Source organism: Vipera berus, assembly GCF_964194415.1.
Source record: "Vipera berus genome assembly, chromosome: 9".
Taxonomy (NCBI): Eukaryota; Metazoa; Chordata; class Lepidosauria; order Squamata; family Viperidae; genus Vipera; species Vipera berus.
In genome coordinates, this window is record NC_138212.1 from 10,551,469 (window position 1) to 10,655,959 (window position 104,491).

At 42.6% G+C, this 104,491-nt stretch overlaps 4 protein-coding genes and 1 long non-coding RNA gene across 13 annotated transcripts; 3 read left to right on the forward strand and 2 right to left on the reverse strand.

Annotated features, from left to right (window-relative positions):
- Positions 1 to 17,315: 17,315 nt before the first annotated feature.
- FABP3 (fatty acid binding protein 3) lies at positions 17,316 to 28,025 on the forward strand. The gene is made up of 4 exons (XM_081334556.1): positions 17,316 to 17,503; positions 23,897 to 24,069; positions 26,851 to 26,952; positions 27,835 to 28,025. Exons 1-4 carry the CDS (start codon positions 17,431 to 17,433, stop codon positions 27,886 to 27,888), a joined length of 402 nt encoding a protein of 133 aa, XP_081190682.1. The 5' UTR covers positions 17,316 to 17,430; the 3' UTR covers positions 27,889 to 28,025.
- Positions 25,368 to 28,091, reverse strand: LOC308672022. The gene is made up of 3 exons (XR_014027331.1): positions 27,975 to 28,091; positions 26,971 to 27,062; positions 25,368 to 25,448 (listed from the first exon to the last, which is right to left on the reverse strand). It is a non-coding gene; the product is annotated as an uncharacterized lncRNA (long non-coding RNA).
- A 3,807-nt stretch (positions 28,092 to 31,898) lies between these two features.
- Positions 31,899 to 38,805, reverse strand: ZCCHC17 (zinc finger CCHC-type containing 17). 2 transcript variants are annotated; one of them, XM_081335424.1, is made up of 8 exons: positions 38,725 to 38,805; positions 38,090 to 38,187; positions 36,855 to 36,912; positions 36,155 to 36,255; positions 35,528 to 35,619; positions 34,292 to 34,392; positions 33,869 to 33,993; positions 31,899 to 32,709 (listed from the first exon to the last, which is right to left on the reverse strand). In XM_081335424.1, the coding sequence occupies exons 2-8, from the start codon at positions 38,129 to 38,131 to the stop codon at positions 32,542 to 32,544; spliced, it is 687 nt and encodes a 228-aa protein (XP_081191550.1). In that variant the 5' UTR covers positions 38,132 to 38,187; positions 38,725 to 38,805; the 3' UTR covers positions 31,899 to 32,541. The 2 variants fall into 2 exon arrangements, with proteins under 2 accessions (XP_081191550.1, XP_081191551.1); XM_081335425.1 differs by having other exon boundaries at positions 38,718 to 38,793.
- A 214-nt stretch (positions 38,806 to 39,019) lies between these two features.
- SNRNP40 (small nuclear ribonucleoprotein U5 subunit 40) lies at positions 39,020 to 71,772 on the forward strand. Of its 5 annotated transcripts, XR_014027433.1 has the most exons (15): positions 39,020 to 39,201; positions 41,114 to 41,243; positions 41,697 to 41,790; positions 42,249 to 42,414; positions 43,245 to 43,367; positions 44,286 to 44,406; positions 46,174 to 46,256; positions 46,675 to 46,736; positions 47,302 to 47,405; positions 47,668 to 47,824; positions 48,463 to 48,514; positions 54,198 to 54,341; positions 54,861 to 54,967; positions 62,228 to 62,303; positions 71,720 to 71,772. XR_014027433.1 is itself a non-coding variant. In XM_081335480.1 (10 exons), the coding sequence occupies exons 1-10, from the start codon at positions 39,055 to 39,057 to the stop codon at positions 47,715 to 47,717; spliced, it is 1,080 nt and encodes a 359-aa protein (XP_081191606.1). In that variant the 5' UTR covers positions 39,020 to 39,054; the 3' UTR covers positions 47,718 to 48,456. The 5 variants fall into 5 exon arrangements, 1 of the variants encoding a protein (XP_081191606.1); XR_014027434.1 differs by lacking the exons at positions 62,228 to 62,303; positions 71,720 to 71,772 and adding an exon at positions 59,335 to 59,838; XR_014027435.1 differs by lacking the exons at positions 54,198 to 54,341; positions 54,861 to 54,967; positions 62,228 to 62,303; positions 71,720 to 71,772 and adding an exon at positions 59,335 to 59,838.
- NKAIN1 (sodium/potassium transporting ATPase interacting 1) lies at positions 67,799 to 98,373 on the forward strand (the record flags this gene model as incomplete). 4 transcript variants are annotated; one of them, XR_014027437.1, is made up of 8 exons in its annotated part: positions 67,799 to 68,484; positions 86,352 to 86,489; positions 88,177 to 88,257; positions 91,083 to 91,280; positions 93,186 to 93,246; positions 95,273 to 95,443; positions 95,703 to 95,784; positions 96,735 to 96,775. XR_014027437.1 is itself a non-coding variant. In XM_081335481.1 (7 exons), the coding sequence occupies exons 1-7, from the start codon at positions 68,431 to 68,433 to the stop codon at positions 96,742 to 96,744; spliced, it is 624 nt and encodes a 207-aa protein (XP_081191607.1). In that variant the 5' UTR covers positions 67,799 to 68,430. The 4 variants fall into 4 exon arrangements, 3 of the variants coding, with proteins under 3 accessions (XP_081191607.1, XP_081191608.1, XP_081191609.1); XM_081335481.1 differs by lacking the exon at positions 95,273 to 95,443 and having other exon boundaries at positions 96,735 to 98,373; XM_081335482.1 differs by lacking the exons at positions 95,273 to 95,443; positions 96,735 to 96,775 and having other exon boundaries at positions 95,703 to 95,788.
- Positions 98,374 to 104,491: the final 6,118 nt, after the last annotated feature.

A 104,491-nucleotide genomic window follows, 5' to 3' on the forward strand; every position in this document is an offset into this window, starting at 1 on the left:
GACCCGCCAAACTGCCGATCTTCTGATTGACAAGCTCAGCATCCTAACCCACTGAGCCACCGCGTCCCTTGTCATAGACAAGGAGCCCTTTGATTGCACGAACTTCCTGCTGGTTCTAGCCCAGAGCCTTGGACATGGAAATCTCTAGTCTGAGGGCCCATGTCTAGCGCAACTAAAATTTCTTCTTGGTAACTATGATGCCTCTGTCCTTCTAAATCAGGATTCCCCCCCCCTGGAAGCCTAAGTCATGGCAAGTCCCATTTTATTTGTTTGATATTCAACCAAGGGTGCACAGTGCACAGTGGCACACATTATGCTTTTTTCTCCTATTTTTCCTTATGGCAGCCCATAAGAGAGAGCATCTGGCCTAGAGTCGCCCTGTGAGTTTCTGTGATTAAGGATGGACTTGACCCTTACCACCCTGTCTCTCAAAGGTGATGCATCCTCTGAAAAGTCTGAGGAAGACTATCAGGTCTGTCAAAGGCCATGCAGACTCTGCAGAACAACCCTCTAGGTGAGCTAGAAGAGCTAGAAACAAATATTACAACTGTGAGTTCCAACAGAAGTCAAGGTTTCCTGGGTCCAAGTCTGATGAAGACAATTCTTTTTTTTTTCAGTTAGTGAATGGGGATGAAAATGTCTACTAACCCTTGGCACTTGTTTGGCTTGAAGACTTTTGATACAAGATTTTGATATATGTGATTAAACACAATCAATTGACTGTGTGATGGCTTAGTTGGAGCGTATCTGGAAAGCCATATTGTGGCTCTTGAGGTCTGACTAAGCATTTTCTGTAAATCCATCTGCTGTGGATAAGAAACCAGCATTTTTTTAAAAAACAAAAAACTTCTCAATGCAATAATCAACCCAGCCTTAACATATTGTGCAAACCCAGGCATTCCATACAGTGTCAAGAACAGGTTTCCATTTCCTGTCTCTCTAAATGTACTTTTGCTTCACTCCTGAAGACCAGATTACCTAGAAGGCGTAAGAATCAAACCCTTCCCTTAAACAGAACTGTCAGGAATGCCATCTTATTGAATATGCTGCTTGGGATTCCTTCACCTTACAATCAAAACTGGTTTGTTAAAAAAAAGTCACCCATTCTTTTATTCTGAAGAATGAAGTTAGGTTTGCAGCCATCCTATCTGTCATTTTGATTCGGCATCCATTTCTCTAATTTAAGAGCCCAGTCCTACTGCCTCTCTTGGAACCCATTAACTTCAACGCCAACCCATGTTCTTCTCGGTGTGTGTTTTCCTTTGTTTAAAGCTTAGCAGCCCCAAGGACAGTTCTCAAAACCTTGAATGTGCAAAGATTCAACCTTGGAACCTGGAAAACTCACCAGCATCCTTCCAGGACATTGCTCTTAAGAAATATTTGTTTTCTGCTTCACCCGAGAACAATTTCGGAGTAGCCATGGGGCCATCCCATAGCTGCTGTGGGGTGCCTATGTGGAAAAGAACCGGGATGTGCAAAAATAAATAATCAATAACCTGTTGCTCAGAAATGAGAGTGGGGGAAAAGCAGGGAGTGGGGATGCTGGGGAGAGAAGAGAACTAAACACAGCCTTGCTCGGCAGGGAGGCAAATCTAACAACGCTCCCCCACCCCACCCCAGCAGCTGAAAACAACCATGTGTAGCAGAGGCAGGCTCCCAGAGTTGTGCCAACTGAGAGGCAGGGCAGGAGGAAGACGAGAGAGGAGAAAAGGGGGAGATTTATGCAAGGCTGATGGGAAACAAGGAATTCAGCTTTCTTCCTTTGAATTAGGAGAGACGGAAAAGGCAGAAGGGGGGAGGAGGGGTAGCCCAGCTTACCTGGCCAAGGGGAGCCACAAAATGTATGCCAGCTTCCCTCCTGCACCCCCTTCGAAGCAGTTGGTAGATCCGGCAGGCGTTCCAGGCAAGCAACTCACAGTCTGCTGATACCCAAAGCATCTTGCAAATTGAGGAAGAGGGATGCTCCGGGAGACCATGGAGACCGATTAGAGACAGGGGGTCCACAGGCTTCGAGGCAGATTCCATGACTTGGTTGCTCTTCTCTTGCTCCCCGACCTCGCCTTGAGAGCCCTCCTTGGAGATCAGCCCTTCCATTTTTCCACAATTCCCTTGGTAAGTATGTCAGCTTGCTGCTTCTCTCGTTGGAGTAGAAGGAGGAGGGGGTTGCACTTTCTATATAGGAAGGGAGGGAGGGAGGGTGGACTGTGGTAGGGCAGGGTATAGGTAACTGTCAACATTATTCAGCTGGTTGGCCGGATGCAGGGAGGAAGCAATCTGTTGATGAGCCAGTTGGTTAGAACATTAGCCTCCTTAAGGACAGAAGAACAAAAGAAGATGAGGAGGCAAGGTGGGAAAGAATAGGAAGGGCAGGGGTGTGTAACACAAGGTGAGGAAACTTTCCACAATGCAGCATTTGACTGCCCAGCTGCTTCCATCTCTCTGGGTGCATTAGGAGTTTTCATGAGATTCTCTGCCAAGATTCCAAGCAAGCATGTTGCAATTCCCAAAAGGGAGGCAGGGAAGGGCTGCAAAGCTCTTCAAGGATGAGAGGGAGGGGTTGGAAGGTTTGGGTGTGGTGTGGAGGTTGGCTTAGCAATGCTCATCTGTTGCTGCTAGAGAAGGGCTCTTGTGACCCCTCCCCTTAAAGGCTAACCATTTCCAGTGCCATGAGGATGGTTTAAGAGCATCAGATGGGCAAGGCTGGGGCTTGCTTGGCACATAATTACAGATTATCCTGGATGGCTTGATGTGGAAAATGTGTCCCTGGATGCTTTGGTTTCACTTCAATGGGCTTTTATGCAATTGGGTGTTTGATATTAACCAAGGCTTGGAAAGTCCAGGGCATATTGAGAGAGACCATTGTGCAAGTCCCCAAAATTAGGCAAGGTAGCAGAATTCCATCTACCAAGCCCAGGATGTTTTGTGACAATATGTAAAAAGATAATGCAGCCAACCAACAAAAACTGCTCCTTTAAATCCCATTTATTTCACATGCATACAGTATGCGGGGTGGGTTTACACATTGGAGTAAGCCCATTCCTTCTTGGCTTGGCGTGTTGTGTGATCTCAACCATAGTCTCTTGTTCTTTTACCAAAAGCCAGCCTCTTAGAGGCTGAAATGAATCCAACAGCCAGCTCCTTTCATACTATAAATGTGCATGTCAGAAATCCACCTTCCACCCACTCTTGCCCTATTTAAGCATTTCCAATTTCTTCCTCTCACTTTTCTGCTCTGGATCTGGAAGGAAGCTTAGAACCATGCTGACATACCTTAGTCTCACCTTCTGCAAAGGAATTTTCCTGTTCATTCTCCTGCTCCTAAGCTTTCTGAAATTGAAGCCCACCAACTGAATTGCATAATCCAAATATGTGACTGTGCTGCCTGGGTCATAGGTAATAGGTTTCATCTCTGGCAGATTAGTTTTTTAATATGCAGGCAGGCTATGTTTTCCCCCCCTTTTTTAAATGTCTGTTTGCATGAACTGCAAGCATTTTGCTGCCCCCAAGGACCTTATGTCAATATACAACTTTAAAACCAATCAGTTGCGGGCTGCTCAGACAGCAGAATCAAACAATAGCTAATAAAAATGAAATGCCTTGCTTTGTTCACAGAAATTTGACAAGCACGCCAGATGATGCTGCCTTTCATTTTTGCCCTGTTGTATTTCCCATAACTTCTCCCTTTTTTAACTTTTGTTGTCCTTATCGGAAAAGTCAAATTAAAAAGAGAAAGATGGATCAGCAGCCCAACCCTTTTTGACTGCTGGCACTAAGGGCTACCAGTAGGAAAATGCCAGCAATTTTTGCACCCCTAAGCTTAGACCAAAATGAGCTAAAATTACCTCTCCAAATTAATTTTCCTTCAAGGCTGACCTCCACAACCAGGTTGCTGACATAGAAAAGGGGGTGATCTACCAGCTTTGGCTGCAAGGGCCTATGCAACATAAGAAGGTAGCAGTATCTAATTGTCTTTGGCTTTTCTAGAAAACTAAATGGATTGAACCTAGTTAATATTTGAAGGAGAGACCACTAAAAATTGGAAAGTTGGGGGGAAAATATCCTGGAAGAAGAGAGTGACAAACCACTTCCAAAACATTGCTAGGAATACTGTATGATGTGCCCCAAGGAAATCACCAAGAGTCAAGCTCAATTTGAAGACATTTTTTCCCCTATATGGAAAGATTTCCCACTCATCTTACAAAGGATGTGCAGTTTTATAAAGAAGAATTGGCATATTGAACAGAGCTCTGAAAGAACTTGTAAATGCAAAAGCTACTTGGCTCAACTGCCTGCTGATGTAGGAAATCAGGTGGATACACCATCTGGGATAACGAGGGATCACCTGGCCCCTAAGCTTTAGAGAACGAAAACCCCACAAAAGAGTGACTGAGTTGACAGATTGCATGAAGCCTTACGTGACTCTAGGATTTTTTTTCCCCTTTGGCTTAGCTTGGGTTAAGCCAGTTATAGTGGCTGGGGACCATGGATTATACTTTAATGGGGGGGTGGGGGGGAGGTTGTGCCTTCAAGTCCGTTTTTAACTCCTGGTGATTGCCTGGACTAAGGGTCTTCAAACCTGGCCCTTTTACAACTTGTGGACAACTCCCAGAATTCCTCAGCCAGCAAGTTTGAAAACCCCTGGCCTGGACTAATCCCTGCAGTTTCCTTGGCAAGGTTTTTCAGAAGTTGCTTACCATTGCCTCCTTCTTAGGGCTGATAGAGAGTAACTGATTCAAAGTTACCCAACTGGCTTTGTATATAAGGTGAGATTAGAACTGACAGTCTCCTGGTTTCTAGCCTGGTGCCTTCACCGCACACCAAACTGCCTCTCTATGTACAACCGAAGATATATATATACTGTACTGAAATAGTCCCACCTTTGGGGTGGTAGAATCTGATGGGCCAAGCCATGATGTAGCATGATGTGTGAACCCGGCCAATTTGCAACGTAAGTTTGAGTAGAGTCAGACCCATGTTTCTCTTTCCAAAAATGTTATTGGCTGCCTGGACTAGTCCCTGTGGTGTTGTTGGCAAGATTTTTCAGAAATTATTTGCCACTGCCTCCTTCTTAGGGCTGAGTGAAAGTGACTGGCTCAAGGTCATCCATCTGGCTTTGTATCTAAGGTGGAATTAGAACTCATGGTCTCCTAGTTTGCTGTCTTAACCATTCCAAACTGGCTTTCATACTTTATTATTACATGGAAATCACACCCCTATGGCTTTCTCAGCAAAACCAGGTTAAAAGCAAACATTATTGCTTAGTATAAAATGTAATGCCAGCTATTTATTCTCCTACTTATATCCTGGAAATCTCTTCCCTTCTGTTTGGTCTACATACGTTTCTTGCTATTTGACTCTTGAAGACATACAGTATAGGGCTTGTGATTAATCAACATTTCACAACATTTCACCAAACGTGTGAGTTCTTTCCATTGACACCATGTCATGTGAAACATCTATCCATATATATTCATCTCAGCTGACTTGTTCACTCACTGTAAAGGATGTAGAGAAAGAATCAGTTCAGAAAAAAGCCAATAAGGATGATCTGAAGTATGAGGAGAAAACCCTATGGCCTGGAAGAGAGGGAAAAACCTGACCATATTCTTCTGAAAACCCACCAGTTGTCACCTAGAAGTAGGTAGTGATTGTAATAATAATAATAATAATAATAATAATAATAATAATAATAATAATAATAATAATAATAATAATAATAATAATAATAATAATAAAAACCTTTGTCAAAGTACGTGTACATTGAGATTAGCTGAGCCTCCCCCCCCTTGTGCTCTCTCCCCCCAACACACAGTGACAACAAACCCTCCATCCTTCCACACCATGTGAACCAACTATACCACACACCGGCCTCCCAAGTCAATTCTGCATAAGTTCACAGAGATTATATCCCATTTAAAAGCCTAACAGCCCACGGATAAAAGCTATTTTTCAGCCTGTTGGTACAGCTGGCTATACTCCTATATCTCCTACCGGATGGTAGGAGAGTAAAGAGATACCTTTTACAACTTGTCATTTATTCTTTCCACTTTCCACAGACAACTGGCAATCAAATGGGTGATCGAATAACAATAAGAAGAAGAAGGGGACCTTGAAGGTCATCTAGTCCAGAGGTCCCCAACCCCTGGGCCGTGGACCGGTACTGGGTCACAGCATACCAGAAACTAGGCTGCACAAGTGAAGCCCCATCCATGGGATGCAGGCAGCACATGAAGCCACGCCCCCTCCGGTCCATGAAAAAACCTCTCCCCACAGAACCAGTCCCTGGTGCCTAAAAGGTTGGGGGCCTCTGATCTAGTCCAACCCCCTGCTCAGGCAGGAAACCCTATACCATTTCAGACAAATGGTTGTCCAGCCTCTTCTTAAAAACTTCCAATGTTGGAGTATTCACAACTTCTGGAGGCAGGTTGTTGCACTGATTAATTGTTATGTCAGGAAATTTCTGCTTAGTTCTAGATTGGTTCCCTCCTTGATTAGTTCCCACCCATTGCTTCTTGTCCTGCCTTCAGGCGCTTTGGAGAATAGCTTGACTCCGTCTCCTTTATGGCAGCCGGAGATATTGGAACACTGCTATCATGTCTCCTTTCGTCCTTGTCTTCATTAAACTAGACATACCCAATTCCAGTGACCGTTCCTTATATGTTTTAGCCTCTGGTTCCCTAATCTATTTCTCTTTACTGCCACAATTACTTCCAGGGCCGCAATTAAGGAAAGAGGAACAGGTAGGCTTCATTCATGAAGAGAATAAACAAGTCCATCTTATATTTCCTATGGTGAATTCTTGATGCCCACTGAGCTTGATTATATTTTTGCAGACATTTTATTACCCAACTAGGTAACCTTGCACTCCTGATGTTACCTAGTTGGGTAAAGAAACATTGAAAGCAAACAACCTGAGCTGAGAGACCACCAAAAACTTCATAATTCACTCCTGAGTTACAAATATTCACTTCGATTTCCCAGAGTGCTCAGATTGTCCAATGAAGCATCACTCATGGAACAGTTTTTTTTTAACTGGTAACTTTTACAGGTGCAAGGATCTGAAAGGAACTCCAGCAGAAGCAGGCCCTGTTCAAACATGAGGACTTAAGAGCTGCTTGGGTAAACCAAAATGCTGGTGCGGACTTTGGCTGGGATCTCAAATAGTTTTGATTTAAAAAGATTTCTTAAAAAATAACTATACATTGGGAAAGTGAGTATTAATTTTTTTTAACTGGACACTGGGATGGAAAATCTCAGAAAAGGCACCAGTGATCTATCGACTTCTCCCTCCTGTGGCACAGTCACTTTTCATGTGACTTCCTTCATCAAGAGAAAAGGGGAAACCTTCCTTAGAACACAAGTTTGCAGACTACAGTTACTAGGAGGGCTTCAACAGCATGCCAAAAGCAGATGGTGAAGTGCCTAGAAAAGCAGGGCGAGCATCTGGAGAAAGAACAGCTGAGCAGGATCTTCTTTGAATTGGTGGGTGGCGGCAGCTGGCAGAGTGATCCTTCAAGGTTTTTCCTTCAGCTGACTACCCCAATTATCTCGTCTGGGAATAGCAATAAGAATGCCAGCCTGCATCCACGCAGATGTGCACACATACCAAGAGACACACTTAATAGGATTGTATCACAGAAGCTCCCATTTTCTGGGTCTATCTGTGCCCTCATCATCTAGATCAGGGGTAGGCAACCTTGGCTCTTTTATGACTCGTGGACTTCAACTCCCAGAATTCCTGAGCCAGCCATGCTGAGGGGAAAGGGAGAGGTTTCCAAGCTGAGCCAGGCTGGCTCAGGAATTCTAGGAGTTGAAGTCCACGAGTCATAAAAGAGCCAAGGCTGCCTACCCCTGATCTACAACAATGTCCCTCAACCTGGCCCACTCTGTGATGTGTGGATTTCAACTCCCAGAATCCCCCAACCAGCATAGCCATTATTAAGAATTCTAGGAATTGAAGCCACACCTTTAAGTTCTCTAGGTTGTCTATCCCGATCTACATAAAGGTTGAGGAACTCTTGGGTCTCCCGATATTGTTGACTCCTAGTTCCAACACAACAGGTGGCTTCAAAGACTGGGTGTTTTTCACTTCCATTTGGGGATGTTGCTGCCATTAGAAGAAAAGAATTAGGTTTGATCATAGATGAATAGGTTCCAGAATAGAAAGATCTTTTTTATTTTCATTAAGATCCAGAACTGGCCAGAACTAAGAGCAAGAAGAAACACGGGAAGGCAAGCATACATTATAGGAAACCATAATTTGCTTACGAAGTTTTACTACAGTCGATGCAGAAGTCAGGTCCAATCCATATAAGGTAGCCAGCCTTGTTCATAAAATTTATTCAGTTCCTATCAACCCACTTCACGAGTCATTTGTTTTGATTAAATAAAAGAAATCATCAATCCATATCAGAATGTTGATTCAATCTGATCAAATTGCTTTTCCAATAAATGTCCCTGAAGGAAAGGCTTTCCACTGTCTTGGCTTTTGAAATAAATTAATGTTGGCTGTCATTTCAGGGGAAGTATGACTGAAGTGGAGCCTGTGCTGGATTTTGCATCATCAGGGCGCACTGGCCGAAGAAACGCCTTGCCGGATATCCTGGGTTCACCGGCTGGCGTCAGCCCCACCGACTTGCCCCTGAAACTGGCAGAAATGTCTATTAACTCAGGTAGACATCCTCCTTATTTGCCTCATTTCCTTCATCGCTGGAGCTTTTTGCCAATGGAGTAGTTCCTTGTTTCTTCATGTCCTCTGTCCTGGATTGGGAGGCCTTGCTCATTGCTCATTCACACTTTGGTCACTTCCCGTTTGGATAACTGCAATGCACTCCACATGGGGCTGCCCCCTGGTAACCCAGAAGCTCCAACTGGTACAGAATGCAATGACACACACAGTGTTGGCTTCTATAGTTTGTGCACAGTGCTCTCCGGTTCCAAAAGCGGCACTGAATTCCAGTTGCTGTTGGTGCAGGGGAGCATCCTCATAAAAGAATCTTCATCTCATTACCAGCGTGTTGCCGAGGCAGTGAAACATGCCCAGAGTGTTCTGGCTTGACAGTAATTATTTATCTGAGAGAAGAATACCTCCCAAACAGAGTAGATCACATGGAAGAGTCAATTCTGAACATCAAAGGCTCGCTGGGCTCTAGCAGGCCTGCTGCAAGACCACTCTCTCCCTTCCATGGCTGGCAATGGGCCTTTGTGGCTGTTTGTGCTTTGGCTGCTGGACATTTACCCAGCTGTAACTTATTTGTGGCTGTGAGATTTGGCAAAAAGATGATTAACTTTATGAAAGACTGAATATGGTCTTCCGTGGGTATGGCTTCCCTTTCGTAAGGAGAAAGCAGTGGCTGATTTGCTCTATCCCAGACATGTCAAACACAAGGCCCGGGGGCCGGATCCGGCCCACGAAGTGGTTTCATGCGGCTCATGAAGCCATCCTGGAAACAGTGAGGGAACGGCCCCCACTGCCTTGGCCCTGGCCCAGAGACCCTCCTTCTGCCAGAGACCCTCCAGATCTGTCCCACTCCTGCCCAGGCCCCCATAGGCACCCTTGATGCCAATGATGTAGAGCTGGCCACGCCCACCCAGTAGGCCATAAGCACTCCAGCCACGCCCACCCAATAGGCCACGCCCACCCAGGCCATACCCACCTGGCCCCCTGAGGGCAACCGCAATGCTGATGCGGCCCTCAATGAAATTAAGTTTGACACCCCTGCTCTATTCCATCCATGCTTAAGACTAACAAACTAAGATCTGTGGTCGAGGGCTCAGTGGCAGAGCGCTTTTGGGGGAACTTCACCAATTTGTCAATAAATCACAAGGCATGGCTTAGCACAATGTGTGGATCTCATCCATGGTCTCATTTTCTAGTCACCTATTGACAGATGCTTTCTTTATATTTCTCTGCTTTTCTTTCTCCAGACAGATCACAAGAAATACAGTCACCAGCCACAGAGGTGCCTCCACCACCATCCCAAAGTCCAGAGTTGAAAGATACCTCTTAACCCATCCTCTTGGAAGTCAACTGAAGAAGGAGAAACTTCCTAACAGTTTGCTGGAGTTACCTGGCGAAACTTGTCTTAACATCCCGTGGCATGAAGGAGAAACACAGGAGGATGGAACAAATAAGCAACCACACACTTTATAAAGACCTGGGTGGGACTTTAGGGACTTCTTCTTCAGAGGGCACTTGAAGAACTGCAAGACAAAATGGAAGGGGTTGTTAGAGATTTAAGTTTGTTTCCACAGCTCTGATGCAGAGAGCAATCATGAAGTCCCATCAAGTTGTTTTGGGGTCACCTAGTTCAGAATTGACTTGGTTGAAAGCTGCAGGATCCCAGAGTTTCAGCCAGGGGCTTTGTTGAAGCTCATCTGGAGATGCCCAGAACGTGACATGGGACCAGCTATGTGCAAAACAAAGGCTGCTCCACTGAACTTCATCCTTAACTGTGCATCTGCCATAGATTTGTGGGTCCAAAATGTTATTCAAAGATCCATGAGCTGTTGTTATTTTTTAACAATGTGTATTTTTCACAGTATGCATCTGTCACTGTGATGTTTGGGAGATTATGTGTTGGTTTCGCCACCAGGTCTATGGTCCTTTCTACGAAACATTTTAGGTGAGAAGTCAGTATCCCAGCTCCTTCTATCCTCATTGAATGCCTCGCAAAGGGGAAGTTCTTTCCAAAGTAATCTGCCTGTTTTGGAAATTGCTCTGGCTTGTGGAATAAAACAAAGAGCGTTTCACACAAAGGAAATCAATATGGCTGTTATTACCAAAGGTGGCTGTCATAGCCTTACCTATGAGATTTTCAGGTCAGTACATAAAAAAATTGGACAGTTTATAGTCATTTTAGAGATCCTTTAATTCTCACCAGAAGTAGAATATTGGCTTTCATACTTTGGAAAAAGTGCCATTGAAATGGAATTCCAATTGGTACTTCTTGATGAATGAAGTTTTTGGTTAACAGATGGAGAAGAAAATTTTTCCATCTAGCTGTTTTTATTTTTAGAAATCAGTAGGGAAGGACACATGTGGATAAAATAGCTTTTGCTAAAATCCAAGCAGCACTGAAAGACCTGAAAGGCCAGGTTAGGGAAAGACCAACATGGAAGAAATCTATTTCATGTGGTTGCTAGGAATCAAAAATCACTGGAAGGCACCTAATGAAACCCAAATCCCTGCTATTTATTTTTACATTTATTTATTGAGGCTTCTAGTCCCCCGTGACTGATTGGCTTCCTCTCCAATATGCAGAAACAGGATTAAAACTGTTCTGTTATATACAGTAACACTCTCAAACAAATTAATAACAGATACCCCTTCTCCAAAAAACTTGCACTATTGAAAGATCTGAAGAAGCCAGTTGGGGACAGATCATAAAGGAGAAAATCTGTCTAAAGTTACCAGTCCCTGCACTTACAACTGTCACCGCATCCAGACGGTCATATGATCAATATTTGGGTGCTTTGGCAACCAGAAATTCTGGTCTGAATTGTGATTATAAGTTGAGGACCACCTGTATGTGGTTACTAAGAGTTGACACAAACTTGATGGCATATAAGCAAGCAAGCAATCATCCCAGAAGGATCCCAAATCATATTGATCACTTGTGTGCAAATATAAGGAAAAAAGGATCATTAGTAAACAATTGAATTGATGAGAGGGTGCAAAACCTTTTCAGCTGTTGAACATAAATGAAGCACAGAGATTGTATAGTCCGAAGGATTTTTTTTATAGGTGCTGTCTTTAAAGATGGGATTTATAGTAATCGCATTAAGACAGGTTATATTTAATATATTCCATTCGTAATAGAAAATAAAATCAGGAGAAAACAATCCTGAAAAGTCAACTGTGTTTAAAAATACAACTTAACTTTCGGGGGAGGAGGGGAAATGCATATTTGCCCATTTTTTTTGGACTGAAAAACCACGTCTGGTGAGGATCTGTTTGTGCAAAACTCATTAAATTTCCACTGTTCAGACAACCATCTGCCTTTCCTGTCTCAGTTCCACTATGAGTCTTTCTTTTCATTGTTGGAAGCACCTTTATTGCAAAGTCAGGGTGAAGTGATGCTTGGCTCAATCAGGAACTGTTCCTTAACCTGGCACTGTTCAGATTACATAGGATTTTTTTTAAAAAAAAACCTCCAAGAATCCCCCATCTGTGGGTGTCAGGTTGGAAAAGCAGAAGAGTAATGGCCAACTCTTCAGCCTGAGCATGTCCAAAATTTAAAAAATGCCTTAGTTGAATCTGCTGATGAGTCATCAATCCAATTTGGTCCAGTGGTGAAGGCACCAAATAAAAAGAGGGGGACCATGAGTTCAAGTCCTGCCTTTGCCACAAAAGCCAGATGGGTGACTTTGAGCTACTCTCTCTCCGACCAATTCACCTCACAGGGTTGTTGTTGTTGTAGGGAAAATAGAGGAGGAAGGTGTGCTGGAAAGAATAGAATAAGAATAGATGAATAAGAATAAGAAAAAGAAAAAGAAAATTAGAATAGAATAGAATAGAATAGAATAGAATAGAATAGAATAGAATAGAATAGAATAGAATAGAATAGAATAGAATAGAATAGAATAGAATAGAATAGAATAGAATTAGTTGGAAGGGACCTTGGAGGTCTTCCAGTCCAACCCCCTGCTCAGGCAGGAAACCCTATACCAGGGGTAGGCAACCTCGGCTCTTTTATGACTCATGGACTTCAACTCCCAGAATTCCTGAGCCAGCCAAGCTGGCTCAGGAATTCTGGGAGTTGAAGTCCATGAGTCATAAAAGAGCCGAGGTATTTCAGACAAATGGTTGTCCAATCTCTTCTTAAAAGCTTTCAGTGGTTTTGTTTGCTGCCTTGAGTTATGAGTAAAAAATAACAACAGCTGGATACAAATAAATATAATAAAATCAATAGTGCCCCTGAAAAAAAGAGTTCTCCATCTTCCTCCCCAACACACAAATAAGCCACCTTGAACAGTGGCACGTAGTGGCAGTGCCAAGCCTGCACCCGAGATAAAGGCTAGGCCTCAACTTCAGAACTAATGCACGCCTGCCATTCAAAGAGGCCACCTCATGCCGTTCCCCAAGTGTGTGAGCTTTGGGAAATGGGGTGATTGACCCCACGGCCAGCGGTCCCTAGGATCTGCCCATATGCCGCTTACCTTCAGGCAGTTTCTCTTTCTGTTGATAGGCCTCAGCAGCCTACCTGAGGCAGCTCTGGGTCCCAAAAGGCCTTCATTCTTGAAGCGGCTTTGGAGAATGCTCTTCCAGCCTCAGAAAACTGCCCCAGAGAAACATCCCCATTTCCTCGTGATTTTCAGAGGCTCTGAGGCTGCACAATTTCCAGAGGCCACAGGAAAGCACACCCCATTTTTGTGCAGCCTCTGAAAAAGAGTCATTGACTGAGATGGGTGGTCATGGAACATACATGAATGAATGAATGAATGAATGAATGAACGAACGAATGAATGAAAACACGCCAGGACAGGGTGTCCTTTCAAGATGTTGCTATAGGTTGTTGGTGAATGCTGCCATGTCACTCAAAATGTTCTGGCATGTCACCTTTGACACACATTATAGATTCTCCACCACTGATCTAAAGGTTTATTTTTTCCAAACAGCTGAGTACAGAAATATGATAACACAGCCTAACCGATAGGTGGTGCTGCTCCTCAAATACTTCCCAATGACTTTTGACAAGCCGATAACCTTGGTTTGCTTTTCTTGACCAAGAAAGAAAGAAAACGTTTTTCGCTAGATTTACTTAGTTTTTCACTATTTGGGATGCTGTGTTTAATATTGACTTTACTCTGCCCTCACTTAAGACTGTCAATCTTCAGATACGGGTGGATTGCCATTCCCATAATTTCTGCTTAACCTATGCTTGTATCCTGTTTTATAACATTTCATTCCATTAGATAATAGTGGCTGGGTTCAGGCCCCACACCAGGGGTCTTCAAACTCGGCCCTTTTGTGACTTGTGGACTTCAACTCCCAGAATTCCTCAGCCAAGCTGGCTGAGGAATTCTGGGAGTTGAAGTCCACAAGTCATAAAAGGGCCAAGTTTGAAGACCCCCTGCCGCACACTATACTCTATGTTTTGCACACTGCATAATCTAGGTTCACCTGACATACTAAGCCAAGACTGCACTAATAGTGAAGGATATTGTGAGAACCAGGTCGGTAAGGGCTAGTGCAAAATGTGACTGTAATTGCACGACAAATTAAGCCCAAATGTTTATCACACCTTTTGCTCCCTCTCCAACCTCTTTAACCAAAAGGAGTCTTTGCCCACCACTGACCTTCAATGCTTTATTTATCCTTGAACCGGCAGAAAAATTACACCAGCATAACATTTCTTGTCGCTTATTGTGTCTCTATGGCTACTGTTTCGAGTCAACACAAGCACCTGAGTTCCCTTTCAGGTGAAAGGTAACCAAGCCTAATCGATTTGACCCACATGTATGGCTGCCCTTGGAATAAGGGCAGTTAAAGTGAGGAAGGAGCTACTGCGACACCGATATAGCTAAGGGTGACTTTATTTATATCCTGCCTGTATTATTTTTAAGAATAGCACGAGGCAGCATATATACCTAATATTCCTTCCTCTTCCTAACTTCTCCCACTATAACCACCCAGTGAGGAACAGTGACTGGCCCAAAGTCACCCATCTGACTTTCATGCCCAAGGTGGGACTAGAACTCACCATTTCCTGGTTTCTAGTCTCATACCTTGAGTAATTTAAGAGTATCAAACTCCTGGGTTGGGGATAAGGTGAAGGCCCCGACACAGGGACGCAGCAGGAAAAAGTTGTTACTCTAGTTCAGTGCAAGGTTCCTGGGCCGTTCTTATTGAATGGCGAGTTGATGGCAATAGTAACTAAAGCTTCTGTAATTGCACGTGGGGAGGGGGGGAGATTTGAGTGACACTGCATGCCCAGCTTTGGTTGCTTTTGAGTTGCAGCATTACTGGGAGTTGCTTGCACCCAAAAATTAGGGGAATTTTTTTTTTGCTTGACCTTAAGTCTAGAAACCTGGTATATGAATCTGCAGAGATACGGCTGCAATCTATTTGCTAGTAAATGTGTCTGCCTGGGAAATGCCATACAGTAGTTAAAGAGCAACTGGCGAGGTGGAATGTAAGATATCACCCCAGTCGTGCTCATTAACCCACTACAGAGGTTTAACATTTAAACAGACATCAAGGAATATTAAACCACAAACCAGCTTTTCCAATGAGCTGTTGTGACCCAAGGCCCTTGCGAGTCTTTCCCCCTTTCCAATTATCATGTTAGCTGCTGCTCAAATTAATGTTCGGGCAGCAACATTTGTGTAATCAGCTTGTTCAGTAGAGGTGCGTTAAAAAGTAACTATGCTGGAAGAAGCAGAGGGAGTAGTTAAGAAGCCAGTGGGGAGGGAATGAAAATAGCTGGGCTTGTGAAGTCACTCCGGCCATTACAGAAACCTCTCTCAAGGTGGTGTCCTCCAGATATACTTTTCTCAACATTTCCTACAACATTGCTGGGCTATTTGTGAAGGCAGACAACCTAGGGCACATGTCTTTCCCAACAAGGTCACTTTGTACCAGTGATCTCTCCATGGGCTTCTTTCCCAGGACGGGCTCCAGGCCAGTGACGGCACAAGAAGTCAGATGGCCTCTTCCAATTCCTTCCCCAGCAATGGTCTTTAGCCGTTCCACACCAACCAGCTGCAGAATTTTTTTTTCCTGTTCATTCCCATATTTATCAGACTCACCAAGCTGATTTGCATTTAAAACTATATTTCTGCTTTTGGCATTTAAGTCCTAGCTGTGAAGGAGCAAGGTTTTATGGAGTCTCTTTTACGCAGTGAGGGTGCCTGAATTTTCAGGAAGCTGGAATAACTCCAACTAATAGGTTTTCTCCCCCTCCCCCATTGTAAAAGTAAGAGATTTTGAACCAGTGTCCTTAGTAGCTGAGCCCAGTAAGTGTTTCAGTCCAAAACCTAGCTCTAGTTCAGAGGTCTTCAAACTTGGCCCTTTTATAACCTGTGGACTTCAATTCCCAGAATTCCTCAACCAACATGCCTGGCTGAAGAATTCTGGGAGTTGTCCACAAGTCATATAAGGGCCAAGTTGGAAGACCCCTGCTCTAGTTTCTCAGGGTAGAGTGTTAAATTAAACCAGATGGCCCCACCTAGTGATGAGACAATATTCCATAACAGGTGAAATAAGAATTCCTTATAAAGAAAAAAACATCTAGAATTTAGTTGGAGTGTAAGCTGACCTTCTTATCTGTATGCCCAGGCCAAAAAAAAAGGTAGAATTTTGATTGCACCAACGGGGCCACCATCTTGACTTTTCTGACCACACTCTGGTCAACTTGCCTAAATTTTTAGGTTAAGCCTCATAGTCTAAGCATGAAGCCATCTGAACTGCATCTAAATTGCAGCAGGGGACTTTGTTTTGTGGGGAGTATATTTTTTATTGAAACAAAATAAAAACCTAATATATAAAGGGTGAAAAAGTAAAAGTTACAGCTTATTACTCTTCTTGCGGTAATCTCTCCCGTTTTAAACATCCAAACCATAAATCCCAAATTCAGGGTTTTTTACGCAAAAACCTCTTAAAAGGCTTCCAGTCACCAATAAATGTAAAACTTTGGAGGTTACCAGGAGTCATGGGGCATTCTGCCAGCAGATCCCACCTCCGTTGCTGTTAAAAGTAAAACTGGATAAAGATCAAAGCCATTAAACCTGTTAAGCTTAAGGTTACCCTCCGCAATGCAATTTATTCAGCAGAAGCAGTAATAGCGCGCCCTGGGAAGCCTGGGGCCCCACCAGATTTCACCGCACAATTCCCAGCAGCCCAAACCAGCATAGCCATAGCTAGGATATTTCCCCGCTTGCCCTCTCCCACCCACCCACCCACCCCCCCAAAAATCCTCTTGCTGCAGCGTCCCGGCCTCCATAACTCCCACCCCCCTCCCTCCTCCCCCGTTGAATCCTAGCCCGTCTTGCAGCTGTGAAACAGGGCAGGGGTGCGCTGGCGAGTTTCTGAAACAAAAACCAAAAGCGGCTCCCCACGATTAGAGAGAGGCGCGGCCGCGGCTTTGGCGAGGCTGCAGGGCAACGGATCCTGCCAAGGCGGCCAAGGCCTTGGCGAGACAGCGCTCGCATCCCGGAGCCGGGCGAAGCAATGCGGCAGAATTCCCACACCCTTCTATTTAAAGAGACCAGAGAAGAGGAGGAGGAGGAGGAGGAGGAGGAGGAGGCCGGGGGGAGGGAGGGAAAGAGGAGGAGGAGGAGGAGGAGGAAGAAATAAAAGACGAGCCCCGTCGGAAAGCGCGCCTGAGCGAGAGACGAGAGGTGGAGAGCGAGAGCGCGTGTTTGCCTGCCCCGGCCGCGGTTGCATTTCGGAGGAGAGCGAAAGAAAAGAGCATTTTCAGAATCGCCATGGCGGAGGCGTTTGTCGGTGTCTGGAAGCTGGTCGAGAGCGTCAATTTCGACGACTACATGAAAGCTCTCGGTACTGTAAGGGCAGAGATTTGGGGAAGGGATGGGGGGGGTAGAGAGGGAACCGGACCCCGGCGCTCGCCTTGCAGAATAAAAGGTCGCCTTCGTGGACGGCCGGGGCGACGCTTCGTCCCCGGCGTGCTAGAGTTTTGCTAATATGGTGCTTGTGGTTAGGTTTCCGCGGGGGGAGCGGTCTCCGTCCATCATGGCCTTTCGACTTAAAAAAAATAAAATAAAATAGGGTGGTTTGGAAAAGGACGGGGTCTGGGTCTCCCGCTTCGGGTCGTCCCCCCCTCCCCACGGTCCAGCTTATAAGGTTCGTAATTATTTCATTATTTATGGGAATGGTCTCGATCCACAGTCTCCCAGGGACGGGCAGGTTCCAACGATAGAAGACATTCTGGATGGCCCAATGGATGGGGATGATTGCAATTCCCGCAAATGATACACTGTGTGTATCCTGGTGGGGCTGGCAAGACGGAGAGTCGAAGGGCTTCTGCAAAAGGCGGGTCCTGACAAGCCATAAGAATGGGAGCCACCTGGTAGGGGGAGCAGTGTCCCAAACAAGGAGGGCCCCCACCAACAAGTCCCTTCCTATCCCCTCTCAAAATGGGAGGGAGACTTATTAGTAGGTGCTCTGGAAAGCTGAGCTTGTAGGTGATAATTATCCAGCACCTTGAGTTGCACTTAGACAATGCAGTGGCTGTGGTGTAATGAGTCTGAGCAGTCAGCCCAGGGGCAGCTGTGTGTCCTTTCTCCCCCCCCCCACATAATTGTTCCCAGGTGGTCTTCAAGGCAATCCCAGTAAGCGAGAATAAACTCTGTCATATGACAAAGGCATGAGTGACTGTCCTTGGTGTCATTTGAGGCATGTGGGCACAATGCAATGGCACCTTGAGATTTTCCATTGCTCAGAGATAAAGCAGCAAAGAGATGGGTTTGCAGGGTTAGGGATTCAGCACTGTAGTACTTAGCATTACCTGAGCTACTCCTTGTGTAAACTTATGTCAGTGTGGTAAATTTAATTGGAACCCTCTTTTGGCCAGTCATGCGCCTGGAGGATCTCTGGTTTCTCCTCCCCACCCACTCAGCATCTGGTGGTGATTTCTGCAAGAGGAACTGTGGTACATGAGGGCAAAGCATGTATTTCACTGAATGAGAGGGGGTGTGTAGAGGTGGGGTGATTGTTCATGTGATGTGTCCTTTTCTGCCAGAAGCTGCTCTGATAGGGCAAGACTGCTGCTACTGCTGTTGCTTCTTATGAGTAAGCCTGGGACCCTGGAGGGCTTTCTTTCAACTTTAGGGAACGGATGTACTCAGTGTGTAGTGAGGGAAGACGGTGTGGGAGCCATGGGGGTATTTGCTCATTCAGCTGAGCCTGGTACAAATTCTCCCCCCCCCCCACACACACACCTTTCTGGGCCTGATCCTGCCAGAAGTAAGACTTCTTTGACCTCTTAACTCCTGTGTAGCCTTGGCCTTAGGCCAACTTTGCACAGCTCTTGCCGAGCTTCATTGGGTGCGGTTTTTAATTACTTTTCCAGATAGAAGGGATTAAAATTCTGGCTTCTTTCCCCCCCCCCCCAATTCTTGTGTGCTGAGTAAGGAACCTTAACCAGGTGGTCCTACTATGGTTAGCAGACTTTATTTCTACCTAGAACAAACATGGGATGGTTGCAGAACAATGAGGAAACATCGGTATTCATCTCCAACTTTATATTACATATGTATCCTGTCGTTTGTTCAGCAGCCCCAGAGAGGAAGCTGAGAGTTTCTTAATTTTAATTTTCCTTGATGTCACTCTTGTTGAAGTGGGTGGGATTGAGAGAGAGTGATTGGTCAAAACGCCCTCAGGGAACCTCTATGGCTGAAGGTGAGTCATCTTAATAATAATAATAATAAAGTTGGAAGGGACCTTGGAGGTCATCTAGTCCAACCCCCTGCTCAGGCAGGAAACCCTATACCAAATGGCTGTCCAGGCTCTTCTTAAAAACTTCCAATGTTGGAACATTGACAGCTTCTGGAGGCAGGTTAACTGTTCTGTCAGGAAGTTTCTCCTTAGTTCTAGGTTGCTTCTCTCCTTGATTAGTTTCCATCCATTGCTTCTTGTCCTGCCTTTGGGCACTTTGGAGAATAGCTTGAGTTCCTCCTCTTTGTGGCAGCTCCTTAGATCTTGACCACTCTCTCAATTTTTTTTATCCAGGTAATTCTTGACTTAATGCTTACTGACTGTTTGGGGGTTACAACAGACTTCCCCAGGGCTGTCTATGAAGTTCTGATATAGCTGGACCCCTCGCCCGGGTTATGAGATTGCATTTTAGGTGCTCTACAACTGACTGTGTTTGTGGCCAATTGCAGTATCCTGCGGTAGTAACCTATTGTCCTAAATTGAGAACTACCTGTAATTGAAACATAAATCTTACCACTCTGCTCTGGGTAGCTCCGTTAGCCCCCACTGGTACAGCTAGCTCACTTACAATTCTGCATTTACACAGGAAAGGTCAAAGCTTTTAGCTGATGGTGTGTATTTTTTTTATTACAAAAAAATAGGAAAGCAAACATACTGCCATAATATAACAGGGTTTTTCCATTAAATTCTGCTGAGTGGATCCCAGACATTTGCCAGAAGCTACCAGTGTTAGAGTTCATGAATACAGCAATGAGAATGATTTATGAGGTATTTGTAACCTATCCGTATCTGCAAGGAAAATGCTGGCAATTCATCCAGATCTTTATGGCAGTCTTCATTCCTTTTGACTCTTTTCAGACCCCTGTGAAGCAGTGGAGGCTAAAGCTTTAAAGGGAAGTTTACTTAACAGCTGTGCTATTAGATAGGTAACACAATAAAAAGAAATCTCTGATGGAATGAGGAGGAGGTACATTCTCTCCCTTTTAATGAACCATAATAACCATGACAGACTCTAGTTTAAACTGGAGGAAAGGTAGAAAGTTTGCTTGAATCTGGGACCTTCTAATGCAGGGGGTCTTCAAACTTGGCCCTTTTATGTCTTGTGGACTTCAACTCCCAGAATTCCTCAGCCGGGCACCCTGGCTGAAGAATTCTGGGAGTTGAAGTCCACAAGTCATAAAAGGGCCAAGTTTGAAGACCCTTGTTCTCTAGTGCTTGATTTCCAAGCAGTTCCGGTACCAAAGTATGCGTCAAGCCCAAAGATGACTCAGCAAAATCCAATGGAGTCCAAAGCTTTATTTGCTTATGCTTAATGAATCTTGCCAGACTAAGACTGTAACCCTCTGCTCTGATAGATATATCCTGAAAGATGCTAGTGCATGGCTATTTTGAATCTCTTTCCCCCATCCAGCTTGGGCCTACTCAATCTGGCCATTCTCCTGGAAAGCTCTGGGAACTATCTTTGCTGCTGCTCCAGGGGCAGACTCCAAATGTTGAGAAATACACTCATACCACCTCATAAATGATCTCACTGCTGATGGCCAGCAAACTTCTTGAGTGAGTCTTTTGCTACTTTCTCCAGCTGCCCAGTGCAGAGAAGAGAAAAAATGGCATTTTGGTCAGCATGCCTTCTCCCTACAATTGCAACCAGGGAGACTGTGCTGATAATAGTGCTTCAAAAGAAATGCCAGAGTATTGTCTTTATAGTGTTTTCTTGCTATCAGCAACTAAGCCAGAAGTCCGTATTTACATAGGCTTATTTTTAGCTCTCTTGAATGTGAATCCCCTTAAATAGGGCTACATGGTCAAAGAAGCAAGACTGTTTAATATTTGGAGGCCAGATATGGTGATCCTGTATTAGCCAGAACCTGAAAGAGGAGATAAGTCATTCTCCTTGGTGAATAATTTGTGTAGACTCTACGTGCATATTTCCTTATTTCCAACAATAAGAGGTAGGCTGGCTTTCCCTATCTGGTGCCTTCTCCGGATTGTTGGACCTCATTGCTCAAGAGCAGCTTTGGGAAGGGAGATTGCTCAATGGCAGAGCATCTGTTCGCATGCCAAAGATCCCAGCTTCAGTCCACAGGATCACCAGGTACAGCTGTGAAAATCCGGCCCAAACCCTGGAAAGCTAGCATTAAGTCAGTGGGGCCAAAATCAGACTGCAAGGCGCAGCAGTGTGAGACGACTTACGATCTTTGGCTAAGTGGGGTACAATTTGAGAACTGAAGTCTTAAGAGCCCCAGTTGGAGAAAGCTGGATTAAATTTAAACTGTTTCTCACGGGGATTTGGAAAGTCAGGGAAAAGGGCAAGCTGCTACAAGCGGGATTGAATTATGTTTCTGGGCTGCTTCTGTTCCCCTCAATCAAAAGCGTTTGTGTGTTCTTTTAGGCTTGAAGGGCAAAAAAAAAGGACATCAAGAAGAAATGTTGGGACCTCCAGTGTATCCCCTTGGGTCACTTAGCCATTCCCCCCAATTCCATTGTTGATTAGCCTCTATCAAAGGACCCCTTCCCTTCCACATTATGCATATTTGAACAGACCCCCTTCCTTTTCCAAATTATTTTAAGCAGATATGCAAGGGAATGACTTCCGGGGCTTTGGGCCTGCAAAGCAAGTGTCCTTCCCCTTAACTTCACTCCTTCCACAGTGATGTTTAGTTCTCCAATTCTGTTGCCTAAGGAAACTCCAATTTTAATAGCAAGGTTGACTTATGGAGAAAAACCAAGCAAAGATTCTTTGTTCCTCTGGTGAATGGAGAGGTCAGTATTCCTCATGCTCATGGCTAGTTTCTTTCCCTAGTTTATTTGTTCCCTTACTTTTCCTTTGAAGGGGCATTGAGCGGTCTTTCTGTGCTCACAACAAGCGCAGGTCCAAGTAGCCTTCTTGGGGGATCTCCCCAATCTAGTCAGGCTCTTGAACGGTTACTGCCCCTTGCTCCTTAATGTCCTAGAGCAGACATGTCAAACACAAGGCCCGGGGGCCGGATCCGGCCCGCAAAGTGGTTTCATGCAGCCCGCGAAGCCATCCTGGAAACAGTGAGGGAACGGCCCCCGCTGCCTTGGCCCTGGCCCAGAGACTCTCCTTCTGCCAGAGACCCCCAGATCTGTCCCACTCCTGCCCAGGCCCCCATAGGCACCCTTGATGTGAACGATGTAGAGCTGGCCACGCCCACCCAGTAGGCCATACCCACTCTAGCCACACCCACCCAGTAGGCCACGCCCACCCAGCCCCGAGGGCAACCGCAATGCTGATGTGGCCCTCAATGAAACTGAGTTTGACACCCCTGGCCTAGAGAGATTTTGGTATAAATGCAACTCTTATGGCAGCTGGAATACTGAGCATTTGTCTGACTGGGTAGGGTCACATATGTGAGATGGGCTGCTTTAAAAATTGGATGGGTGCACGAAAGGACAGCTGCTTTTCTTTAATAAATAAATAAAGGAGCATGAAAGAACAGCTGCTTCCTGCTGAATAAGTCCATTAGATCAGGCAGCAAAATGCAAAAAAGGCGAGTCCACAGCTAAGGAATGCTAAGTGCTATAAAAGAGCCCTTACATTCATGTAAGAGGCTCTTCTCTAGATCACACATCTTATTCAAAGAGCGTATTCTCAAGCAATTCTGTGCAGAGACCAAGGGCTCTTTGAAGTCCGCTCCATGAAATGGTTCTGTGCCAGGAGGGGGGAAAAAAGTGGCTTGGCAGCTGAAAGGCAGTTCACATTCTTTGGGTGAAACCCTTTTTGCTGCCTGACAAAACTTCCATCTTCCCTTCAGTTCTGCTTGGATTCTGATAAACAAAGACTTTTCTTTGGAGAAAGGGAAAGTTTTTTCAGCTTTTCAGGATCTTTCAACTTTGCTTCAAGAAGCTGCACTTGACATTACTGACGTTACCCTTGCTGAAAAGTTATGATTGGTATTGGCTGTTCTACACATGCTAAGAGATGGGTTTCTTTTAACTATTGCTGGATAATGGAACATGGCAGATTTACCAGCCAAACCCAAACAAACCATGCTAGAGTTTAACATATAAGTCAAATAATTATGGCTTGGCTTAGTGCAATATGAGTCCTACATTCTACAATTATTATTTATAATTTAGTCAAATTATAGTTAACAAAATCATGGCTGAGTGTGATGTATGAAGCCAACCAGTTACAGAAAGATCATCTAGGCCAGACATGTCAGACTTGAGACATCACATGACGTCGCGCAAGGTATCAGGACTGTGTTGCCATTGCCGGCAATGGGGTGAGTGTGGCTTCCGCGTCATGCATCCAGCTCGTGGGCCGGCAATTTGACACCCCTGATCTAGGCAGACTAGTTTGATTCCTTTTTAAAAAAACAACAGAATTATAGAATAGTAAGGAAGGGGCGCTTTAATCTAAAGTAGAATTGGAGAATCTCTGATTAATTTGCAGTAGCTAACAATGTTTCCATGTTTTTAGGCTGCTAAATATTTGGTTTATATTTTTGGCCTCTTTTTCCTTTCTTATAGGTGTGAACTTTGCCACAAGACAAATTGCCAATCTGACCAAACCCACCACCATTATTGAGGTGGATGGTGGGAAAATTACCATCAAAACCCATAGCACTTTCAAGAATACAGAGATCAATTGCAAAGTGGGAGAAGAATTTGATGAGACTACAGCAGATGGCAGGGATGTCAAGGTAAACATCTGATTACAGTTGGAGCAGTGATGTTTGCCATTCCCTTTAGGATCTACTGACAGTCTAGACAAGAACTTCATCAATTTTTCACTATTACAGATTTTTTTTTGTCCATCTAAATTAACAGTGACTGCTCCAATTCGTGGACATCCTATTTTGGCTTGTTTGGCTCTTTCAAAAAAAAAAACAAACAGCCAGAACCAGTGGTAATTGCAAAAAAGGTAACAGATTAATTGCTTAGTTTCTGATATGGAATATCACCACACCTACATGAGAAGTGTAGATCTTTATACCAAATTAATTCCCTGTCCCACAGCACCTCAAGACAGCTCACAAATAAATTAGAATACTATGCAGTATATGGTATATATTGTGTTTATCGTATTACTATTATGTGCCTAAAATACATAATACAATTTTGGGGCAAAATAAGATCTCTGCTGATAGATGAAAATTGTCACTGGGCAAATCTCCCTGGGTGTGAGCTTCTCTTAGTTGTCCTTTGTCATCAAAGTCATTTTAGATACTATATTTCAGGTGTCCTCTCTTCTACAATAAGACGGACACCTGGAATATAGTATCCAAAATGACTTTGATGATAGTTGCAAGATTGAGCTGGGACAATTTGTCCCTTCTCTCTTTTAAAACTAGGAGTTAAGCTAAATTCATGGACGACATACCTGGAAACAATTCTTCTCCATGGTAGTCTCTCTCTTTTTTAATAGAACTAACATATGGTAAGACCTCATGCTTCATGATTTTTCTTATGGCTCTCAGATTGGCTGGTGCTGGTTTAGATAAACCTTTAGCCTGTTCTATTCAGCCTTTTTGAAATCTTACATGGATAGTTGGGAAAGTCTGTATTGTATTGTGTTGTGAAGGTTTGCGTATAGGGCTTTTTCTATTGATCTGCAGCTGCAAGAACATTCAAAGTGTGCAGTGTCTGTTGACAAAGTCTGAAGTTGAAGCCCTTTGTGTATTTTATGTGAATAGCCCAGAGTGTCACACCCACACTCCTTTCTTTGATTGGGGGTTTATTCCTAAGTAAACACTGAAGCCAATCTCAACTTCATGAAACTGAACTCTTATCAGAACTTTGATTAAAATAAGCCCATTCATATGGCTTTCATCTTCCTGGTCCTTAAAAGGAACTTGTGCTACTGGTTTTTAAAAAGTAGTTGTAAATGACAGCCTGACAGACCAAAACCTTGAGATAATTATTTTTACTAGCTTAAAATTATAAACCCAGAGTTACCCTGTGATAAAATGGGTGGCCAATAAATGTAATAAATGAAATACCTACCTTGACTATTCCATAGTTCTGACTTGACAGAAGAATCTTCATTAGAGTTCAACCTTGCCAGGATATTTAAACAGTGCTAGAAAAATGTTTTTAAAATTAGGGCTGCAGGATGCCATAAAGCTTCTGTTTTCAGTCTGCGTTGGCTATAGAACATTACTTTATATGACAAGAATGTCAGAAAATAGTTTCAGAGTAGTTATTTCCTAGGATTAGTAGGCTTTTTACAATTAAATTGCATACACTTCCATTAACTGATATCATTCTTCTGAAAAGCACCTATAATCAAAGGCTTGCTAAAGTCCATTGTTACTTATTTATTGTGATTAACAATTAATAAATTAAAAATACAATTTAATTGGTAGACAGTTGTTCTGAGAACATGAATATCAGTGGAAATATCCTGTGGGCTTTTCATAAGAAGTGCATATGTATTGTTGTGGTGCTTAGTGGACATTCAAAGCAACTCCGGCAATTTGCTAATAGCCAGCAGAGGAAAAACAGCTTAGAGCAGTTTCTTAAACGTGGCAACGTTAAGATATGTGGACATCAGTTCTCAAAATTCCTCAGCTAGCTGAGTTGGTCCTTCATGCTAAGTTTGAGAAACACTGAGCTAGAATGACACTATAGAAGTATGGTTCTCTGGGAGATGTGGCAATTAATTATTATTATTATTATTAATAATAATAATAATAATAATAATAATAATAATAATAATAATAATAATAATAATATTTATAATAATAATTTGGAAGGGACCTTGGAGGTCATCTAGTCCAACCCCCTGCTAAGGCAGGAAACCCTATACCATTTCAGACAAATGGCTGTCCAGTCTCTTCTTAAAAACTTCCAGTGTTGGAGCATTCACCGCTTCTGGAGGCAGGGGGTAGTAATGCCAGTCCTCTATCTTCCAAAAAGACCTTATATTCTGCAACTAAATTGCCATTAGCCACAAATGGCATTGTGGCTGGAGTAAAAAAAGTTTCTTGGCAGGACGGTTTTAAGGAGAATTGTTTATAGTGTTGTCTCCTAAATGCCTCATCCAAGACCTTTAATTTCTCTAAGATTCCTTTAAGGACTCATGGAAAAATTTACTTTCTTAGCTAAGCCGTTCTCTCCTATATTGTTCAAGGATCTTTAGCAATCCTTTTTCTGGTAATTGCCCCATTTTCCATTGATGCAAAAGGAGGAAAGATAAAGGAGCTACTGAGGTTGGGAAAGGCTTTTAAATGGATCCATGGTAGAAATGGAAAATATTTACCATTCTCTCCAGAGACATAATATAACATGCAGTTATCTAATCTAGGGCTTCTTTGAAAGGCTATTGTTATAAATGAGTAATGCAAACACAAGCAGAAAAACGGGCAAGTCACAACTGCGGACTCAATTGTCTTTTTTAAAATCTTGCATAATCCCTTTTTCCATTCACAATCCCCAAAGTTGTCTGGCTATGAAATGCGTAAGATTGTTTCTTTCTACAGTCTATTGTGACACTAGATGGAGGGAAGCTTGTTCACGTACAAAAATGGAATGGAAAGGAGACCTCACTCGTCCGAGAAATAAAAGATGACAAGCTAATTTTGGTAAGAGACCCAACATACCTTTCTTCCTTGGCGGTTGGTGGCTTCTATTGTAGGAAGAAGTTCACTTGGAAATGGTTGAGATTGGTTATATCAGCAGTGCCCAAGCATGTCTAGACAATGAAAATCAACTAGGATTAATTGGGAAGTCTGAATTATTTCTCCTTTCAAATGAATAAACCGTCAAAGGGATAATAAAACTAAATAATGCACTGTGCAGCATCCATGGTTCAGTTACCTGGAAATATTTGATTTTCAGGTATTTCAGAAACTCGCATTGTGCAAAATGCTTCAAGTTCAAAACGCTTGCTTTAGAGTGAGAAGTGGATTATTTGGCCCATTCTAGAATGTGCCTTTCAAAGTAGTCCAATGATTGAAACTGGGTCTTTTGCACTCCAAAAGTGTGTTTCATATTTGAAAACTTTTTCGCAATCCTGCTAGAAATATCTTCAGCATCAAGGAACACTTTTAAGCACAGAATTGATCAACTACTGATTAAGAGAATTGATCGACTCAATTCTCTGGGGAAGAGAATATAGAATTCTTGGACAAAAGCTAGAGTAAATACTCTTCAGGTTTAGTCTCAGGCAGTCTTTATTCCATTGCAAAAAGGTAGGGAACAATCTTTTATTCATAGAGAAATATAGGGACAATCCAACCACTATATCATAATTTGGTTTATTTTGATTCAGTTTAGTATGCAGAGCAGGTCCAGCTCATTTTCTAGCAAAATAATGGTTGATGCCTTTGTATATTGGGCAAACCAAGCCTGTCATAATTTACAGTGCAGAAAAAGTGGTAATTGTCTTTCCTATAGGCAGGTTTCCTTTCTGCATTCCAGATAAAATAAAATATCATTGTCTTATGTATCATTTTCTCTTTCAGACCCTGACAATGGGTGATGTGGTCTGCACTCGCACCTACCAGAAAGATAACTAGAGAGTTTCTACCTCCACCCTACTACTATTTTTCACTGCCAAATTGCTGGTATTTCGGTTTCTCCTTTCTGTGTTTTGTACACTTACTGAAATTTTGGAGACCTTTCAGTATCCAACTTGAAGTCTCTTCGTAAGTGCCAGTCACCTTGACCTTTATGGAGTTTTGGGTGTGCACATACATTTTTTTTAATATTGAAGAGATCTTTAAAAAAAACCAGAATAATAAAGTGAAGCAATTGTTACAAAAATGCCTAATTCTGCTTTTATCAGGATTATGAGTATGCCTGGTTTAAAACCCCACATTTCCATCAAAATGGAAGGTTAGAGTCTACTTATCTACCCAGCAGAATAGTAGGATTTCAAGATTATTGTTACACAGTTTCATCAACTGCAGGAGAATGAATGTAACCACAGTCTGCAACAGCTTACAACAGTGGCGTCTTTTGGCAACAAAACAGGCGTTTGTTATGTTCATGCCGTTGCATGTCTAAAGCGCTATTGGGAAATCGAACACGCAAACCTGCATTAGACCTCACTGTTGCCTGTTAGCAGTTGGCATCAAAGTCACAAAATCTGCTATATGGAGGTGTGCTTGCTTTCTGTTAAACTAACATATTCTATTGCTTTACAAAACAAAATACGTGTAAGACTGATATTGGATTAGACTCGGCCAATCTCATCTGTGTATTCTAAATCAGTTTTCCAAAACTATATATTCCATTGCTTATCAGTCAAGTCTGTTCTTCCCATCACAAACGTTACTAAAGATCTGGAACAAGATAATCAAGATTTCTCCCAGCCAGCAAATTTACAAGTTGTCTCATTACTCTGCTGGCTGCATGGTGACCTGACAGGGAACCACCTGCTTTATCTACCAAGGCAGGTTGATTTCAGAATGAGATCTCTTGAAGATCTGAATTATGGATTTCCTTTTCTAGTGTGGAAGGTGTAGTCCCTGTACTTTTAAACAACACAGCATTCATAGGCCCTGTTTTAGATGTCTTTATAATGGCTATCATAGTCCTGTAACTTTATTGGGCTTGTTTGTATATCAATTGGCCCTAGAAACATGAGTGTGGCTTATTTATCAATTCACTTTTAGGAAGGCACAGCAAAGAAAAACCAGAATGGTTTCATACAGCAGTGAGCAAACTGGAATCACTCAGACACAAACCTCTGGGTGGAATGAACAACTTTTAAAGTACACGGACAAGTTTGGAAATATGTGCCACACCAGATTTATTTTCTCCTGCTGTCAGCAACAGTATTTCCAAAGCACTGCATCATTCCTGGGATGGTTATATCATTTTTGACCAAACTTTCTTGCTCCGTTGCTTAGTCAATGTCTAGAGATTCTCCAGTGTTTGTATTTGAGGAAGGAGTCAGTGATTTTAAATAAAGCACACCCAAACAATAGCTCTTTGCATAAAGCACCATCTCCTAGAGCAGTATTTCTCAATCTCGGCAAATTTTAAGATGTGCGGACTTCGACTCCCATAATTTCCCAAGCAGCGTTCAGTTTCATGCGTCTTAAAAGTTTCCAAGGTTAAGAAATGCAGTCCTAGAGTATTTTATTTGAGAGATTGGTTACTTCAATATATTTCCAATGAGTTTCTCATAGACAAATGATCAAATTTTAATGTAACAAAACAAACCCCTCATTTGTTTTTGATTGTGTTGATCTAAATTGCATTGGACATTTGAAACATTTTATGCTTTCCTTCTGGAGTATCAGCACGTGAGTCAAAAGTAACAACAGTGGATTTGAGCCCTGCTTATATCAGCACTATTGATACCAATGTTGCATCCTCCTGGAAGACGAGAATGCCAGATATGTATTTTGAATCTGTCACCAACTAAATGTTCTTAAGCATTACATTAAAGTTGCAGTTGTACATCTGATGAAGTTAGCTACAGCTCAACAACTGATGCCTTTTAATAAAATGTGTTCTTATTTTTGGCTAGCATGGACTAATGCAAGTCTCCTCCTACAGTTTCTACACTGGATAAAAAAGAGGCTTGTTCCAAATGTTAGCATAACTTAGCAAACAGATACAAAGTTAGCAATTCATGGGAAGATCTACCTGACTCACCAACCTCTCCCTCTTATCTTTGCAAAATAAAAAAAATTTAACTGAGATGGAGAGAGGAACAGTTCTGAGTATTTATGCCTTTATTCATCCAATACATCTGGTCAATAATTATTTTGCACACTGCTCTTGTGGGAACAGGTCTATGACTTAGGTATGCACCTAGACTCATGGCTTCTGCTGGAAAAGTAAGTTGTGGCTTTGGCTGGCATGCCAGTTGCAGTCCTACCTTAGGAGAATCCTAACTGTAGTGACTCATGCCCTTGTCACCATCTGCTTAAGTTACTGCAACACACACTATATCTGAAGATCATTTAGTTTTCAGTTGGATCAGATTGCAGGAGCTGGTGTGTCAAATGGTGGGATCATATTATACCAGTAATGTGCACTAATTGCCAAAGGGTTCCCAGATGTAAATGAAAATGCTAACTTATATAGCTCTATATACGATTTGGCCCTTAATTATGTGCAGGACTGCATTCTCCCATTGGAATTAGTCTGGACACTTTGATATACTTAGGAAAATTAGCTGCACCCTTTGGAATGGGGGTAAAGTTCTGCGACACTGTGTGGCTGGACCAGTTCTTTGGAACAGCTTCCAAGTGCACAGCTGACAGGCTCCAACCCTAACTGCATCCCGGAATTGCTCAAAACAGATAGCACTTGGGTCTTAATATTAGTTGCGTTATAATTTGGCTATTTTGTTATTCTGTTTTCATTCACTGGTGGACCTTTAAGTGGTATATTTTTGTTATTGTGTATCATTTCTTGTGTATCTTGTAGAAATGCACTACACAGAGGTACTTTGCTTGAATCTATATTCAGCAAAGTGGCCCTTCAAAGATTTAGCAGCTCTACTACAGATCCCAATTTAAAAACTTTATGAACCAAGCTGAAAACTTTTAAGGATGCACTGCTTCTCCTTGTAACACAAAGAGCATATAAGGCTACACTGTGTAGAGACTCATGTCATCAATGTGTATTGAGCCGATCACAGAGTAAAAAAATTCGATAATACACAAGCAGTGGTTTGCTGTGAAGAACTTCTGATGGTAATATAGACACGAACAAGGTTTTTTTTGGCAAGTACGGTTCATGGAGTGATTGACAAGAGAAACAGTATTGTGCTAGAGGCATGATCTGCAAGACAGTTACCTTATCTAATCTTTGATCAAAGAAAGTTTAATTACACACCTCATGTAAATTGCCTTAGATTTCCCAAAGGCAGAAATACAGGATATAACTAAAAGCATAAGCTTCAAAGCTGCCAGGACAATACAGGAAAGCTGGCGCTCCCACGGTTATGTCACCGACTGCACCTCTGCAGTCTTAATAGCTAAAATAATATAATGGGAGGAAAATTTACATTTTTTTCCAACTTGGATTAGGCTCCTGGTGTTTCATGGACTCGTCCATGTAGGGGGTTTTTTTGTTAACAAAAAAGCCACTATTGTCACTGATTTCTGCCAGGCTGTACTTCAATTTCCCAATTTAGCCTAGAAGAGCCCTGGAATTGAACAGCAGTTTCCTCTCAAGTAACAATGCCCTAAAATATAATGGTCAGTATAAGGGCAGCACACTGCCTTCAGTTTCATTTATGTGAGCCCTACTCAGGGAATTTTCTGGGGAAGGGGAGCAAAATAGCTCTATGAAGGCTCACTGAGGTCTGGAGTCTATGTTTCTCCTCTCAAACCCACCCAAAGCCTGGGAAAAATAAGCTCCAAAATGCAGCATCATCCACTGCAACAACCATCCACTGACTGTACCCTTGCAGCCTCAAAAGCTAACTAAGTATAAAGTGAGTGGGTTTCCAGACAATGCTGACACCCTTGTTTTTGAAGCATCTCACAATAGGAAAGTGAGACAACTGGAAGAGTTCTTATTTCTGTCCCTTCCCCAAAATCCAAGCCTACAGTAAAGAGAACCCCCCAAACCAAAACTTTATTCATTGTTCAGAGGTAAACACTTGGCTCATTTCTCGGTTTTTAAGACAACTGCTCCTGTACCTGGCTTCTTCCTCCTATGGTATTACAGGACAAATGGGACAATGGGAGTGCAGTGGCACGACCTGTTCTTCAACCAACGTGTCTCTCTCAGGGGAGAGAGAGTGCATCATTCACAGTTCCTTCTGCTGGTAGGCAGGCAATAACTGGGAGATGCTGAGTCAACACACCGCTGCTCCCAAGTGAGGAAATGCACCGATTGCCAGCTCCGTACAAGTTTCTGCAAGATGGCTCTAGGTTGCTCCAAAGAAGCTGGCTAGAATCCAGGCACGAGGCGATGAAAGAATGGAGTAAGATTTCAAAAGACATGAAGTCAACGTCTGGGACAAGGAACCACCCAGTGGCATGCCAGCTGCTCCTTCCTTTCCACTTTATGGGAGGGGAATAGCCATCCTTGTGATAACCCTTGAGAAACAAAAGTAATTTTCAAAGGAGGAAGAACCATGTTATCTTAATGCATCCTGCTGGACCAGTTGTTCTTTCTTCCAACTGATGACCAGAGGGAATGGAAGCCACGCTCTGCAATGAGTACACATGCAGCCCAGAGTCCGAGTCTCATTCTCATTCCTTGTGCTTTTTCTTATGATGCTTTTTTTTACTTTTCCGAGATGGACTGGCTTTTTCCTTGCATTTTGCCTTCTTCCGAGCTGGCTGATTCCCATTGTCGGAATTGGTGTTGTCAGAAGCCTCTAAGTCTGTGTTCTTACGTTTCCTTTTTTTCTTTTTATCCTTGTCAGGAGGAAAAAAACACACACACCTCTTGATGAATTCTGTATGACAAAACAAATATATCACTTCAGGTGGTCCTCGACTTACAATCACAACTGAACCCAAAATTTATGTTGCTAAGACTGTTGTTAAATGAGTTCCCCCCCCCATTTTATAACCCTTCATGTCACAGTTGTTAAGTGAATCATTGCAGGTGTTAAGGTTGTTAAGTGAATTTGGCTTCCCCGTTGACTTCGCTAGGCAGGAGGTTGCAAAAGGTGATCAAAAGGCCCCCTGATACTGCAACTGTCATAAATTAGTGAACCAGTTGCCAAGCATTCGAATTTTGATCATGTGACCGTGGGGATGCTGCAACGGTTAGGTGAAAAATGGTTGTAAGCCACTTTTTTCAGTGCCGTTGTAATTTTAAATGGTCATAAATGAACTGTTGTTAAGTCGAGGACTACCTATCTAATACAGCTACTTCTTTGCAGTAGTAAGGTCCGCCCACTCAAAAAAAGTTAAATAGAAATAGAAGCCATTGTTTGTTACGTAGAACACAAACTAAACTACATTATGAAAAATGGCATCTAATTATAAATTAAGCATGCTCTATGCGTGCAGAGAAATTTCGGTATCTTTTGATGCCAGAGCTCTGTGAAGTGTTACAAATTCTTATCTATTTAACAGCATAGCTCGTTTACGTCACATTTGAGATGCAGCTTTAAGAAACTGGTACCTTTCAATGAAACACGAAGGCCACTCTTTTAAGACAGCAAAGTCCACATCCTGGACAGAGAGGCCCAGCTGGTTTGAAAGAGGGGTCAAAAAGGCACTCTCTGACCAGAGGGGGAGGGATATGACACCACCCATCTCTTGTTTACAACAATCCATTCAGCAGTCCCAAGAAGGTTCCCCACCCATTTGCACTATTCAGGCGAGCCTGAGGCCACAGATAAACCTCCAAGTGGCCTCAACATCTCTCAGAGGGAGTGCTAAAGACCAGATGACTGCAAAGAATATAAATCCTTCTGTTCTCCACCATTCAGTCAGGACTGAAGAAGCTTCTTGGATGAGAAGCGGACCGTCTTCAAGAAAAAAAAAAGGAAGCCCAGTTGTTTCTTGAAAAACCATCTTGGGGACAATCATGACCTGGATGACTGAGAATTTCCATAGATACCTTTTTCCTTTTCTTCATCGAGTGGTGAGCTTTCTTGTCATCTTCTGCAGGGACGGGTTCATCCTCTGGTATAAGGGTGTATTTTGTCCCTCCTGGCTGCATGAAGCAATCTTTGGCGAAATGACCTGCAACAAATGAATTATATAGATACATAAAATAAGGCAACCTTTTTTAGGATTCCTCTTCTCCATTTCCTCAAGATTTGTACATGAACTCAAGATGCTATTTATACCTAAGTGCCTAAGTCTCATTACATTTATATTCTCCAATTTCGAGAAAAATGGAATAAAATGGGATAAAATACTGTAGGCCCACAAATAAAGTTAAATTTCCTTGGTTTCTCAACTTCTTTCAAATCCCTACCTTCTGTAACTCTCTGAAACCGCACAATGAATGACAAAAAATTTTAAAAAAATCACATACCTGGACAACCACACTTCTTACACACAGTGTTCAAAACAGCTTCCAGAGTGATCTTCTGACTGGTATAATCTCTAAAGGAGCATTTTTTCCGTGCCTCTTGACTGCGTAAAAACACAAGAATTTTAAAAAACAGAAGCACCATTAATATTGGTAAGGAAAAACCTGGTTGTATTTGGAACAATGAACACATTCTAAGTTATGTCAAGAAAATTAATAAAGATAGCTTCATGTTTCCTTCTAATTTATTGTCCATAATCAGAAATCTATGCAATCACAAAATTACTTTAGCAACCTTTTTATATCATTCAACTTCTCACCGCAGTTTATATACTAGAAAAATACATTTCATAAAATACATTTCATAAAAGCGTGCTAAAAATTACAAATGCAGCCCAGGACCACCTGCCTAAACAATTCTGGATTTCAACTCCCAGAATTCCACAGCTACATTTTAAAGTTGCCAAGATTGAGAGACACAGGTCTACACAAAAAGCCTGCTAAAACAAGATGGTTTTCACTGCTTTGAAAATCCACATTTGTGTACAAATAAGTAATAACAACAGAAGTAATGAAACTCATTCGCCAACAGAGCCAAGATGGGCGGTTAAGAAGTGTGGGAGATTAATAAAAATACTTTAGCTGAAATGGCACCATTTACACGTAACACAATCTGCATAACTGCAAAAAAAACCTCACCATCCAAATCATCAAAGATGGGAAGAATCCAACACCTTGACATGGTGTAATCACACTTATTAAACATAAAATGTTGACTGGCTATTCTAAGGGTGGGCAGAAAATCAACAGAATGAGTGGAATGACATGTTTTATAAGACTGGATGAAATACTGAATAGAAATCTTTCACACTACATTTTGTTGTAGGATCTCTTGGTGCAGTGGTCCCCAACCTTTTTGGCATGAGGGACTGGTTTTGTGGAAAACAATTTTTTCATGGACGAGGGCTGGTGGTGGAGCACACAACCTAGATCCCACGCATGTGCAATTTACAGTAGGGTTCACTTGCTCACCACTAGCCTCCAGCTATGTGGCCTGGTTCCTAACAGGCCAGAGACCAGTATTGGTCCACAGAACAGGGGTTGAGGACCCCATCTTGATGGTTTCTTCTACTGAGCTCAAAACAATTGTTGGATTTCTACACTTTCTTCATGACAATTCATACTAGAAAGACCTTTGATATAGAAAATAAAGATTAGAGGAATGGAGATTTCACTTACTCAAGGACAACATTATTGGGATCTAAGTCCTTCCCAGTTCCTTGGTTAACAACTTTCATGGAAAGAGATAGTTTCAGTTTGTCATCTTTCTTCTGAAAACACAAAGCAATACATTTTGATTTTTGTTTCATTCCCAGATACCCAAGACAAAACGTGATGTTGAGGTTATAACAATCACTTTATGGTACTATACTTTCATCATGGAAACGTATTAATATAAAATACATTAGCTACTCACAATGACCTTTCAGATAGTATCAACCTATCTATGATTTAAGGCAGAATGTAACTGGGTATTTCAGATTGAGTACTTTGTGAAATATGTAAATAACTTTGATTGTCTGAGTTGCATATAGCCACAAATGGATCAACTTTGAACTCATTTGAGATGTCTTATAACCGCATCATTCATAAAACTAATTCAATTCCATGTTTATTTAAAATTCCAATGAAATTAATGTTTTCTATAAGACTTTAAATTTTCAGACTGCACACTTTTTCAGGAGCTCTGACTGTGAAACTGTAAGGCCGTGATATTATTCCTCTTTAATAAAAGTAGTTGTGCAGTAAATGCTAACTGTGAAATCTTTATTTGGTAGATATCAGTAAATGGAGCAACAAATTTACCTCTTTTCTTATAAGTTTCACCCACACTTTTTCTCCAACCTCCACCATCTCTGAAGGTTTGTCCACCCTACAGTTTGACATTTGGCTTTTGTGAACAAGACCTTTGGCAATAAGAGGAGAGAAAATATTTTATTTTCTGCTAGAAATCAATAATTTTCTAAAACTCCCTATGTTCTTCAAAGAAACTACTCAGTTTTGTTTTCTACTCATTTTCCCATAACACAAGTAGTTCTCAACTTACAACAGTTCATTTAGTGACTGTTCAAAATTACAACAGCACTGAAAAAAGTGACTTATGACCATTTTACGTCTATTGTAGCATCACCATGGTCACATGATTTGGATGCTTAGCAATTGGTTCACCTTTTGTGACCTTCTAACCATCAGCTTTTGTGACCTTCTAACAATCAAAGTCAATGGGGAAGCCAGACTCACTTAACAACCATGTTACTAACTTAACAACTGCAGTAATTCACTTAACTGTGGCAAGAAAAGTCGTAAAATGGAGCAAATTAACTCTCGCACTTAGCAACATAAATTTTGGGGTCAATTGTGGTCATAAGTTGATGGCTAGCAGTATAAGCTTTGTGTAAGCAACCATGATTACTTGGGAATGGGAACTTGTAAGTGAAAAAGTAATACAATTCACTCTACTAACAAAAGAATGTCAACCAAATAGTTACCATATAATTAATCAAACCTTGTTTTTGGGTTCCTGGAATTTTTATAAATGCTCCATATTCTGTCACAGAAGCAACCTGTAAAAAACAAAACACACAGCTACTCACAAAAGAAGCAACATTTATTAAGAAGAATAGAGCTGGAAGGAACCTTGGAGGTCTTCTAGTCCAGTCCCCTGCTCAAGGTGGAGGACCTAGACCACCTCAGACAAGCATAATGTCCCCTTACCCTGCTCCCAGTGAACAACAAAAGCTAGCACAATATTCTCAGTTCTATTTGATACTAAAGATCAAGCATCCTCTTGAGATATCTGTTTGGAAATATCAGAGGGAATACTTACATAAACATAGGTCTACTACTGTGCTATTTCTTTCACTGAATCTTATCCAAATAAAAAAATGTCTCCTTAAACTAAAATTTTATGAATACTTGGGAATAAACATTATCCACTTTGGCATGGCTAAGTTGTGAATTTGTTGTTGTTGTTAGCTGCGAAGTCGTGTCCGACCCATCGCGACCTTATGGACAACATTCCTCCAGGCCTTCCTGTCCTCTACCATCTTCTGGAGTCCATTTAAGCTCACGCCTACTGCTTCAGTGACTCCATCCAGCCACCTCATTCTCTGTCGTCCCCTTCTTCTCTTGCCCTCGATCTTTCCCAGCATTAGGCTCTTGTCCAGTGAGTCCTTCCTTCTCATTAGGTGGCCAAAGTATTTGAGTTTTAGCTTCAGGATCTGGCCTTCTAAAGAGCAGTCAGGATTGATCTCCTCTAGGACTGACCGGTTTGATCGCCTTGCAGTCCAAGGGACTCGCAGGAGTCTTCTCCAGCACCAAAGTTCAAAGGATTCAATTCTTTGGCGGTCAGCCTTTCTTATGGTCCAACTTTCACTGCCATACATTGCAACTGGGAAGACCATAGTTGTGAATATATTTATATTATTTATTTATTTATAGAAATTCAGCACCAAACTGCTACGGCACAATTCTGCACTATTTCTGTTACTGTGTTATGTTAATCAAGAAGCTTCATCAAAGCCACTTACTCAGTTCCTACATCTATTGATTAGAAACATCCTAGTCACTTATATGAAATATTTTTTAAAAAAAAAACAATGGAGTCATGTGTTTTTTGCGGGAAAAAAATCTTAGTATCTATTCAACCTATCTGAACTTAAAACCTTGCTAATTGTGAAAATACATTTTTTTGTTATGTATTCAATCTCATCTCTGAATATTAACTGTTTGGAAGCATACCTCTCCTTGGAAAACAGCATAGAGTTCCGGAAGCTCATCCATTGCTTTCAACTACCACAAAAGGAGCTTATTCAAATCTTCTGGTCAAATTTCCTTTTCTATATTATCCGTCGGCAGCAAAAAAAAAAAAAGAAAAGAAAAAAAGTTGATGGAAACATATTACAAATAACACAAGTCAGTAAAGAACAGTCCAAGGGCAGGGGTCTTCAAACCTGGCCCTTTTATGACTTGTGGACTTCAACTCCCAGAATTCCTCAGCCAGTCATGCTGGCTGAGGAATTCTGGGAGTTGAAGTCCACAAGTCATAAAAGGGCCAAGTTTGAAGACCCCTGGTCGAAGCTCTCCTTTTCCATTGCGGTCAACGTGTACCTTGTTCCCCCCTCACACACACACACCCGGCAGCGGATGATGGGAGCCGTAACCCTAACCCTTTACTTCAATTTCACGTTCAGTGTTGAACTAAAACTACCATTACCTCAGCAGAAAAACCCTCGGGACAAAGTGACAGGCGTTGTTATCCACACACACACACACACACACACACACACACACACACCCCTTGAGAAGCCCAACTGAAGAGAGATTTAAACCTGAAACCGCCTTTCCCGCCCTTCTTGCCCCGACTCGCCTCTTACCGCCGTCGGGATACCGATCAGGACTCCCCTCTAAACAGCCTTCTCCGTTATCCGCCGCCCTCAGCGCACGGCCGCCTTCTTCCCCCTTTCAGCCAATGGGGAGACAGAATAAACCCAGGCTCGAGCGTGAACCTCGACCATTCAGCGTTCCCCGTGTTAAGCAGGGCGACGTCAACGCCTACGTCATGGACCTCCCGCCTCTTCGTCCGCGTCTTGCACCAATCGGCGTCGGGAAGGGCCGTGCGCTTTGCATAAAGGCGCCAATGAGGAGAAGGAGGGCGTGGCCTCTCCACTCTGGGGCCCGCGCGGCGGCGTTGTTGAGGGAAGGCGATGATCGACCCACAGAAACGGAAGGCTCCCGGGCCGGATACGGCTTTGGTGGCAGCGGCGGCAGCTGCTAAGAAACCCCGCCATGAGCTCATCTTGGGGCCGGGTCCCGGAGCTGGACAACCGCCTCCGGGCGCCTTGTTGCAGGCGGTGAGTTTCTCCGGGGGACGCTGCTGAGGTTTCCGGTGAAATGAATGTTGGAGGCGGAGCGGTTGGCCAGCTTCCTTTCCCCAGAATTGTTTGATCGTATGTGTCGCTTTTGAGAGCAGGCAACAGAATTTCATTTTTAATGTGTGCCAGGGTGCTCACAGTAATAAATAAAAAAAAGACAATGGTTATCTTAATTAAGCAGCATTTTCTAATTCTCATATCTTTCTGCTAAACCGATTCAGAATTTTATTCTGAATTATTATCAACACTTTAGCTCAGGGGGCTTCGAACCTGGCCCTTTTATGACTTGTGGACTTCAACTCCCACAATTCCTTAGCCAGCGTGCCTGGCTGAGGAATTCTGGGAGTTGAAGTCCACAAGTCATAAAAGGGCCAAGTTTGAAGACCCCTGCTTTAAGCTTAACATTAGGTTACCTACTTGCTGTGTTTTTGGGTAGAAGGTGATGGTGGTAATAATAATGCTATGCCTTCTACAGTCTACACCCATCAAATAATATCTTCCTATGAGGTGGTTGTTGCTTTCTGAGCTTGGCTGTTTTCCTGCAGACGTATCATAACCCAACTAGGTAACATTATCAGTGGTAGAAGGGAGTGGGGATTGCTCTCTGATATTACCTAGTTGGGGAATGAAACGTTTGCAAGAAAACAACCAAAGTTGAGAGAGCAGCAAGGATACCACAGTTCAGTCCTGAACTACAAATATTCTATTAGAACATCTGCCTAACCCAGGCCCTTGGGAAGGACTCAATATTATTTATTTTATTTATTTATTTAATTTTATTTATATACCGCCCTTCTCCCGAATAGATGGATAAAATGACAGATCTAGTCTAAACTTCTGGCTGAATGTGCAACAAACCATAATAGTCACCACTATATTAAACTTCCATGCTGCTGAACTCTGAACAATGATTATCCTCTATTACATTATTAAACTTTCTATTAAAGATGTTGACTTGTTTATACATGTATTTGCTGCATTTCCCCAAATGTTGCTTATTGAGTGTTAGAAGAATTTGTTCAATTTACATAGGATGTTTAATGCCCATATTAACATATAAGCAAACATAAAAATGATGAAAAGTCTTGATTCTATTTTAGTTATTTTGCAATTATTTCCCATCATTTCTGATGAGAAGAATGACTCAGTATGATGGTGTGTAGAAAAAGGATTTTCATCATAGCGATGGTAAGGCTTTTCCAGAATGGGTCTACCAACGGGTATAAGGTTGGTCCTGGGTAGACCATTTCTTATATTTAAATTTGGAGATTCCACATTCTTAGAAAATTGTAATGTTGGGAAAAGTTAATTTCAGCCATTGAATCCAATCATTAGTTTAAAAGAGGTATTCAAATTAAAGCATTCTTGATAGATGCCTGTCTAGTCTTTGCTTGAATGCATCCCCAGCAAGGAAGCTCACAATCTTTTGATTTCACAGTCAAATTGCTTTTATTCTTTAAAATGTTTTTCCCTTAATATTCCTTGGAACCTCTTTTCCTGAAATTCATGTTTTTATTCTGTCTTATTCTCTGAAATGAAAGAAGTAATCTTGAACTTTTTCTGTGTGATGCAGAACATATAATAACCGTAAACTTATTGATCTCTCTTTTTGTGCAAATGCTGGTACTAATAGAATAAATATTTATAGATTTTTAATCCAATCTTTCCTCATTCATTGCAGTTGGAACCTTTAGTTTTTACTACTTTAGCCATAGCTGTGTGTTGTAAGCATTTTCCAATGATTACAATATTTTTCCTGTTTTCTTAGTAGTAGTGCCTGGCCCTTTTCAAAATATATAGATCAATTTTCTTTCTGACTTAATTCTTTTCTATCAACAGTTTGTGTTTGTTTATGTCTTCTGGAATATGTTGCGTTTTCTTTTTATTTTAGGGCCCTCCGAGATGTTCCTCCTTGCAAGCACCCATAATGTTGCTTTCTGGTCATGAAGGGGAGGTTTATTGTTGCAAGTTTCATCCTAATGGAGCCACCTTAGCCTCAGCTGGGTTTGACAGGTTGATATGTAAGTCGATTCTGTAATCTGTGATAGGCTTGTTAAAGCTTACGGATTAAGTTAACTAACTTTATTGTCATTTACAAAAGAATGCTTTACCTTTTACATCAGACATGTCAAACCCGTGACATCATGTGATGTCGCATGACATATCAGCTTTTTCCCCATTGCCGGCAATGGGGTGGGCGCGGTTTCATCGTGACACGTCCGGCCCATGGGCTGGCAGATTGACACCCCTGTTTTACATCATTTAGATTAACCAGAATTTTACTTTCTCTGTGCTTCTGTCTGTTGCTAAATATGTCAGTTAAGATAGATATTAATAGCATTTTCACTACTTGCAATCTTATATGCAATAACATCTACCTAATTGAAGACTATTAAATGCCTTTGATTTGAAATGGTTGTTTGATATATTCCAGTTTTCAGGGAAAATACTAAGGCTTGATCCTCTCATTTCAGTACTATGGAATGTGTATGGTGACTGTGATAATTATGCCACTTTGAAAGGTCACAGTGGAGCAGTTATGGAATTACATTACAATACTGATGGCAGGTTGGTGTTTAATTTTTTTTACAGTTTGTAGAATATTCTGAAATATTTCTCAGCTTTTGAAAACAAGTAGTGGTCTGTGATTTGACCAAGAAAACTCAATAGGAATGCAGAAAACTACCATCACATCATATTCATATGTTGTGTTTTATTGTTTCTGTGATTTACTGTTGCTTTTCCTCTTTTTTTAAAAAGGATCCTTGAATTTTTTTAAAAAATATTTTGTTACTAAAATCCTCAACTAGCTAACAAAGTGTGTGTGTGTATATATAAAATTCAAAAAGCACATTACAGAAAAGAAAACTTTACATGTTTTCCAATAAATGGCTCAGTTTTTAAACAAGAAATAAACCATGGTCATAGTAAATAATATTCTTTAGGGTTTACATTGGATTGATAACTTTTAAGTGTTGAGAAGTACCAGCTTTATAAGATTTGTAATCAGTTGCCTTTTTTCTCAGCATGCTGTTCTCGGCCTCCACGGATAAAACAGTAGCAGTATGGGACAGCGAGACAGGAGAGAGGGTAAAAAGGCTTAAAGGACACACTTCATTTGTCAACTCCTGCTATCCAGCAAGACGTGGGCCTCAGCTGGTTTGCACAGGCAGTGATGATGGGACAGTGAAGGTCAGAATGCTTTATCGTACTCTTGCAGAATAACAGTGAGGGCTAGTTTGGTGTAGTTTTAATTGCAGAGCAAGGGACCTGGAGACTGAGTTCTAGTCCTGCCTTTTGGCAAAAAGCCAGCAGAATGACTAGCCAATCTTCTTGGTTGTCTGTTAGAAGCCAATGACTTTCAGCCTTTTTCAAATAGGTGGTGCCATTTCTCCCCCCCCCCCCCCTTGTTTTATTGCTTGAAATTGTGATACTGCATATATATAACTTTAGTGGCAGTATTAAATCAATGTTATCTGGAAGGTTTGCTATCTCCTCCCCCCCTCCAATAATGCACATATAGATTGGTCACCTATGTCAAAACAAGCCTGCAAGAGAAATACTTGGAATTTTAGGAGAAAGTCTGGGGTGTTCAACCTTGGCAACTTTTAATACTTGTGGACTTCAACTCCCAGAATTCCTCAGCCAGCATGTGCTGGTGGTATTGTCACCAAAATATTATGTACAGATGGGTTCTTTGACCTGTTTGTCATCCATATAATGAATTTGAGAAAGGGCTTTGTTTTGGCGGGGAGGAGGATTTCCTTCTGGATGCATGTCTCTTCTCAACCATACATGCTCCATCTGTAGATCTTGGGGAAGGACACACAGTGTAACTGTATCTTCATTGCTCCTTCCCTATACAGTGATTTACTGTTCATAATTAGTAGGTTTAAGAGAAGTCCTGATAAATGTCACGCAATCTTAGCGTGTGTGTGTGTATGTGTGTATATGTGTGTATGTGTGTGTGCGTACACACATACGCACATACATACATACATAAAACACCTTTTTCTTCTCAGCTCTGGGACATCAGGAAGAAAGCAGCTGTTCAGACCTTTCAGAACACCTATCAAGTATTAGCTGTGACCTTCAATGATACCAGTGATCAGATAATATCTGGTGGTATCGACAATGATATTAAGGTCAGTTGACTTTGTCCAGGAAGTGAAGCTCCATATATTTTAAAACTGATTTGTTTTTTCTCCTTCATTTAGTGCTGTAAAAAATTTTTTAAAAGGCAGCACCAGGAAAAATGGGTTAAAAGCATGAATGGTATGGAGGTTTTCTAATTTCCTCTGGCATTTGAAATGTAAATTCTTTTGTGAGGGTGAGTAGGCAGTGCTAGTTCACTCTGATATTTCAGGTTTTTCTAAGAGCAGGAATAGAAAATAGGTTTGGCTAGATGCCCCATATGTAGGCCATGAATAATGTGGGGCTGCGGGGGGGGGGGAATCTCCTTCCACCCCTCTAAAATTGTCTTTTGGATTTTGTTCCTGAGCATGTGATTGTTTTTAGTATAGGTAATCCTTGACTTACGACCACAATTGAGCCCAAAATTTCTGTTGCTGAGTAAGACAGTTAAGTGAATTTTGCTCCATTTTGCAAACGTTCTTGCCACTGTTGTTAAGTGAATCACCGCAGTTCTTTAATTAGTAACGTGGTTATTAACTGAATCTGGCTTCTCCATTGACTTTGCTTGTCGGTAGATGATCACATGGAACCATCAGAACGACACGCCGGTTGCCAAGCGTCTGAATTTTGATCATGTGACTAGGGATGGTACAATGGTCATAGGTAATGAAAAATGATCATAAGACACTTTTTTCAGTGCCGTTGTAACTGAACGGCTGCTAAAGGAATGGTTGTAAGTTGAGGACTACCTGTAGAACCAATTGCTAGAAAGTAATGCCTGTGTCTGGAATATTGGCATAGGCTAGGGTCTTTTCACTGCAACATAATGTGACACTTTTAGGGCCTCATTTTATTTATGGTAATTACTCCTTAGTTTCTGGTACATCTTTCCAGTGTAAAATGCCAGACTTATGTTAACTCTCTTAAAGGTGTGGGACCTTCGTCAGAACAAGCTAACTTACACAATGAGAGGACATGCGGATTCTGTCACCGGTCTCAGCCTAAGTGCAGAGGGGTCTTACTTGCTTTCCAATGCCATGGACAATGCAGGTAATCGCTTTTTCCCTATTCTCTTTCCCATGCCTCCAGGTACGGCATCCTCATTGGTTGCTCATTAGTGGCAAGCAAATGAGAATGTTGTACATCTATTTAATTAAAAGCTTTATAAGGCCACCCATCTTGTAAAACACAGCTGTGGGCAGCTGACAACAATAATAAAACCATGAACAATGATAACAAGAAAAAATGGGCCAGATCTTTCATTTTGTATCCATTCAACAACAACAATTTCTGGGCTTCAACCCTACTGTCCAAGTGCCTGGAGGGAAAGTCAGCCTTTTGGAATAGGTTCCTAGGCTTTGACTTGCAAAGGGCAAGAATGAAGAGCAATGTTTCATTCATATAACTAAAAGCTCTGCATCTGTATAGTAGGTATATTCGTATTTCCTCCTTACGAGCTGCCACGATAATAGCAGATAATCTATTTGTCAGAAGCTCATTTGCAGATACACTGCTTTCTGGCCAACTGAATTTTTGGTCTCACCCTTGTCAACTTAGCCAGTTTACACTGGAGGTCCCCAACCTTTTGGGCACCAGGGACCGGTTCCGTGGGGAGAGGTTTTTCCCTGGACCGGAGGAGTGTGTGGTTTTGTGTGTTGCCTCCATCCAGCGGATGGGGCTTTGCTTGTTTGTGCGGCCCGGTTGCTGGCATGCCGCGGCCCGGTACTGGTCCACGGACTGGGGGCTGGGGACCCCTGGTTTAGACCCCTGGTGTGTCACGTCTATATAGATCGTCTTCAACTTACGATCACAATTTGAACCAGAATTTCCATTGCTCAACAGGGCGGTGAAGGGAGTCATGTCCAATTTTATACCATTTTTTTGCCATAGATGTTAAGCAAATCACTGCAGTTATCAAGTGAATCACGCAGTCATTAAGCAAATCTGGCTTCCCCCATTGATGTGACTTGTCAGAAACTGGCTGGGAAGATTCTAGATAGCGATTACATGACTCCAGGATGCTGTAGCCTTCTAAATACATGCCAGTTGTCAAGTGCCTGAATTTTGATCACATGGCTGTGGGATGCCACGATAGTCATAAGTATGAGGACCGGTCATAAATCACTGTTTTCAGTGCAGTTGTAACTTCAATCGCTAAACAAATGGTTGTAAGTCAAGGATGGCCTGTAATCACATGGCCATGGTAAATAGTTGACTAACAGCACTCATGGTTTTAGGGCAGGGGTCTTCAAACCTGGCCCTTTTATGACTTGTGGACTTCAACTCCCAGAATTCCTCAGCCAGCCTGCCTGACTAAGGAATTCTGGAAAGTCCACAAGTCATAAAAGGGCCAAGTTTAAAGACCCCTGTTTTAGGGCAACAGTGGTGTACAGATGAAAATTAAGGAAGAGAGAGAGGATTGAGTGACAACTTTCTGGTGGAATCCAAGGACTAAAAAGAAAAGATAAAGAACAATTAAGAGAAAATCCTACAATGATTGTTATGTCATTTCCTGGTTCAAAGTGAGAAGTAATTTTAAATTATCCTCTTTGATTGACCAATAATGGGTGAAATTTGGCATTAGTGTTGGCTTTGAGTATTTGGTTTTAAGCTGTCCTCACAGGGATCTTTAAACTTGTCTGTCAAGCAGAACTGAGATGATAAATCACGTTACACGTTACAGCTTTATTTGCTGTTATTGTTATTATTGCCTTAAAATTAGACTTTAGCAGCTGGCTAGCAATTAAGCCTGCATTATGAGCCAATATCTAAATAATTAGCTCTGGATGCTACATGTTGGTTTTGGTTTTGTTCTAGTTCGCATCTGGGATGTTCGGCCCTTTGCTCCCAAAGAAAGATGTGTGAAGATACTCCAAGGGAATGTGCATAATTTTGAGAAGGTAAGTGAAGTGTTAGCTGAAACATTGCTTGTTTATGGCTGGTAGCTGAAAGTTAATTGTTGAATAAATGGCTTTTAAAATTCGGGATTCTTTAACTGTTTAACAAGGCCTGTATTGGAGATTAACTTGTGGCGTGAAATTCCAATTAGAGCTGCTGCAAAAGATCTCCCTTTCCCCCAATGCGGTTGTTATTCTCTATGAATTAGCCATCTTGACATTCACAATCTATTTCACAGTGAGATAACAAGATGCTTATAGTTCTGGCAATAAAATATGGTATATAACTGCAGCCTAAGGTTTCAGAGAAAAACGATTCCCAAAGTATTGTTAATATCGCAAGCCCTGGTCGATTTCATTTCAAATAAAAATAAGAACTTGAAATATGCATGGAATTGGACCATATTTTCTTGTTTGTTAGAACCTTTTGCGATGTTCCTGGTCACCAGATGGAAGTAAAATAGCTGCTGGATCTGCAGACAGGTAAAAATCTGTTTTAAATGTTAATATTTAAAAGCCCCCTCCCCCCCTTTTTTAGCATTAAGGAGGATACTTAAAACCAAGGTGATCCAAAGAGTGTCTTGGTTGGTCTCATTTGTAGTGGCTCCCTTTTTAACTGTATTTTAGTTAGTCATTTGTCTTATATGTTCCTTTTAGTTATAATACACAGAACTGTGTTTTGATCCGCAGGGTATAATTGTTGTGCCTGCAACAATTTTGCAGCAGTACATATAGATTCATGGATTCTAACTCCAATTATACAGGGTCATGTTAAGTAGCTGCAATTCACTGGTCTGAAACTAGCTTCTGAGGTTGGCAGATTAGGTTAGGGCCATACTGGAAACTGTTTAGTTTTCTACTAACACGACAAATTAATACTAAAATGCGAATCTAAACACTTTTCAAAAGATTTTCCGGTGGTATTTAATGTGGATAAAACAACATGTGTTCAGCAGCTTCTGTATTGTATGTTGTTTGAGAATCAGAAGGGAACTGGTCTCTTATGTGCAGGGGGTGGGCCTTTATGCGTGTTTGTCATCATACACAGGTTTGTTTACGTGTGGGATACAACCTCCAGAAGAATCCTCTACAAGCTTCCAGGCCATGCTGGTTCAATAAATGAAGTTGCATTTCATCCAGAAGAACCAATCAGTAAGTCCTTCCTACGCGTGGCCAGCAAACTTGAACTAATGTGCCGATTTGTGAGACTAGCCTTTTCAATAAACTGTTAACATACCCCGAAGAAGCCTTTTCTTCCTTGCTGGTTCATTGCTCTTGCCTTGATGCTTAGGTTATAGATATTTAAAGAAATGCCTTAAAAGACAGATATTTAAAAACTGCTAAAATAAAATGAGCCCAGAATGGATAAAATGGAGCCTTTCACTTTAACCAATTCTGTATTCCTTTCCATCAGTACTGTCTGCGTCTAGCGACAAAAGACTGTATATGGGAGAGATCCAGTGAGGGTGGAAAGAAGAGGACCACGGATTAATTCGGAAGATTTGCAGAACTGGATTGCTTCCGTCCAACTTGAAAAGAAGAGGAAGACGACCCATGAAGAGACTACAATTGTAATGTTTCCTAGGCTGCGTTAAATCGTCATTTATATCCTGAAAGATCTTTTCTTGAATTCTTTAGCCATATTTACAGAAGCCTGAAACACACGGCAGCCCGGCTCCATAATTTTGATGAATGTACAAATGCTTTATTTTAGAGTTAAACACGTGCTCTGTTTTGAAATTGTTTTGACCACGGTAAAGTGGGGAAGTAGCATTTAATTTTGCATGCTTCCCTAAGATTCGTATGTCATTTTTATATTTTAAAAAAAATGAAATGCCTTGTAAAAATTGCAGGTGGAATTTATTGACATATACATCTTTTGTCAATATATAACAGTCCAGGGGTAGAAGACTGAGCTAGATACGGCAGTTACTGTATTAAATAATCCTACAGTGGGTAGCAGCGTGCTGGTAATATTTCATACAGATCTAATTAAGATTGTTTTTAATTGGACTTTTTTAACTCAAAAGGATAGCCTAAACTGAATTGCAGAATCACTTTTCTAGTCAACAGTGAGTATAACTCAATCTATCCCATTCAGAAAATGATTAATTGATAACAATGATATGCTGTATGGAATTGTGGATGTATTCATTCACATAAGTGGTCTGGTTCTTTCTCAATAAACCGTCTGTTCTTTCCATTACAGGTAGTCCTCGACTTACAACCCAAAATCTTTGTTGTTGAGTGAGACATTTATTGTGAGTTTTGCCTCGTTTTATAACCTTTTTTGCCACAGTTAAGTGAATCACTGCAGTTGGAAAAAAAATAGTAACACGGTGAAGTGAATCTGACTTCCCCATTGTCAAAAGTTCTCAAACGGGGATCATAGGACCTTGGAACACAGTAACAGTCATAAGCATGAACCACTTGCCAAGCATCTGAATTTTGATCACGTGATCATGGTGATGCTACAAACTTCATAGGTGTGGAAAATAGTCATCAGTCACTTGTTCCAGCACCATTGTAACTTTGCTTTTCTTGCTGAAAAACAGTTGCTTTTTCAATTGCTGTCAAACTTAGCTTGACAGGATTAGATCAATGGGGGAAGTGTTTGAAACATCCGTCTTCTGCATAGCACAGGGGTCTTCAAACTTGGCCCTTTTATGACTTGTGGACTTCAACTCCCAGAATTCCTCAGCCAGCGTGCCAAGTGTGAAGACCCCTGGCATAGCAGATAACTTGTCTGTCCTTTTAATGTACAGGCATGAATCAACGTTTCTTAATTTTTATCTCTTTGTGAAAAGCAGCTAAACCAAGCTGCCAATTTGTATGGGAAAACCATTTAGAGTTTTTTTTTGGAGGGGAGGCAACTTGTGTACTATTGACAACTATTTTCTTTCATTCCCCAGGATTTATAGGATATGTTTACTGAGTTATATATTAAAAGGGTGTGATAAAATTTTTATTATGGCTGCTGGACAGCCAGATGTTTAGATTGGATTTGGCATTTTTGTCTGTCTATTGAGTCCTGTTATTATTACTATTATTTCCTAAAGGGTAAATACAGTATTGCTTTTGTTTGTATAGCAATTCTGTCTCATGCACGATCCCTTTATATCTAGAACTAAGGTAGAAATGGTCTCTGTTTTAGTTGTTTTTGTTTACATATGGTTTCTTGCCCTTGTTCGCTTACTGCTGAGCTGATTTATTGAGTAAACCACAGTTGGTTTAGTTCAGACAGTATATAAAATTGTGTATCATGGTTAGGATCACACAATAGGGTCATTTAGTTGTTTTATGCTTTCATGCCTAATGGTTCCCCTTTCAAACTGCTTCTGCTATCAGAACATTTCACATTCTTCTGGAATATACCTTAAGAAGTTATTGTGGAATAATTTAAAGGTGTTATTCCATCTGTAGCACAATAGGAAGCGGTTTATAGCTGCCTTGACTTTAACCCCCAATCGTAACCCTAAATCAGGGGTTCCCAGCCCCCACTACTGGGTCTTGAGCCATTTGGAACTGGGCCAGTGGCAGGCGAGCGGACACATCCCCACTTGGCAAGTGGCAGGCGTGCGTGCTCCATTTGTGCTAGCCTCTGCTTACGCAAATGGAGCTGCGTGTGCGCTTCCCACCCCCTGCTCCCACGGAACCATTCCTTCTCCCTCCCTCCCCCCAGTCCGCAAAACTGGAAAAGTTGGGGAACGCTGCCTTAAATGTACCGAGAGTCGTCTCTACTTTATAGGAATCAGTTTCCAGGAGGCCTCATTGCTTTTTTCTAAGCCTGTCTAAATCTGCTTGAAACGTCTTGTCCCGAATGGGACACTGCATTGAAAATAAGATTTGATCAATGAAGATTATAGGAGAGAGAATTATTGTCTAGGTATGAAAGCTGGGTCTATTAAAGGCAGGATTAATGGATGATGATGATAATTGCTGTTTATATTGATTGTTGAAGAGCAAGAGTGGGTCTCCTGGGGGGTGTGACTAGAGCAGAAGTGGGTTTGTGGGTTCTTAAATTATGGATAAGTCTTTTTTGAATCCAGTGCATGCTGCAGGCTTCGGCCCCCACCAGCAATGCTGCTTGCAAAGAACAGATGTTACTTTCTTAAGGAAGAATTGCATCATATCCTTTCAACTACATAGCACCCATTGATGTTCCCCTTACCTTTTCTGGAGGAAAAAAAGCATCCTAAGGGACATAGGAACGTAGTGAAGGAGCCTCTTTGTTAATCATTCAATAGCAGGATTTTAAGGTTGGGGTGGGAGGTCCTTTGCAGCACCAGACAAATGAGTGAAAAAGATCGGTGAATTTGCTTTGACGTTGATCGAAAGTGACAGTGCCACCCAGACAGGCTAAAGTATTGCAGCTTTCTGGAAGCTTTTTCATGTAAGCAATGAAGTTCCATGTTAGTACAGGAAACCTAATCGGTTTTGGAGTGTTCTTGCGTGGAGATGAAGGACCGATGCGTAATTCTAATGGGAACAGTAGAAGAGCATCTCTTCAGACTGTTGATGGCTTTGGGAAACCCAGAAGTTTGCTTATTGAAAGGAAGCCTCCCAGACACTCATTCAGAGCGAGTCTGTGCCTGCAACAAAACACTGCTCACTTGAATAATTCAGCTCACACTTCCCACCATCCAATCTACTATTCTTTGTTCCAACCCTTCTGGTTTTCAGTTCCCTGTCTTCAACGTACAGTTTTCCAAGTTTTTAAATATTCTAATCTTGGACTGATTATTTCCTTTTTCTTCCTTTTAGGGTTCTCCTCTCCCTCTCTCCCTCTCAGTTAGTACAAGACTGCCATTATCAGGTGAATGCAATGAACAGCACGTAAAAGTGGAGTTCAACTGCAAAAGCCTGAAGGCTTCGTATTAGCATCTCCCTAGTGCTGGGAATGTTATTTTTAAAGAGTAAGCATATTTATGATTGTTTATATCCAATTTTTTTATTTTGCGGAACGCAAGGCAGCATACATAATGTTCCCACCTCGTTTCCCCCCCACAAAAAATAATAATAAACTGAGGTGGGTTGGGCTGAGAGGAAGGGATTGGCCCAAGCCAGCCATCCGGCTTTCCTGCCTAAGGAACTAGAACGCATGTTCTCCCGATAACACTTTCGGCATCTTATCCACCACGCCTGCACTGTGTTTAGCATTTTCTCCCTTAAAAGGAGAAGAAACCAAAGCCCACAAGGTTGTTGTTGTTTTTTTGTGGCAGTTGAGCAGATGTGGCTTTCAGACGTATACAAAAAAATAACAATAACTGCATATGATACACGACAAAATGATGATAATGCTTAAATGTTGACCTCCTTTAGGATATTGTTAACAAACTTTCCATCTGTCGGTTACAAAAGGCCACGCTGGATCGACATATACTATGTCGATCAATTACAGCATCCCAGATTCTTGGGAAGAACTCGGTGTATGAAGGCCAACGCCAACTAAAGAACTGCCAGCGGTGATTTTACATTTTTTTTGTCTGTATAATTACACTTATAATAATCCTTTGATTAAACAATACCTTTATATCAAGATCCCTGAAGTGTGTCCTCTCTGTAGCAGCACCTGGCCTCTGGAATGAGGTTCCCCCCCCCCCCCGTCCTTAGATCTGAAAAGTTGCCATGCTACTGATGTTTCGAAGAGGCCTGAAGACGTGGCTCTTTGCCCAGTCCTTTGGTGATGTTGATTGACACCCCTTTTCTTCTTTCTCTTTGTTCTCATCGGGGGTTTTACATCTGTCATCTTCGTTCTTTGGGGGTCATTTTGCTGCTTTTTAAAAAAGCAACAACACAATTTTGCTCCTTACTGCTGTGAGTAAGGTGACATATACATTGGCTAAAACAAATAAGATTCCAAAGCTTCGAGTTTCCTGGCCTGGGATAAGCCAGATTAAATGGGGTCTGCAATGGAAAAGAAAGAAATGTCCCATTTTTCTTTGAGAGGAAGGGGTGGGCCCATTTCTTCATATCTCCCCCCCCTTTCTTATCCTCAGGAAGATAATTCGAACGGAGTGTCCCTGCTAGTCCCTTTACCCACTCCAAAATAGGAGCCTGATCAGCCTGCAGCTTAATTCAGTTTCATTAGCCTTGCTCCCAGAGCAAAATGCTTGAGGCCAGCTCCTCCTTTTGCTAGGGCACCCTGGCTAGGTAGCTGCTTTTCCACATAATTAACCAATATAAAATCATAACAGCCAAACAATAAAATGCAGGCAGTGTGCATCTTATTAATTAAATCACCCAGACAGGGACTGCTGGAGTAATTAACTGCTAAACAGCAGAAGGAGCTTCTGCTTAAGCAATTTGCGTTAGCAGGAGAGCTGGGAGATGCTGAGCGTAGCCCAGCCCCATGGCAAGATTAAGCTGAGCCTCACCAAGCCTGCGTTGGGCCACAGTGCTAGCGCAGGGTGAGGAGGATGGGAATTGTAATCCAACACAATGTGGATTTGACCAGGTTGGAGATAGCTGTATTTTAAAGTAGTAAATGTCCTTGGAGTGAGAACTAATTTTGCCACTTGCAAAATGCTGATTATCTGTGTAATCAGATAATGCTATATTGCACCGAGTTGCCCTTTGTACAAAGGAGATGAACACTGTATAAAAATGACCTGCAATAAAATGTACAACACAGAAGACTGGCGTACAGTAGCTCAGCGTTTCTCAGCCTTGGTAACTTTTGAGATGATGTATGCTGGCTGTGAAATTCTTGAAGTTGGAGCTCATACTTCTTTTTCCCCTCCTCAAGTGATTCCAACCTCATGTCTCAGTAAAACACAGCAGCTACATTCACACATAAGCCAGGCTTTATTTTAAATGCCATTTGTTAAAAGAAACTAGGAACAAGAAAGTGCCAGTCTGGCAAACAAGGAAAGTAATTGCGACCGGGGTGGTGGTGGTGAAATCCTGCTTTATTTTCTTCAAACCATAGCCATAAATCATGTCTTTTGAATATTGTTTTTAATGTGATTGCTGTATTAGGTCCGTACTTAATACTATTTAAAAGTTCCTTTGTAACGGGTATGTCATATCTGCCTGAAGGAAGGATGGATCAGATAAGGCTTTGAGGATTTTGTCATCCAACCCGGGAGCAGAGTTTCATATTGTTGTGAAAAAGAAGAAAAGGTTTGCCTGTAAGGCTAAATCAAAAGCATACCAATACATTAGGGATTCCACTTAGGTGCTCAAATGTCTTGATGTCAAAGCACCCTTGGATTTTAATGCCAATAAAGTCTACTTCCACCATCATTGATGGAACAAAAGATGTTTAGAAATCCAATGCTCTATTTCAGTTTCCAATGTAAGCTATATAGTTCTCACAAGATGTCCATGAACTTGCCTGCTTGTCATGAACTGTTCCAGTCGGGCAGTTGTGGGGAAAGGAATGAGGCCTGGGGAAATGCAATCCTAGATAACTTTTGCTGAGCATTGCAGTTTTGGTTGGATGTCTTCCGCTATGTCTTTCATCAAGCCCTCCTGGGACCTCAAGTTCCATAGAAGATGGAGTAACCTTCCCATTGTTTTCGGTGCTATATTGTCTTATTCAAACTTAGAAGCGAGAAACAGTATAAGTAGCCTGGGAGTAGAGAGACATCTTGGCTGTCATCTGAAAAAACAGCCCAGGAAATCTCCAGGGATTTACATCAGCATGCAATTCTGGCACAGAGAAAATTGTTTTCTTAACCAGCTGCGTGGTTTGGAAGGAATAATTTGCTTAAAGATATACTCCACTTTAAATTAAATCTACCCAGGGGTCTACATAAACTCATTATGTTAAGAATTTTTTTGTTTAAATGGCAGCTTCAGAAGGGTCCTTAAAGTATGGTCAGAAACGTCAAGATGGTGGTGGTGATGGTGCCATCAAAGTGCCATTTGTTTTGTGTGTGTTGCTCTTTGATGGCACCATGATTGCCACTATCTTGATTTTTTAACCTTACCCTGCAGACACACGTTGGATTCCCACTTTAGAAAGGGAAAGAACTGGACAATTTTCATCGATTGATATCCCACCATTATTATTTTCACAAATAAGATGGTGAACGTGCCCAACACGCCTTCCTCCTGCTTTTCCCACAACAACCCTGTGAGGTGAGTTGGGCTGAGAGAGAGTGACTGGCCCAAGGTCACTAGCTGGCTTTCAAGGCTAAGGTAGGACTTGAATTCATGGTCTCTTGCTTTCTACCCTGGTGTCCTAACAACTAGACCAAACTGGCTCTCTCAAGTGATGGCCATCTAATGTACCTCTATGGCAGGGGTCTTCAAACGTGGCCCTTTTATGACTTGTGGACTTCAACTCCCAGAATTCCTCAGCCAGGCACGCTGGCTGAGGAATTCTGGGAGTTGAAGTCTACAAGTCATAAAAGGGCCAAGTTTGAAGACCCCTGTTCTATGGAGATAAGATGATTTCAAAGTGATCTCCTGTCAGTGGCTATCAGGCCATCTTGTGGTGAATTCTCCCGATTCACACTGTCTATGTGGTCATGTGGTCTGGCATCTTCTGCACTTTTAACTCCGTTGGACAGCCCTTTTCTGGCGAACCTTCCCACTCCAGAATGCATTCTTAATTAAAGGGTGATCCTACAAGTTCTTACTAACTTTTCTACCTAGATGAAATCTCTACACAAGAAGGAACAACCAATGATCCAGTGGCCTATTTGCAGTCCCCAACCCTACTCTTCTGTCCCTGGACCCACCTCAAATTGTGCTGCCAAACAGTAAGATTGCCTTTCTAAAAAAGAGATTTCAAGTCATTTTTAAAGTATTTTAAGCAATTCCCTGAGAGGACGATTGTGCACAATCCCTTTCCCTTCCCTCTTCTCTCCAGCCAAATGACTGGACTTTGAAACTTCTGTTAGTCCTACGGTGACAGCCCTCTGGGTTTGGACGACCCCTTAACCCTGCAGAAACTAGAGTATAGTCTATAGTTAATGAGCTATGCCAAGTGGAGGGGGAGGGAGGAACGGGGAAGAGAGGGGATCAATCCTCCCAGTCCTTTTAATCAACGAGGATGGCTTCACCGCCATGTCGGAGAGGGGAGATGGCCTTCCAAGCACAGCCCTAAGCCATTGCAACAAAAGCATATGGAAGTGTCTTCAATTTCCTGGAAGTTTTCTTGTGCAAAAGAGGCTTCTGTCGTTCACTTGCTCTGCCTGTACTCAGTGGCAGGTTTCATCACTGGCTAAAGGAGTCAACTTTTCTTTCCACGTGGGATTCATGTGCCAACTGATTATTGGAATCTTTTGCACCCTCACCTCCAAGATGCCCTTCTTCCCTTATGTTTTTAAAAAAAAACACAACTCCCAGCAGAAGTAATAATGTGGAACCCCTTTTTCATTGTTCTTTCCAGCTCAACAGAATTAGAAATTATGTAAAGGGTCTGCGGACTGTCTGTCAGCAGCATTATTCCTGGTGTAACACCCATATTTGATGCTGGGGACAGGAGAAATTTAGCAAAGGGAAGGGAGGGAAGGAGGGAGGAAGGGAGGGGAAGAGAGAGAGAGAGAGTTCTAAAACAGACCATCTGAAAACTTACTGGTCTAGAATGAGGCAACATGCATAGTGATGGGTGCCCCTAGGTTTGCCCGTGTAACACCTTTATTGTGCAAGGTGCACTGGCTTCTGATTCCTTTTCAGGTGCAATTCAAGGTTTTGGCCATCACCTTAAAAGCCCTATATGGCACAGGGCAAGATTATCCACAGCAGAGTTCCCCAACCTTTCCAGAGGGGAAAGAGGGGATGGTTCCGCGCGAGCATCTGGCAAGCATGCACGCACAGCTCCATTTCTGTGAGTGGCCAGCAAGTGGGGATGTGCACGCATGCTTGCGTATGCTTGCCCGCCACTTCCCCGGCCCGGTTCCAAAGGGTTGACGGCCTACTGGAGGACATCTACTCATCCTACCATATCAGATAAAGTGGGCACACTCCAGGTCCATTCCCTTATATTGCCATCTGAGGGGAGCTAGGAAGCATGCTTTTTTCCGTAGCAGCCCCTGCCCTATAGAACACCTTTTCCCTGACATTCGACAGACTTCCACTCCCTTAGCCTTCCATAAAACATTGAAAACATAGTTCCCCCCCCTCCACAAGCACTGGGATAAGATGAGGTGACTGCCTATTGGGAAACTTGACTTGTCACTTTTGTTTTTAATGTGTTGGGTTTTTCTGGTTTTAATATGGTTTTTATGTTATTTTAAAAAAGGGACGCGGTGGCTCAGTGGGTTAGGACGCTGAGCTTGTCAATCAGAAGGTCGGCAGTTTGGCGGGTCGAATCCCGAGTGCCGCGTAACAGAGTGAGCGCCTGTTACTCATCCCAGCTTCTGCCAACCTAGCAGTTCGAAAGCACGTAAAAATGCAAGTAGAAAAATAGGGACCACTACGGTGGGAAGGTAACAGCGTTCCGCGCGCCTTTGACGTCTAGTCATGCCGGCCACATGACCACGGAGACGTCCTCGGACAAGCGCAGGCTCTTCGGCTTTGAAACGGAGATGAGCACCGGCCCCTAGAGTCGGAAACGACTAGCACGCATGTGCGGGGGAACCTTTACGTTATGTTGTTTTAATTCCTTATGGGGAGCTGACCAGGGCTTGCTATAAGATACATAAACAAAACTGGCTGGATTAAGTTGAGAGCTGCAGGAAAGCAAACAATAATTAATAAAAAGAAATGCCCTGGTTTTTGCTGGTAAGTAAGGAACGAAGTTGCAAGGCAAGCCCTGCCTTAGAGCTGGGTCATGACACCTGGATGTAAAGGAGGGTCTCGTGCAGGACCATAATTGTGTGCAGGCTTGCCACATCTTGTCCCATTTGCTTGTTCCTAGACCATAAATAAATGTTGATGAATCAATTTGATCGATTGTCCTATTTTGCAGCAGACAAGCCTGCTTTGCAGCCTCTAAGGCTTCTACCAGCCTACTTATGCTGAACGTTACTCTGAACATTTAACATACTTTTATCTTAGAGCCATTGGGCTGTTATCCAACCACCGTGGAAAGGAATGGAGAAAGCAAATCAGGGCTGGGACTAAAAATTTCACTTTGCTATTACAAAAAATAATCTGAAACTACTATGTGCTGTAAAAGCAAACATGCTATTCCAGAAATTGCAGCTTTGAAGCAGCTTTTGTGTAAGCTTTGGGAGCAATGCAGTGATGCAAAGTAAATGAGTTTTGGTCAAATATGCTGGGATTTGATTTTCTATTTTGTTTTTTCTTTTAGGGGAGGGAGTTACATTTTGAAATAGTTGTATTTTTTTCCCCACACTCAGCAATGAGCAAGAAATGGATAACGGGATCCCAAACCCGAAGGGAATAGATGGTCAGGAAAACCCATTCAAATTAAAACTCGGCTACCTTTTAAATATTTCTTGATTCTGTTGACTGAAATGCAACATTTAGCTATTATGGATAATATATTTCAATCTTGATTAAAGGAAAAAAATGGATTTGAAATTAATTGGTACAGCAAGCTTTACAAAAGGATAAAAAGAGGTCACTTATTATGGCATTTATTGTAATAGAGGAAAAACATGAGCTGCCCCAAAACCAGAAAGATATTTTAAAAAACATCTTAAATATGCTTGTGAACGTTAAGCAATTGTCTTCATCGGTTCCCACCACAGAAAAATGGGAAACTCTGCTGCTGAGTTTCAGTAATGTGTGGAACTACTGAAATTTGGCAAGATCATCTGGAGAATGGGGGGGGGGGGGGAAGGAAGCTGGATGAGCTTCTGATTGTAGATGTTTGTACGCAAATATCAAATGCTGCTGATCTTCCACAACAAAGAAATTTGGGAGATAATTAATCTCCCAGTTGTGCTGCTTCCATGCAGATCAAAGAGGGGAGAAAGAGGAGAAAAATGATCTATAGAAGCACACACATTTAACCCAGTTGGGTTAGTGGATTTATTTGTTGTTTATTTTCTGTGGCCACCCAACTCAACCAAGTGACTCTTTGTCTAAAATTTTAAAACAATTTAGAACAAGTTAAAAGAATCAAAGCAATAAAAATTATCCACAAGACAATGATTTGTCTGTAATATTTCAGAGACCTGCTGTGGACGTAAATGCAGATTTAAAAATTAACTATTATCTAACATCAAGACCAAACAAAAGAAATGGGATGAAGGGGATCCAGACAGATGGCACCGCTCCCTGCCACACACACACACACACACACACACACACCCCTTCTAAGCCAGCCTTGTGACTACTCATGAGTAATATGGAAATGAATTTCTGACAAAAAGCGGTTTTCTTCAACAACCCAATGAACAAATCCACACCGTGTGGAGCCCTCTGAAGAGCTGGAGCAGACACGGCCTGTCCGTCAAGGCTGCTCCCCAAGGAACTAGCGCAAGGAGTAGGCAATGCACAAGCTAAGTCAGGTCCGCTTCTATTGTCTGACAGTTTGCAAAATGAAGTCTGGATCTAAAGAAAGGAGCTGCCTCCCCTCACTCTGTGTGTGTGGGGGGGAAGAGGTGGGGAAAGGGGACAAACAGTAGGACACCCCTGTGCTGAAGACATGGGACAGATGGTAGACCTGGAGATGTCCTTGGCCAGAGACCTGCTAATGGACAAATACAATGTAAACATTAGCGCACTGCAAACATCAAGATGCTCCAGGGACGGTCGGGAGACGATGTCTCGAAGCCCCTGTGAAATCAGGTTGGCAGCTTATGAAAGATGCAACTCCATTTGCACATGGGCCTCACACACACACACACACACACACACACACACACACACACACACAAAAGCCAAAGAAATCAATGCAGCATCCTATAGATACAGTATGAATATTCTTTCTTTGCTTGCAAGCCTTATTTCCTTGCTTGTCAATTTACCAGGATTCAGAAGACAGCTTAATCACAAAGTACACAAAAATACAGAAAGACACACACACCATATACAGGAATGTTATGTCTAAATTAAGCAATCAATGGTTCCAACAATTAAAAAAAAACCCTCGCAGTCTCCTTGGGAGGGTGTCCAGAGATGCCTTAGGATTTACTCCCAGGAAATACAAGTGAGGCTGGTAAATGGAGCTTTGTTTGTTATTCAGTCTCCCCCATTTTTTCTTTTTTAGGTATCCTGTGAGACTGAAGTTGCATCTGTAATTTTATTGCAAGAGGCCATTTCTGATTTGTGTTTGCACTACTGTACAGAGCACAATAGTAGGACAAGAAAGCAGTAAACAGCCAACACTTCAGGTTTCCATATAAATACCACCACCCAGAGCCCCAGCCCTGAGTGGAAAAAAGCTCATTTTCCCATTGATTCTCCCAAGGATCACAGCATCAAGCATTTGCCAAGGTGTTATGGCCAGGTGAGAACTTAAAATGTTATTCTCCTTTCCTGAAGTCATTGTTCATGAGACCTGCAAAGTCAGGGGTAGATTTTGAAAGATGGTGCAATGGTTTTTTTTCCAGACTAATAAAGATTCAGGACATTGTTATATAAACAGTCAGTTGCAAGCTTATCCATTATCAGCAAAAGGCCTTACCTGTTCTCCAGTTAGAAAAGAGACAGAGAGACAGACAGAGACTAAATTTGGAAGAGTTGTTGTAACCTCATCTGACTTATCTCAATAAATCTTGTTAAAGAGAACTTGGGGAGAATTATGCTTGGAAAGAATAAGTAGTTCTTTGAACCACAGTAATTGGGACCAGAATTTCCTTTGCTTAGTGATGTGCAATGTCACATGATTGTGTGGTTTAGCAATGGCAGTTCCAGCAGTCTCTGGTTACCATGGTTAAACAAATCAGCATAAGTTGTTAAGTGAGCACCTCACATGACTCTGACTTCTGGCTTCTTGCTCGCTTCCCCAGTGACTTTGCATGAGAAAAGTCAGCAACAGGGAAGATTGCAAATCACAACAGTGTAACTGTGGGCCGCTGTGATGGTGGGAAGTGTGGAACAGTTGCTGAGCACCTGGTTTGGGATCACATGAGTGGAGAGAAATTGTGATGGTTGGAACTTCAAGGACTAGTCATAAGTACCACTCATTCAGCACCATTGTAAGTTTGAACATCACCAGGTTGTTTAGGCAGCTGCCAAAGAGCCAGATAAATGACTAAAGACCTGCAGTGATCTGGATTGTTTCCCACTACTTCATAATTTCTGCTAGGGCATGTAGCACTATATCTATCAAGGCTTTTGATACCATCGACCATGGTATCCTGCTGCGACGTCTCTGGGGGTTGGGAGTGGGAGGCACCGTTTTACGGTGGTTCTCCTCCTACCTCTCGGGCCGTTCACAGACGGTGTTGGCAGGAGGACAGAGGTCAACCCTGAGGCCCCTTGATTGTGGGGTGCCTCAGGAGTAGGTCCTCTCTCCCCTCCTGTTCAACATCTATATGAAGCCACTGGGCGAGATCATCCATGGTTTCAGGGTGAGGTATCATCAATATGCGGATAATACCCAGCTTTTCATCTCCACCCCGAACCAACCCAGTGATGTCCTCGACGTGATGTCCTGGTGCCTGGAAGTGGTACGAATCTGGATGGGGAAGAACAGGCTCCAGCTCAACCCGGCCAAGACCGAGTGGCTTTACGTATCGGCATCTCGTGTAGTCCAAGATCTTCCATCTTTGGTTATGGGGGGAGAGGTGTTGCCTCCCGTTGATAGGGTGTGCAACTTAGGCGTCCTCCTGGATGCACGACTCAGTTTAGAAGATCATGTTGGAGTCGTGGCCAGGGGGGCATTTGCACAGGTTCGCCTGGTGCACCACTTGCGACCCTATCTGGACCGAGATGCTTTACGTATGGTCACTCATGCGCTCGTCACCTCCCGGGTAGATTACTGCAGTGCTCTCTACATGGGGCTGCCCTTGAAGACCACCTGGAGGCTTCAGCTGGTGCAGAATGCGGCCACGCGGGTTGTGATGGGAGCATCCCGATACTCCCATATTACACCCCTCCTGCATGAGCTGCATTGGCTACCGGTTGCCCTCCGGGTGAGATTCAAGGTGCTGGTTCTTACCTATAAAGCCCTACATGGCTTAGGCCCGGGATATTTGCAGGACTGTCTGCTGCCAGGAACGTTTTCCCATCTCACACAGAGAGGGCCTCCTCAGGGTGCTGTCGGCCAGACAATGTCGGCTGGCGACCCCCAAGGGGAGTGCCTTCTCTGTTGGGGCACCTGCTTGGTGGAATCAACTCCCTCGGGAGCTCCAGATGGCCCCAAACCTTCGGTCCTTTCGCCGTGACCTTAAGACATATCTTTTCCAACAGGCCGACCTGGACTGATGATAATGGGGTTTTTAATTATGATTTTAAATGTTTTTATTGGTTTTAGTGGGACTTTGACACAATTTAATTTTTTTTAATATTTGTATTCATTTGTATTTTATTGTTGTTAGCCACCCTGAGTCCTTTGGGAGATAGGGCGGCAAATAAATAAATAAATAAATAAATAAATAAATAAATAAATAAATAAATAAAGTAAGTAAGTAAGTAAGTAAGTAAGTAAGTAAGTAAGTAAGTAAGTAAGTAAGGTAAAGGTTCCCCCACACATGCGTGCTAGTCATTTCCAACTCTAGGGGCCGGTGCTCATCTCCGTTTCAAAGCCGAAGAGCCAGCGCTTGTCCGAGGATGTCTCCGTGGTCATGTGGCCGGCATGACTAGACGCCAAAGGCGCACGGAACGCTGTTACCTTCCCACCGTAGTGGTCGCTATTTTTCTACTTGCATTTTTTACGTGCTTTCGAACTGCTAGGTTGGCAGAAGCTGGGACGAGTAACAGGCGCTCACTCTGTTACGCGGCACTCGGGATTCAACCTGCCAAACTGCCAACCTTCTGATCAACAAGCTCAGCGTCCTAACCCACTGAGCCACCGCGTCCCACTATAGTTCGGGAAAATACTAAAGTCCAGTGGTAGCACTTATAAAAGTAGACCCAATTCAAGATCTTCCACCCAACTCTATCTCCCATTAAATAACAGGTTTCATTGGCCATAATCAGGGCTTTTTTTCTCATAGAACGCTCAGAACGGAGTTCCGGCACCTTTTCTGGATGGAACCTTGTAGGGTAGGCAAGGCGGGTTGTATGACATGTGTGAGTTCCGGCACCTTTTTCTTTTACAAAAAAAGTACTGGCCATAATTATACCCAATGATTCATAAATGATTCATGTATCTGGAGAGTAACGAGAGCACCAGGTTTGAGAAGCTTTTCACTAAGCCATAATGTGATTGCTTAGTTTCAGCTTGGCATGTTATATAAGCTTAACTGTTGTGATTAATTTGATTAATCAGAGTTTACAGCAATATGTGAACCGAGCCAGAGAATTATGCAGTCTGTTGCTCTCTGTGGCATTCGTGTTACTCAAAATGTGACTTTTCACATTGATTTTACTTTGGGATCTACTACATTGATCCAAACTCATAAGGACAGAGAACAACTCATAGGTTATTTTGCACAACGTTCTAAATCAAAAATTCAGTTTGGTTGACTAATTGGTTCAGCGTATTTTAGGAAGGTCAACGTATGTCAGCCAGGCTATCGCACAAGTTGTTATGTGATTGCTGGGGGCATAAAACAGTACAGTACATGAAATGAATACAGAAATACAGTTTAAATACAGTTTAGTTGCTTTGGGAGTTCTGTGAACCAAGTCTTGACCAATAATTCTCCCAAACTGATGGAGATGGCAGGGTTTTTTAAAAGCTTTTAAACCATCAATAAGTTTCTCAGTGAAAGGGAGTTCCAACTCCACCATTTATATTCCTTTTCTTTCTCCCAAGAGGCTCAGTATATTCCTCCTGAAATATTATCACAATAACAATCCTGTGAAATAGATTGGGCTGGGAAAAATAAGAGAAATGGAGGAGAGAGAGAGAGAGAGAGAGAGATAGCAAATATTTACCACCCAAGGAGGGCTCTTGTATCTCAGCTGCAAAATATGGCCAACCGCACAAATGTCAGCAAAGAGTTCAGAGTTTTCTGCAGTTTCCTGACCCTAGGCTTCACAACCTTGTGGAGATTTGAATCTGGACCTTCCCAATCCAGTTCTGGCACTCAGAAGCAGAAATCTTGCACAGGGAAAGTCAAGGAAATTGAAACAAGACCAGTTCACAAGGCAGCAGTTAGAAAATCAGAATGTCAGTGGAAACACTTTAGTTCTCAATTTGAAATAGTTCAGTTGCCGCAGTGTTTGTAGCCTCGTCCCCCTTCTCTTAATAAATCATATTTATTTTATTTATTTTACTTCCTACACTGGAAGTTTTTAAGAAGAGACTGGACAGCCATTTGTCTGAAATGGTATAGGGCTTCCTGCCTGAGCAGGGGGTTGGACTAGATGACCTCCAAGGTCCCTTCCAACTTCATGATGATGGCGGTGGTGGTGATGTCAAGTTCTCTTGCTTACCTGCAAGATCTTGGAATTGTGCAACCAAAGATCTGCCTATGTGGTCTTACAGTGGTAGAATCTGATCAATTCTGTTCTGATGGAATCCATGTTCCCCTAAATTTGCATTGTTTATCTTGCTGTTCTTGGCTACTTATGTCCAGTAGTTGTTACAGAGGGTGGGGTGGATATAGGGTCTGGCTTTTAAGCCTCAGTTTTCATCTCCTGGGCTCCCCCAGTCATTACTCATCCAACTTGATAAGAGTCTGGCTGCACATTGTCCTGACAACTGTGGCAACACAGTGTTGAGTTAATGGGAAAAGGGCCTTGGTGGTTCCCTGAAGATCTCTAGATATTGAAGAAGCTATGGAATTTCCTGGCTCCTTTTAATTACTTCCTACTCACAGTCAAGTGGCAGGCATTCATTTGCATATGTTTACTCCGTGCTGACTTGCAGAACAGGCAAAAAATAAAATATCTCTCTGCAGCCATGGTAACCCAAATGGCCAGCTTCCCATCTCCAACAATACACCAAGATGAGCTTTCTCTCCATCCTATTTTGGGGAAAAACATTATCAGGATAATGAACTAGGTAGCCACTGCCAACCCTGCCCCAGGAATCCTGAAAATAATCCACACAATGGGGTGATAAATGCCGCAGCCAAATTGCCCTCATTTTTGGAGGAGAGGCATGTAGAACTCACCAACAAAATGGCTTCAGGATGTCTGGAAAGATGGTGGCCACATCTGCCACCAGGATCACAGTCCTATCCCCCTTTTTAATTTCTTTAAAAAAAATAGAAAAAAGGAAGCAAAAGGCAATTTGGCAATTGGCAAAAGGGCAATTTGGCTGCAGCATTTGTCACCCCACTGATCACCAGAGTTGATTTGGCTGATCAGGTGGGTGTCCTCATTATATAAAACTGGATGCAGTGGCCTTACTAATACCACTTTACAATGCCTTGGTAAGGCCACACTTGGAATACTGCATCCAGTTTTGGTCATCACGATGTAAAAAAGATGTTGAGACTCTAGAAACAGTGCAGAGAAGAGCAACAAAGATGATCAGGGGACTGGAGGCTAAAACATATAAGGAACGGTTGATGGAATTGGATATGATGAGTTTAATGAAGAGAAGGATGAGGGGGGACATGATAGCAGTGTTCCAATATCTCTGCAGTTGCCACAAAGAAGGGGCAGTCAAGCTGTTCTCCAAAGCACCTGAAGGCAGGACAAGAAACAACAGATGGAAACTAACCAAGGAGAGAAGCAACCTAGAACTAAGGAGAAATTTCCTGACAGTGAGAACAATTAATAAGTAGAAGGACCTGCCTCCAGAAGCTGTGAATGCTCCAACACTGGAAGTTTTTAAGAAGAGACTGGACAGCCATTTGTCTGAAATGGTATAGGGTTTCCTGCCTGAGCAGGGCTTGGACTAGATGACGTCCAAGGCCCCTTCCAACTATTATCATGATTGTTGTTGTTGTTATTCCATGTGCATCCCTCCCAAAGCTGTGTGCTCAGTGGAAGAGGAGGACCATCCAAGATAGGAGGAGGCTACAGATCTTCAGTCAAAGCTGTACAATAGCTGCTCCCCCTCCCTCCAGACAAGCTCAAGGTCCTTCCCCTTTTTATGCGTGCTACATGGACAATGCATGTAAAAAAACCTAGCAGGGCTTTGATTGTATAGTCAGAACCGCTGCCTTGACTTCTTTCATATACAGATAGTATATACTTTTACATGGATTTCTAAAAGCCACTTAACATTTCCTATCTCTTTCTGAACTGGCTTGAAACTTGGCCTTTAGTTACATGAAATAAAATAGAATCGATCGATGCTAAAGTCACGTGAAAATCAGATTATCCAGGTCACATCAAAATCTAGATTTTTAGGCTTTTCAAGCCTAGTCAGATTTCAGGTTTGCAACAGATGACCCAATTTCAATGCCATGCAGGTGGGTGTCCATTGCTTTCCATGGGCTGAGAGCACAAACTGTTCATTTTCTCCATCAATGCATCCATTACAGCCATCAATGGCCTGTCCATTAAAACTTAATGAGGGAGCTCTACTCTGCATAACAAAACAACACCGCTCAGCATAATATTCAGTTTTTACCTGACTTCCTTTACTGGCAGAGCAAGACAGGAGTCAGGTGTCCCTGCCAGAGCCTCTCTCCCATATGGTTGAGGTTTGCCTATCTTTGATCATTCAGATACGATGTTGGATGTGCAGAACAAGGAAACATGACGCTAATGCATCTGGAGGAACTGAAGAGATGCAGGAGTTATTCTGATGTTCATTTTTTCACATCCACTCACAAGTGGATATCTTTGTTACATTTCTCTTTATCTGCAAGGGAGATGCAGTTTCCGCTTGTAGTTTATTTAGCTGTCTTGGCTTTTCATCACGAGAAAGGGAATTTTATTAATTAGATTTTTATCCTGTCTTAAATTACGGTACTTTATAAGTCACTCAGGGTGGTGAGCATGCATGCCCCTTCCTCCTCTTTTTCCCACAACAAGAAACCTTGAGGTGGGTTGGTTCTGAGAGGGAGGGACTGGCCCAAAGTTGCTCAGCAACCAGCTTCCATGCCCAAGAACGAGGGGTCTTCAAACTTGGCCCTTTTATGACTTGTGGACTTCAATTCCCAGAATTCCTCAGCCAAGCACGCTGGAAGTCCATTCTGGGCCCGGGCAACGAAAATTTAGCTACCGGTTCTGCTGAAGTGGTACGAACTGGCTGAATCTCACCACTGCCTGAAAGCCTTTTTAATTTTTTCAGGGTCTCACACGCTCAACATTAGTGACCAACCTAGCAGAATACGATACGTTAAGTTTGGTTAAGTCATCCTTTTTTTTTTGGCTCGGTCCTTTGCAACGCCTATCTTCCCAATGCAAAAAAAAAAGATTCCCCTCATTTTCCCAGTGGAACGTTTGAAGTTGGGAGTCCCCAACCATGCACTCGTGACCTCCCGGTTGTACTACTGCAACGCTCTCTATATGGGGCTGCCCTCGAGGACCACTCAGAGGCTTCAGCTGGTGCAGAATGCTGCTGCGCGAGTTGTGATGGGGGTTTCCCGATACTCCATGTAACACCTCTACTCCGTGAGCTACATTGGCTTCCGGTTGCCCTCCGGGTGAGATTCAAGGTGCTGGTGATGACCTATAAAGCCCTCAATGGCTTGGGTCCCGGATATTTGAAGGAACACCTGCTGCCGACATCAAGTTCCCTTCGTCCTGTGTGCTCCCACATGGAGGGCCTTCTCAGGGTACCGCCTGTAAAAGACTGCCCGCGGATAACACCCAGGGGGCCTTCTCAATGGGTGCGCCTGCCCTCTGGAACCAGCTGCCCATGGAGCTTAGGACTGCTCCCGACCTTCAGTCATTCCGCCAGGACCTGAAGACCCGGCTCTTCGAGCTTTCCAGCCCAGGCTGAGAGGAGTTTTTTTTTTCCCCCTCAGGGATCAAATTTAATTATTTTAACTGTTTTTAACTCTTGTATCGTATTGATGTTTTTAAATACTTTGTAAACCAGCATTTTCCAACCTTAGGAACTTGAAGATGCGTGGACTTCAACTCCCAGAATTCCCCAGCCAGCATAGCTGGCTGGGGAGTTCTGGGAGTTGAAGTCCACGCATCTTCAAGTTCCTAAAGTTGGGAAACGCTGTTGTAAACCGCCCTGAGTCCTACGGGAAAAGGGCGGTATATAAATTCAATAAACTTAAAACTTAAAAGCGTCCACGCCGGGCGAATCCCCAGCCCGCGCAAAGAACAAACGCGTCGGCGATGTTCCAGACGCGCTCTCGACCCCCGCTTGCATTTTTATTTTATTTTATTTTATTTTTTGGGGGTAGAGAACGCCCCACAATCCGCTTCTTCCAACTTGGCCCGACTCTCCCTTGGCGGACCCGAAGGGACCCACAACGGCCCGGGGAGGGGGGCGTGGCCTCTCGAGGCCCAGCCCCTGGCTCCGCGGCGTCCGTCTCCGTGACTGGACAGCTGAAGGCAGAGGCGGGGCTCGCGCTCTCGCCTCTTCCTCCCCCCCCCCGCCCCCGGGCCCCACGCACGCCCAGGGCGCAGCTGGAGAGCCACGTGGTGGGGCGGGGCGAGGCGGGGGCGGGGCCCGGTGCCACTTAGTCCTCCTCTCCCGCGCGGACCGTCTTCTGCCTGCCGGCGAGGCTCCGGGTTGGTGCGCTGCCTCCGTGGCGAGTGACGCTGCTTTCCAAGCCAAGCGCCGGATCGCTCCCCGCCCGCCGGGGAGCAGCGCAGCCGTGGGTGTGTCGTCGGCGGCGGAGAAAACAATAGAGCGGAGGCTTTGAGCGAGGCGCTTCTGTCCCCCGCGGGCAAGGCGGGACAAAGCCCGGGCAGCTGGCTTCGGCCACTCCCCCGCCCCATCGACCGGCCCTCCTCTCCCAGCCGGGGATGGAGCGCGGGTGCTGAGCGCAGGCGGGAGCCAGGCACCCCGGCGGCGGCCGGGCACCTTGCAATGGAGCCCGGGTGCCGCTTCCCGCGGGCTGAGAAGCGCCGCAGCGGGGGCAGCAGATAACGCCTTGGCTGGCTCGGCTCGGCTCGCCCCGGCGTCCGCGCTTCGGAGGTTGGCGGCGGCAGGAGACAAAAGGCGTGCGGGGGCCGTAGGCGCGAGCCGAGGCGCCGCTCTCTCGCTCTTTCGCCGGGCAGCGATGGCCCAGAGGAACCGGCCGGTGACGCCGCCGCTGCTGGTGCAGCCGCCGGCGCCGGCGCCGCGGCTTTCGGCTGCCCTCTGAGCCGAGGTTGTCACTGGCAACGGGAGGCGCGGTGCTCTTCCTGACGGTAACGGCCAGAGGAGGCTTCGGCGATCATGGGCAGATGCAACGGACGCTGCACGCTGGTCGGCTTCTGCTCCTTGCAACTGGTGAGCCCAGCGGGGTCCCGGAGGAGGGTGACCTTGCTGCCCATCCCGGTTGGCCGGAGACAATAGAACAGAACAGAACAGAACAGAATAGAATAGAATAGAATAACAGAGTTGGAAGGGACCTTGGAGGTCTTCTAGTCCAACCCCATTCTTAGGCGGGAGACCCTATATACCATTTCAGACAAATGGTTGGCCAGTCTCTTCTTAAAAACCTCCAGTGTTGGAGACCCTGAAAGAGGGGGAAGGGCTCCAGGACGGGCAGGCCTCCCCCGCCCAGCCCTTTGTGGAGACGCGGGATTGGGAGACCGGGTCGCTTTGGATGGGGAGGGGGGGGAGAAAGGGGGGAAGCAGCTTAATAAGAGGCGCGGGGATGGGGCTCGGGCGCCCGGGCAGAGCTTCCCTTCCTCCGGCTCAAACTTTAAATCTCTTCGCTGGGACGGGGAGGGGCGGGGACCCCCCTCCCTCCTTCCCCCCCCCCCGCCGCCGTGGTTGAGTTCGCCGATGACCGAAGGTCACCGTGATGCAGGAATGGCCCGTTTGGGCTGTGAGAGAGAGAGAGAGAGAGAGAGAGAGAGAGAGAGAGAGAGAGAGAGAGAGAGCTGCCCGTCTCTCAGCCCCGCCCTGTTTTGATTGATTGGTTGGTCAGAAATCCAATTTTGATCAGAAAACAAAGGGGAAGAAATGAATCCTGGTAACATGGAAATTCTCTGGGTACGGGAGAGAAAGAAAAAAAGAGAGAGAGAGAGAGAGAGCTCGACTGACAGCAGTTCATTTAGTGACGGTTCAAAGTTACGACAATACTGAAAAAAGTGACTTTAGGGCGGCTTGTTTTCACAGTTACCAGCTTTCCAGCATCCCCGTGGTCACATGATCAAACTTCAGATGCTTGACAACCAGCTCATACTTATGACGGTTGCAGTGACCCGGGGTCCTTTGATCCCCTTTTGTGACCTTCTGACAAGCAAAGTCAATGGGGAAGCCAGCTTCACTTAACAACCCTGTTCCTAAATTAACAACTGCCGTGGTTCACTTAACAACTGTGGCGAGAAAGGTCGTAAGATGGGGCAAAATTCACTGAACAAATGTTTCACTTAGCAACAGAAATGTTGGAGTCGGTTGTGATTGTAAGTCGAGGATGACCTGTATTTGAGAGGGTTTTTTGTTTTTTTTTAAAGCCATCACAAGGAGACTCTTAAGACAAAGGTCCCCAACCTTTTGGGAACCAGAGAACAGTTCTCTGGAGAGAGGATTTTCCGTGGACCGGAGGGGACGTGGGTTTGTTTGCTGCCTGCATCGTGTGGATGGGGCTTTGTTTGTGTGGACCCGTTGCTGGCATGCCACGGATCGGTACTGGTCCACAGACCGGGGGTTGAGGACCCCTGCTCTAAGATGCTCCTTCTAGTAATAAGAAGCAATCAGGATTCCACGGCTGAAGAAAGAGTGTTCTAGTATGTTTAATGGGGAAGAAAGCCGTTCCTTTTCCTGAGGTTTATCCCTGATCTTCATCTCCTCTTTACCACCCTGAGTTGAATTTTATATTGTAAGCTGCTCAGGGCTGAGATCTTAGCCTGGGGAGGTAGTAAAATATGTGATTGTCTCTTTCGAGCTGCAGGTGCTTTTCTGAGAAATGATTCAGGATGCTGTGGTTGAAGATGACGAGAAAAACTGATCTTTCTGTTTACAGGAAATCTTAATGTGATGCTGAGGGTCTGCCAAAGTGGTTTTTTTTTGTTTGCTATTTTAAAGAATGCAAATTAGAATGGCATCACATGAGTAATTTTGTACGAATGTCCTGAAAAGAAATTTATAATAAGCTCACAAGAGCAATAACAGGTCTACTGTTACAGCAGATTGCTATGCTTATGGCATAAAAGTTAACATAAAAATTCTTTACTGCTTTATTAGATTCATGTTTCTACTCTCCAGTTTTATTTTAGTAACAGGCTAGCTTGAAAGAGAATATAGTGGAACTCTAATTCCATACGGAAGCATTTGGGGCATAACTGTGGTGTTAGAAACTAGAGGTGATAGGCTTCAATTCTCATCCACTATACAAATTGTGAAAATTAGCAATTTTTGGTACAAGAGTAATTCTCTATGTTTAATAAAGTTCCAACATAGCCAATTCCCATAATTATATTTTAGCACATGGAATGCATGCCCTTCCCAATTTATTTGTGGTTTGGGTGCTGTTGCTACCATCCCTGTCCATGGAGGTGGAATGTCCAAATGCTACTTATAACCATATACTTAAATGTCCATTGGTAAAAAAAATCATTGGGTTGATTGCACAACACAGGGCCATAGTTCAGTAGTTGAAAATGTATTTTGCTTGTTGATGGACCTGGGTTCAATACCCATTGTTTCCAGGTAGAGTTGGCATAAATCATGCAGAGCTCTTGCTAGTCAAGAGTATGATGATGATCATTAAAAATCACAATATCATCTCATACACCATACTAACATCGGGCACATGATTCATTAAAGTTGTTTTATGTGATGACAGCACTATGCATATGACACCCTTCTATGCTCATGGACCAGAATATTCACCATTGAGCAGTTGGTTAGACGTTGATTCAGTGTAAGCCATTTTTTAATATTTGTAGTCATTGCTGTACAGTTGGTGGGTTCAGACAAAACATTACATTGAAATTAATCTAAACAGGTTAACATAATGTGTGAACCTATCCTGTACATGCTTTGCAAATCAGAATCAAATCCTGACTGACTGGAGCAACTCCATAAGTGCCTCATCTGTTTCTTAAATATGTTGCATCAAAATTTCATCTAGCGTCCATCGATTTCTAAAATCTTTGGAAACTGCTCTCTGAGAATGAGCATTTTTTTATAGTTTGCTTTTGCTCTTATTCCAATCTCTAACTCAGTTCACACGACATATTAAGTCGTAGTAGATGGTTTGGCTTGGCTTAGCATCTTGCTATTGTGGTTTGAAAGCTATAACTTTTGCCTTAGCTGGCTTAGCATGTTTTGTGAATTTGGATAATATGGAGATATTATGCAAACTTTTATTAATATGTATCCATAGGCATTTGTTATCAGGCATAGTGACACAGCATGTACAATATCGTGATGCCATCCAAATGACATATAATTTGTAACTGTTCAGACTGACATAATGACATCTGTACATCATATGCACAATGATAGGACAATGTACATGACATTCTTTACCTGTCTCATTGTGGACACTCTTTTATTTTTTTCCCTGTAGGTCTTGCGTGCACATTATCTTTAAATCTACACTTAGCATTAGCATTTCCACTGAAAGAAAGAAAGAAAGAAAGAGAAAGAAAGAAAGAAAGAAAGAAAGAAAGAAAGAAAGAAAGAAAGAGAAAGGTTGGCCAGGACAAAAATGATTGAATTTAACTAAAATTAAAAGAATGAATTATAGTTATTTTGTTTTATTTTCCTTTGTATTAGAGGTTTTTAACTCACTATATTCAAAAATCCTAATTCAGCAGTAATTTTTAAAGGGCTCTGATGGCCATAGCCAAGGATTTGGGAAACGAAGGTTGTGGGAACCCTGAGTTGCATATCATGCACCCCAAAGCAGGTCCAGAGATGACAAGCAGAATGCAAATTGATAAAAGACCTTTCGTATTAAAATGCAACGTTGTTTTGTCTACCATTTCAAGAGCTCTTAATAGGGTGAAGTGACTGTTTTATGCAGTTGTTCACTCTGGGTTCAGCTTTTTAACTGTTTTAAATTCAGGTTGGCAAGGCTGAGAAAATACATTCTCTTCCTTGCCGTACTTTTCTTTCTTTTTCGATGGCATGCATGCTTCAGTGAACCAGTGCAGGTTGGCTTTGTTCCCAGGAACCAGCTACAAGTAAATAGACACAGCCGGCGTGGACTTGACGGGGATGTGTTTGTCCCAGTCAGCAGCCTGTCATCCTAGCACCCAGTTTTCTACACTCATCAGCCAGATGGTTTTGAAGAAAAACAGCAGCAAGCAAGGCACAAAGAGCTTTCTTTCTTGTACACCCCCATGTTGCTCTCCCTCCAACTGATGGCCAGAGAGACTTGAGATTTATTTATTTATTACACTACCCTTCACTTGCAGAATGAACCACGAATGGTTGGGTCTGCAAAGCAAGAGAAGTCCAAGGAGTCAACCTTGTAATAATCCCCAGGGATCAGAACTTTGATTCAATCCCTTTGATTCTGAGCCCACGAATAGCAAAATTTATGCCCAAAATAACACAGTGAAGTAAATAAGCCCCACCCTCGCTGAACATCCTCCCCCTCCTTCCCTTTCCTTATCCATCACACAGTCCTACTCGTGTTACATCATCAGTATATCCTGTGTGGTACTCAGTTACCGAGAAGTTAGCCAACCCTCTCATTAAGTCAGCAACAAACAAGTCACATTTTGACTCAGTGAGACCTGTGGGTCCAGCCCATTGCCGCTGGTTGCCCATAGCTGTCACAGCTCACAACCCCTGATTGACTGCTGTGGCAAAGCAACTCCATGCAGGGCTTGTTATATCTGCTGTTTGTAGGCTTAATACCATTCTCTCACAACTACTGTGGGAGGAACTGATCCCACTGCAGTTTTTTTAACAGCTCCTCTTGCAAACCCTCCCCCCCCCCATTTATCAGCGCATCCCCACTTCCACAGGAAGCTCTGTTTGATAACTGGATCTGTCTCTTAGCATGATCCTGCTCTCTGACTCATCCGTTGACTCATTCTTCTCTTCAGGTTTTGGAGCCTTATGGAGGGCAGGGTAGTCTGGACAGTGCATTGCTTGGCCTGGATGCCTTTGGGGTGAATTGTAAGAAGTTTATGCAAATGTTCCCAGGTTGTATTTGAAGGTTTCTTTTGGTGCTGCTGGGTGAGAGCATGGGGAGTATCTTCTGAGAACTGAGGAAGCTTCTTGGATGAGAAGGAAAACGTCCTCGAGGAAAAGCAAAGAAAGCCCAATCGCCTCTTGAAAAAGCACCTTTGGGACAACCATGGCCTGGATGACTGAGAATTTCCATGGATGTTCTGGGATCAAACTTGGACCCAATTTAGTGTAGCAGTCTTTGATGGCACACTGGGTGGCAAGATGCACCGGAGAAACAGGAAAACGGGAGGAGAGGGCAACAATGGGTCTTCCAGTGCTGCTCCCTTGCAGCTGGTGCTGGAAGAATATTCTTGATTCTGTGGGTAACGTGCAGTGCAGCCATCAGAATGAGTAGTAATGGATTGCCTGATCATCTACTCATTTGTCTGCTGTCCATTTAAAAGTCTCTAAATCACTGCCCATCAGGGTGTCTGGTGTTAATGAATTTCATAGGTTAACTGCGTGTTGTGTAATGAAAGCATTTGCAGATTGCACCATCTATCTTGTAAATAGTGCTATGGACATGTCTGCTCATCCGAGACGCGACAGCTCTCATTAATGCTTTTGTTAGCTAGACTACTGTAACATTATCTTTACCGGGTTTTCCTTCATTATTATTCCTCAGCATCTCTCTTGTCATGGTTCCAACAGATGAAACTCTTCAAAAGAATTTCAAGGCATTGTTTACCTTAAAGAATCTTTTATTCAAGAAACAAAGTATCGGCACTCCATAGTTAAAGCCAAAAACTGAATTCCCCTCCCTTGGGCACAAAGTAGCAAAGCACATTTCCCTCCTCCAATTAACAGTCATAAATCACATTCCCCAATTAGCTTGAAGTGCAGGCTTTTCCCCCAGCTCTCCAGCACACCAAATTTCTATCAACCTTCTGACCTAATAACCTTGGGTTCCCAAGGCTGAGTTATTATTGTTATGACTAGCTGGACTCTCATCCACATCCCCCCTCCTAGCATCAACTAACTCTAAAAGCGAAAGAGAAAAGATGGCTACATTTCCATCTGTTGTCAAAGCAAGAACATCCAACGTTAGCAGCATTGACACTTTCTTTTTGAGCAGGTACCCAATACTTGGAATTAAGCTATCACAAGTAATTCTAATGGATATTTTGTTTTTAATACTGGCTAACCTGGAGAAGAGTCTTTGTCTTCTGTGCTTTTAAATACTGTGTGTGTTATTTAAATAGTGCTAGGAATGATGAGTTTGCCAAATAATGATTAAAGAGCATCACAATAGTGGTTTGTATACTGTTGTTGCCCTAAGCTGCAATGTGGTTTGGCTCAGTGTCTTGCACAAACCGAGAATCTGTTATTCATAAATTATGCATTATGAGCTAGCATGCCAGCTGATTGTGGTTTACTCAGTAAATTATGAATAAACAAAATATGCATTAATGTGGAACATTTGCCCAATCATATATTAATTGCGATCTCAGTTCCCTGGGTTTCAGCCTTTCTGTAGCCGAGAGCATCAGGCTGATATAAAAAGGAACTTTCAATAGACCAGAAAGTTTGTTCCAGAATTTGTTGTTTTTGATTTTGATCCTGATTTTTTGTGACTGATACATGACTGTCATATGTTGACAACCTAGTGTCATATTTCACACCTGTGGCAACTTCCCGGTGTGTGGATGAAATCCAAGTAGTATAACCATTATTCAATATTCTGGCAGCCAATGTCTACGCATCTGGAATTTGCCAAGATTAGACAAAATTGATTAGCCTATGCACAAAGTAGATGCTCTAAATAGGACATCTTTCCTATGAAGTCATCTAGACTGGGGTCTCCAAACTGGCCAAGGAATTCTGGGAGTTGAAGTCCTCAGGTCTTAAAGTTGCCAAATGGGAGACCCCTGATCTAGGCAATAGTGGATTATATTCACCACTCTCCTTCTTTTTGCCTTTGAGTGGGTTTTAAGGATTTTTTTTGAGAAAATTCACATTGTGAATATTAAATTATTAAATGTATAAGATGGTATTGTTAGAATTTGTCCATCAGTTTCTCTTTTCAAAAAAAAGACCCCTAGTATGTTTTCAGCCACACACATCTCTGTTTCTACAAATCCTAGAACATCAGTTGACATCATGATTTTGCATACTTACAGGACCTACCAAGAAGTTATGTAGAAAAAGAAGACTTCACAAAGAGACTTTCTCCCTTATAGGATCATTCAGAGTGGTGCTATATGGATAAAATGAGGTGAAATTGTACAACTGGAAGGACCACAGTATCACTCTGATTTAAACTCGAAGTATTAATTAATTGGAAAGAAGCATACTATTCTAAGGGGCTGCATAGAGCTCTTTAAGCATATTAAAATTAATATGCAAGAGTTTTGTGTGGCTTCTTATTTAAGATCCATATGACATAAAAAGAAATAGGTTGTTAAGATACTTGAGAATGTTTCAACATAACTTTTCCAAGTAAAGTTTGGATTTGATATATTGTAATCAAATACTTTTAAATTAAATGGCATATGGTCATTTACAAAGGCTTTATAAATAGGGGAGCCTTTAATATTAACATAATATCCTTTAAAAATCAGGTTGATTTTTGACTGATTAAGGAAATGTGGGATTTTTCCTGCCCAAAAATCACACAGAAATGATTTTTTTTCAAATTACATCGTTGCATCAATAAAATGCAATTATTGGCAGCACTTTTAAAAGAAGAACATCCTAATAGTCAAACCTGCCTGGAATGGTCATGCTTATTGATGTAATATGTGGTGGCATCATCCCTGAACAATTGTTGAATCCTTTCATATCAGATGGATCTATCCATCGTTACTTGAGTAAAATTGTAAAAACATTCCCATCTCTACTTTTCAAAATTCCAGAAAATTGTGTAAAATCTTGCTCCTTACCACATTACCTGTATTTATGATATTGTACCTGTATTTGTGAATCTCATGGAAGGTTCTGTGTGAAAGTGGATGGGTTAGTCAAGAGATCATGAAAGTGGCATTACTTAGCGTTGCCTCCTAGCTTGTGGCAGGAGGAGAGGAGAGAGAGGAAAACTATGTGAGTTTTCAATTACACAATTAAAGGCACAATTGGGTATAATTACTAGTGCTCAGGAACCGCAACTATTTGTAATAGGCATATAATCTACTGCAGTCACTGTTTAGGCTGCCTATCCCCTCTCCGTAATGATTATGGAATGCTTCCACATTTGCATTGTTGCTATGGAAATCATGTTTGGAGCTGACAAATGGCATTTGGGTTGGAAAAGTGGTGGCATTTCTTTGCTGGGTACCAGAATTTTGCAATCCTGAAAAGAGCCACCTTGGCCATTTCAACTGAAGGTCTAAGTTCACCCATTGCTCTATGTTATGGCTTACTTAAGCATGGTTTATTGTAAAAGGTAAAGGTAAAGGTTCCCCCGCACATGCATGCTAGTCGTTTCCAACTCTAGGGGCCGGTGCTCATCTCCGTTTCAAAGCTGAAGAGCCAGCGCTTGTCCGAGGACGTCTCCGTGGTCATGTGGTCGGCATGACTAGATGCCAAAGGCGCACGGAGTGCCGTTACTTTCCCACCATAGTGGTCCCTATTTTTCTACTTGCATTTTTTACATGCTTTCGAACTGCTAGGTTGGCAGAAGCTGGGACGAGTAACAGGCGCTCACTGTGTTACGCGGTACTCGGGATTCGACCCACCAAACTGCTGACCATTTGATTGACAAGCTCAGCGTCCTAACCCACTGAGCCACCACGTCCCCTTAATGGTTTATTGAGTACACCACAATTGGCAGGACACGCAAAACAATCCAAGGCTGACAGAAGCAAGCACAAGGAGGGTCGGAGGGTAATGGCTAAAGTGATAGATGTGGCTGGGGCTGGCATGTGTGGGCAAGGCAGTTAGGAGTTTTGTTTTGATCATGCTAACTCTGTTCTGGTATTGACTATAGAGAGTCACACTGAATTGCCTCAATATGATGGGAGATAATCTCATTTATTTTCAGACCATTGTGGTCAGACAAAGCTGTATGCTTGCAAATACAAAAATAAAAAAATAAAATAAAAAGTCAACTTGAAAGCCAGCAGGCCATGGGTCCTCAACTTGCCTCCCTCATGTGAAACTGTGAACAATGGTTTATAGACTAATGTCTAATGTCTGTATATATTTACCTTTGTAGTATGGCTGTAGTACTATCACTTACCCTTATTATCTTCTTCACTCTCCCTCTTATTGGGATGGTGGTGGTGATGATGATGATGATGATGATGATGATGCTTTGCATGGAGAGCTTCTGCACTGGAGACAAATTCCTTGTTGTCTAATCTCTTCTCTTCTACTGTATATTGTATATTGTATTCTATTTTCTTTTCTATTCTGTTCTAATTCTATTCTATATTCTATTCTATTCTATTCTATTTTCTATTGTATATTCTATTTTATTTTCTATTTTCTATTCTATTCCATTCCATTCCATGATTGTGTTCATAGAATATTTTAGCCAAAACCAAACAGAACCACATTATAATTGAGATCATAAGAGTTAGAGCAGGGGTGTCAAACTCAATTTCATTGAGGGCCGCATCAGCATTGTGGTTGCCCTCAGGGGGCCGGGTGGGAGTGGCCTACTGGGTGGGCGTGGCTAGAGTGTGTATGGCCTACTGGGTGGGCGTGGCCAGCTCTACATCGTTCACATCAAGGGTGCCTATGGGGGCCTGGGCAGGAATGGGACAGATCTGAGGGTCTCTGGCAGAAGGAGGGTCTCTGGGCCAGGGCCAAGGCAGTGGGGGCCGTTCCCCCACTGTTTCCAGGATGGCTTCACGGGCCACATGAAACCACTTTGCGGGCTGGATCCGGCCCCCGGGCCTTGTGTTTGACATGTCTGAGTTAGAGCAATGAGTAGAATATACAAATCATTTCCCACTGAAAATAAAGGGAGCAGGCTCACTAGGGATCCAGGCTATGCTGCCCTACATGTCCTCCTCTTCTCAAAATCTTGCCGTTGCTTCCTAAAGTTTGTTTCTTTAGGTAAGAGCTTTGTTGTTTCTAATGAGAGGACTGGTCCAAAGAATGATTGCTTGCCAAAAACCCTCTCAAGGACACAAGTGAGCTGAGTTGTCTGTAATAATTATTCCAATTTAAAAAACCAGCAGTGAATCCTATTCACTGAAAAAGTTAATTATGAACTGCTTTAATGCAAAGTGCCAGTTTCTAGAAGAATACGTAAAGCAGCTGAAATCTCATAATTATGACACAATCTGTTATCAAGAGAAAAAAGGGCATTAAAACAGATCTCGAAAGCTTAAGAGTTTTCATTTTCTTTTAAGTTGTATTATGAAAGACAGAAAAACTGCCTTATATTGCCTCTGGCTGTTGTGTGAACCCAACCAACTCTTTGTGAAACCAGAATGAACAAGTCAAGAAAGTCAACAAGAAAACATTTGATATATTGGAAGTAAGAGCTGCTTCTCCCGGCATTTTTTTTTTACTAGAGTAAAATAAAATCAAAAGGCTAGTGGGATGATACATATGTTTTTGGGAAGGGAATTCAAAAATGTCTTTGCAAGAACAGAAGTGATTTGAGGGGCTCAAAAATATAATGAAAGGGAAATAAGAAAATGCCAAAAACAAAGAGGAAATGTTGATCCTTCTCAGAGCCTTCCCACTTCTAAAAAAAAGCAACAAAGGATCAATGTTGCAGTTGTAACGCCCTGCTTCTTCTAATTTGTTGCATCTAAAGCAAGGGTTCCCCCACATTTTTCAGTTCGTCAACCCTTCATGAAGATTCAGATTCTTCATTGACCTCCAAACATTATGTGGAAATAATTTAATAAATACTAAATTTAATTACATAATAGTACCACAAATAATAATGAATAGATACAACTCAAGATTGCTCTTGCTACTAACCATCCAATCCTGGGTAACACTGTCTCACCACTAGCTACCTCCCGTTCAGGATTAGGGACTAGCATGGAGCTCTAAGCGACCCGAAAAAAATGAATTGATCCCCAATCAACCTTCCATCATTTATTAATCACTTGTTGACTCCCAGACATTTACTGACACACACACCCCTTTTGACCGTAAGCAACTTATTGACCCCTTGGATAATCTCATTGATCCTTGGGGTCAATATTGGCCTCACGGAGGACGCTGCTAACATAGCACCCATTCAGTCAATCCCAAAGAAATGTAGCTTCTTGCAATAAGGTAAAGGTAAAGGTTCCCCCACACATGCGTGCTAGTCGTTTCCGACTCTAGGGGCCGGTGCTCATCTCCGTTTCAAAGCCGAAGAGCCAGCGCTTGTCCGAGGACGTCTCCGTGGTCATGTGGCCGGCATGACTAGACGCCAAAGGCGCACGGAACGCTGTTACCTTCCCACCGGAGTGGTCCCTATTTTTCTACTTGCATTTTGCAATACATTTTATTAATTTTATGTTAGAGGCAACAGGATGTCTATTCAGCCCTGTGCTATTAAAAAAAATAGAGGGATTTAGAATCTGATAGTTGCCCAAAAATCTACATGTACAGGCGCGAGAGTTATTTGAAATAACAGAAATTTGTGGTTGCTTGCTTTTTATGAGAAGGTTGAAGTTTGACCCTGACATTTAAAAATGTAATTCCATTCCTGTGAGTTTAAAGGCCAAGGGTCTGACACTTTTAGCTGCAAGCATAGAGAGGGGCTTTGTCCCTTTTAAAGTCCAAATTGTAGGGGCAGTTGTGTTTCTCATCTCTTCTTTGTGTGTATCTGTTTTTTTTTGGTATATAACTTAACCTTCCTAAGGAATGAAGTGGCACTGAGTCATCTGTATACTGTAAACGACTGTCATATTTGTATGGGAGAGAGGAAGAACAAGTCGAAGTGACTAAAAGGAAGATTTTTTAAAAGCCTTTTGGAGTAGATATTGTGTTTTTACTGTGAATACCTCTTAAAAATGCCTCCCTTTCTTTTCTTTTCTTTTTTGAAGCAAAAGTTAGTCCAATGTAGCGCAAATGTAATATTATGATATAGTCCCCATTTGTAATTTTGGAAAGATGACATTCTGACTTTGGAGCATAAGGACAGATTTTTGTGAGATCTGATAATCTCATAAGATTTTACCTTTTTTCCATCTTCTTTATTCTCGTTCTTATTGGTATTATTGTGATTATTATTACTCTGTTGCTTTGCATGTACACTGAGAACTTTTGCGCGAGAGACAAATTCCTTGTGTGTCTAATCACGCTTAGCCAAATAAAATAGTTTGTTCTATTCTCTCTCCTCTCCTTTCCTCCCTTCCCTTCTCCCTTCCCTTCTGTATTCCATCCCATCATATTCCTATTCCATTTTATTCTATTCCCATGTAATTTGATTCCATTCTTTTTTAATTTAGGAAGGAGAGAAGCAATGAAAGCAGTCTTGGGCATCATGGTTACTGATTTGTCATGATCATAAAGAGCAGCTATTTGAAGGATTGTATAACTTAAATCACAATATTTATATTTTGTCTTGCCGTGCAAGTTGACCAACAGGGCATGGGGTGAGGAGTCTCTGTTCATTCTATTCTCTGAATAATAATCTTGCAATAACTAAAAATCTTGGCTTAGCCTAGGTTCAATCGCAATTTTAAAATAGCCTGATTGGTCTGGTGCACACATAACTATGAAGCCCAAAGTGTCAGAACAACACTCAAGGCATTGCAATAATTCTCTTTAAACACTCAAACTGTATCCAAGAGCTCTCACAGAAACATTAAAAGCAGAGCTACACTGGATACGTTTCTGTTATTGCAGACATATTGTTTTCTACAGGCCCTAAGAATCTAATTATAGAGGTGTTTGGTCCAAGATTGAAATCTTGAGAGTCCCCCCCCCCCCGTTCCATCCTTCATTATAATGAATTGTTTGTTGCAACCTATTTTTCTATACTGACATTAACAGTGTTGCTGGTTCCAGAATGCTGGCCCCAGTCTTGCTAGTCAAATCTTGCCAGCTTCATTTCTGACATAATGTCTGGGTTTATAGATGAAACCATATAGTAATTGAGCCTAATATGTGATCTTGCCACAGAGATTTGCCAGAGTTATGCAGTAGCCCTATATTTGAATGGGGCTTAAACCTGCAGCTTCAGCCTCTGAAGTATGGAAAAGAGACCTTGAAGATGCCCATCAACAGTGAACACCAGCGTAGAGCAATCTGGTTGCAGTCTTCCTTACTGATTGTGTTTATACAACACTCAAGTTGGTTCCTGCATCAACCTTTTTTTTTAATTTGCCCAGTCCTGAACTAACCCAGTGGCTTGGGTTAACATAGTACATTAAACCACACACACTGTAATTAAGGTTAAAATTGTAATAACCAGTGTCCCAACTTTAGGCTCCTTTACTGACAAGATTCTCTGAACACACTATGTTCATTCTCAAAGAGAGTGAAATATTCTATGCCCAGAAGTTTGTGTTAATTGAATAAAGCAAGGGTCTCCAAACTTGGCAACATTAAGACTTCTGGACTTTTACTCCCAAAATTCCCCAACCAGCATGGGTCTTAAAGTTGCCAAGGTTGGAGACCCCTGAAATAAACAGTGGTCAAACTACATCGTGCAAACGCATCCATTGTCTTGTATGATCCCAGGCCATTGAATTAATTCAGTCCAGTTAACCTCCCTTCATCCACTTTGCATCTTCTAGTTTGCAATGGATGAGATTCTGCATTCTCACATTGGCCTTGGGCAAAGCCCCCAACTTGCTTTTTTCCTTTATTCAGTTTGCAACAAGGGGGCCAGAAGAAGACAATTGCATCTTGGGGGGGTGTGTGTGTCCTTGATGCTCTCTGAACTTGCTTTTTTTCCCTTCTTCTTTCAGCTTTCTGTCTCCATTTGCTTTGTATTGGGAGAGATTGGATAAAATAGAACACAATTGATGCTTTGGAAGCAGATAGACTCAAGGATACAAAACAGCCTTGTATTTCTGGGTAGCTTACTGGGGAGCTATATAGAGTCAAAAAGGAGGATCCTGCTTTTCCATAGCTTGCTGAGCAACCATTCTGTTAATATGAGGGCATGTTATCATTCATGCACAAATATCTTCACCTGCAATTTAAGTGAAACCTAATTGTCAGCAATTTAACTGCTGTTACTAAAGAAAGCAATAATCAGGGCATACAGTCATCTTCATTTAAACCCAATTAAGCCATCAGCTTGTGCCTTCCCATCAAGATACAGTAGCCTGGTCGAGGTAATGCCAAATGTGCAGGCAGAATGCTTTCTAGCGGAAGATTGTTATATGCAATAACAACATTAGCAGATGCTCATCTGTAGCAATTTGTTTTGCAACCAAGCTTGCAATTATTTTTTCCAGACTCTTAAAATTGTGGCAAGGGTTCTAGGCTCATTATCTGTTAGCTGTTTGGTGGTTGGCTTTGTTCTCTTGGGAGGTGATAGGAGCTGAAGTCCACCTCAGAGGCACCTGTTTGGAGCAGGCTCTTGTTGAACTTCTCAAATGGCATAAATCTGAAGAGAGAATCAAGGCGTTATCAAATACGCAGATGGAATTTCACTCTTTTTACACGTACTTGCCCTGCAGCCTTATCTCCTCATTGAGGATTCACATCCTCCTCCCTCCCTTGTAGATATGTTTCCCAAACTCCTGGAAAATTGATGGTTACTACTACTCCCATAAGTAAGAGGGCTCAAGAACCCAGGATTACACATGGACTTTCTATGATGGTAGTAGACGTTTCACTGATTCAGAAGTGGTTACTTCTGGTGGAGCTTAATTAAATGAAATCCCGATGAGCCCAAGGCATATAGCAAATGAAATCACACAGTTCAAGGATAATGGCCCATTGGGATGCAATTAATCTCAAGGTTGTTTTGGTGCTGAGCTCCAGTAGTCACATGGGATATAAAGGGATGTAGTGTTGCACAAAGGGTTAGTTAAATATAGAGTAGCCAGATGAAGTGTCTCCAAGGCCTTGACTGTTGGTGGCTTTCCATGATCTTGGGTAATTTTTCAAGACCTACCTAAAAATATTGGTATTTAGTACTTTCCTCCCGCAAAGCGGGTTCTTCAGGATCTCCTTGAAGCTACCAAGCCAATGAAGACAGACTTAAGGCTTAAGAACAATTCAAGTACCATATGAACCTTTTTGAGTTGGTGCTTTCCATGTGATAACAACATCCATCATCATCCCTCAGCAGTAAGAGAAAAAGCAGTTCGTCAGTGGTCCCTGAGTCAGGATGGAATTCTAGGAATGGAATTGGAATTCTAGGAATTCAACAAGCAAGCCAGGGACAGCACCTTAGAAACATCACATGCTAGCATTGGGCCATTGCCTTGTTCTAATAGTATATCTCACAGGATTGTATTTATATGTGCAACTGCCAGTTTTCAAACCATGAGAAATCAAGTTATGCACTTACATTTACTCTCAGTTGCAGAGTTAACAAACCAACTGTTACCTGGACATGCTAATATTGTATTACTTCCTGAATCTCACATTTCCTTTGTGCCCAATCTGCAGTGTTAGATATCTTACAACTCTAATATTGTATGTAGCAATGATTGTTTTCTGTTACTCTAAGCAGAAGCAGGTCCCGGCTTGGAACTGGCATAGCATTTCATTATCGTGATTAATCTGACCACGTTCACTATTCCGGAGCCTCCTAGACGTGCTGAAACTGCAATTTACCAGATGTGTTGGGCGATAACTCTCACTAGACCCAATCCAATAATCCAGTAGCAACAGTTGTGGAAAGCTATAGTATGGCAGACCATTTTGTGGTGTCAGAGATTAATTGCCAGCTTTTTTTTTACCCTGGGCCCCAGAGGTGGACTACATGATTCATGGCTGATCTCAGCTCAGAGAAATGGAAGGTCCACCAAGAAAACACACCGACTCTGACTTCAAAGTGGCCTGTGCTCAGTAGGGCCGTTAAGAACCCAATTAGCCTAATCTAGAAGGAGAAGTCACCTGCAAAAATGATTTATGAGGGTTGTCAGGCTTAAACTAGGGATGTGGGGAGGGGAAGGGAAAAAGTGTGGAGACAGGATCCCTGCTGACAGGTGTGGTTAATTTCAGAGGCTTGCAGTGAAAATGCTGGCCTGAATTCAAGGATTCTGCCTTGTTTTCCCTTTCTAATTCTAGGTGCATTCCTCTTTTGTCAAGATGTTCTTTCTCTGATGTTCAACTTGAGGTTTATTTCTGTCCCATCTGACTTCTGACATAAACTCTCAATCCCAGAAAACACTGGTTTATGGATGGTCCTGCTGGGCCAAGGTTGACCTTGAATATCTCAGAAGCTTGCTTTTTTCTCTCTGAAAGTGGTTTTGTTTGGCTACAAATTTATTTCCAGGATATTTGAGGATATCTTTTCGTTCCCATTTTTGAGCTGCTTGATTATTGGGAGTGGCAGAGGGTGTGAATAGCGGTCAGACTGATTCATCTTATGTTTTTTGGCTGCTTACCCTTCTCAGTTTGAGAACATCTGTGAGATGAATCCCCTCGGGTTCAGAGTTTAAAATGGGTGAAGCAGAGCACTCAAGAGATGATGGTTTGGTGAAAGACAAGATATTCATGCACATCCTTTGATCACTTTGGGTAACTGCAGGGAGGCCCTGCTCTGCTGATGAGAATTGTACTTAATTTATCCTGATGGGAGGGTTGTCAGTGAAGTCCATCTAGATCAGAGGTGGGGAACTATGGCCCCTTTATGACTTGTAGACATTGACTCCCAGAATTCCTGAGCCAGGAGGGATCTAGACCATCATTTCTCAACTTTGGCAACTGTAAGACGTGTGCAACTCACAAAATTCCCTAGTTGCCAAGGTTGAGAAACACTGATCTAGACCAGAGGTCCTTAACCTTTTGGGCACCAGGGACCGGTTCCGTGGAGAGAGGTTTTTCCGCGGACTGGAGGGGGTGTGGTTTTGTGTGCTGTCTGCATCCCACAGATGGGGCTTTGCTTGTTTGTGCGGATAAGTTGCTGGCATGCCACGGCCAGGTACTGGTCCACAGACCAGGGGTTCAGGACCCCTGATCTAGACTTCAGTCTCCTCTTTGTTCAAATCAACCCTCCCATCTCCTTCTAAAAATTATAACTCACCGTACAATCCTTGGGTTGTCGATTCAAGTGATGATTGCTATGGCTTAAAGCAGCAGTCCCCAACCTTTTTTGGCACCTGGGACCAGTTTTGTGGAAGATAATTTCTCCATGGACCTGAGGGGTGGAGGAGGAGCATGCAATCTAGATCCCATGCACGTGCAGTTTCACTCACTTTAGGCTCACCTCCATCTCTGAGGTCCAGTTCCTAACAGGCTGTGGACCGGTAGCGGTCCACGGCCCAGGGCTTGGAGACTTCTGTCTTAAAGCAGAAGTACCCAACCTTTTGGGCACTAGGGACTGGTTCCATGGAGAGAGGTTTTTCTGTGGATCGGAGAGTGCAGGGTTTTGTGTGCTGCCTGCATCCCGCGGAAGGGGCTGTGCTTGTTTGTGCAGACCGGTTGCTGTCATGCCGCAGCCCAGTATCGGTCCACAGACTGGGGTTTGGGGATCCCTGGCTTAAAGGATGAGAGCCACCACTCACAGTTCTTGTTTTTTCAAGTAGAGTAAAAAAAACCCAGTGGTTTAGAACCATGGAGAGAGGTTGCCAATGAATGACACCCATCCTGAGAAGCTTCTAATGTTCCTAAAATAAGTCTCTTTGGATTCAAAGGAACAAGCTCCTGGGGACATACCCATATTTACCACTTTTGGGGACAATTGTCTTCTTTTGCTGCTCTTGCAAAGTGAAGCATTGACCCATTTGTGGTCATTTCCACTGGTGCAATTTGCCAGTGCAAACCCCCTTTTTTTGCCTTGTGATGAAACCTAATAAATCCCCCTGCTTTGGAATATATTTCTTTGACAGCAACTAATGATTCATGCCAACATCTCTGTTGGTTGTGACTAATAGCCCATAGGGTTTCTTATTAATTCTGTGTTAGACTTTGCTGCTTTCTTATTCTGTGCAATGCTGTGCAATGAAGAACTCTTTGTCTGTCTTTATGGTCTCTTGTAGGTTGCAGCCCTGGAGAGACAGATATTTGACTTCCTGGGTTATCAGTGGTTGCCGATCCTGGCCAATTTTTTACACATTATGGCCGTCATCCTGGGTGTCTTTGGCACCCTTCAGTACAGATCCAGATACCTCATGCTGGTAGGTATTATGTCCTGCTCTGTGATATTTTTGCTTCTTTTTAAAAAAATAGTGAAATGTGTTGGATTGTTGCTTTGTGTATTAAATCTATTGTATTGCCACAGCGAGTTTCTTAGCACCGTGATTGGATAAAACTAGATTTCCCATCAGATACATTTCAATCAACATTAAATTAATTAAAGCTCCCATTTTACAACCCTGCAGTCAGTGGCTCAGCGGTTAAAGATGCTGAGCTGGAAGCTGATAGCCTGGGTTTGAGACCCAAACTCCATACAATGGGTGAGCTCCCGTTACTTGCCCCAGCTCCTACACTCTTAGTGGCTGGAAAGCGTGCAAATGCAAGGTGATAAATGGAGACCACTTCGGTGGGAAGGTAACAGCGTTCCATATGCCTTCGAGGTATAGCCATGCTGGCCACATGACCATGGAAAACATCTTCAGACAAATCTGGCTCCCTCAGCCAAGAAGTGGAGATGAGCACTGTACTGTAGAGTTGGACATGACTGATAAAGAAACCTTTACCTTTAGCCCCTATTCACAATAGAGTTGGGGTGAGAGGATGGAGCTGAGCATTTACTGGCCAGATGCCCTTCCTGATGCCTATGCAGAGTTCGCAGCAGATATTTTTTCATTGCCTCCTAGGAGAGAAACATCTGCTGCTACCTAGGATTGAACTCTCAACCTTCCGAGTGGGAGGCGAGTGTCATCACCACTAGGCCACCACGCCACTCTAATCAAAATTAAAATAAAGGTAAAAGGTAAAGGTTCCCCCGCACATGTGTGCTAGTCGTTTACGACTCTAGGGGGCCAGTGCTCATCTCCATTTCAAAGCCGAAGAGCCAGCACTTGTCCGAGGATGTCTCCGTGGTCATGTGGCCGGCATGACTAGACGCCAAAGGCACACGGAACGCTGTTACCTTCCCACCGTAGTGGTCCCTATTTTTCTACTTGCATTTTTATGTGCTTTCGAACTGCTAGGTTGGCAGAAGCTGGGACGAGTAACAGGCGCTCACTCTGTTACGCGGCACTCGGGATTTGACCCGCCAAACTGCCGACCTTCTGATCGACAAGCTCAGCGTCCTAACCCACTGAGCCACCACATCCCTAAAATTAAAATAACACGTTAAAAACCTGGATAAACTGTGGGTTTTTAGAGCCCTCTCAAGAGTGATTTGATGATTAGTTGTAATACGTACGATGTATTAGATAGAAACCTAATGTGGGCCAGTAGTATCTATAATTGCTAAGCACATTGATTTGTGCTTCTTAGATTGTAAGCCACCCTGAGTCTTCGGAGAAGGGCGGGATATAAATGGGATTAAAAAAAACAAACAAAAAAACCCCGTAACATAGAGTGATTGGGGATCTTGCAATATTGTGTTAATTATAAAGCTGCCCAGAGTCACCTTGTGGCAAGATCGGTAGCAAATAAGTTTAATAAATAAAATAACAAAGTAATGCCCAGAACCTCTCTTATTTTGGCAGTTAGGCTTTAATGATTAAGAAAGTCAACTTGCTTTAGGAATCTTCCTTCAGATTGTTAAGTTCAAGTCTTGAATGTGTAGTATGTTTCTGCAGCTGGATGTGTTTGGGGTAAGAACGATGGAGAACAAGCATATATCTCCAGTTGTTTTAATCGTTTTTCCCACTGTACAGCTTCAACCTGCCTCTTTCTCTCCTTCACTAGTATGCGGTGTGGCTCGTAGTCTGGGTTGGCTGGAATGCATTCATCATCTGTTTCTACCTGGAAGTTGGACACCTTTCACAGGTAATTACCTCTCTAATCACACCCAGAACTTGCCCTTCTCGAGCCATCAGTCCACCCAACAGTTTTCCATCCATCACCTTTCCAGCAGCAATTGCTCCTTGGGAAAGAGATTAGAATTCAGGAGAAGATCGCAGGTTGTAAAATGCTTCCATGTTCCTTTCAAATTAACTCTCCTCCCCTCCATCCAAACCCCAGCAACTTCTTCCAGTGCTGACATTGTAGGTCAGGTTTGGGCACAATACTGGGAGGCCCCTGGGAGACTTGCTGTGTTGCTCTGTGTAATAAATAAATGAAGGTTTGGCCTCTCCAGGTGTTCAGGCTGTGTGCTTTTTTCCCCCACCTTCTCTTGCTGAGGCCTTTCTCTTTTATGGCCTGCACAGGTCTTGCAAGTAAAGACAAAGCTCTGTTCGAAACGCAGTGCTCACATAGCACGTTGGCAGAAACCATTCTGTTTTGTAAACAGATGGGTTGATCCACAAGGGAAGATGGGGGCTGGGAGGGAAAGGAGACAAATCAGGCTGTATTTATGCTGGAGCAGTGTAAATGCATTGGGAGTGTGTGTGTCTCATACTGCTCACCGATTAAATCAGGTTCCAAGGAGATAAACATTGTGAATTCAAAGCACACTTTTTATCAGGCTTGTAGATTCCTGGATCTCACATGTCATTTTGGGAAAGGCATTGCTGTCTGTTTGTGGTCGACAAGTGGGGATGCCTCTTCTAATAACTATTCCATTGTTTCTGTCAGGTGCAAATAACTAAGAGCATTTGTTGAGTTTGAAGCACAGAACAGTTACCTATTTACAAGAATCTAATTAACTAATGGTCAAAGCTAAGTTGGTGCTAGATAAGGGTCAGTGGAATTCATGGGGGAAGGAGATAGACTTGGGTTTCTTGTGGCAACGCAATGACTCCAAACGTATGACACATTTAACTCTGCCTTCCAATTTAGCCTGTTCTTCTACAGTTTCTCAACCTTAGCAACTTTAAGATACATGGACTTCAGCTCCCAGAATTCCCTAGCCTAGCATGGCTGGCTAGGGAATTCTGGGAAATGAAATCTACACATCTTAAAATTGTCAAGGTTGAGAAACAGTTTTATTCCAAGCACATTGTTTTATTTTTCTAGCATCATCATCATTATTATTAAAACAAAGACTATGCCATCTAATTCTGTGGAATAGTTTATAAGAATCAGAAATCTTGAAGTCCAATGTATATTGAACCAAATTCAGGGCTAGAACAGTATGTCCAGTCATTTCTCGTGACTGAGGCTGACACAACAATCTCATTAATGTCTTTTAAAGTTTGAATTAGGGGTGAATGAGAAGTATGAATGCAGAGTTTCCAGGTCCTACTTCTCAAACCCATAAGCAAAGATATCTGGAGTTTTTTTTCTCTTTTGTGGTAGCATGGGAAAAGATGAGCATATGTTCATTTCAAGGAGGAAAGTATTTGCAAGAATGCCTCACGGTAAAGAAAAATTGTTTGACAATCTTCTCCAACACCAAAGTTGAAAAGCGTCCGTGCTCTTCCCATCTTTCTTTGTTAAAGTACAACTTTTGCTTGCCTGGAATGCCACAGAAAATATCCCGTGGTTTGCACAACTGTGATCTTGTAGGTGCTAGAATATATTTTCCAAGGCCTTCCTGGCTGCTTAGTGAAAAAGAGTGCAAATAAGGTAAGGCAAGCTTTCAGAAAGGATATGCATCTAAAACAGCACACACACACACACACACGGGGGGAGGTCTTCCCAAAGGCCCTCCATGCCAACCTAGAAAAAGAATCCCTTAACCAATTCTGGGAGGTCATAAAGACAGTGCCCCACCCCTCATCCCCCAAAATAAATGTGAATCCTTTCCAGGTGTAAATAAAGTTTTAGACCAGACCAGGGGTAGGCAACCTTGGCTCTTTTATGACTCATGGACTTCAGCTCCCAGAATTCCTGACTCAGCTGACTCAGGAATTCTGGGAATTGGTCCATGAGTCATAAAAGAGCCGAGGTTGCCTACCCCTGGAGTAGACTGTTATGCAAAGAATTTTCAACTCTCATTTCATAATCTTCTTTAGATTCAAAAGTTAAGGGAGACTAAATCCCTTCGCAGAATTTTTTTTTCTTCTTTAGCTAAACATATTGATCAGAGGCAACCAGGCTGGAAGGGAGCCCCAAAATGCCCTTTGCTGACTCTGTGTTTTCTTGTGTCTGATAGATGGAGGGCAGGGAATAGTGGTGGAATTATAAGATAGCTGGGTTCTAATTTATCTAATTTGTCACCTGATCATTCTCCAAAAACCAAGAATGTGGGTCTATTGTATGCACTTCCTAGTAGTTGGATAAGACAACAGTGTGTCATCTTACAAGATAGTCTACAAATTAGAGATCCTGGCTTGCACACAAGGCACTAAAACTGACCAGTACTGTTGTGGCATGGGTAGGGGTAAGGCTGCTTATGCAGTCTACTCATTTATTACCTTATTGAAAAGTATCATGTGGAAATCTTGATTGACCTCAGCTATGTTGTGCAACAAAACTCAATATTTATAAGCTCATTAAGTCAGTGGTCCCTGCAAAGTTCAAAATTGGCAGATAGTGGATGGAGTATCACAATGCATACTGTGTTCTTTTGGTTTGTACTGTGATGTTCTGCCCATCATCTTTCCGGTTTTAACACTCCATCACTCTGGATGTCATTGCTTCTGATGACTGCTTTTCTTTTCTTTGCATGGCATTGCTTACCTCAAAGGGATTATGAGTATGTATATATTCTCCATCTTTGTAGCGGTCCAAACCTCACCGTTGAATTCATCTTTCTCCCATTTCTGTAGGATCGAGACTTCATCATGACCTTTAACACATCACTGCATCGCTCATGGTGGATGGAGAATGGTCCTGGTTGCCTGGTGACCCCAGTGATCAACTCCAACTTAGCCTTAGAAGACCATCATGTCATCACAGTAACTGGATGTTTGCTTGATTATCAATATATTGAGGTGGTGAGCAGCGCAATGCAGATATTCCTTGCGGTAAGTAAGTGGTATCGGTAGCTCTTCTTGGATGGTTTGGCCTCTCCATTACTTCTAAAAATAAACAAAACAAAACTGAGGCAGTAAAGATTCTACTGTCAGTTTTTGCTGCAGAATTTATACCCATTTGAACAAGAACAAAAAAAACCCCTTTGCTCCCATTTGATCTACAAAGTATACACAGTATCTATAAAATTTGGACATCAGATTCACCTCCCTTTGTGCTCTTCAGGCTTTCAACCATTTTTTAAAATTAAAAAAGCAGATGTTTTCATTTTAAAAAAGTTAAGTGGGAAGCTGACATTTTGTATCTCCAATATCCCTCTGTCAGTCCTAACCTTCCCCCTGAAGTTTACGTTGGCCCTTAGCCTCCTAGGTTTTTGAAACGCTATTAAAACTGACATTTCCAGCATGGCTTTGGGACCAGAAATGCTCTGTTTGATCTCTTCTCTGGTGTTTAATGTTGTCTAGGAGTCCTGTTAGCACTGCCTAGGGTATTTTGGTATACATTTCTTGGGTATTTGTTTTTCATCAGAATACTGCATGGGGTACATACGCTGCTCAGAGTCAGTGGCATATTAAGCTGAAGGAAGTGAAGGAGGGAGGAAGGAAAAAGTGATTCTCCACCTTCAATAGATTGAATTAAAAGTCTGATGTCAGCCTCCACAGGTGGACCAGACAGGGAATACAGCCAGATGAGCTAATTCTACTTAAGTGTCAGACTAAAGGTAAAAGTTTCCATGTCAGTCATGTCTGACTCTAAGGCAGGGTGCTCATCTCCGTTTCTTGGCCGAGGGAGCCAGCATTGTCCAAAGACAATTTCTGTGGTCACATAGTCAGCATGGCTATATGTCAAAGGCACACAGAATGCTGTTACCTTCCCACCGAAGTGTTTATCTATTTATCTACTCACATTTACATGCTTTCGAACTGCTAGGTGGGCAGCAGCTGAGGCAAGTAACAGGAGCTCACCCCGTCGTGCGGTGCTTGGGTCTTAAACCTGGGCTATCAGCTCTGCAGCTGACCAGCTCGGTGTCTTTAACTGCTGAATCATCGCTCATTAACATTAACAGAATCTTGCAAGCCTGAAAGTACAAACCTTCCGAGCCTGATCACGTAGGGAGGGTTTCCTTCTGAACCTCTTTCTCCACCCACAGGGCAGCTGTGGGCTCTGCGCTCTCTTATTTGATCGTTCCCTTAGGCAGCATCTCTTTTCCCCATCTCCCAAGGTCATTCACATATATCATCATATATGGGGCACTGATGATTCCCAGCAGCTCCAGTCAACATGGCCACTGGTGATGGATGATGGGAGCTGTGTTTCAGAAAGCTTCTTGTGTGCACAAGTTCCCCCTCTCCTGCATAAAACTCTATGGTTTCGCCAGTGTACAAACCATACAGCCTGTAATATTACATGTCACGTGAACATAGCAATTGTGTTGTGTTAAGCAGGTTTAAGGATTACTTTGTTAAATGAAGCCCAATGACAAAGATTAGTCAGAACTGCTTCCTGGTAAATCACTAAACATTTGCAAGTCCTGAACATCCTTTTGACCCTTCCATTTGCAACTTTGCCTTTAACTTACTTTTTATTCCGAGGGCGATAAGTGGTTATGTTGAGCTTGACAGTTGGCTTACTTTTTTGAGAGTTTTAAATTAATCAGCCCACCTTGACCCATTTGGTCTTGCTCTTATTTCAAATTTTGTATCTAAAGAACCAGCATGGTCGAGAGTAGTTTGAGACAGCAGCGGAGATATAAATGGAAGAAATAAACTTGGCTGCCTGAACTTTTCCCTCATCGGCTTCAATGGTTGGATCCTAGTGTGACAATAATTGGTGCATTTCTTTGCTTTCAAATAATTAATTCATGTTTCTCTCTTTTTTTCAAAACACGTATTTTGAAGCTATTTGGATTTGTTTACGCCTGCTATGTCAGCAAAATGTTTATGGAGGAGGAAGACAGCTGTAAGTATCCATTATCGCACTGAATAAGTAGGAATATCGTCCCCGCTTGAATTATTAGGGAGATGCAGAAGTGGTTTGTCAGTGGGGCTGCCAAATGTTTAAGAATTTGGTCAGCCATGAGAAGACAGCAAAAAAAAATTTCATATTCCAGTTTCTGCTGCTTAAAGATTGTTCTTCTTTCTCTCTCTCTTTCCCTTTCTTGTTATGTATTTATATAAGTTCATGTGAATCTTAACAGAGGTAGTCCTTGACTTACAAGAGTTCATTTTTTATTTGTTTGTCTATTTCCCATTAATTAATTTCTGTGAAACCATCTTCTAATGCTTTTTAAGCAGGGTTTCTATTTCATCCCCAGTTTCTTTCGCTTTTTCATTCATTTCCCTGTCTTCTCCAAGAAATGAATAAATATAGTCTCTTGAATCTATGGAGATTCTCAATCATCCAGGTCATGGTTGTCCCAAAGGTGTTTTTTCCCGAAAGGCAACTGGACTTCAAAAACTGAAGAAGCATCTTGAATGAGAAGCAAAACGTTTTCAAAGGAGAAAACCAGGGAAGTCCAGTTGCCTTTGGATAAACACCTTTGGGATGTTCTCTTAAATCCTCAGCTCTTTTCCCAGAAAGATTGTCACCTGCCAGCCAGAGGCTGATAATATGGCCTGACAAAAGTTCCAATAGCACAGTGGAAAATTACAATCTTGGTGTGAAATAAGGAACTTCTTACCTAATGCGAGAAGCGGCTCTTATATATTTGAATCCCGGCAGGGGCTCCTAACAGCACGGGCGCTGTGTGATTTGATGCCAATGAACTTTATTAATAAGCTTTACACATGAAAAAGCCTATTCATGGGTGGCAAATTGTAAGCATTAGCATGCTGTCTCTCCAGCTCTGTGGGACCAAACTCTTACGCCCGTGTTCCTTCCCTCTCTTTTTCTACCCACCCTCATGGGTACTGAGAGAGCTTTGGTTTTTGACATTCATTGATTTATTTTCAGACCTAATAAAACACTCCATTAAAAAGATGAGACGGGCAGCCTTGGCTGCAGCAAATTTAATATGGAAAATACATTAAAAGCATATTTGAAAAGCTCAGACAATACCGAATGAAAAAGAGATGGATGGAAAGTATCAACAGGGCTGTAGGTTTTGCTAGTTTTAATAGATAAAATATCTCATTTACCACTGGGTAAATGGAGTAAGCTTGGATGCTTCCCCTTTATTTATGCTTTATTGAAGCCTTTGAAATCTTTACGCATAGGTTCCACCATCAGCTACTCATCAGAGTTTCTTCCACCTTCACTTAACCCTGTGGGGAGACTTTGGGTTCCCCTCCTTGGCCAGGTAAAGGATGATGGGCCAGGAAGTCTTTTCACTAAATGAGTGATCTTTGTAGACAATTCTTCCCCCGTGATCACCTTTTGCGACCTTCTAACAAGTAAAGTCAATGGGGAAGCCAGATTCACTTTTAACAACCGTGTTACTAACTTAACAACTGCGGTGATTCTCTTAACAACTGTGGCAAGAAAGGTCGTAAAATGGGGTAAAATTCACTTAACAGATGTCTCACTTAGCAACAGGTAGTAAATAAGTAAAGCAGCAAAACCATTTACAGGTAGTAAATCGAGAACTACCTGTAAATGCTTTTGTTGTTTTGCTTATTTGGGTAAACTCAACCTGTTTCTTGGTCATTTGAGGGTTCAATGACGTTTGGGAATTTTTGATGTGCCCGTCAGTGCAAACAAGCAAGCAAATTTTTTTTAAAAAAAGGTAGAGGAAAAAGTGGGAACTCCTGAACTGATTTTCTTCCCCTCCCCCTGCAAACCAATAGTTGAAGGAATAGAAAAAAAATTAGGGAAAAAAAAAATCTGAGGTTCATCCATGAATATCTGCCTCGGCAACTTAAGGGGATCTCTTGTTCTTTTACTGCAATGTTGTTCAAACTTGGTAATTTTAAAATGTGTGGACTTCAACTCACAGAATTCCCCAGCTGGCATGCTAGGTGCTTTATTGCAATTTTCTTTAAATTAGGGGTCCCCCACCCTGGGTCCGTGGACCGGTACCAGGCTGCGGCATGCCAGCAACTGGTCTGCACAAACAAACAAAGCCCCATCTGCGGGATGCAGGCAGCACACAAAACCACGCCCCCTCTGGTCCACAGAAAAACCTCTCTCCATGGAACCGGTCCCTGATGCCCAAAAGGTTGGGGACCTCTGCTTTAAATGACTTCTTTTGAGTAAGATAATAACCATTACCTTGTCTAGCTCAGGGGTAGGCAACCTCGGCTCTTTTATGGACTTCAACTCCCAGAATTCCTGGGTCAGCATAGCTGAGTCAGCATAGCATAGCTGACTCAGGAATTCTGGGAGTTGAAGTCCATGAGTCATAAAAGAGCCGAGGTTGCCTACCCCTGGTCTAGCTGTTTGTCAGAACAATCATCCTCTTCTCTTTTCACCCACAGTTGATTTCATTGGAGGGTTTGATTCCTACGGCTACCAGGCACCCCAAAAGATGTCACACCTTCAGCTACAGCCTCTGTACACGTAAGTGGCTTTTATCAATTGAGATTCTGATTCCCCACCAGGCCTTTGGAAGAACTATAGGAAAGTAGTTTTCCTTCCCTTTCCCTAACCACATACTGCTTAGGGCACTGGCTCTCAAGCTTGGACACCAGGAAACTCGGGCAGTTCAAATGTTCATAAGGGCTTATTGCAAGCTTAAACTCTCTACAAGAATTGAACTACTAATAATCAACGCAAATTGACGGTAGACAAGAGTCAATGAAATTCCAGTTGGGCTGGACTTGGGGACGCGAAGGGGTTCAAGACTTAACGATGCATTTGATTCCTTCCTTGAGCTAAGCCTCATACATCAGTCTCTCTTCCCCAATGGTGCAGTATTTTTTGCATCTGCTCTGATTCTCTCCAGAAAGAGAGAAATGGTTGAACTCTGCCTTTAGGAGTAGAGGTAGTGGCATGGGGGACTGCCCTTGTTTTAGAACAGACATGTCAAACACAAGGCCCGGGGGCCAGATTCGGCCCGCGAAGTGGTTTCATGCACCCCGCAAAGCCATCCTGGAAACAGTGAGGGAACGGCCCCCACTGCCTTGGCCCTGGCCCAGAGACCCTCCTTCTGCCAGAGACCGTCAGATCTGTCCCACTCCTGCCCAGGCCCCCATAGGCACCCTTGATGCGAACGATGTAGAGCTGGCCACGCCCACCCAGTAGGCCATACGCACTCTAGCTACGCCCACCCAGTAGACCACGCCCACCCAGGCCACACCCACCCAGCCCCCTGAGGGCAACCACAATGCTGATGCGGCCCTCAATGAAATTGAGTTTGACATCCCTGTTTTAGAACATATGAATACAGTATTATCAGACAGAGTAGCTCCTGGTTTGACTTAGCTCTTCGTTCAATCTGTGTTTCTCCAATTGTCTCTGAAGCATGTTATAATCTTATGTCACTGGTCTTCTGTTCTTTTTTTTTTTAGCTCCGGATAATTGCTTCCTTGCCTACCTACAGTGAACAAGCCTTTGGGGACGTTTGCAAACAACAATAACAACAACGCCAAGCCACCAAGATAAATGGAGTAGGGCAAAGCAGTTTTGCTGGAGATTTGGTGTTCCCGGAGGGACAACTACAGTGACTCCATCTTGTCCTCCTCATCCGTTAATGCCTTTCATTTGGTAGCTAAGCAAGAATCATGAACTCATTGGGGAAACTTTGACCAACACCGGTTCTCCAGATCTAAGTTTCTGCTTAAAAAAGACCTCAGAGCCAAAACAAGCTCAGAACGCCACCTACTGGCCAGATTATGTACCGTCAATGGCCAATTGACGGATTTTATTGCTTATTTCTAAGCAAGATCCTTTTTTTCCTGATTTTTCTTTCGTTTGTTGGTTTTTCTAAAAAAAAATAGTTCTGAGATACTTCTTGTCTGAGCAAATGACTTTCAGTGTGCTAAACTGTAGGCTGCAATATTTTGCAATAACGAAAAGGAGTAGAGGAATAAGATCAATGGAAAATGAAATAAAAGGTGGGTAATGGAAAGGAAGGTTGGTTAGGGTCTGAAATCTGTAACATGTGCTGCATCCTTTAGTGAATATTTTTCTAAGCTGGTTCATCTAGGGATGGCATGGTTGCCTCCAAATCAGAAGCATTCCATTCTGATGTATAGCCAGAATTTTATCTTCCAACCCAGCTTTCAGGTGAAGTGGAAGGGAGAGAAAAGGCAGAGAGAGACAAAAGTGAGGGGGAAAGTGCCCCCCCCTCACTCATTTGTGGCTGATAATGTGGGCTTTAGGAGGAACCCCTGAAAAATTGAATCAAAATGAACGTCTGTCAAAGAACATCAGTTAAATAGATCTGTAGGCAGAAATCGTTCCTTTTATCAAAAAGATAAAACCAAATGGATGTCTATTTGGGCAAGCATGGTTTATTTTTCTTCAGATGACACCACCTCTTTTTCATGAAAAGTGTGAGATGAATTAACTTCTCAATTCTGGAGGTGGAAAATCATGTTCTTAGGAAGGGGAGGTATGATGGCTGAAGATGGGGGTCTAAACTGTTATTTTATATCTCTGGGATTTCTTTTGTAAAGGGGCTCGAGTCTCTCCTACCCCCTTCTGTGTAGCCCCCTGTTTGTTGAAGGCCATGACCTCAGTGATGACAAGCAGGCAACCTTGTTCGGTCCTCTGGCTCATATCAAAATTGCTCCCATAACATTTTGCAAGATTTCAAGGATTGTCTTAAGACAGGGGTCTTCAAACTTGGCAACTTTAAGACTTGTGGACTTCAACTCCCCAAATTCCTCAGCCAGCCTGGCTGAGGAATTCGGGGAGTTGAAGTCCACAAGTCTTAAAGTTGCCAAGTTTGAAGACCCCTGTCCTAAGATCTTGCAAAGAAGCTCTGGAATCCTGTGATTCCACATAAATGAGCTGAAGTCCTGAAAAAATTATGGATACATGAGATTTCAACACTTTCTGTTTAAAAAAATTAATGGTGATGAGCAACTTTTTGATGGGTGGTGGATGGCCTGTGAACCCATGGGTACTACACTGCAGATTCTAATTCAGGGTTTCTCAACGTTGATAACTTTGCGATATACGGACTTCAACTCCCAGAATTCCTCAACTAGCATGCTGGCTGAGGAATTCTGGGAGTTGAAGTCCATATATATCTTAAAATTATCAAGGTTCAGAAACACTGTTGTAATCTGCGATTCCATATTCGTACCATGGCGATCACAGGATGAGGTCCCAATTGTGTCTGACTTCACTAGGCAAAAGCCAGGCACATCCTTTCAAATCAGTCTTCCATTTTCCCCCCCTCTTTCTTCTAGAACTATCCTTTTACATTTTAAATCATTGGGGTATTTTTAAGTGTGGACTTTTAACTCCCAGAATTCCCCAGGCTTTCCCTTTCAAAAGTGGAAATGAAGCAACTTGTTGCGTTGTTTCATTTTGACTCTCCCATGAGGCCTATTTTGGCAGCCCTGATACAGGTTGTCCTAACAAGCACAACTGAGCAAAAATTTCTGTTGCTGAGCGATGATTTTAAATGAGCTTTGCCCCATTTTACGACCTTTCTTGCTTCAGCTGTTAAGTGAATCACTGCACTTGACAAGCTAGTGACACGGTTGTGAAGCGAATCCGGCTTCCCCATTGACTCTGCTTGTCAGAAGGTCACAAAAGGGGATCACATGACCCCAGGACACTGAAACCGTCATAAATATGAGCCAGTTGGCAAGCGTCCAGATTTTATCATGTAACCATGATCAAAACGGTTGCAATGGTCATAAGTGTGAAAAATGGTCCTAGGTGACTTTTTTCAGCACCGTTGTAACTTTGAACAGTCACTAAACAAACGGTTGTTAGTTGAAGACTATTCGTAGTTGGGAAAGGATTTGTGTTACTCCTGTGCAGAAGTGTCTTCCAATATTTCCAGCCCAAAATAATCTCTGGAGTCCAAAACTCTTGGTTAAGGTGATTTCCTACCATCTTGCCCAGGTTTTCCATCTAGTTAGGTATTCTTTCCACAACTGTTGACGTTAAAAAATACAAATCGCTGTAAACTGGTCAACTGGACTTCACGAGAATCAGGTTTTTTCTGAAATTTGGGGGAAAAAATACTGTTTCCTTCCTCTTTTCCCCACCCCATTTCCCGCAACTGAATCCTGGAGTATCATGTGTCCACAAGAGAAGGCGGGTACTTCCAGAGGACTAGTTTCATTACCTCAAATGATGTGCCCTCGGCATGCAACAAAATGGTCATTCCCATAGTGACCGGCCAAAGTTACAACGGTGCTGAAAAAAGTGACATGACTATTTTTGACACGACCGTTGCAATATCCCCACGGTCACGTGATCAGAATTCAGACACTCGGCAACTGATTCATATTTGTGACGGTTGCAATGTCCCTTGAGTCACGTGATCCATTTTTGCGACCCCCTGAGAAGCAATATCAATAGGGGAAGCCAGGTTCATTTCACAACCGTGTGACTAAATTAACCACTGCAGCAATTCGTGATTTAACAATTGTGGCAAGCAATTGTTGTGAAGTGGATCAAAACTCCCTTAAGCCTTTCATTTAGCAACAGAAATGTTGGGCTCTATTGCGGTTGTAAATTGAGGACAACCTGTAGTGCAGGGATCCTCAACTCCCAGTCCGTGGACTAGTACCGGGCCGCGGCACGCCAGCAGCCGGTCCGCACAAACAAGCAAAGCCCCATCTGCGAGATGCAGGCAGCACACAAAACCACGCACTCTCCGGTCCACGGAAAAACCTCTTTCCACGGAATTGGTGCCCAAAACATTGGGGACCTCTCTTATAGTGGAATGATTGGCAGATAGTCTGAATGAGCAATAGATACAGATTAAAATATGGCGTACTAAATCTGCCATTCCTATACCAACGATAAGGAACGTCCTGTTCCTGAGCTCCCGATATTTGTGAATTACCATGGAAGCCATTTGCGTGGCCATAGGGGAAAAATGGTAACGGGCATTTTTGTCACCAGTCAGGTCAGAAGTTCCCCATCCCTGCTCTAACCCTCTTAAACCTTTCTCTGAAACTGTGCCCTTGAATCTCACGGACGTGCCAGGCTGCAGGCATATTGTTATGCTGATCTGCTGTCCCTGCTTTTCAATCTCTTCTGAACATGAAGTCTAGCCTTAATCCATGGATCCTCCTGGACAACATGGGCCCCACTACTGTTTCTCATCTACTAAAACAGGGCTTTCATGGCAGGGGGAGGGGAGCAAAGGGGGAAGGGAGTACCCTCTTGGTGGAAAGGTGGGGTGTACAGGTAGTCCTCAACTTACAACCACAATTGAGCCCAACATTTATGTTGTTAAGCGAGACATTTGTTAAGTGAGTTTTGCCCCATGTTACAACCTTGCCACAGTTGTTAAGTGAAGAGTTGCAATTAGTAACACAGTTCTTCAGTTAGCCCGGTTTACCCATTGACTTTGCTGGTCAACTGGTTGCAAAAGATGATCACGTGATCCCAGGATGCTGCAACCGTCATAAATATGAGTCAGTTGACAAGCATCTGCAATTTGATCACCTGACCACAGGGATACCGCAACAGTCGTAACTGTGTGAAAAATGGTCATAAGTCATTTTTTAAAAACTGATGTAACTTTGGACAGTCATTAAATAAACTGTTGTAAATCGAGGGCTACCTGTATATCAAATAAAATGTACCTGTTACCTGTTGGGATGGTTGTCTGCCAGATTTCCTGTGGATGATTGAAAAGCTTGTCAACTTGTCAGATTTCACGTTTCCTTAAATATCTCTGGTGCAATATGCTTGCTGAAGTATTCTGTTGGAATAAGCCTTCAGAGGGTAGCGCGTGCCTCCTTGATTGAACAGTTGAATGCAGTGTGCCTCAAATTTGTCAACTATAAGACATGTGGACTTCAATCCCAGAATTGAAAACTTCCTAAACATTGAAAAAGGTAATGTACGATTTACATGGTAGACAGAAAAATAAAGATATTCCCTGACTCAGCAACTGGAAGCATCCTCTTTCTTGAGGAACAAGATGCTTTATTTATCCTACTCAATCTTTGAGGAACAAGATGCTTATCCTACACAACCTTTGAGGAACAAGACGCCTTATCCTATTCAGTCTTTGCATCTGGGTAGACCAGTTTGCAATTTGTCCACTTGCCCAATATGGCACTCAACTATAAATATTTAATATTGTACAGATCTGAAAAACCTGACCCGTTTTAAATGCTTAGACTAATTTTGATACCGAAATCACCATATAACAATGGCAAAATGGAGCTTTCTACACCTATTTCTCCCTTTTTCACGTGGGAATTTAATGGAGAAGAAAAGGTGAAAGAGGTAGATGTAGGCAGCTTTTTCACTTCAGTAATGTAATCTTTGTCTACTCAGAAGCAAGTGGAAGTGTTTCTTCTGTGATGGCTTGAAATGTTACTTTGTAACATTTTGTAACATGCCAGGAAGTTTCTTAATTAACTGATGAATTGTGTCATTGTGTTGATTAGCTGATAAACTGGGGTCACACATTGGATTAAACTCTGGTATCTGGAATAAACCGTAACAGTTTTCTTTAAACCATAGTACAAAGGTCCTCAAAGCTGGCTGAGGAATTCTGGGAGTTGAAGTCCACAAGTCTTAACGTTGCCAAGGTTGAGGACCCCGGCTGTAGTAAAGCATAAATTAAGGAGGAATAGCTTTTGGGTATCTGAGAGCCATATTGGTCTCTAGAAGATATGCTGGAGGCCCATCAGTGTGTTCCTTTCATCAAAGGTTGTTAGTTCAACTATCTTAGCAAAGCCAATTATGCCCTTCAGTGCCCATCATTGCCAGCCAGCATGTTCCATGGCCAAACCTTGGGTAAACCATGCCACAAATATCTGGAGGGAGGGTCTGTGTCTGATCTAAATAATTAATCCATTATAAGAACTGCAAATCTTGAAAGCCCATTCAAGATAAGGTACTTTGAGTTTGTCCTCTAGGTTTAAAAGACACACTGGATTTGTTTGTGGTTGAAATCAGACAAGAGACAACCGGATGAGCTGATTCTACTTTATTGTAAAGCTACATTGACGGAATCTTGAAAATCTAAAAGTACAATCCCACCCACCCCCAATTCTATTTCCTTTACTGCTTAAAAAACTAGCCTCTTGCTCTCCCCACTACTCAGCTGTGGGCTATGCTGTTTCTTATCTGACCATTCATTCTTTTGGCAGCATTTCTTGGCCCAGTCTCCAAGGTCTTTCCTGCATAACATTACGTGAGAAGGACAGAGAAGACTCTTCACCCACTCTCCATGCCCGTATTTCAAGATGTGATTCAAATGCTCTTCTTTTTGCTCAGATGAGTTATCTTTGTGTGTTCCCACAAAGAACATCTCCCTTCTTTTATTCCTACAGTAAAAACCCTGTAAGGCAAGTTGGGCAGAGAGAAAGTGAAGAACTAAGAGTCTCAGGATCCAATCTGGGTTGATCACCAGGACCAGGGGTTTAGTCTTCCAAGCTTTTGGACTTGTGCTGGAGCCCATCCTTAAGGAACTTCTAACGAAAATTCGGAAGACTTAGCCCCAGGTCCTGTGACCAATCCAGATTGGATCCTGCAACATTATCCCAGGACACATATATTTGCCTTCATTTGCGAGAGATATGGGCGGCTAGCTAAGGTCAATTTAAAATTGGGTGTACAACACTTCAGCACTGCGCTACACAGGTTGTGTAGGTTTATAGCTCCCTCTGATGGAATCTACGAATCAGAGAAACAAATCCACAAATTGGAGGAATAAGCACAATGTGAAAAAAGAACACCACTAAGTATTTGTGTGCCTGCGTGCAACCATTTATTTTTTCTCTTGCATGGAGTTGGAATAAGAGGTTTGTAGTATGTAGTAATAGTTACACTGGGAGCTGGACAATATTTGTTACTTCTTACTATTGACTTTGCAACCTCATCATCAGCCAACAAAATTTCTATTTTCAAATTGCCTTTAATGGGGTTGGTAGTAGAAACAACAATAGTAATAAGCGCTTGAGATGTCAAGTCTTTGACTCGCAAAGGGCAGTCTGAAAAATTAAACCTAGACTGGCTTGCTGGGATTTGCACGGCAGGTGCTGACCATGAGAACAGGCTGACCTCAACCTTGATAGCTTTCCAGAAGGGCATAAAGATCTGGCTTTGCCATCTCACTTGAGGATTAGAGAGCAAGATGAGCCAACAAAATGACAGATGTTGTTGAATGACTGTGCTTTCCTGGTGACTGTATTGTATGACCTTAACTTGTTTTTAACATTTTACATTGTTTGTATGGTTGCTTTTGGGTTCTTGGATACCAATTATGTTTTCAATCATAAGCTGCCCAGAGTCACAGAAGTGAGGTGGGTGGCTATACAAGCTGAATAAATAAATAAATAAAATAAATTTGAGGAATCTTTCTCTATAAAGCCTAAAGTGGCTTTAACCTATATAAAATTAAAGCAGCAGTGTCTGCTCACTATTTTTACCATTAATCCAGTTCTCTGGCCTCATACAATACACAAGGTGTTTGTGGCTTTGTACATCATGAGAATACAGCCAAAGACTGAAATCAACGGAGATCTCTTCAGCTCAATACTCTGGACAACAAAAAGAGAACTAGAGACACCAGATGCAGCCAACGGGCTGTGGTATGTATGTCGTTTTCCATGTCCAAATGCACCACTTAAATCATACACATTCTGTCAGTGTTTTCTAGATCCTAAGTAACAATATTTTTATTTCTCTGCTGTTTATTTCAAATAAAATATAATTTTATTTTATGCATTCATTTAAACAACTTTCGCAACTTGATTTCGTTATACAAATAAGCCATAGAATTACGATGTTCCAAAATTCTGCAGCGTTATAATGGGTATATTTCTGTTGCTGTGCTGATGCTCTAGATATCAATGGCTAATAGTAAAATTGCCAGAGTAGTAAGGAAACCGGAAATCTTATTAAGAGCGGCTTTTTTTGTTTGTTTGTTTTGAATCCTCCTCCTTCTTTCAACCTGATTTTCTCTTCCTGGATTGTTCCTCCTCGCCGGATTTCAAACGAGCGGTTCCTTTCACTTGGATGTATGCTTGCAGGAACTACGAGTCCCAGAATGCACAGGGTCAATGTGTAATATATCCAACTTTCATATCCGGGAAAAGCAATGCAAGGTGGGACATAGAGTCCACAAAGTCGATCATCTGTATTTATAACGAAGAGGTTTTCA

Bases quoted from the DNA above. Each gene is read 5' to 3' on its own strand.
- FABP3 (XM_081334556.1), top strand. From the start codon at position 17,431: ATGGCGGAGGCGTTTGTCGGTGTCTGGAAGCTGGTCGAGAGCGTCAAT. The intron at 17,504-23,896 runs GTACTGTAAGGG...CCTTTCTTATAG, and splicing joins CGACTACATGAAAGCTCTCG to GTGTGAACTTTGCCACAAGA. The intron at 24,070-26,850 runs GTAAACATCTGA...TTCTTTCTACAG, and splicing joins CAGATGGCAGGGATGTCAAG to TCTATTGTGACACTAGATGG.
- ZCCHC17 (XM_081335424.1), bottom strand. From the start codon at position 38,131: ATGGATGAGCTTCCGGAACTCTATGCTGTTTTCCAAGGAGAG. The intron at 36,256-36,854 runs GTTTGATTAATT...TTATTGCCAAAG, and splicing joins TCCAGGAACCCAAAAACAAG to GTCTTGTTCACAAAAGCCAA. The intron at 34,393-35,527 runs GTAAGTGAAATC...GTTTTTACGCAG, and splicing joins CCCAATAATGTTGTCCTTGA to TCAAGAGGCACGGAAAAAAT.
- SNRNP40 (XM_081335480.1), top strand. From the start codon at position 39,055: ATGATCGACCCACAGAAACGGAAGGCTCCCGGGCCGGATACGGCTTTG. The intron at 41,244-41,696 runs GTAAGTCGATTC...CTCTCATTTCAG, and splicing joins TGGGTTTGACAGGTTGATAT to TACTATGGAATGTGTATGGT. The intron at 42,415-43,244 runs GTCAGAATGCTT...TTTTCTTCTCAG, and splicing joins GTGATGATGGGACAGTGAAG to CTCTGGGACATCAGGAAGAA.